This window comes from Geotrypetes seraphini, chromosome 3 (genome assembly GCF_902459505.1).
Source record: "Geotrypetes seraphini chromosome 3, aGeoSer1.1, whole genome shotgun sequence".
Taxonomy (NCBI): domain Eukaryota; kingdom Metazoa; phylum Chordata; class Amphibia; order Gymnophiona; family Dermophiidae; genus Geotrypetes; species Geotrypetes seraphini.
Window position 1 is genome coordinate 355,832,101 of NC_047086.1, and position 144,179 is coordinate 355,976,279.

A 144,179-nucleotide genomic window follows, 5' to 3' on the forward strand; every position below is an offset into this window, starting at 1 on the left:
CAGCTGAATCATGGTGGTCTCTAGTGATTCCAATAGAATTGCACGAAGGTAATTTTATAACAGGTCACCTTTGTGTGAAGTCCATATAGGCAGTTATTGTAGCCTGTTTATAAAAACACGTTGAAAAATCAAAAACCCAATGTAATGAAAAAACACGCAATCTTCCCTGAACCTACATAATAATTGCCGCTGCTGGGTCAGACCAGTGGTCCATTGTGCCCACCAGTCCGCTCATGCGACGGCCCTTAGGTCAAAGACCAGTGCCCTGAGTCTAGCCTCACCTGCGTACGTTCTGGTTCAGCAGGAACTTGTCTAAGTTTCTCTTGAATACCTGGACGGTGTTTTCCCCTATAACAGCCTCCGGAAGAGCTTTCCAGTTTTCTACCACTCTCTGGGTGAAGAAGAACTTCCTTACGTTTGTACAGAATCTGTCCCCTTTTATCTTGTTCTCTCTACCTTAGAGAGAGTGAACAATCTGTCTTTACTAAGTCTATTCCCTTCATTTTCTTTTCAAGGGAGAAGAGGCCCAGTTTCTCTGATCTCTCACTGTACGGCAACTCCTCCAGCCCCTTAACCATTTTAGTCACTCTTCTCTTTACCCTTTTGAGTAGTATTGTGTCCTTCTGGAGTTGGTGCAAAGAATGGCCACCCGGATGGTCTCGGGACTCAAGGATCTACCATACGAAAAACGGCTTGACAAATTACAGCTATACTCGCTCGAGGAGCGCAGAGAGAGGGGGGACATGATCGAGACGTTCAAGTATCTTACGGGCCGCATCGAGGCGGAGGAAGATATCTTCTTTTTCAAGGGTCCCACGACAACAAGAGGGCATCCGTGGAAAATCAGGGGCGGGAAACTACGAGGTGACACCAGGAAATTCTTTTTCACTGAAAGAGTGGTTGATCACTGGAATAGTCTCCCACTATAGGTGATTGAGGCCAGCAGCGTGCCTGATTTTAAGGCCAAATGGGATCGGTACATGGGATCTATTCACAGGGCAAAGGTAGGGGAGGGACATTAAGGTGGACAGACTGGATGGGCCGTGGGCCCTTGTCTGCCGTCTATTTCTATGTTTCTATGTTTCTTCATATACGGCGACCAGTGCTGGATGCAGTATTTCCAGGTGGGGGAATGCTATGGCCCGGTAATGCGGCATGATAACCTTCTCTGATCTGTTTGCGATCCCCTTCTTAATCATTCCTAGCATTCTGTTCACCCTTTTTGCCGCCGCCGCCGCACATTACGTGGACAGCTTCATTGTCTTTTCGACCAGTACTCCCAAGTCTCTTTCCTGGGGGGTTTCTCCGAGTACTGCGCCAGACATCCTGTATTCTATTACAAACGCAGCGATCCAGTTGGTATTACCGACTGACTTTAGTATATCTAGCTCTAAGTATGTGCTTAACTGCCCTGCATGTACTTTTATATCTTAGCTAGATATACAATAGGTTTTTTATACTCATATACTGGCATATAGATACAAAAAAATCCTTTCTAAAATTGCCTCTGAAATGCTAAAATGCTGGGATATTTGTACTTTTGGGGGCATTTTACATGCTTTTTACATATAAAGTTTAAAATAAATATTAAAGGATATATAAAATTTAAAGTTTAGAGTAGCAGAGTAAGACTATCAGAGGAAGGTTTTTATGCCAATGACTGAAACAGGGAGTTTTAAAGGATGTGATGATTTTTCTATATAACTTCCATATAACTCAGAGGTTTTCCCTCCGAGGTTTTTAGTGCCGTCCGGGGTTAACCCGGCCCATGTGCTTAAGGCCCCGCCCACAGGAGGAGCCTAAGTCTCCTGGGCCTATTCTGGTTGGCCCTGGCACCTCAGGCCCCATCTGTGGGCAGGTTTTAAGGCCCCTGGGCCAATCCGGCCCCATTCCTGAGATGGCTGGCCTGCCGGATGGACGGGCTTGGCACTCGTCCGTCCGGCCAACGATTTCAAGGTATGGGGGGGTGGGATTGGGGTTGGGGGGTTGGGGGGGTCGGCGGGGGGGCAACCGGGGGTTTGGGGGGGCCTGTCATGGAGGGGTTGCGTCGAGGGCAGGAGGGCCTGGGATCCCTCCTGCCCATATTTTAGTGGGGGGTGGGGGTTAGGGGGTGTCGACAGGCCAGGAGGGCTTGGGCTCCCTCCTGGCCGGATCGTAGGGGGGGAGGGGGGTTGGAAATCGCAGGGCCAGGAAGGCTTGGGCTCCCTCCTGTCCCCATCGGACTCGGCAAAGGGGGGGTTGGGGATCGCGGGGCAAGAGGGCTTGGGCTCCCTCTTGCTCCGATCTTCAACGGGGGTTCGGGGGTGCCGCAGGGCAGGAGGGCTTGGGCTCCCTCCTGCCCCAATAGTGTCAGGGAGGTCGGGGGTGCCACGGGGCAGGAGGGCTTGAGCTCCCTCCTGCCCTGATTGTTGTCAGGGGGAAGGGTGGATCGCGGCAGGGGAGATGAGCCATCTCTCCTGCCGCGATCATTGCTGTAGGGGGTAGGTAGGTTGCTGGGGCCGCTGAGCTGATCGCAGCAGCCACGATCAGCTCAGTGGCCCCTTTTCGGCACTTATACCTGTTTTGACTTGGTCTAAGTCAAAACGTATAAGTGCCGACTAGGCAACCTGCCTAAAGTTTTGGTTATACCTGCACGCCTAGGTCTAGGTGGGCCCACCTCCCGCCCTTTCCCCTCCTCTAAAAATGCCTCTTTTCGCTCTATGCGTTTAGAGGCAGGGGAAAGGCCTAAGCTGGTATTAGATACATCTAAAACCAGCTTTGATTATGGGTAATTGGACGATCAAGCTTTTTGATTGTCCAAGTAGCCATTTAGGCCACTTTTTAGACGTTGGTTTTTTTTTTTTATTATGAGCCCCATAATGTCCATGTTTTCAAACTAGGCCTGATTTCTGCAGGATTTTCGGTTTATAGACAGTAACGCGGAAGACAAAGGCACGCGCCGACAACTGAGCGCATGATGGAGGCGCGCGCCGCAATAAAAGACTGTTTTTAGGGGCTGCGACGGGGGGTTTTGTTGGGGAGCCCCCCCCCCACTTTATTTAATACAGATCGCGGCGGCGTTGTGGGGTGTTTGGAGGGTTGTAACCCCCCACATTTTAGTGAAAACGTAACTTTTTCCCTAAAAACAGGAAAAAAGTTAAGTTTTCAGTAAAATGTGGGGGGTTACAACCCTCCAAACCCCCCACAACGCCCCCACAATGCAGCGCGATCTGTATAAAGTAAAGTGGGGGGTTCCCCCCCACATCCCCCATTGTAGCCCCTAAAAACAGTCTTTTTCTTCGGCGCGCGCCTCCACATTGCGCTCAGTTGTCTGCTCGCGCCTTTGTCCCGGCGCGCTTTTGACCTGACACCGGATTTTCCTAGCATTTTATGAAGAAGCATTGATCCATGTGGGGGGAATTCTGTAAATGGTGTCCAAAAAGATAGGTGCCTATAATATAGATGCCTATCTCTTGTCAATCACACTTAGGTGCCTATTACAAAATTGCGCCTAAAACTTAGGCACCTGTAATGTAGGCCAGAATGTTAAAGGCCTATATTACAGATACCAAAATCCTTTAGAGAATTGTGCCTAGCAGCATCTAAGTCCTTCTCCGTCCCTAACGTCACCTACTTTGGAATTAGGTGCTGTTAGGCGCCATGTGATAGGTGCCTATCTTTTGTAGAATCGCACCTAAGAACATAGGCATCTCCAAATTAATTTTTTTTTCATTTATGAGCTTGTTAAAGATATTAATTGAAACCAATTTACTAATTAAGGTCGTTTTTTTAATCAAGCTGCACTAGAGGTTTTTAGTGCAGGCCAGCGCAGTAAGGGGTCCTTGTGCTAATCGATTCAGCGTGTGCTAAAGATTCGCATGTGTTAAATGCTAAGGTGCCCATTATATTCTATGGGCACCTTAGCGCGCACTAATCTTTTGTGCGTGCTAAATCGGTTAGCGTGCCTTAGTCAAAGGACCCCTAAATGCTCTGACGCTCATAGAATTCCTATGAGGGTTGGAGCACTTACCTCATCAGTCTGTGCTAAAAAACCTCTAGAGCAGCTTCATAAAGGGTGGGGTGGGGTGGGATTTGGGTTAAGTTAGGCGCCTAACATTAGGTTCCTATTTATTTAGGTGCCTATCTTTAGGCACCTAGAATTTCCCCCATGTATCTTTATAAAATTGGACAAAAGATCTCGCTTAACTGAGGTGCCCTGTTATAAAATGAGTCTTCAATGAATGCAAATGCATCTTATGCATTTTCATTGTGAGTATCCTGAAAACCCAGATGGTTGTGGGGTCCTCAGAACAGCTTGGGAAGCCTTGCAGAGCAAGCAATGGGTCAGATGGGTCATGAGCCTGAATATTCAAAATGTGAACCACTTTTTTCAAAAATAAGGGCCTACATATTTATACTCAATTTCAAAAATTTATCCACAGTTATCTATTACAGGGGTTATTTCAAGGGGGAATAATACATGGAATGGCAGTCCCTTGGTTAGCAAGGTGGCAGAATGCTTGGGAATAGTGTTCTCCTTGTACAGAATTAATTGTCATTGATTATAGTCAATATATCATAGGTGGGTCATGGATAATGGGCCACATAATCAATAGGTCATGGGTCAGCTTGCATGACCCATTGCTTGCTCTAAAGCCCTGATCTAGCTAATGAAAAACTGTCAGTCGACTAGGATTGACAAATTTTCTTAATAGTCTCATGATTTCCTTCATATACTTAGTTGTATGTTGCAATAAGAGATATCCAGAGAGTCATTCTAGAAAAAAAATTCATCCTAGTAGAGAAAAAAAAATTAAAAAATCCGAAGGTCAAATTTGTAAAATGTTTTTATAAAGGCAAAAACAGGAAGCAAATTTTTTTTTTTAAATTAGGTCCTTGAAAGCACATGATTTTTTTTTCTCCAAGTAAACTGGTGATACAATGTACAGAAAATATATCCTGGTGTCCTACTTTCCTCTTTACGTATCATTCCTTAGGCTTTGTAAAACGTGAACAGAGAGTGACTGCTACAGCCTGTGCCGCCTTTGAGGCTTCAGTGATGCACTGGAAATGGCCTCTTCACTGGCATGTCAGATCCCAACTCCTTGAGTGCGATGGGATTGGGCCATTGCTTCAGGGCTAAATGAAAATAGTTATCATACATCATAAATCTCCTGAGCAGAAAATAACTATCAGAAAGGTCCACAGAAAAAAGTTATCCTTTCTAGCTACACTATATGAGAAAAAAAAATATACACCAAATGAATATTCATAAGATAAATCATTAGTTTTACTGTATCTGTATATTAGTTATAGAAATAGCATCGAGTGCATTATTTATTTATTTATGAGTCCTTGTAATAAAGCTTAGCATGAGTTAATGGACGTTAGCATGTGCCAAGTGCCTCATGACCCATAGGTATAAAATAAAATGTGCAGCATTTAGCGCATTCTAATTTTCCTCCATTAGTTTGAGGGCTTTTAAATCACCAATCCTGAAACTTGCTTTTCAGGCTAAGAATTGCAAAAGCATAAAACAGGTCACTTTCCCTTAGAACACAGAGACTAGTTAAGCTCTGGAATGCGTTGCCAGAGATTGTGGTAAAAGCGGCACTCAAAATGGGAAATACTTTCTCGTTGAGTAACAATCTTAGCCGCTAGCTTCCTCATTGACTCAATGCATATATTGCATTAATTCAATTTAATGAAAAACTTATCTTGAGCTGTTGTTCAATAACAAACTGCCATTCGATGACATACTGCTGACATGCAAGTTTCACAATCTGTATCAGGGCATACTGATACAAATTTGGAGCATCAGCTTTCAATATACACAAAAATTCATTCATCAAAAAAAATAAAAAATCCAAAAAGTGCACATGTTTGTATTAAACACTTAGAGGGGCATAATTAAAAAAAACATCTAAGTCCCCTTTTGGCCTAAGATGCTGAAGTTGGTAGCAGGGAAATGTCCATTCCCCCCAAAAAAATTCAAATTGAGGGGTTGTTTTTTTTTTTTTAGAATGGTTTACCTGCACGGTCAGCAATCTACTGGCCCAGACTGCCACTATGTCTACAGCACACCACATTCCCGACCATAAAATCGCCCAAGTTCCAAACACCCAACCCAGACCTTTTAGGCAAACTCCAAGTACCGATTTAGACCATTTTTTGAACGGGGTGTTTTTTTTGTTGGTTTTTTTTTTTTTTTTTTTTAATTATGAGCCCCTTAACATATCTCATTGCACAGGCTCCAGAAACATGACGACACAGCGTAAAAAAGCCACAATTAGAAACCCCCATCCCATGCTGACATCACCAAAAACATGGCAGTTGCTCATAGGTGCATTAAATCAGAGACATCAAATCCAATTCGGCATTCAAACCTTTTGGTTCCTAAGATTATAATTCAAAAATCCAACGTTGCTCTTTATAATTTAGAAGTGTCCAGCCCAGACTCAGCAAAGTTTGCACAACTGCCACTACTGCTCTTTCTCCCTCTTCTGGAGAAGGGTCTCTGATGAGCCTGTCATCTAGATAAGGATGATCCAGTAAGCCCGCTCTGTGGATATGAGGTGCTACCACCACCATCACCTTGATGAACGTCTGGGGTGCCGTTGCCAGTCCAAATAGCAGCATTGAGAATTGATAGTGATTCTGGCACATGAAATCTCAGGAACTTTTCATGTGCCAGGAAAATTGAAATGGAACCAAATCCAGGGCGACCAGAAACTCTCCCGGCTGGACCGCTGCAATAACAGATCTCACCATCTCCATCCAGAAATGTGGAACCTTCAGGGCCACATTGACTCATTAATAATATCTAGCAGGGCCAAAGAATTGAACAGCTACCATATGGTGGGATCCTCTCCATATGGCCGGGACTTCATCCTGATCCTCCACATAGAAGGCTGAATCTCCCATCAGGAACACCTCACTTTGAGACAGTAAGGGGATCAAGACTGAACTTTCATCCCCTGAATCCCTGACCAACTGATGATCAGAGTCAGGGAAGAGTACTGCTCTAATAGAAAAAGCAGTCTGAGGATTCTTAAGAGGCGTGCGCAGAGGGTCGCTTTTCAGCAAACCTAAATTACGCATTTTGACTATATGCATACGCCTGCCAGAGCAGATTAATGAACTCTAGGGTAAAGACCTTGGTAGGCAACTCTCCTTCCCCTTTAGAAGGGAGGAGATGCCTCTTCTTTGGCTGCAAAGTTTCTGCACCTGTTTGGTGTACCATGCCACATACCCCGGAGGCTGCGTGGGAGCTAATCTTGACGTTCCCATCTTCCCGCTTCATTCAACACGGCATGTGGTGTAAGTACACTCTTCCGCTGCCCATCCTTCATAAACAAAGCATGATATAGGGGAATAGAGTCTAGATTACTTACGCTCCTTATCGACCCTAGATTACTTAAGCTCCTTATTTAGCAAGGGCCATAACGCCCTAATCATGCAATTTGACATGAGCTCGACCTTTGACTTGGTGGATCATGAGAAATTGCTACAATGCTTAGACGCATTCGGCATCAGAGGAGAGGTATTTGACTGGTTCCGAGGATTCCTTTTGTACCGCACCTATCAATAGTAATAGTTTCAATCACAACCTCTCTATAACCTGGAGAAACCCATCTGGCGTTCCACAAGGGTCACCATTATCCCCACTGCTCTTCAACGTTTACATGTCATCACTAAGCGTGCAGCTGGCCCAGCGGGGTATAAAATTATTCAATTACGCAGATGATTTTACAATCATTATCCCGTTCACTACTTCTCCCTCTGAAACTACCCACATGGCAACAGAAGCACTAAACTTGATGGAACAATGGACAACAGAATTCAGACTGAAGCTTAATTCAGACAAACTAAATTCTTCGAAGCCTCGCCACACCCAAATGTTGCTACAACACTACTATGCATCAACAAACTCAGCTACCCTATTCAACCTACAATGAAGATTCTGGGGGTAATACTGGACCAAGGCCTAACTATGAAAGACCAAGTGGACTCCCTAGTCAGAAAGGGTTTTTTTACTCTCTGGAAACTTAGGTCCATTAAAGCATATTTCGACGCTTCATCATTCAGAATTCTGGTACAATCCCTAATACTAAGCCATCTCGATTATTGTAACATTGCCCATCTGGCAATCTCCCAGAAGAACATGCAGAGACTGCAACTGGTACAAAATGCGGCAGTCAGGTTGATCTTTGGGTTGAAGAAGTCCGATCACATAACTCCTTCCTACCAACTCCTACACTGGTTGCTAATGGAGGCACGTGCAAAGTTCAAGTTAGGATGTTTCTTTTTTAAGGTACTATCCAGTCTAGCCCCTAAATATATAACTGACCTCTTCTCCTTTTCAACCAACAGACATAAGAGAAGTACACACCTGAAGTTCGTCTCCCCATCGGCTAGAGGATGTAAATTTAAAAGACACCACCAACATCTTCTATCGTATCAAGCAGCCTTATGGGGCAAAGACCTGGAAAAACTGATTATACACGCAAATAACTATGGTGAATTCAGGAAACACCTAAAAACATACCTGTTCTTGAAGTACCTAGGTAACGAATCTGTACAATCTCTCCCATCTCAACCTCTCCCATAAAAACTGATCCCTTAAACTGTTAGCCACCAATCTCTAACTATGTATGTTCCACTCAATTTGTAGCATCTTTCTAATCATTGTAAACCGCATAGAACTTCAGGGCCCTGCGGTATATAAACTGTTATTATTATTATTAGAGTCAGAGGAGTCCATCCCTGGCACTTTGGAAACAAAATAAGAACATAAGAATGGCTGCTGCTGGGTCAGACCAGTGGTCCATTGTGCCCAGCAGTCTGCTCCTGCGGCGGCCCCTAGGTCAAAGACCAGTGCCCTAACTGAAACCAACCCTACCTGCAAACATTCTGGTTTTGGAGAGGTAAAATCTGGAAAATCCAAAATGGCCTCCACTGGAGAATTTTATTTTTAAACAAAATACCTGAAAATCACCTCAGGATTGACCAAAAACCTAAAAAAACCCAAGATTTTAGAAGGGGATTATGGCCTTAGCTTTAGAAACAGTTAAAACAGCTTCTGAAGACCCTCCTCCCCTAGGGTTACCATATGGCTACAGAAAATGGAGGACAGATTAAGACATACCTTCTATAATCACAGTTAAACTTACAATTAAATATAATTAATTAAATATTGTGAAAATCTCAGACCCTAAACCCGTGACTGGTGATTTCACCAAACTGGGGTTCATTAGGGGACCATCATTGTTTTTCACTGTCCCCGCAACCATCCACCAAAAGATTCTGTAAATACCAGATAGACAAAACTTATCTGTAAATGGGATGGTATGATGTCGGTAATGAGCCTCAGCGGTGAATAAATAATCTAGTGCTTGTAGTGTGTTAAAAACAATCACTGTTGTTCCTTCGTGATATATCCTTGTCCCCCCGACTCGAGTTTCGAAAAACTTCCTTCTTCAGGGAAGGACTCTATGAAAACAAGTGTACAGGAGGTAAAACAGTGAGCTTATTATATAAGTTAAAGATTAAAACCACTATGTACGGGAACCTGTATTATCTTTCTTTTATATTCTAGATACATGAATATCATAACCATATTTTTAAGCTCAATTCCGGGACAGACTGTGATTCTGCTGGTGTAGTTTATTGCATCATATGCCCTTGTCATAAATTATATATAGGACAAACTTCCCGCAGAATCAAAGTCAGGATAACGGAACACATCAGCAGTATTTGTAATCAACGAGTGTCTGCTCCTCTTACTGGTCACTGGTTGGAGCAATCACACTCGATCCATGATTTGAGGTATACGATGTTGATACAAATTAAGAACTTTGATGGTGACCTTTCAAAAATTTTGATTAGAAAAGAACAAAGGCTCATTTTTGAATGGCATACCTTAATACCAAATGGATTGAATCATGAGATCGAGTGGTTGTCCCTTTAACCATTATTGAATTCCCTTGAGTTTTTTGTATTTTTTTGTTTTTTTGTATTTTTATTTTCCCTTTGGTGACATCACTTCCGCTTCTGCCTGTGACGTTAGGCACGCACTAGTCCTATTTAAGGCCAGCGTTTTTGCGTTCTTAAATACACTTCAGCCCAGCTTCCTGTTCCAGCCGAGTCGTGAAGCCGGTAATAATATGAGATTTGTGAGTAGTTACGGATTGATTATGATATTCATGTATCTAGAATATAAAAGAAAGATAATACAGGTTCCCGTACATAGTGGTTTTAATCTTTAACTTATATAATAAGCTCACTGTTTTACCTCCTGTACACTTGTTTTCATAGAGTCCTTCCCTGAAGAAGGAAGTTTTTCGAAACTCAAGTCGGGGGGACAAGGATATATCACGAAGGAACAACAGTGATTGTTTTTAACACACTACAAGCACTAGATTATTTATTCACCGCTGAGGCTCATTACCGACATCATACCATCCCATTTACAGATAAGTTTTGTCTATCTGGTATTTACAGAATCTTTTGGTGGATGGTTGCGGGGACAGTGAAAAACAATGATGGTCCCTTAATGAACCCCAGTTTGGTGAAATCACCAGTCACGGGTTTAGGGTCTGAGATTTTCACAATATTTAATTAATTATATTTAATTGTAAGTTTAACTGTGATTATAGAAGGTATAGTCTAAACACAGTATCACAGGATATTTAATATACTTCTCTCCATATTAAAGTGTCTATCTGGACAGATTAAGACAACCAGGTTTTACATTACATTACATTACATTAGTGATTTTTATTCCGCTTGTACCTTGCGGTTCAAAGCGGATTACATAAGAAGAGAACTGGACATTTCCAGGATGGTACATGACAATAGAGAATACAGTTTGAGGATAGAGACTTAATAACAGAATGATAGTAAAGACTTAATAACATCGGAAGATGTTTTGGACGGCAGTGTTTTGGTTTCTTGGGGGATGGGGTGAGGGAGGTTAGGTAGATTGTATATATTTTTTGAACAGCAGTGTTTTGATTTCTTTACGGAATGTCTTGAGGTCTGATGTTGTGGTTAACAATCTGGTGATGGAAGGTTCGAGTTTTGCAGCATGTGTTGCCAGGAGGCTATCATAAAGCTTTTTGCGGTGAGTACCCTTGAGTGGTGGGTATGTGAATGATGTCAGTGTTCTTCTTGTTCTGGTTGGAAGGTTACGGTTTAGGCGGTCATTTAGGTAGGCCATTGCTTAAAGAGGAAGTAAAACCTGGATGTCTCAATCCATCCACATTTTTCTGGAGCCATATAGTAACCACCCCCACCCCAATTTTTCCCACAGGCTGTCACAGCCTTACTTACAGACCATGTGCTGGAGAAACGGTGCTGCTGCTGTCTGCTTCAGCTCCTCTCAGGTGTAGCTGTTCTAGGAAAGGCCCTCTGCTTCCAGTCACTCAGCCACTTCACTGGGATCTTTGGGTTTCCAGTCAGACCTCCATGGACTCTAGGAGGTTTTAAAAGCTTTGATTAATATCTTTCTGCATTATGCTTGTGAGAATGGACAGAGTACCCTAAAGTTTAGAATATCTTACCTCCTGCACTTTTTGTAGATGGATTTCTTTTTTTTTTTAACTTTTTATTTATAGAATTTTCATTATTTCAATACATGAATCACATATTATAAAATGTATAATAAAATATATATGTATGTACAAATTCATATCATAGATATTTATCCCTTTCCCCTATTAATTGTTTTTCCATTTTTCTTTCATATTAATATCTATATTTCCCACCCTAACCCTATATTACTATTATCAATGTGTTAAGATATCTGATCTCTAGAATAATTAGTCAATGGATCCCATATTTTCTTAAAATTTTTAATATTTCCTTGTTGTAAAGCCAAAATTTTCTCCATTTTGTAAATGTGACATACCGAGTTCCACCAGAATGTATAATTTAGTTTGGTAAAATCTTTCCAATTTTGTGTGATTTGCTGCATGGCAACTCCTGTCAATATTAAAAGTAATTTATTATTATTTGCTGATATTGGACTCTGTGTTCTCATTGCAGTACCGAATAATATGGTATCATATGAGAGTCCTACGTGATTTTCTAGTAATATATTTATTTGGGGCCAAATTAAATTCCAAAAAGCTTTTATACAGGGACAAAAAAAAATTAAATGATCCAATGTCCCTACTTCTATTTTACAATGCCAACATCTATTAGATCTAGTATTATCTATCTTTTGCAAGCGCGTCGGGGTCCATAACACTCTATGTAATAAAAATAATCATGTTTGACTCATAGATGCTGACTTTGTTAATCTTAATCTCCAGGACCAGAATTTTGGCCATTGAGATGCAGAAATTGTCTGTCCAATCTCAATGCTCCAAATATCCCTAAGTCCAGTTTTCTTTTTTTTATTTAGAAATCCATTTATTAATTTATACCATTTTGCGGCTTGGTGACCCAAGAAATCCGTCTGGAAACATAAAACTTGCAAACTATATTGAGTATTGAGAATTTTCCATTCAGGGAACCCTACCTGAATGGCTTGCTTCAATTGCATCCATTTAAAAAATTGTGTTTTATTTAGTCTAAATTTATTTTGCAATTGTGAAAAACTAAGCAAGGAACCTTCTGATATGACATCATTTAATGTTCTTATTCCTGCAGTTATCCATTGTTTCCAGACGATTTTAAATCCGCCAATTCTGATCCTGGAGTTTACCCATATTGATTGATTTAGGGATTTAGCAATTGGTTCTGGTGTCAGATTATTTATGTATCTTAATGTTTTCCAAGTATCTAATAAGATTCTGTGCTCTTTGTATCTTATAGGCATTGATATAGAAATTAAGTGTTCTGGATTTAAAGGGAACAGGAGCCGCCATTCTAAATACAGCCAATCTGGTACATTTTCTAAGAGATCTGGGAGGATCCAATACATACCCTGTCTTAAAATATAGGCTTGATGATACCTATAAAAATTTGGAAAATTTACCCCCCCTTCCATAATTGGTCTTTGTAATGATACTAAAGCGATTCTTGGTCTTTTCCCACACCAAACAAATTTTGTAAGAATATTGTTAAGTTTTTTATAAAATGACCCCTGAAAAAATATTGGAATCATACTCATTTGGTAACAAACCACAGGCAATATCATCATTTTAATTGTTTGAATTCTTCCCCACCAAGAAAGATGTAATGGATTCCATTGCTCACACATTTCTGTTATTTTTTTCAATAAAAGTTTTTCATTCTCTTTGACTGTGTCTTCAATTGTATTTTTGATCATAATTCCTAAGTATTTTATTCCATCCTCTTTCCAAATAAATGAATATGGATCAAATAATCCTTTGGTACAATGAACATTAATTGGGAGGATTTCAGATTTATTCCAATTAATTTTATATCCAGAAAATGTACCGTATTTTTCTATTAAATTAAGCATACATGGAATAGTAATTTCCGGTTCTCTTAAATATAATAATATATCATCTGCATATGCAGATAATTTAAATTCAAAACTGGTAAATGAGATTCCCTTTATTTCCCTAGTTTTTTTTATTGCAATTAATAAAGGTTCTAGGACAACATCAAAAAGTAATGGAGACAAAGGGCATCCTTGTCTAACTCCCCTATGCAAGTTGAATTTAGTTGATAAATTATTGTTAATATATAATCTTGCTCCAGGAGAGCTATACAATGTCTGAATCATTTTAATAAAACCGGATCCTATACCAAACCAATGTAAAGCTTGATATATAAAATTCCATTCCACTCTATCAAAAGCTTTTTCTGCATCTAAAGAAATTAAAAAAACTGGATCATTTATATTTTTTGCTAAATTTAATGAGTGGAATGCAAGTCTAGTATTGTCTGATGAATGTCTTTTAGCAATAAATCCTGTTTGATGTACATCAATAATGAAAGGAAGAGCTTTTGCCAATCTTAATGCTAATACTTTAGCCATTAATTTATTATCCACATTTAATAATGAAATAGGCCTGTAATTTGAAACCAGAGTAGGATCTTTGTTTGGTTTTGGTAAGACTATAATTATCGATTCTGCCATAGTACCAGATATATTTTCATTCTTTATTTGATATTGAAACAAATTTAACAGATATGGTAATATGATATTTTGGAATGATTTATAAAATTCAACAGTATAACCATCTCCACCTGGAGCGGATCCAACTCTAAGAGACTTCAATGCTGTTTCTATTTCTTTTAAAGATATAGGTTCTTCTAAACTTCCTTTTATATGATCCGGAATATTCGGTCCAATAAAAGAATTTAAGAAAGTTAATCCGTCTTGTTCTTTATTTTTATAAGAATTAGAAGTGTATAATTCCTTGTAAAAATCAAGAAATTGTGTTATAATATCTTTTGTGTTGGTATGTGTGTTACCTTGTATATCTTTAATTGCAATAATCTTAGATTTTCTTTTCTTTGCTTTAAGAAAATTTGCTAATAATTTTCCTGCTTTATTTGAATTGCCATAATATTGTACTTGTTTATTGAAAATATCTTTCCTCACAATTTGAGAAGAAATCTCATTATATTTAACTTTTACTTTTAACAATTCTTGTAATGTATTGTTTTCCCATTTTGTAATTAATTTATTTTCTAAAATTTTTATTTGTTTTTCCATATCTTCATATTGTTTTTTAAGTTGTTTTTTAATAAAAGCTGAATATGAAATTATATTTCCTCTCATTGTTGCTTTAAAAGCATCCCATAAAATTTCTATATTAATGTCATCAGAAGTATTAAATTGAAAGAATTCTTGCATTTTTGCTTTAAGATCTTCTAAGAATTTCGAGTCTGCTAATAAATCATTATTAAATCTCCATATTGTATTAAATTGATCATTATTGTAATTCTGAAGGTTAATCCACACACCAGCATGGTCTGAAATTATAATGGGATCAATTACTGCTTTTGATACATGCTGCGCTATGTTATTATTTACAAATATATAATCAATTCTTGAAAAAGATTTATGGACTTGAGAACAAAAAGAATATTCCCGATCATTAAAATGAAGGATACGCCATATATCTATTAAATTACAAGATTGTATTAAATTATCTAGTCCTAAAGATTTTATGATTTTACTTGGTTTTTTTGTCTATAATTGGATCCATTACAGCATTGAAATCTCCAGCTACTACTAAGTTAGAAGTAGCCAGTGGTAGTAATATCTGTTGAATTTGATTGAAAAACTCCTTTTGATTTGAATTAGGAGCATAAAGATTAAATAAATCAAGGGTTGTACTTCCCAAATCCATTTTAATATGTACCCATCTTCCTGAAGGATCAAAATTTATTAATTTAAAGTTTGCAGTGCATTTCTTATTTATCAGGATCGCTACCCCAGCCTTTTTTCCTAAAGCAGGTGAATAGAAACATTTTGATATCCAACCCCCTGTTAACTTCCTAGATTCATTATCTGAGAGATGAGTCTCTTGTATAAAGTATATATCGGCGTTTTGCTTATGGAGAAATCCTAATAATTTGTTTCTTTTGATAGGATGATTTAAACCATTGACATTAATTGTATATATTTTAATATCCATTTAAAATTTTAGAACTATTTTGATTTAAATGTAATATAAGTTTTACGATCAGATATCCATACATTGTAACAATATAATTTCCCATTCCCATTTCCCCTCTCCTCCCATCCCACCCTCCCTCCCCCCTAATTAATAGCAGTGCACACTTGGCAACACACATATTAGATCGGTATCAAAAAACACTCCCTGAAAGTCCAAATCTGTTAAGATTCACAAATAAGTCATATATATTATAGTAGTTTTAAAGATAATTAATATTTTCCTTGACATTTCATATTTCTATAAATCCGGTTGAGATTTTATGTTAATATAGACTTTAAATTAATTTATTATTCTATTATTCAATACACTCTTATTTTAATCTAAATCTAATAAATCATATAATATAGATTATATTTTAAGTTCCCTTCTATGGTTCCTGTATATCAAATTATATGTTCCATTACTATTTTTGACCTTAATTTAAATCTTATGTAAATATATTTAATTTTATAAATTTAAAAATATCACATTGTATAATCATATTATACTTATATATATTAAAATGAAATAATCTTTCATTATATCAAACCCAATCATATACTGTTTTCTATAATATTAATCATGAATTAATATTATAGAATTAATATTATAGAATTAATTAAACATGAAAAGATTAAAAGATATATAAGGTATAGGTTAAGTATGCGACAAAAAAAAAAAAAAAAAAAATTATATTCCAGAGCTCCCCCCCTTCAAACGCAGAAGTCTCTTTTATTCTTATATCGTGCTCTTTATTTACTAATATTTAATGTTCAGTACTTCCTTCTTCGTAGAAAATCATTCCTTCTTCTTTCACCGCCTCTTTGTATTTTTATATCCAGTTCAATATTCTTATCACATTTTGTTGTATTCCAGGTGATTTCTATTTTTCTTCGTCGTTCAATTTTAAGATATAAGTTGGTCTTTGTTTCTGTTCCATTCATATTTTATTTTAATAGTTTGTTATACAGCGAAGTAATTCTTTAATATCCATTCGAGAAATAACATCTCCTATTTATAATTCCTCTTTCCGGTTTCGTGAAGTCTTCTTATTCGCAGATTCTTTCGCATTGATGTCTGGGATTTGTAGTATTTGTAGTATTAAAGAATAGTAAAGATGTTGAAATACTGATTATCTTTTCAATTTGCTTGAGGGGTTAAATTAGTCACATGCATATAGTTCAAATAGTCTTACTGCTATTTTAAAGGAAGGAAGCTCCATCCTACAATCAATTCGCATACAGTTTTTCCTAATATTAAAAATTATAATTGAGATCAATAGAATTCAGCTGATGCCTTAACTGTTTCATTCCATTATGGAATACTTAGCCAGGCCATATCATTAGCATAAAGAACGTTGAAGTGTAATTTTGAATAAGGTTAAAAACATTCTAAATCGTTGCTATGGGTAAACAATATTATTTTAATAAGTGTATATCATAAAATAAAATAAAAGTTTTTCCAGTTAAAATAATATAACATATAATAAAGAGAAATTAAGGTGACATTGGTAATTCTTGGCTTTGTATAAATTTTTGTAGTTCTTCTGCATTGTCAAAAGTTAAAGTTTTATCTGCAATAGTTACTTTCATATTAGCCGGGTATACTATACCAAACTTTGCTCCCATTTCTCTTAGTTGTGGTCTCAAGTCCAGGAGCTTTTTTCTTTTGATCGCCGTACTTTTTGCAAAGTCTGGAACAAAATGAATGCGGGCATCTTGAAATTGTAATCCTTTATTTTGTTTTGCAAGTTGAAAAATTTCTATAACCTGCTGGTGGCGCAACAGTTTAAAGATCAGTGGCCTCGGTCCTTGATACCTTCCTGATCTTTTTGTAGGCACTCTATGTGCTCTTTCAATCTCTATGGGGTACTTGGTTTTTAGAGGAAGTAGTTTAGGTAGTAAATTTTCTATAAATGCCACCGGATTTCCTTTCTCTGCTCCTTCCGGGAGACCAATCAGACGAATATTACTCCTTCTTTCACGATTCGATTGATCCTCCAACTCTGTAGTAAGTAAATCAATTTTCTTTTTTTCATTTATGTTGTTAGAAATTTCTTTTTCAGCTGTTATTAATCTTTCTTCCATGTCATTGCACTTTAACTCCATTAAATCCATTTTTTTATTTAACGTGGATACATCTTCAGTTAAATTGTTAACTTTTTTAGTAAGAAGTAAAAGCATTTCTTTGATTTCTTTCAATTCTTTCATTACTTCTGGATCTCCTGTTTTTGATCCTATTTCTTGTTCAGGCTTTGCTCTCTTGCTGCTTCCCGAGACCGCAAAATCATTTTTATTTTGTTTTCCTGAAGCCATCGCGTTTTTTTCTTTATTTATCATTAAATAATTCTTAAATCTCCACTTTTAGTAACTTTTTTTTTTTCTTTCAAGGACTTTTTTCAGGGAGCTCTTCTGTTAGCCGACCTTCCTCATGCGTGTCCAAGCCACGCCCCCTGTAGATGGATTTCTATGGTGGTTGTCTGCAGTGCATCTAAATCTGTAGGGGGCAAGTTGGAGGCAGTAATCAAACATTTAAGAAAACATGCAGGGCACAGTTTGGATGTTTGAGGCTAGACCTGCTTTAACAACTAATAAGTGCCAAAAAGGTGCCCAAACTGACCAGATGACTACTGGAGGGATGACTCCCCCCCTCTCCCAGTGGTTACTGGTCCCCTCTCACCCCCCCCTTCAAAGATGTAATGAAACAATATATACTTACCTGTATGACGGCTTCAGATGTTATTGGCAGTCCTATTAGAGCAGCAAGCAGGTTCCTGGACTAGCTTAATGGGCAATGTAGTGAACTATAGTGATGGGGACTCAGACCCATATTCCAAAACCTACCCAAATCCCATTGAACCTACATATAGGTGGCACCTGTAAGTATAAGCACTATTGAAGTGGTATACATTTGGGTCCAGTAGGTTTTAGGTGGGTTTTGGAGGGCTCACCATATACTATAAGTGAGTTATGATGAAGATTACAAACCACTGCTCTAAATGGAGTAGCAAATAGCATAAAGCACAAAATTCTAAAATAGTAAAAAAAAAAAACAACAATAGCAGAAACATTCCCTAGACAATAAATTTAAACCATTTACCCCTATTTTAATTCAAGAACCTTGTCAATCAATAAATATAAAACAAAGAAGGCCTGTATTGGACAGATCTGCATGGTCTGTGTCCCATATATGGTGATTCGGTGTAGGATGGGCTTGAGTGGGCATCAATGGGAACTCCACTAATTTGGAACATGAGGACGTTACTGGCCAGACTTTACAGTAGATATCCTGCAAACAACGGGATGGTTGGCTAGGCCGGAGTGAGCTTGGACAGCAACTTCAACATTTGGAACCTAGGACAATACTAGATTTTACAGTCTACGGCCCAGAAATATCATCGAAGAGACAAGTTAATCTAATCATGTATTTTTTAATGGGTATAACTTATTAGCAGACTGGATGGACCATTAAGGTCTTTATCTGCCATCATTTACTGTGTTACTACGTAATCTAATATGCAAAATTCTAAAATAATAGACAATATAACAGAGAAACAATCCCTAGCTATGCCATACTTTCCATGATGTATTTTCTCTGTTATTCTTGTTCCCTGTTACTTCTGAGATTACACCTTTGAAATCCCATTTCATAACCCCTTGTTCAACAGTAGTTTAGATTTGTAACCAATAAGGCATGGACAAAGAAATAAAAAAATGCATCATCAAAATAACCTTATACATTCGGAAGTGTAGTTTTTAAACAGCAAAATGTGAAAAATATTCCAAGGCTGTGAAGACTTTTTACAAGCCACTGTAGCAGCATACAAAAATTGAAATCAGGCCCTTTAATCATGGTGTTAAAATACAGATTGAGGCTTTTGGCCCAAGGAACATGTAACAACATAATTTATCTTGTACAGTGCTGAGTACAATGACTATGTTCTGTAAATACATTTTAAAAATAGCAGTTGTAAACAAAAGTGTTTCTAGCTCTTGACAGAATTATGCCAGATCAATAATCATAGGCCTTGCAGGTGCATTCCTGCAAGATTTGTGCATTTAAAATAATAAGTTTCCATTATGAAGAATGACACGACCCTCATCTATTACTTCTTTCTCAAACTTTTATCTTCTAAATATTGGCTTGCACTCCTGCCTGGAAGGAGACATAAATAAAGCTGAATGGCTAATGGTCTAAAAACACTACCGATCAGGTTTTCATAACTAACATTATTGATAGCTTCTCTTGCACACATGCACTCACAAAACAGTGCTCTGCTCATTTCCAAAAGCAAGATTTAGAGCCCCATTTGCAATAAAAAATAGGCCAACAAATGCAAATAAAAAAATGAAAGATTTCATTATGAAGCTGGATTTATATGCAGCATATATTGCTCGCAGCAGGGAGAATACCCGCTTTTATTTTACATTGAGATTTTAGAGAACATAATGCATCCACAATGTACTATCTTATAAACATAGGGCTCCTTTTACAAAGGTGCGCTAGCGTTTTTAGCGCATGCACAAGATTAGCATGCGCTAGCCAAAAAATTATCGCCTGCTTAAAAGGAGGCGGTGGCGGCTAGCATGCGGGGCATTTTATCTACCGCTAGCGCACCTTTGTAAAAGGAGCCCATAGTCATACTGATCCTTCCAAGACATCATAATATCTCTAATATACAAAACTTTTTCCATATTTTGCTTATCCTCCAAGCTGCCCCTTCCCTCCCACTTCCTCTAATTCACCCCCTCATACAATTCATATCCACTCTTTTACAGTGAAAAATCTGTTACACAGAATCCCATACATGAAATTGGTGAATAAGCAAAGACAACAAAGCACTAGGATTGTAGGAACCTCCCTCATCAGAGAGAGTCATCCACCAATAAGTGCTTCTGCTTAGTTGTATATTATTTTCTCTCAAACCATACTTTATTTCACTTCCAGGTTGTTTCAAAGGACCTGATTCCCAAAATGGTGCCATCTAATGGACCAATCAGGATGCAATTTTTTTAAGTCGATGCAGCGAACGACACCTACAATGTAGGTGGCTAATTTGTGCCTATGGAAGTGCCTAAGCACGCCTACAGCCGGCATAGAAATGGCTTACACCAGAAGTGGCCATAAGCATCCGTAGGCGTGCCTAGGTGCTTCCATAGGTGAGAGTCAGATGCCTTAAATGTAGGCCTCTACAATGCTGGCCTACATTTATTTATTTTTATTTTTTATTTATTCAATTTTCTATACCGTTCTCCCAGGAGAGCTCAGAATGGTTTACATGAGTTTGTTCGGGTACTCAAGCATTTTTCCCTGTCTGTCCTGGTGGGCTCACAATCTATCTAATGTACCTAATGTATCTAATGTGATAGTGTCCGAAGATCTAAAGGCGAAAAAACAGTGTGACAAGGCAGTGGCTGCTGCCAGAAGGATGCTGTGCTGTATAAAGAGAGGCGTAGTCAGTAGAAGGAAGAAGGTGTTGATGCCCCTGTATAGGTCATTGGTAAGGCCCCACTTGGAGTATTGTGTTCAGTTTTGGAGACCATATCTGGCGAAGGACGTAAGAAGACTTGAAGCGGTCCAGAGGAGGGCGACGAAAATGATAGGAGGCTTGCACCAGAAGATGTATGAGGAGAGACTGGAAGCCCTGAATATGTATACCCTAGAGGAAAGGAGAGACAGGGGAGATATGATTCAGACGTTCAAATACTTGAAGGGTATTAACGTAGAACAAAATCTTTTCCAGAGAAAGGAAAATAGTAAAACCAGAGGACATAATTTGAGGTTGAGGGGTGGTAGATTCAAAGGCAATGTTAGGAAATTCTACTTTACGGAGAGGGTGGTGGATGCCTGGAATGTGCTCCCGAGAGAGGTGGTGGAGAGGAAAACAGTGACTGAGTTCAAAGAAGCGTGGGATGAACACAGAGGATCTAGAATCAGAAAATAATATTAAAAATTGAACTAAGGCCAGTACTGGGCAGACTTGCACAGTCTGTGTCTGTATATGGCCGTTTGGTGGAGGATGGGCTGGGGAGGGCTTCAATGGCTGGGAGGGTGTAGATGGGCTGGAGTAGGTTTTAACGGAGATTTTGGCAGTTGGAACCCAAGCACATTACCGGATAGAGCTTTGGATTCTTGCCCAGAAATAGCTAAGAAGAAAAAATTAAAAAAATTTAATTTGAATCAGGTAGGGTAGACTGGATGGACCATTCGGGTCTTTATCTGCTGCCATCTACTATGTTACTATGTTACCTGGGGCAATGGGGGGATTAAGTGACTTGCCCAGGGTCACAAGGAGCAGCATGAGTTTGAACCCAGAACCCCAGGGTGCTGAGGCTATAGTTTTAACCACTGCGCCACACTCTCCCCTATTTATGGTGTCTGTACAAATTTAGGACGCAATTCTGGATGTGGTGTCTACCAGTGATTGACATGCGAAAAGTATCCATTTTGCAGGTACCTACCGCAGCAGGCACCATTTCCAGAATCAAGCATAAAATATTTTATGCTATTAAATCTAAGGGCAGTCGGTCTTCATATCAGATGAAGTTTCAAGTTTATTCATGTATTTGATTAAACACTTATCCTAAAATGCTAAGCGTTGTACAATAATAATTAAAACATTTACAGGGGTACAAAAGACAAACAATTTCTTAACGTACTTAACTATTAAAACAATGGAGATACAATAGGAAGGGGGGGGAGAACTACAATATTTATCGAGAAAAGGTACATAAAAGGGAAGTACATTAGGGCGGAGAAAGGTTAAAAGTTGCTGGACTTAAATCAAATGGTCAGTTAAAGGCATCTTTAAAAAGAAAACATTTTAAACTACTTTTAAACTTCTGTAAATTGTGTTCGGATCTTATATGTATAGGAAGAGAATTCCAAATCATAGGGGCAGTCACTGAGAAATTGAGGTGCGGCGAGTACCTATGATCCTTAGGGATGGGACATTAAGAGTATACTGAGAAGTGGATCTAATGGCTCTGGGATGGTCATATGGAATTAGAAGTCTGTCAATGAATGCTGGGGCGTGTATTTGTATCATTTTAAAGGTTAAAAGGGCAATTTTATATGTTATCCTATATATGACTGGTAGCCAATGAGCTTTTTGTAGTAATGGGGTAACGTGATCATATTTTTTAGAACCAGATATGAGTTTGATAGCTGTGTTTTGGATTAATTGTAGACATTTTATTTCTTTTAAATTTATCCCTTTAAGTAGAGAATTACAATAGTCCATTTTGGATATTACAAGGGAGTGGATTAGTACTGTAAGGGATTTGGCATCAAGAAGGTGGACCAATGATCTGATCATCCTTAATTTATAAAAGCAATTTTTAACTAAAGCACTGATTTGTGGGCGAAATGTAAGTTTATTGTCAATTAGGACACCTAATATTTTAATAGTAGTAGTTGGTTTAAGTGGAATGTTATCAATTGAAATTGGAGCAGTTAAATGTAACCCTTCTTTCCATGAAAATAACATTATATTAGTTTTAGTAATGCTTAATGAGAGCATATTAGTATTTAGCCAATCATGGATAGTGGATAGCTTTTGATTAATAGAAGAAATATCATTTTGACTTACAGGGTCTATATTATGCAAAAGTTGAAGATCGTCAGCGTAAGCATAAGCCGTAAATCCAATTGATTGACAAAGAGTCAAGAGGGGGACCAGATAGATATTAAACAATAAAAGAGATAGTATAGAACCCTGTGGAACACCGAAGTTAGAGTGATATGGCTTTGAAGTAGAATTATTAAAGTGAACTGTCGAAGATCTGTCAGAAAAATAAGATCTAAACCATTCTAGGGCTTGATCAGTTATTCCAATGGAAGCAAGTTTTTGAAGTAGTAAGAGGTGATCAATTGTGTCGAAAGCGGCCGCAAGATCTAAAGAGATTAGTAATACGGACTTATGTTGATCAAGATTGTATTGAACAGTTGTAGTGAGTCCTAATAGAGAGTGTTCTGTGGAATGGTTTTTACATAGTTCTCAGTTTCTTATGCATCAATGTCTCACCTTGGCCTATTTTTGCCATTCAGGCAGCAGTCATACTCTGCCGTACTGATTCCTTTCCTAATAATTCCTAACATTCTATTTGCTTTCTTAGCCGCCACCACCACTGCACACTGAGTTGAGGGTTTCAATGTATCCTCAACGATGACACCTACGTAGATCTTTTTCCTGAGTAGTGACTCCTAATATAGAACCCTACATCACTTGGCTATATTTCAGGTTCCTCTTTCCCATGTACATCACTTTTTGCTTGCTCACATTAATTGTCATCTGCCATTTTGATGCCCAATCTCCCAATCTCGCAAGGACCTCTTGCAATTTTTCATAATCCCTCTTTCAATTTAACAACTTTGTGTCATAAGCAAATTTAATAATCTCACAAATTATTCCCATTTCAAAATTATTGATAAATATGTTAAAAATCAGCAGGAGTTGAAGGCAGCCTTGAAAAAGTGGGCTTTTAGTTTGGATTTGAATACTGCTAGAGATGGAGCTTAGCATATTGACTCCCATGTTACCTTTAAACCTTCCTCCCATCATTGTATGTGCTTAGGCTTGGATTCAAAGTGATCTACCCAAGCCTTACAAAACTGTGTTTTTCCTCCTTAAAATCACTAATTTTGTAACAATCCTCCTCGGTGCGGAGTGGCCTAGTGAAACTCCAGATCCGTAAGGTGGAAGCCATTATCTGGGTGTCAGTACACCAGACCATGAAGCAGGTGTGAGCCTTCTTAGGACTCATAGGATATTACAGGCGCTTTATCCCAAGGTTTGTAGACAACGCAGAACACCCCTGGCCTGCCTGCTACAGAAGAATGCCCCAGATAAAGTGCGGTGAATGTCAGAATTGGACATCGCCTTCCAAAATTTGGAGGATGACATCTGCTTAGATCCAGTTGGCTCGGACTTCAATCAACCTTTTGTGGTACAGATGGACGCCTCAAAGGTAGGACTTGGAGCTTCCTGGCCCAGGAGGTGCATGGGGAAGAACATCTAGCAGCTTACATTAGCCACAAGTTGTTCCCTAGAGAGAAGAACTATGAAGTAATCAAGACAGGAGCACTAGCTGTCAAATAGGCCTTGTACTAGTACTATTTGCTAGGTCGCCACTTCATATTGATCATGGACCATGCTCCCCTTCAATGGATGGCTTGCCATAAGGACTTTAATGCTCGCATCATGAGGTGGTTCCTCCAGCTTCTAGCCTTCGATTTTGAGGTGCAACATCCCTCACAATCCCAGAGCCACCTTAAGATAGGTAGCTCATCCTTAGGGGGAAGTAACACGGGAAGGAGGAGTCAGGGATAGGAACCATGAAGTATAAGAGGCCAGGCCAGAACTAGCTAGAGAAGGCCCAGGGGAAAGAAGGAAGAAGAGGTGATTCCCATATGCATCTTGACTACAACCCTTAGATATTCTGCTTGGCTGAGGTAAGCCAATATTCCTTTTGTTGCTGAATATCTGTGAGTTGCTCTGAAGTGTGGCTGGGGCCAGACCCTATTGTTTGACATAGAAAATCTGTTGAAAGACTGTGTTTAGGGTGTGGCAGTCACAAATCACGACCTATGTCTTGGGTCCTGTCAGCCACAGCCCCACCTAAAGACTTTGGAACCAAAAGACTGTTCACTTAATGTCTGACCCTGTGAAGTAACAGGGTGCCGGATTTAGATGGTAAAGGAAAATATTACAAGGAAAAATGCTGTTTGTGTAAATTGGGTCAGAATCCGCCCACTCATGCTGTTATGCTCATGGTAAAGAACAATTATCAGCACAAACTTGCAACATAGGTGTATCAATGAACCAACCAACATATAAGGAACTGCAAAGCTCAATAACTCAATATTTTATTAGTAAGTTAATCATACATGTTCATCCAATTGACAGGAGAACTCCAGTTCTGAACCATAGAATTGTCAAAGGCAGAAAGAAGGCAAATTGCAGAATGAACAAGGTGGGCTGTACAGACTCCTGTGTATATTAACAAAAACAAAATGATCCAGGTATAAATCTAATCTTTCATTCTGACACATATACACAGGAGTCCATACATTAAGTGACATACCAAAGCAGTGTCAGACATCGAGGGAGGGACAGAGGAGCTTGCCCACACGACTGAGGACTCAAAAGGAACATCCTTTCAAGCCATCACATTCACTTTGTAAATGTATGGAGAGTAGATCAAGTAGCTGCTCTACAGGTCTCTTCTAGCAGAACTGCCCGGGACTCTGCCTATGAAGAAAATGGAAAAAGGACCAAACCAAGGACAACCAGAAGACACCAAAAGGAATGTCACCGAGTGGTTAGGAAAGCAAAAAGAGAATATGAGGAGAGACTGGTGGGGGAAGCAAGAAACTTCAAACCATTCTTCAGGTACGTGAAGGGAAGCAACCGGCCAGAGAGGAAGTGGGACCATTGGATGATGGAGACAGGAAGGGAGTGGTAAAGGAGGAAAAAGAGATAGCTGACAGGTTAAACAAGTTCTTCTCGTCAGTATTCACGAGAGAGGACACATCCAATATTCCAGAACCTGAGGAGATCATAAGTGGGGACCAGGATGAACAGCTGGTCCAACTAGAGGTAAGCCAAGAGGATGTCTCCGACAGATAGACAAACTGAAGAATGACAAATCACCAGGTCCAGACGGCATCCACCAGGGAGTGCTGAAGGAGGAGAAAGAAGTGGTGGAAAGACTAAACATGTTCTTATCATCTGTATTTACAAAAGAGGAAACATACTTCAAAGGAGACCAAACAGATAAACTAACATCCATGGAAGTAAGCCTTGAAGACGTACACAGGCAGTTAGAAAAATTAAAAACTGACAAATCGCCGGGCCCGGACGGAATCCACCCAAGGGTTCTGAAAGAACTAAAGGAGGAAATAGCGGAACTACTACAGCAAATTTGCAATCTATCCCTGAAAACAGGCATGATCACAGAGGATTGGAAGATAGCCAATGTTACGCCCATCTTTAAAAAGGAATCAAGAGGTGACCCAGGGAACTACAGACCGGCGAGTCTGACCTCGGTTCCTGGGAAAATGGCGGAAGCGCTGATAAAAGACAGCATCGATGAGCATTTTGAAAGAAATAAACTTCTAATCACAAGCCAACATGGCTTCTGCAAGGGGAGATCGTGCTTAACAAACTTACTGCACTTCTTCGAAGGAATTAACAAACGAATGGACAAAGGGAACCCCATAGACATCGTATATTTAGATTTCCAAAAAGCCATTGACAAGGTACCCCATGAACACCTACTTCGGAAACTGAAGAACCATGGGGTGGAAGGAGACGTACACAGATGGATCAGAAATTGGTTGGCAGGAGGAAGCAGAGGGTAGGAGTGAAAGGCCACTACTCGGACTGGAGGAGGGTCACGAGTGGTGTTCCGCAGGGGTCGGTGCTCAGACCGCTGCTATTCAATATATTTATAAATGATATAGAAACAGGGACGAAGTGCGAAATAATAAAATTTGCAGACAAAACCAAACTTAGTGGTGCTCGGACTAAAGAGGACTGCAAAGAATTGCAAAGGGACCTGAACAAGCTAGGGGAGAGGACGACGAGATGGCAGATGAAGTTCAATGTAGAGAAATATAAAGTATTGCATGTAGGAAGCAGAAACCCGAGGTACAGCTATACGATGGGAGGGATGTTATTGACTGAGAGTACCCAAGAAAGGGACTTGGGGGTAATAGTGGACAAGACAATGAAGCCGTCGGCACAGTGCGCAGCGGCCGCTAAGAGAGCGAATAGAATGCTAGGTATAATCAAGAAGGGTATTATAACCAGAATGAAAGAAGTTATCCTGCCGTTGTATCGGGCGATGGTGCATCCACATCTGGAGTACTGCGTCCAATATTGGTCGCCGTACCTTAAGAAGGATATGGCGATACTCGAGAAGGTTCAGAGAGCAACACGTTTGATAAAAGGTATGGAAACCTTTCATACACTGAGAGACTGGAGAAACTGGGGCTCTTTTCCCTGGAGAAGAGGAGAATTAGAGGGAATATGATACAGACTTACAAGATCATGAAGGGCATAGAGAAAGTGGAGAGGGATATATTCTTCAAACTTTTGAAAACTACAAGAACGAGAAGGCATTCAGAAAAGTTGAAAGGGGACAGATTCAAAACCAATGCTAGGAAGTTTTTCTTCATCCAACGGGTGGTGGACACCTGGAATGCGCTTCCAGAGGGCGTGATAGGACAAAGTACGGTATTAGGGTTCAAGAAGAAAAAATGGATAGAGGGGTATAGATAGAGGACTACTGCACAGGTCCTGGACCTGTTGGGCTGCCGCGCGAGCGGACTGCTGGGCACGATGGACCTCTGGTCTGACTCAGCAGAGGCACTTCTTATGTTCTTATATATGTCAAACCAGTACTCGACATCGCAGAAAAACACCAAATCAAAATACACTTGTATGCAGATGACATATAGCTCTACCTTCCCCTAGTTCAACACCGAGACGTAAAAATGGAAAAACTTCACTGCTGCCTAACAGAAATAAAAAACTGGATGACTACAAATAAGCTACAGCTCAATGTATCAAAAACAGAACTTCTCTGGATACATAAAGACTCCTAAGCATACCCCCGCCCATCTCTTTCCTGTGGAAACGATACCCTTACAGCCAAAGACAAAGTCTGCAATCTAGGAGTGACTCTCAACTCAAACCTGTCGCTCTCAGACCATGTATCAAATTTAGTATCTTCATCCTTCTATTACCTCCACCAATTGAATGTACTCCTGTAACCCGTTCTGGGCTCCTTTGGGAGGACGGGCTAAATAAATGACTAAATAAATAAATAAAATGTTTGGGTGTCCAGTCCATCACTTTGCTGACCCCGCCCATGTCCAAAAGTCTTGTTCTGGGCGTTTTTGACTTGGACAAATTTTTGGACGAGAATGGGGTATAACAATAGATGACTTAGCAGTCTGGACGATCAAATGGCTGGTAATCCAGCTAGATGATTTTCAGGGGGGGGGGGGAAATATTTTGGAATATTTTTCAGGAATAGACATTCTACTTAGCTGATTATGGGGGACTAGCAACTTAGGCCAAAAATGAACTTAGACATTTCTTTTGATTAAGCCCCTCCACGTGCTAGGGAATACAAAAGAATGGGGATATAATTGAAAAAAACAAATTAATGAAATACTAATCCCTATAGAATTTTCACCTTACTATATAATATTCTTATAATGGATATAATGATTTTCTTTTCATATGCTCAGAGACACAAAGTTCCTCTGGGATAAATCCCCTTTTAAAAACTCACCACCCAATCATTGCATATGAAAGCAATTGAATAATCTCATCTGTTCTCGTTTGTGAAAAACAAAGTAAAAGAAATGTAAATAAGCACTTATCTTAAAGGCTTTTCGGGGATCCCGAAGCGGACCACATTTCACTGTCTTGCTCAGGGAATCCGATCTTTATATTAATGTGCTTATTGATGCTTGTATACCAATATAGGCTTTTACAGGGTGTCAGGTCAAAAGCGCGCCGGGACAAAGGCGCGAGCCCAACCCCCCACAACGCTGCCACGATCTGTATTAAGTAAAGTGGGGGGGGCTCCCCAACAAAAACCCCCGTCGCAGCCCCTAAAAACAATCTTTTTCTTTGGCGCGCCTCCGTCTTGCGCTCAGTTGTCGGCGCACGCCTTTGTCTTCCGTGTTACTATCTATGAACCCTTTTACAGCAATGTAATGCACAATTCTTCCTCTCTGTGTGCTGTGTGCACAGTCTCTGAAATATTGCAAATTCAAACAAATCTAAATTAGCTTTAAGAAAAACTGAATGTAATTTCACATATAATCCTTACTTGCCTTTAAAGCAAACCAGAAGGGTACCCGTCATGAATGCCAAAAAGTAACAAACTTTTAAGTCCTTCAGCAGCACTGACAAACACTTCAAAGCTTTCCAACCGCCGATCTCATTTTGAAATGAGAAACCTCATTGCATAAGGGGCATGTACTGGCATAACCAGTGGTGTGCCTCAAGGTTCTGTTCTTGGGCCTGTTTTTTTTTAACATTTTTATAAACAATATTGCTAAAGAGCTGTTGGGTAATATTTGCCTCTTTGCAGATGATATTAAAATCTGCAATTGAGTAGACACCAAGGATGGTGTGAATAACATGAAGAAAGACCTGGCAAAGCTTCAAGAATAGTCTGAAATTTGGCAGCTAAAACGTAACGCTAAGAAATGCAAGGTCGTGCATTTGGGCTGCAAAAACCTAAAGGAACTGTATAATTTAGGGGGTGAAGAACTTATGTGCACAACAGAAGAGCGGGAGTTGGGTGCGATTGTATGTGATGATCTTAAGGTGGTGCAATACAACAAGATCACTTCCAATAGTCACTTTCAATACCTGTGAATGCTATTGCCACGCCTCAGAGACCAAGTATGTAAGCAGAAAAAACTGCTAGATACAAAGTCGTGTGGACGTCTCAATCATTGGCTAGTGGCAAATATAAGTCATTTAATAATTTTTATGATTTTTAGCTTGACTTTTAAATCGTGTTTAAAGTTAAATACCAAACATTCAGTGATAGTGCACAAACATAAAAAAGGTACTTATCTTGAAAAAGTAGTTCAACGGCACTGCATTAAAGACCCGATGGGGGCCACCGTTTCACCTGTGTTGGCTTCATCAGTGAAAATGCCTAAACAGTGCCTGAAAGATTAAAAATATAAATAATTAATTAAAGAATGTTTGAAATATAAGCAATTGAACTTAAAAAAACAGTTTTTAAATCAGCAAACTTACGGAACGGAATTCAGTCCTGACACAAGCAGGCTAGTCTCAAAAATGGCGCCGGCTGATTTAAATACTGTTTTTTAAGTTCAATTGCTTATATTTCAAACATTCTTTAATTAATTATTTATATTTTTAATCTTTCAGGCACTGTTTAGGCATTTTCACTGATGAAGCCAACATAGGTGAAACGGTGGCCCCCATCGGGTCTTTAATGCAGTGCCGTTGAACTACTTTTTCAAGATAAGTACCTTTTTTATGTTTGTGCACTATCACTGAATGTTTGGTATTTAACTTTAAACACGATTTAAAAGTCAAGCTAAAAATCATAAAAATTATTAAATGACTTATATTTGCCACTAGCCAATGATTGAGACGTCCACACGACTTTGTATCTAGCAGTTTTTTCTGCTTACATACTTGGTCTCTGAGGCGTGGCAATAGCATTCACAGGTATTGAAAGTGACTATTGGAAGTGATCTTGTTGTATTGCATTTGCTGGTCACACTTCCTTAGTATTTGTAATTATGATCTTAAGGTGGCCAAACAGGTTGAAAAGGTAACAGTGAAAGCTAGAAGGATGCTAGGGTGGTTAGAGAGAGGTAAGGCCAGTAGGAAAAAGGAAATATTGATGCCCCTGTATAATACTTTGGTGAGACCTCATTTAGCATATTGTGTACAATTCTGGGGGCTGCACCTTCAAAAAGATATGAAAAGGATGGAGTCGGTCCAGAGGAAGACTAGTAAAATGGTGTATGGTCTTCATCATAAGGCGTTTGAGGACAGACTTAAAGATCTCAATCTGTATACTTTGGAGGAAAGGTGGGAGAGGGGTGATATGATAGAGATGTTTCAATACCTATGTGATGTAAATGCGCATGAGTTGAGTCTCTTTCATTTGAAAGGAAGCTGTGGAATGAGAGGGCATAGGATGAAGCTAAGGAAATACTTTTTTACAGAAATGGTGGTAGATGCGTGTAACAGTCTCTCGGAAGAAGTGGTGGAGACAGAGACTGTGTCTGAATTCAAGAAAGCCTGGGATAGGCACGTGGGATCTCTTAGAGAGGAAGAGATAATAGTTATTGCGGATGGGCAGTCTTGATGAGCCATTTGGCCTTTATCATATTTCTATGTTTCTAAGAGATCCCACCTGCTTGTTCCACGCTTTCTTGAATTCAAAGTCATTTTCTCCACCTCTACTGGGAGACTATTCCACGCATCTATCACCCTTTCTGTAAAAAAGTATTTCCTTAGATTACTCCTGAGCCTATCACCTCTTAACTTCATCCTATGCCCTCTCATTATGTCTGCAGGTTGTCACCCCTATGATGATCCAGTAGGTTTTGATGAGCTCACATGTTCCACCACAAGTGTAGTAGTTAAGAGTCAGATATGGGCATGGCTCCCCTTCTCTGAAGTCCACTGCACTGACCATCAGGCTACTCCAGAGACCTGATTGCTGCTCTAATAGGACTGCCCAGAACATCTGTTTCATTTATTGTACGTCTTAGGGGGGTCGGAGGAGGTCAGTGATCACTGGAGGAGTGTGTGTGTATATGTTTAGGGTTACCTGATTTCCTCTTTAAAAAAAGGACACCTGGCCCCACACAGTTCTGCCCCAGCCCTGCCCCCACAAACTTGGTGTTTCCTTCCCTGAGCTTGGGACCACATCTGGAAGGCCTCTGTGCAAGTGTGGATGTTGACACAATGACATCACATGCATGTGACATCATCATGTCAACCTTTGTACACACACAGAGGCACTCCAGTCTGTCAGGTCTTGGAAATCCCTCCAGGCACCCAGACAGTCCTCTAAAAAGACGACATGTCTGGGTTTTCTCAGACATCATCTGCTAACTCTATGTATGTTGGGGGCGGGGGAGGGGGGGGAGGGAGCATGCCTACATCCCTCCAGTGTTTATCTGGTCAGTTTGTGCACCTTTTTGCCACTTTTTCATTGTTACAACAGGACTAGCCCTAAATGTTCAAATTGTGCCTTGGACTAAGGTTGCCAAATTTTCCTTTTGGAAAATCCAGACCCTTAGCCCCACCCCCAGGCCCACCTAGTTACAACGATCCCCACCCTAATCCCACCCCCAAGCCCCACCCCCCACTGCCTGCTCTTGTTGGGCAGGAAGTATACACATGTGCGGACGCTACGTGCATGACATCATTGCATAACGGCCGCGCATGCGTGGATGTCCTCCCTGCCCAACATAGCTTTTCAAAACCCAAAGTGCCAGGTTTGGAAAAGCCATCCGGATCCCCAGACATGTCATCAAAAGGAGGACAAGTCTGGGAAAATCCGGACGTCTGGTAACCCTAGCCCTGAACTATTCTAAAATGTTTGATTTATTGCAGAAAAACATCCAGGTCATAAACCTGTCCTAAACCTGAGATTTAGACAAACTGTAGATAAACAGCATAGAAATACATCTAGAAAACAGGCTTCAGAAATAGCAAATTGGAAATATTTGGCGAGAAAAACATCCATCTGCTCCTTTATGCCAAAATAAATGTTCTATTTTGCTCCAGGTTGATTTATCTGCGGCGTTCGATATAGTACATCACAACATTTTACTCCTTTTACTTTCAGATATAGGTCTTCATCAAGTTATTCTCAATTGGTTCTCTAAATTTCTTTTGTCTTGTTCTTATTCAGGTAATATTGATGGCGATATCTCCAATTCTTGGCAGCCTCCTTGTGGGGTTCCCCAGGGCTCTCCGCTTTCTCCAATTTTATTTAATTTCTATATGACCACACTGAATACCTTCAAGCTGTCAGCTTGGGAAACGCTGTTCACCTACGCAGATGATATCTTTATATTGATTGAGATCTATTCAGATATTACCAATTTAGTTTTTAAAAGTAAATCATTGCATTTCCAAACTTCAAGCCTGGGCTATGTCTGTCCAGATGAAGCTTAATACAACTAAAACTAAACTTCTGTGGTTAGGCCCAAAACTAGACTGTCTTCCTTCTACTGCAGCTTTGGAATCTGGGGCCTCTTTGCAGATTGAGTTCTCTTCTAAGATATTGGGAGTCCTTTTTTGATTCCTCTCTTACCTTCAAGGATCAAATAAATTCCTTGGTCAAGAAATGCTTTTTTAGTTTACGAATGTTGAGGAAGGTTAGACATCTTTTTCATCATCGACATTTCTATGTTTTGGTCCAATCAATCATATTATCCTGACTAGATTATTGCAATGCTATTTACTTTGGCATTACAAAAATCTGTCTCCAAAGATTACAATTAATCCAGAATACCTCTGCAAAGTTGATTTTGGGAAAAAGTAAATTTGACCTTTGCTCCTGTCTTCATTGGCTCCTAGTTTATCTTAGAATTCAATTCAAATGTGCTTGCATCTCTTTAAAAATTTTATATGGTATTTTGATACCCCTTGTTCCTTTATTATGGAACATTTACAGATTCTCCTATGAAAGAGGCATCCAACAATTCAAACTTTCCCTTCCTTCCAGAAAAGGCATTAAAGGAGTTAAGATCTTTAGTCAATCTCTGGCTTTTAAACTTTTGCAACTATGGAATGAACTCCCCTTAACTCTGAGGAGCCCATCCTTTCCAATATTTTCGTAAATGTCTAAAAACTTTTTTATTTGTTAAACATTTTGAAAATTAATCTCTTTTGACACCTCTGTTCTTTCTTTTTTCAGTTCTTATTTAATTGTTGTAAACCCAGTCGAGTTTCCTTAGGTTGATGATCCGGTATATAAAGTTAAGCTTTAGTTTAGTTTTTGAAAATGAGTCCCATAGCCTACTACATCCCTTGACTACAACATTACAAATATAGTATCTATTTAAACCTCTTTCATCATGCACTTTGGTACGTAGAGAAAGCTAGATTAAGAAAAAAGAATGCACAAGAAAGTAGCTAGAAAGAAAAGCAATGACCTGCCGACCACCCATAATCCTACTCCCCCCCCCCCCCCCCATTTTTCTTCGCACCTTATATACTTCTCAAACTCACTTGCTTATGTGCTCCCTGGATGTTGTAGTTTTACACTCCCATGTAACCTTTATTCTAAGCCCAGACAAACGGACTACATCTCCCAGAACCCCCCGGTGGCTTTTCCTTTTCCGGGCTCCATTCAACGGCTTGATATAGGAAGAGCGTAAGCTATTCTTTTTCCGTCCGTAATGGCTTCGTGAGGAGCGGTGTCGATCGTCGCTGAGTTCTGTTTCCGGACCAAGATGGCAGCGCCCTCGAGAGTTCCATGTGCACCTCCCGGCAAGCGATTGAGCCGGGATAGGAGCGGTAAGGGGACACTTTCCATATTCTGTTTAATTTTGGCCTCGGTAGCTTGATTTCTGTGGGATTCTCCTTCCTCTCTGTCTCGTAGCTGCAATGAAGTCAAGCTGGGCTGCCTTACTCTAGAGATCTCTGGAGGAGCCCCCGGCAACAAAATATCTTTGAATTTATAGCAGAGTTTTGCCGTTTCTAGAGGATTCTTGACATTTCAGTTGTACAAACTTGTGCAAATCCCAGAAGCAGTAGAACACTTTATATGTGGAGGAGCCAAACAAACCAGTCGCTCCCCCACCCCCTAAATGATCTAGTTGCTGATGCTGTGGTGAGCAAAATATTGATGGGGCCACCCCATTCTGCTGCTTATGAGGTCCTTTTACTAATCTGCAGTAAGCGCTAATGTCCCACAGTAAATTTGCCTTTTTGCGCCTACACAACGTTAAAAATATTGTTTCTTGGGGTTTTTTTTTTTTCTGGAAGTGGGCGTGTTTGGGGTGGAGAGTGGGCATGACAGTGCTAATCAGCACCCCACGCACTAATTGATTAGCACTAGTTAATGGAGCCTTACTGCCTGCAAAATAGGTGTCAGTAGGGGCTCATGTGGTAACTTATTTCAATGGTTGTGCTGCCAATGGCAAAATTAGTGTGTGTGAATATTAATTCGGACAATGGGAAAATCGGCATTTTCTGGCTGTGGCACAAGTTCCCTCATCCACAGGTGTAATGGCTAAGGCCATTTTTGCTGCAGCTTAGTAAAAGAATCCCTATGTCTCTTTTTTTTCTTCTTCCGCATTAAAGTGTGTATTATATCAGGCATTCGGTGAAAAACTTTCCTTATGACTTGTCTTCCTAGAAAGCCTCCAATAGCTATATTAGCACTATATATAATAGCCATATTAGCCCCTACTACAAAAAACTACACTGGTTGCCAATGGAGGCGTGAATACTTTTCAAGTTTGCATGTATCTACTTCAAACAAATCTGGGGACTAGTGCCTTCATACCTGCGACCACACTTCATACTACACAACCCCTCACGACTAACCAGAAACAAAAACATCTTTACATACCCAAAGATCACAGGCTGCAAATACAAATCCTTTTTAGACAGGACCTTCATGTTCCAAGAAAACAGACAATAACCCTGGCTGGGAAACTACATTAATAGAGCCGGCCAAACCTACGGCGCATTCCGAAAATCAATTAAAACCGCCCTATTTAACCAATTCATCTCCTAAACAGATGCCCCTCTCCCACACAGATTTTTTTCTCTCTGCCAATCTTAGATGAAATCCGCTGCCCTTTACCTACTTCTCATGTAACCTTTCACTTCTTGCACTCTGTAATTCGGGATTTTTTCCCTTTGCCAACTTCGATGTATTCCACTGCCCTTTACCTATTTCTTATGTAACTTTTCACTTCTTTCATTCTGTAATTCGCTGATTGTCCAGCCTTCTTCAATGTGAACCGCCTAGAAGTCTTTCGACTATGGCGGTATAGAAAAATAAAGTTATTATTATTATTATTGTTTTATTTATTTAAAATATAGAAAGTGCATTGTATGTAGCAGGGTGTTTTTATTATATAGCTATGCAGATCAGAATTGGAAACGCTGGAGATCAGTTGAATATTTAGAATTTGATAACTGGTTCCCCTCAATCACTAGTGGAAACCCTACATCTAAATAAGCAGCTAGTTGATACCACCCTTCAGAGCAGGTACAAATTTTTCCAAAAATGTTTAATGTACATGTATTGCCACTGTAAATAGGAAATAAAGTATAATTGTTAGACTGCCCAAACCATTCCGTCTTAAAGCCCTTGCATCCGGAGTCAGCTACGTGTGTAAATAGCAGCTGTCTTGGCACATGTTTATATGTGAAAGATCAGAGCAATTGTTCTGAAATGGCCTCTTATCTTCTGTTGCTTCAGTTAACCATAGATTTTAAGGGCCTTGGGGCAAGAGACTTTTTATACTTTTCAAAAGTAGGCTGAAAACCTGTCTTTTCAAGATTGCCTTCAACTCGTAACCCTCTGCTCATCACCCTGGCCAGCAGTTTAACCATCCCCTGCTAACTAACCCCTACCCTGGCATCCTGATTATCTTGATTAGATTGCAAGGACTGTCTTCTTTGTGACCCTGTACAGTGCTGCATACGTCTAGTAGCGCTCCAGAAACAATAGTAGTAGTAGTAATACTTGAAACCAGTGGGAAGGTGATTAAGAAACAACAAAATATTTTTGACTGATAACTAAGATCTATACTTTTCTTGTCCCTGCCTCATTCATGCAAGCTTTGTCTTCATCTGCACATGCCTCAAAAACCTTAAAATCATAACTGTTCAAGACTTGTGCAGTTAAGACAGAGCTTATAGCAATGGGACTGACAAAACAAACAGGGACGGGGAAACTGAGTTCCTGCAGGGACGGTGACAAATTTGTCCCCGTGTCATTCTCTATTGTACACCACTGTGTTCTTTGTTTTAAGCCAAACATTATATCAAATAAAATGAGCTGTAACTAACCTAGGGTCCATTTTACAAAGCCGCAGTAGTGATTCTCCCACAGCAAATGCACCGACATCCATAAGAACTAAAATCCTTATTGAGAAACTAGTTGAATTTAAAGGACTGTATACAGGAAGTTCCAGGTTAAGAACAAGTTACGTTTTTAAAGCTGTTAAGTCAGATTTGTATGTAACTTGGAATATGTCCCATTCCGTGTTCCCTCCTCCAACTGGTTCAGAAGACATGTTCAGATTGTTAGGGCTCCTTTTACTAAGCTGTGCTAGCGTTTTTAGCACGCGCTGAAGATTAGCGCACGCTAATCACCACGCTTCACGGAAAATACTAATGCCAGCTCTATGGAGGCGTTAGCGGGTAGCACGCGCTAAAACCGCTAGCGTAGCCCTTAGTATTAGAAGAATGTATTACTGACTGTTCCTCATGTCTTCTCCTTTTAGTCATAGAATTATTCAAGGAAAGTTGCTCTCTTGGGTTTATTCTCTTTTTTTCTTTTTTCCTTCCTCCTCAATCTGTTTTTAGGGAAGAAACCTCCCAGTGTCCCCTTTTTTTTTTTTTTTTTTTACGTTTCAAAGATCCTAAAAAGAATTTCTCCATACCAAACAAATCTTATTAGCTGTAACCCTATCACTTTGTGCCCTGCTGACTGAAGTGGAAGGAATAGCTTAGGGAGAGAGTGACTTTTCTTTTCTGTGCCTATCTGCTCCAGGCTCTTCCCCTTCCTCCTGTTCTCTGCAAAGTGTTTTGAAGGGAAGAGGCTACAATTAGATTGTGAGGCCGTTTGGGATGGAGAGAGTACCTCAATGCCTATATTTAATATTGTAAACTGCTTAATACCTATGTTCAAGTGGTATATCAAATGCAATAAATCCAATCCAAATCAAAGAGCTGTTCTCTGCTGCCCAAGTTTTGCCTCCAATGGACATGACACCACTGCACTACCCCACCCCCCAACAATCAAAATCACGATACTGTCTCTCTCACCAGGTGAGTCTGGCATCGCCGTTACTCCCCTCCCTGTGACCTTCTCAAAGCGGCGCTAACTGGCTGGCTGGCAGGAGCAGTGCTGCAGACAGGATGCCTGGGTCAGCCCATTGAGGCCTTTCTTTTTACCCATTTGCCTACAGGAAATGACATTATAGGAAGTAGATGCGGCAGGGGAAAGGTCCCAATGGGGCTGACCTCAGGCTTCCTGTTTACAGTGCTGCTCCTGCCAGCCAGCCACCACCACTTTGGGAAGGTCGTGGGGAGGGGTATAACAGACACTGCACCCGGGGAAAGGAGTAACAGACATTGGACCCACGTTCTTAAGTATGAGTCCGATGTAAGATGGACATTTGTATCTTAGGGACTTCCTGTATTAGCTTAAGCATCTTTGCTCACTTAGCAACTTTAAGTACTGTATTTTTCGCTCTATAAGACACACCTGACCATAAGACGCACCTACGTGTAGAGGAGGAAAAACCAAGAACAAAAAAATTTTGGTTCAGAATTTTTTTTTTCTTAGTTTTTCCTCCTCTACATTTAGGTGCGTCTGGTGGTAGGCAGCCTGCAGCCCTCCCTCGGTACCTTTTTTAAAATGCTGGCAGTCCAGCACTCCTTCCTCTCCTCACTGGACTGCTGACTTCGAGTCCTCTTCTCTTGTGGGCCTCTGCGATCTCCCGTCCTGCGTGTCTATCGTGGGCTTCCTGTGGGTTCATGTTGAATGCTGTCTACATGTGATGTAGCAGAAGTGAGAGATGAAGTCAGCCTAGAGAGAGCCATGGCCACTGAGTCTTTTCAGTCTTGACCAGGGCGCGCGATCTGATTGTGCTACTCAGAGCCCTGCCGCTTCCTCGGTGCAAACAGGCAGCGAGCCCGGAGCGGAGCCCGCAAGGCAAACAAAGCACCGCGGAAAACACATTTTGCGCCACTTCATCTACGTAGCACCCGGTTGCCTACAAACACGCCCCCTCCGTCTGTCCTCCACCAATTGGAAGGCGGGCCACCATCGCAGTCCTGCTGCTGAGAAGGAAGGGGCGGAGACAGGCGCTGGACCGCCGGCAATTTAAAAAAAGGAGCAGGAGGGTATTCGCTCCATAAGGAGCGCTGAACTGCCAGCAATTTAAAAAAAGAGGCGGGGTATTTGCTCCATAAGACACACCCTTATTTCCACCTATTTTTAAGGGGGAGGGAAGTGCATCTTATGGAGCGAAAAATACGATAACTAACATTAAGATATAGGTATTTTGTCTGAACTTTATTATGTACTAGTATGTAGCCCTGTAAACCACTATTCAGGGAGCCAGAATAGTGAGGAAATGTGCCAAAAAAGCAAAGACAAAGGTCTTTTTTTTTTTTAATCATTTCTATACAACCAATATAAATGGTACAAGAAATACTGAATATATATATAACATAGTCAATATTGACTAAACCTGCACTCGGTTTGTACAAACTTTAAACTCTTCATCCAGGATAACTCTTTTGGAGACTTCACTTCAACAGCAGAAGGTTGAACTTTCTAAGTTAGAAAAATTAACAACTGAAAATTAAAAATCTGGTGACTAAACAAATGACTGATAAAATGATGTTTCTGAGGAAGATAGAAAACCTAGAAAATCAACAAAAATATTTGAACTTAAGGATTCTCAATTTTCCGATAGCTAGGTTTATGTCTCCACAGGAACTCTTTAAGAATTTTACAGTCTTAAAAGTTCCAGCACTGAATCTTCCCCTGACGCGGAGAGTTTGCTATCTAAAGAAAGTGCAAAAGGAAAAAGGTTTAGAAGCTGAAAATACCCAATTGGATGTATCTGCTATATTGCAATCTTCTGATATTGAAACGCTGGGTCAGGCGACATTGTTAGTCTCTCTTGTATTTTTGCAGGATAAAGAAATGCTGTTGAAATTATACTTTAAATTAAAGCAAATCACCTTTTTAGGTGAAACGGTATACATATTTTCTGACATCTCGAAATGGACACAATCCGGGAGGAAATAATTTTTGCAACTTTGTTCTCATGCATATTCATTTCCCCAATGAATATGCATGAGATCTATTTGCATGCACTGCTTTCATTGTATGCTAATAGATCTCATGCATATTCATTCTATGCTAATAGATCTCATGCATATTCATTGGGGAAATCCTGAAAACCCGACTGGATTGCGGCCCTCGAGGAGGGACTTTGACACCCCTATTCTAAAGTGATTTCTTTGGGGGCAGTTTTTCAGTTAAGGTTTCCTTGCAAATGTTTTATTTCCTATCAAGGGAATAAATCTATATTTTTTTTGAACCTGCCCAATTAGATTTTTTCTTAGAGAGTAAGGGGATCTCAAGGCAGCCAGAATGAATCAAGTTGTTTAGTGTAGTGTTTAGACAAATAGTAAGTTAACATCTAAATACTGCTCTTTTACATTTTTTTACTTTTTCTGTTGTACTTATATAGCCCCTCTCCCCAGGGATTTTTCTCATTTGTGTCTTGCTTCCCTCCCTTAATAGAGGACTATATAAGTTGGGGTTTTTTTTTTTGTAAATCTTTATTGACATTTCAAACTTTTACAATGTATACAATTGAAAGAATCAGAAAAACTATATGAAAATACATTATTATCATTACAATTATTACCTTAAACAATTTTTCCACCCCATATTGCTTTGTACAAAGACAAGGGTCTTATGCTGTAAAGGGATCATTTATTGAATAAAATCCAAATGAAACACATGGGTGGATAACGGGAACAGACTCGACATAGCCATGGTTTTTAACAATGATGCTTGTGTCAGGAGTCAATCAGAGAATGATAACATTCAGAGCTTGTAATCACCTTTGCAAAATGCAAACAGTAATAAAGCAGCACTTCAGACGTTTGTGTTATGTTTTTACTTTAACCACTTTGTTAAACCATAGCCAGATGTGTGGATAAGTTTGATTAAAAAAAAGATAAATCAATCAAGCAGCAAGAAGGAGGCAATCCGATCTTTTATACTTGAGTAACACGTACGTGATTTTTAGTGGTTGAAGCATACCCTCAATATAATAGCTCCAAACTGTACATTGAGACTCCAAATGGACCTAGGTCTGCCTCTATACATAAGCTGCCGGATTCTATAAAAGGTGCCAGTATCAATAGCTGCCTAAGAAATGGCTGCCAATCGTATGTCAATCACACACTGGCACAAAGGCCTATATTTAAAGTGCTGGTCTCGTGCCTTCAGGGGCGCATAGGGATGCCTAAGGCCACTTCCAGGGCAAATTATGCCCCTGTTGGCCTTAGGCATTTATAGGTGTCCCCATGTGCCTCCATAGGCGCAAAACCAGCGCCTTAGAACAGTGCCTTCTAATTTTTAATCTTTTTTTTAGAAACATGCCCCCTACTGCTACCTAACTGCAATGCATCCTGTACAGCAGTGGTCCCCAACCCTGTCCTGGAGAACCAGCAGCCAGTCAAGTTTTCAGGTTAGCCCTAATGAATATGCATGAGAGAGATTTGCATATAATGGAGGTGACTTTAATGAGTAGCGTTTGTGAAGAGTGTAACTACCGGTACTAGTATAGATTCATTTGCAGTTATGAAGCTCACATTAGTCCTGTGGCTAAGGCCAGGATCATTACAAAGAGTGTGGCCATCTCAACATCTCCCATTTTCCTGCTTACTTTGGTTGGGGGGAGGGGGAGGTCTATACTCCAGGCACCGAGCAGAGGCTATTTGTGCAACCATTTGTAGGGACGGAACACCGTATAGTTCTTGGTGGGTCTGAGAGACTTAGTACAGCTGTAATAGGAGAGCTGGGTGTGCTGATTTTTGAATTTTTTAGCTTTTTTTTCTATATGTTATATTATGTTAATTAGGTTTTCTATTCCGCTTTTACATATTCAGTTCAAGGTGACATTCAATAAAGTTGCTAGTAAAGGTAGATCAGTATATTTAATAAATTTCAGTCATAGTTACATGTTCAAATAGGTCATTGATGGCTCATTGTTATATCCCAGGAGTTGCATTAGACCAGGAGTGCCCAATACGTCTATCGCGATCGACTGGTAGATTGGGAAGGCAACGCGAGTCGACCACAGAGCCCATCCCGGGCTCCGTGATAGACTCGTGTTGCCGTCCCGATCTACCAGGCCAATCAGCCTTCCTCTCCCCGACATCCCCCACCACTACCCCAAGCTCTCCCTGCAGAAGCATTGGACCGACCAGCATTCCTCTCCCCGACGTCAATTCTGACTGGGGAGACATCAGTTCCGCTCCCCGACATTAATTCTGGGGAGCGGAATGCTGGTCAGCGTGATGATTCTGCAGGGAGAGCTTGGGGCGGTGGTGGCTTGGAGGCCTGTTCCCCGATGGCAGCGGCAAACCTAGTGGCTTGGGAGAGGGCAGGGAGAAAGAAAGAAAGGGGGTAGGCAGGGAGACAGAAAGAAGGGCGGGCAGGGAGACAAAGAAAGAAGGGAAACAGAAAGAAAGGGGGCATGGAGAGAGAGAGAGACAGAAAGAAAGAAAGAAGAGGGCAGGGAGAAAGAAAGAAAAAGTTGGGGGAGAGAATGAGGTCTGGAGGAGAGGAAGCATACAGGAGGCTGAAAGAAGGGAAGAAATATTGGATGCACAGTCAGAAGAAGAAAGTGCAACCAGAGACTCATGAAATCACTAGACAACAAAGATAGGAAATATGATTTTATTTTCAATTTAGTGATCAAAATATGTCTGTTTTGAGAATTTATTTCTGCTGTCTATATTTTGCACTATGGCTCCCTTTTACTAAACCACAATAGCAGTTTTTAGCGCAGGGAGCCTAAGAGTGTTGAGAGCAGCGCGGGGCATTCAGCGCAACTCCTTGTGATAAAAACTGCTATTGCGTTTTAGTAAAAAGGGAGGGGGCATATTTGTCTATTTTTGTATGGTTGTTACTGAGTTGACATTGCATAGAGTCATCTGCCTTGACCTCTGAAAAAAAACCTGGAATATGAATGATAATTAACATTTTCTCTGACTTTCAGTGTGCTTTTGTGGTGGGTTTTTTTTTTTTGTTTTAAATTTTATTGTTGGTAGCTCATTTTGACTTGGACATTTTAAAAGTAGCTCGTAAGCCCAAAAAGTGTGGGCACCCCTGCATTAGACAGTTTAGAAATGGGCTTTTACAATTGCCATTTCAGTTACTTTCGGGGGTTGGCTCCCTGTCTTAGTGTAGAAATGCTTTAAAAAGTTTTCTGAATCTGAAATAGTGGTCATAAGATTGTAGTGGAAGTGGTAGTTAGTTCTAGTATTTTGTTAATTGATATTGGATGGATAAGGTAATTTTGCCTGGTAGACTAATAAATATATATAAATATGAATATAAATTAAAATAAATATATATAATTGAATTTTTATTTTATGGTACATGTGCATATAAATTGCTGCTTTGCTTATGAAAGCTGCCTTGTAGCAAAGAAAAATAAGCTTTGGATACTGGAATGGTGAATGTTTGCAAAAGCATTGATTAGTGAGAAGATGTAATATGCAGTCAGGCTTCTCTGGACATTGATGGATTATCTGAATCAAGTAACACAAGCTGTACTAGAAAATAAGTTTATAAATAATGATGCGTACCTTTTCTCCATTAGCCTAATTTTAGAGATTTTCCATACAACACTAGATGTCAGTGTTGTAGTGCTAATACCATGCCAGGGGATACATTTTCCAAGGAAGAGCAGTCTCAGTTTTAATAAAAGGACAAAATTTTACCTTAAAATTTGGTTTAACTATATCTTGCTTTCCTTTCTTGCCTTTCTTGTTTCCTAGTTCTCCCCTTACCAGCACGTCACCCCTTGTCCTACTTCCTTTAATGTTTTGTCACCTCTTTGTCTCCAACTACCACTGATGTTGCCAACATTTGCTTATTTCTAATCTGAAAAAGGGGGGGTACCTTTGAAAGCTAATCATAAACTACATTGTTAGTCTAATAAAAAAGAAAGGTGGTATTTTTTTTTTTTTTTTTAAATTTCTACATATTACCTTGAAGAGTGGACTAACACGACCATCACACCTTTTCTCTCAGAAAAGGAATAGTAATTGGACCCTGCTCTAAGTTGATAATGCTTTTTATATCCTCATAAATAATTTCCAAGTAATAATACAAGTTATTTTAATTTAAAAAAGTATAAATATTTCAGTTTGAAATTTTGTGTTCTACTGCCATTTTTTTGGGATAATCCCACCAAAATCTTGATGGAAATGCATCGATATTCAATACATTTGTAAACAAGGGGGTCCTTTTACTAAGGCGCGCTAACTGATTTAGCGCGCACTAACGTGTCCATAAAATATAATGGGCGCGTTAGCATTTAGTGCGTGCTAATCGTTAGCATGTGCTAAATCGGCTAGTACGCCTTAGTAAAAGAGGGGGTGGGTAAGGAGTGATAGTTTGGAATTGTAGCTTGCAGGGCTGAAAAATTCCTAGGCACTTAAAATTGATAAGAGAGATTGATGGGTGGCTGGGTAAACAAAACAAATTACGATGGAGTATGGAAGGATGAGATGCAGAAACTGGAGAGATAGGAAGAAACATCCAGTCTGCCCATCTATAGCATTCACTATCTCCTCTTCTCCCTAAGAGATCCCACATGCTCTATTTCCACTGTTGGCCAAGGTCTTTTTTAAAAAAAATTTGTTTTTTTTCTTCATCTAGATTCTGAAAGCAGTTTGGCTCTCGCAGATGACAACTTTTCATCAGATGGCGAAACAGGAGAGGCTGATAGTGATGGAAAAAAACAGGATCATAGCGATGCTGGAGACACAGCAGCATCCAGGAAAGACCAAAATGCTGGCTGGGCAGATGCCATGGCGAGAGTCCTCGGTAAAAAGACCTCAGAGAGCAAGCCCAGCATCCTACTTAAAAATAAAAAGCTGGAGAGGGAAAAAGCAGAAGAAAAACAGAGGAGATTAAATGAAAAGAGACAGGTATGTTCCAGTTGCTTTACTTAGAGGGTGATGGATGTCTAGAATTGATTAACAGCAAATGTGGTGGTGGTAGTAGTGGCCAAAAGTGATTAGGATTCAAATATGTGTTGAATATAGGAGTGATGAGATATCTGGAAAAATTTCATAAGCTAGGCTGCTTAGGTGCCTGGAATTTGGTACCTGGTGCTCTTTGCCTGGGAGAGGAACCAGGACTGACAAAAAAAATCAGTACCAGGTGGGGCACCAGTTGCCACAGAAGAGAAAAGCTGGAGGGAATAAAAAGTAAGGGGGGCAGGCAGGAATACAAAATAATTCCCCTCCATTTATCACAGTGATCTCAAACTCAAACCATTTGCAGGGCCACATTTTGGATTTGTAGGTACTTGGAGGGCCTCAGAAAAAAATAGTTTGTCTTATTAAAGAAATGACAATTTTGCATGAGGTAAAACTCTTTGTAGTTTATAAATCTTTCCTTTGGCTAAGTCTTAATAATAATATTGTAATTTATAGCTAAAGAGACATATGATCAAGTGATTATGATAGTGATTATGATAAACATACTGAGGGCCTCAAAATAGTACCTGGTGGGCCGCATGTGGCTCCCAGACCACGAGTTTGAGACCACTGATTTATCACAAACACCAAACAAAATAAATGTATTTACCACCTCACTAAAATGCCTGGCATGTGTTACAATGCAAAATGATAAGTCACGTACATAACCTGCCACATAGGAGGAAAAATCTTTGGGGTTAAGTATCTCTCCCCTCATATATTTACAGTCCTACCCTTGGTCATGTTCAAGAGCCAATGATATGAAATGTGAGATGGGATTGCTCACATAGAAAACAGCTCTATAGGTGTTTGAGGACCCTCAATATCGAACCAGTTCCTTGACTGTCCAAGGAGAGGTCGTTTCCGTTGAATTTAGCAACTTCAATCATTTTTGAGAAGTTGCTTCCTATCATTTGCCTGCTAACTCCAGTGGCAGAGAAATTCCAAACACTCTGGCTAGCACGCTTTAATTTAATCCTGTAACAAAAGTTGTCGTGAAGAGCTAAGTGTCCGTGGCACAGAATGCTGAAGGAGCTCACACAGTTACTGGCGGCCCTCTTGGTTCTTAGAAATTCTTAAACTAATTTGTCACTCCATCGGCAGCCATGGAGAATGGCCAGGGTATGGAACCAATTGTTAGGCAGCTTTCTTGGTTATCACGAGTGAGACCGTTATATAATAATAATAATTTTATTCTTATATATCGCCATACCGAAAAAGTTCTAGGCAGCTCACAACAAGGTGAGTTAACGCAAGGGATACAGATAAAATACAAATTAGAATAATGAACTTAAAAACAGATAAAGACAGAAAGCATTTACAATATAATGCAGAAAATACCGGCATGGCAGGGAAAGAAGTAATACATAGAACAGATAAAATACATCAAGTTGAATATAAGGAACTTGAATGAAAAAATGAAGCAGAATGCATTAAGATACCAGATAAGAGAGTTGAGTCTTTAACAATTTTCTAAAATCAAGATAGGAAGAGACCTCTAACATAATTTTTCTAAGCCATACATTCAATTTAGTGACAGACATTTCCTCAGTACTTTAAAAAGTCCACAATTTAAGCTGTTAGAATTGTTCACTGCATCCTTAAACTGGCAGGAGACAATCTAGAAATCAGTATTATAGTTGTGCATCCAGTTCTGTGGGGCCTTGTTCCTTAAATGGAGGTGTTCTCAGCCCATTCCTTGGGATGCATCAATCCAGTGGGGTTTTCAGGATACCCACATTGAATATGCATAAGATAGACATGCATACAAGTCTTATCTTATGCATATTTGTTGTCGGTGTCCTAAAAACCTGACTGGCTGTGTGTATCCTAAGGACTGGATTCAGAACAACTGCTTTAATGATTGGCAGGGCCAAGGGTATTCTATCCCTGTTGTTAATCCAGAGATACCCAGTTTGGTTAGATGAAAGCATTTGATGGCTGCTGCTAAAAAGGCATCACATGTTGTCTGTTATGGCCTAGTTTTACCCCACCTATAATTTGAAAGTCATCCTCAAAAAAAGTCACTCAGGGCGTATAATCATCCAAAAATAACCTCAGCACTGTATATAAGCATCAGCTAAACAGATGCCATAATCTCTTTAAAAAAATGGAGAAAAGACCTTAGTGTCACATAGGGGTATTCTGAAAACTTTAACGCTCCTACAGACAACCCTGTATCAACAACCTGTTGAAAAAGGAAGACACATCCTCGGTCAGAAAAACTCCATCAGATGATTAGTAATTCACCACTTAGGGCTCCTTTTACTAAGGTGCACTAGCGATTTTAGCGCACGCTACAATACTGCACGCTCTAAACGCTAACGCCTGCATAGAGCTTGCGTTTGTATTTTTCATTTAGCGTGTGGTTAGTGCGCGCTAAAAACGCTAGCGCACCTTAGTAAAAGGAGCCCTTAAAGTGCATGATTCTCAAAAATAATGCAAAAATCAATATACAGTGTTATATATGTATGGTGGAAAAAAAAACACACTTATCTGAAAGCAGTCTTTAGAAGTGCTGGGCAGCTGAAGCAGAAAAATCGCCGGAAAGAACAAATGCTAAATATTTGCACTGCACACTAGCTGTCAGTAAGGAGTTCTCTAATTCTTATTCATTCTCAGAATTTCCAACAGGGCCCCTGTTTCGCCGAAGCTTCCTCAGGGGAAATGCTAGAAAAAAACAAACAGTACACTTAAAAAATATATCCAAAAAGCAAAAATACTGTATTAGCATAGCTCACAGCGTTAGTTTTCCCGCTTCACTATCTGTTGCAAAATGGTCCCTGGGCGTTCTTTCCGGCTTAAGTCTCATGACGTCTTCTTAACACAACGTGATGACGTTAACGTAAATTTAAAACTCCAGAATAGCAGCCAATGAAAAAAGTCACTCATGACTACAAACATGCAAACACTTTAGAAAAAAACTTTAGTGAAAGACCTCCACACAATGCAGGCATCAACCCTGTAAGTTCATAGGTTTGCAAATGGAAAATCCATCTTTGCTCCTCCTGTAATAACTGTTTGAAATCCCCCTCCTCGTACAGAGGGCACACCACTTCAAGGATCCAGCTGCACAGGTCCAAAAACAGATGATGGAAATCCTTGCATTGTTGCACTAAGGGAGCCTCCGGTCTTTCCCTGAGCAGGCAGGACTTATGTTCAATCAGCCGTGTCTTAAAGGCACGGGACGTTTGGTCCATGTAGAGCTTCCCACAGGGGCATTTGATAATGTAGATAACCCCCTGGGACTCGCAGGTAGTATAATGCCGCAGGAAATAACACACATGATCTACTGGATTTGCAAACTCCGTGCATTCTTGCTTGCCTTCTGTTTTCTCACCAGCTATGTGGTTTGTGTGCCTCAATTGGCCATGCAAAGCCCTATCACCTCTGGGTCACTGGTTTCAGACCAGCTTTGGGTGTGAGTAAATGGAAAGCATTGCCTTAACAGTTTTCAGTGATCTCTCTGAAATGAGCTGCGTGTATGACCCATTTCTCATTAAGCAGTTGATGATATTAAGGCCCTCTTTTACAAAGGTACGCTAAGCGTTTTAGCGCATGCTAAATCAACACATGCACTAACCGCTAACACGTCCATAGGATAACGTGCACGTGTTAGCATTTAGCATGCGCTAATATTTACTGCGCGCTAAAAAGCATAGCACACCTTAGTAAGAGGGGATAAGTTCTAGCACACAAGCTTCAAGTTCAAGTATACAGGAATGATGTGCTAGTGCTAAGCTGCAGATGCAAATTGGACTTTAATGGATATTGGGTTTTTGGAGTAACAGTTTGTCTTCTAGATTTGCTTTTAAAACAAATCTACCCCTTAATTTTATATAGTGCACCAAAAGCTTGGCACCAGTTGGATGCCTAACTGCTATGTTACAATGGAAGGGGGATGGGATTTGATATGCTGCCTTCCTGTAATTACAGTAGCTGCTTTCATATTATGTACATGTACTTATTTTGTACTTGGGACAATGGAGGGTTAAGCAATTTGTCCAGAGTCACATGGAGCTGCAGTGGGAATCTATTACTACTACCACTACTACTACTACTACTACTATTCATTATTTCTAGAGCGCTACCAGACATATGCACCACTACTACTACTACTACTACTATTCATTATTTCTAGAGCGCTACCAGACATATGCAGTGCTGTACAGAGTCATAAGAATAGCCTTGATGGGTCAGATCAATGGTGCATCAAGCCCAGTAGCTGGTTCTCTCACGGTGGCCAATCCAGGTCACTAATACCTGGCCAAAACCCAAGCAGTAACAACATTCCATTCAGAATCCTAGAGAATAGCAAGGTTCCGGAACCCCAAAGAGTAGCAACATTCCATGCTACCGATCCAGGGCAAGCAGTGGCTTCCCCCATGTCTTTCTCAATAACAGACTATGGGCTTTTCCTCCAGGAACTTATCCGAACCGTTCTTAAAATTAGCTTCGCTATCCGCTCTTACCACTTCCTCTGGCAATGCGTTCCAGAGCCTAACTATTCTCTGAGTGAAAAAAAATTTCCTCCTATTGGTTTTAAAAGTCACGAAGGAAACAGTCCCTGCTCGAATGAACTCGCAATCTAATCAATCAAGATAGACAAATAGGATGTCAGGGTACGAGTTATAATTAGCGGGGTTGATTAAACTGCTGGCTAGGATGGTGAGCAGTAACCATGAGGCCACTTGCCCACAATGGCAATTAAAGCACCAAACTGGGAATTCAGCTGGGGATTTTGCATTCTGCACTTTATTTGACGGACAGTGAACCGTGTGAGAGATTCGGGCGTGGGAGCAAGCTCCGCCCAACACAGCTGTGTCAAACATTGCACTTTAAATCAGATGCACCAAGGACTTCTTGCACTCTGCACTTTATCTAGCTGGACTGTGAACCGCGTGAGAGGCTTTGCTCAGGATCCTGCACTTTGCACTTTACTCAGCTGAACTGTGAATCGGGCGAGAGATCCTCAGCTGGGGATTTTGCATTCTGCACTTTATTTTTGGATTGTGAACCGTGTGAGAGATTTTACTTAGGATTTTATACTCTGCATTTTTAGTCAGTCGAATTTGAATTGTGTATTGGATAATGGCAGATACTCAGATAATTGAAGTAATAATGGGGAAGGGACGGTATGGTGATCTTTTCAATAAAATGGGTTGTAAAGGGAAAAGTTTAGAGTAACTGAATATTTAAAGAAGATTCCAGTTATGAATAGAGAGAGTACTATTTGTAAAGTTGGTTATCTTAATGTCAGGTCAGTTAAAAATAAGGTAGAGAGTATTTATGATTTTAATATCTGAGGAAGGCTATGGGATTTTTTTGTGTGACTGAATCTTGGTTGTTGAACACTGATGTATTTGTGATAAGACAATGTTGTCCCCCAGGATATGAGTGGAATTGGGCATGTCATGATAGGAAAAGATGAGGTGGGGTAGTAATGTTCTCTAAAAAAAGAATTTGGTCTCAAAGAAGTGGGGTCCAAGGTATGTGAGTTGGGAGAATGTTTGATGCTAAGAAATGTATGGATGGTTTTGTGTGTCATATATTTGCCACCTGGTATTGCTTGCTCTGAAGGATTCCCTCATCTTTTGTTTTTGTCTCGTGGTATGATGGAAAGCTTGGAAGGATCTATGATGGTTACAGAGGTTCTCTGGTCAGATCATCATTTACTCACTTTTCATTTTGGTAATACTCATAAGATGCAAACAGAGGAGAGATTGAAGGTAATAAGGCCCAAGTTTGAGGTAAAGGATTTATCTATGTTGTTGAAACAGAATCTGAGTGTGGATGACAAACGATCGGTGAATGAGGATGTGGAATTGTGGTATTCATCTTTAACATCTGTGCTGGATGTTGTTGCACCAAAGGAAGTGATCAGTGATAATAAAAATTCAGTACCCTGTCCTTGGAGATCGGAAGCTGTTATTAATGTAAGAAGGGAAGTACGGAGAGCAGAGAGGAAATGGAGAAAAACAAAAGATCAGGACGATAAAGGAGGGTTTAGCATTAGACTGTTGGAGTATAGGGCTTTATGTGATAATGAACGTAGCAGATACTTTCAAGAACGGATTAATAATGCACAAAATAGGTCTCAAGAACTTTTTTCAGACGGTTAAATTTCTCTGACAGGGAAAGAATGATATTTGTAATGTGGAACAACCAGATGTTAATAAATATGCAAATTATCTACAGGAGAAATTAAGGGAGGTAAAGCCTAGTGAATCTAAGGGAGGGGGATGGTTGGAGAATGATGCTGTTGAGCCAAGTGTGGGATGGCGATCATTTAAGACAGTAAGTAGAGAAGAGATCGGTCATGTCATTACACATATGTCACCAACACATGCGGTTTTGGATCCTTGTAATTCTAGTATACTTCGGCAAATACCTTCGGTCTTAAGTACATTTTGTTACCTCATGTTAATAAATCCTTGGTGGGGGGACAACTCCCCATGGGATGTAAGGAATCTACAGTTACACCAATACTAAAGAAAAAAGGATTGGATGTTGAGAACTTGAAAAATTTTCGCCCTATTTCTGTCGTACCTTTTTGGGGTAAGGTGCTTGAGAAAGTAGCGTTAAACCAACTGAATGAATGCATATTACAAAATGATTACCTTGATGCATCTCAATTCGGGTTCCGTCAGGCACATAGTATAGAATTGTTGCTGCTCTCAGTGATGGAGGTTTTACAAGAGGGAATTGATAAACAGAAGAAATATCTTATGATATCACTTGATGTATCGGGTGCATTTGACACAGTAAATTTGGATAAGTTGCTAGTGAAATTGAAGCATTTAGGTTTAGCGGAGGAGGTCTTACATTGGTTCCCATCATATCTAAAAGATAGAGTGTTGCGAGTAAGGAGTGAGCAATCTGTCTCCAGAATTGTGGGGGTTAAAAGGGGAGTACCTTAGGGTTCTGCAATTCTGTTTAATATTTATATGTCTACTTTGGGGGGGGGGTGAAGTTTCAGGAGATAGGAGTGCAATGATATATGGAAATGATTGTGGGGTGGATGGATAATCATGATCTGAAATTAAGCGATCCTTTTACAAAGTTGCGTTAGGGCCTTAACATGCGGAATAGTGCACGCTAAAATGCCGCGCACGCCAGCCGCTGCCGCCTCCTCTTGAGCAGGCGGTAGTTTTTCAGGTAGCATGTGCTAATCCGGTGCGAGTGCTTAAAAACGCTAACGCACGCAGTTTTGTAAAAGGAGCCCTAAATGTTAAGAAAACAGAGGTGATGGTAAAAAGTCAGAGATAACTTTGAATTAGAAAGTGTCGATGTGATGAGTGAGAAACTGTTAGTTAAAAAAGAGATGACGGTATTGGGAGTATGTTTGGATAGTTGTTTTACTATGGAAAAGCAAATATTGAAAACGATTCGGATAGGATATATGCAATTACAGTTGTTATATAGATTAAAACCTATGCTACCAGCTTATGATTTCCGTAGTGTGGTGCAAGCAGTAATACTAAGTAGAGTGGATTATTGCAATTCTCTTTATTTGGGAGTTACTAAAGTGAAGATGAGGGCACTGCAGATGTTGGTTAACTCTGCAGCAAGATTTACTATTGGGGTTTCAAGAATGACTCGTATAACCCCAGTGTGAACTGCACTGGTTACCAATGCAGCAGAGAGTACAGATTAAGATTCTCTCAGTCATACAGCAAATCTTATATCACGTTTCCCCAAGGGCACTAAAGGGTGTTTTTTTTAAAAAAAATCTATCAACCCAGAAAATGTTTGAGATCTGAAAATGGTATGAAGTTGAATTTGGAGGGTAAGATGTTAGTCTCTCATGTTAAGATTGGGGCAAAAATGCTGTCTCTGGCCGGTGCCAAGCTTTGGAATGTGCTGCCTGGTATTCTGTGATGGGAGACTGAACTATAAGAAAATGTTGAAAAACACAATTATTGGGTTAATGCCTTCATGTGCTAATGCTATTTGCTGCTGAAGCCTTACCGTCCTGTAAATGTTTTTGTGGGATTTTGTCTTTCCATCTTGTTGGATGAATTTGAAAAAAAGGTTTTAATAATGATACTGTTAGTTAATGTTTTATTGTGTTTGTTCTGTCGAAATACGTTTTAGCATTTTTAATATGTACGCATGTAATTTTGTAAACCGTATAGTTTTTATGCGGTATATAAATTTTTAATAAATAAATAAAAACGGTACTGAAACAACAGATACGCTTGTAAATGCGCATAAGTACCAAGTTACACGCTAGAGCACTTAGGCACTTGTCTGTAACGGTAAAAAAAAAAAGAAAGAGGGGAGGGGCATGGGAGTTCAGCATTTGCTTTATAAAATTATGTTGGTTGTACGCTCTCATGGTGCTGCATGTAGGGATGCACATTTACGGCTGCTGTTGATGTAGCGTAAAACATTCACACCTAAATTTAGGCACGTCATTGCCAACTTACTCTAGCATTCTGTGTGATGGTGCTTCTCAAGCCACCTACTCCCATCAGGTTTTCAGAATTCCCTCAATGAATATGTATATGAGAGTTTTGCATGCACTGCTGTAAGAGACTGATCATGCAAATTTACCAGGACAGAGTATTAGCTTGGCACACAGATTTATGGCACCTAACGTCTGGTGCCCTTTCTAGATTTGTCTCCAGTTGTTTTGAGGTGGTATTAATTTGTGTAGCGTGGTCTTAAGCAGGACCAGAAAATATTTGAAGAACTTAGGTGCTGCTCATTTTTGTTGCCTTGTCTTGCCGTTTTGTTATCTTCATCTCTTCCCTTCGTCCTCCTGTCCTGTAGTCTCTTTTCACTGCAGCCAGGCATCAGGGGTGTTCAGTGCATGACCCAGCAGTAAGGGGCTGTCCTGGACTCCGTTTACTTCTCCATGGAGCCTGCCGGCTGCTGCTTTTCTCTTGAGTCAGCTCCGAGAGTAGCAGCAGCTGTTGGGCATTGAACAGTGTTAAGTGCCAGGCAGGGAATTTTAGGTTTCTGGGTGACTTCGTGCCTGGGATTTTTTCCAGCCCTACTCATAAGCCCTTCGGGTCACATTAATTAGCCCTCCTTGTATGATGTAGGTACCAGTCCAGGAAAAGGGCTGTTGTGTAAGAGAGATATAATCCAAGATTTTCATGTCTAGAAAACTATACATTTTTATATGGGCTTAATAAAGCAAACACATTTTGTTTCCTGTTTACTACCCGTATCCTCTTCCCTATCTTGAAATATAACAGGTTTGAACTTAACACCCAGTAGCAGGGTTGCAGTTGAACTTGGGTTAAGGAAAGAGATTTCACAATGAGACCCCCCCCACACACACACACACAATTCAAAACCAAGGAGTTCAAAAGGTGCTGTGACTTGAACCAATAAAAATGGGAATTGTAAATAAGAGCAAACGGGCCTCTGGGAGTGGACTTAGATGACACACTTGCCTGCTAGGTAGCTTTCTGGTTTATGAGGAAGATAAAACTTCAGTTGCTTCGCAAGTTGAACTGTTTTGATGTATGTGAGTAGACGCATTTGAATTTGTGAAGTGGAAGAGAATGGCTAGAGATTCCTGATGGTGCTTGACCAAACACTGAGTTTTTTGGTTTCTGTCAAAATCTAATTTGCAACCAAAATTGGCTGCTCAGTTTTGGTAGAAACTGAACCATATATGAAAATGCAACGCTCCGATCAACCCAACTCTCCCACCCCTCATTGTGTGCCTCTGCTCCAATGAAAATAGCTGCTGAAACTTCCTGTGGCATTCTTGGCAGCCATTTCCATTAGAGAAACTGCACGGGTAAGAACAATTGGGATTTGTTCCTGTCCCCAAAGAGACCACTTCACCACAAGGGCTTCCTAAGGTAGACTTACCAGTGTCAGGTTGAGGGGGGGAGGGAAAGTTTTAGTTGAAAATGCAGCGGCATTTCAGGCCAAAACCCAAACTTCGGGTTGGCTTCAGTCTGCCTCTAGTTCCTGATTTGTTCAGATGACTGACTAGCTCTCTTGTTACATAGCAGACTCCTCCCTTTCCTTGTTTTGCCCCAGTGCATGTAGGAAGTTGTAGTCTAATTAGAGAATAAATGTTCACAGATGCAATGTAGTAGAAGCAGGGCCAGCACAGCCTATATTAATTGCTGCATGTTATCTCTTTAGTACTTCTAGATGTGCATAGCATAGCACACACACGAGGCATTCCAGCACTTATACCCCCGGATTCTATATATGGTACATAAGTGGCCTAAGGAACGCAAGGCGCTGAAGAAAAACAAACACCAAATCTGCGTGAAAACACACGCACCCATGTATAGAATAGTGCCTAAATATATTTGTGAGACTCAGCAAAGGAAGCTTAACGATGGAAGGTACATGGGTGCGTCAGGGGCATTTCCTTAAAGTGCGCACAGTGTTAACGAATAGTGTTGATCCATGCCCAGCTTACATGCCAGGATTTACACTTGGTTTCAGTTGGTATAAATCCTTGTACCCAATGTTGAGCACAAATCCCAATGCTATACATTATTCTATATAAGGTGCATATCCCAGAATACCCTTTATAGAATATAGTTCAGCGCCAGTGTGGTGTTTTTTTTTTTTTGGGGGGGGGGCAGTGTTCTCCCCAGGGCCTTTCTGCCGGGTGCTCCGCCCAGCTAATTTAGATGAGCACCCGGCTGTAATCTCGATCGCAATCCTGCTGCTGCTGCTGCCTTCTGCTCAACATTTTTAAAAAAACCCTTCTCACCAGCTTGGAGATTTACCGGGCTGACTCGGCACAGCCTGAATCGCAGGAGCCTGACTTTTTTTTTTTTTTTTTTTTAGTTTTTAACGCCAGCAAGCGACTGAACCCATGCTCCGGGGCTCTAACATGTGCATGCCGCTTCTCTCCGAAACCGGAAGTCACGTCCTGAGGGAGGAAGAGAAGGGAAGTCGGCATGGGTTCGCTATAGGAGACAGGTCAGCTTACAACTTGCTCTTGCTTGCTTCGGGCTTTCTTCGCTGCCGGATCCTGCCTACTTTCTGTTTCCGAAAGTAGGCAGGACCCGGCAACGAGGAAGGCCCGAAGCAGCAGCGATTTGTAAGCTTCCTTCCATTGCTGACTTATGGAAGATAGGTCAGCGATGGAAGGAAGCTTACAACTTGCCTTAGTCCAGCCCTGCACAACATGCGACCCAAAACGGATCTCACTGCCGATATGGCTCTCACTCCGTTCTCCTTTGAAGATCAGCTCAGGAGGCAAGATTTAGCCCGAGATCAGACGAATATTAAAGGGCATCTGAAGGCATCTGAGCAGATTGAGGAGAACATGTCCTGTTTTTCCATGCCTAAAAATACCACCTTGTTTAATGTAATCTCTGATCAGATCCTTAAGAGTGATGCAACTATGTATGCTGGACAGTCTCCTCCAGTAAACAGAGCTTTAAAGCCTGCAACCATAAAGAACCAGATGGTCAAAGGGCTCCGAAGTGTAGCATTGCCAAGGGATCTGTCTCACAAGTTTCTGACGCTGGCAGATGTAAGCACAGCACAAGAAATAGAGACTTGTGGCATTCTGTGTAGAAAGCTGATGCATAATGAATTTACTATTACCCATGTAATAGTGCCAAAGCAGTCTGCTGGACCAGACTACAGTACAGTTATATGGAGAATGTGGAAGAATTATTCAGTGTTCAAGATCAACATGATCTCACAGAAGAAAGACGGAGAGAAAGAGAGAGGCCTAGACCAAAGGGGAAAGACAGGAGGCAGATACTGGAGAGGGGGGGGAGAGAAGGGAAGGAGATAGAAATGTCAGACCATGGGGTGGAGTGGGAAGGAAGGAAAGGAAAAGAGAGAGATGCCAGAGCATAGGGGTGGAGACAAAATATGGAGAGGGGTTGAAGCTGAAATAAATCATGTACAAAGGAGAGAAAGGGCACAGGATATAGAGTTTATTGAAGGGACATAGAAAAAAGGAAGATACCATATGGAACAGAGAGAGGACAGACACTGGATGGAAAAGGCAGAAAGGGTGGACAGTGGATGCAAGGGGCAGAGATAGGGTGGACAGTAGATGGAAGGGGTAGAGAGAGGGTAGAGGCTGGGTAGAAGGGGCAAAGAGAGAGGACAGATGTTGCATGGAAGGGAGCGAGGACAAATGCTGAATAGAAAGAAGAGAAGATGATTAAAGCAGAAACGACAAAAGGTAGAAAAAAAAATATTTTTGTTGCTTTACGTAGAATCAAGTAGTATTGTAACTGTATTGATTAAAATTTATCAATAGAAAATGGAAATAAAGCAATTTGGGGAGGGAATAAACCCCTTTCCTCAGGTCAGGACAGGATACCATAACAGCTGTATACTGTACTGTCTTGAAGAAAGATTTGGCCTCTGAAAGCTAATTGAAAAATGGATTAGTCCAATAAAATGGTATTTTCATATTTCTCATTATTTTATTTCTATTTGTTAATTTGTAAAGTGGTGACTGTTATGTAGAAGTTTTTCTACTGTCTTTATATTTTGCACAGTATTAGGGGACATGTGTCTCTGTTTCTGTGGTGTTGCATTGTATGCAGAGTCTGATTTCTTGGTTCAGTTTAACTTTTGACTACATTTTTAGTTTGTGATTATTCCATATTGGGCGAGGGTGTATCTGTGTTCTGTGTGTATGAAAAGGACTTGGCTTTCTGTTAGCATCGACTACAGGATCAATTGACTGTGTAGGATCTGGTTTGTTTAGTTTTACAATGCGTGTGTTGGTGTTCTAGTGCTCACTGCAGTGTTTAAGATGCTGCCTTTTCCTAGATGCACCCTTATTGTGTGACTCATGGATTATTACTAAAAATATATATTTTTTATATAGCGGAGGGGGTTGTTAAAAAAATGATTAGCACTGGCTGTCATATATACTAGGTACACCACTGGATTTAATGACTCTATTCTAACTTTACTGTTGACGTAGGTGTTATCCCCCCAACACACAGACACACATTCTAAAGAATTAAATTAAAGTTGTATTATCATCAAGTAGCTTTCAAATGACATTATAAGCAAATAAAAATAAAATATTTTTAATACATTGCTAATTATTACCTGCATCTTTACCTATACTGTTTTGCCCTAGCTCTTACTTTGCACTATAGCAAAATAAAAAAGAAGCAGATAAAGATCAATCACACAGGTGCCCTTCAAGGCTCAGTAACACCTCTCCATAAATTATGTGGAAGAGGTCTGGAAGTGGGGATAGCATCTATTTTATATCCTCAGTGAGATCTCGGGAAGGAACCTAGTGATCAAAACATTATTAGAGGTGTTGTACAGCCATTTCTTGTATGACTGGATGAGCTATATTTATCTTTTTTTTTTTTAGTTGTTTAAATTCATGCAGAAATAAATGGTTAGATTGAACCTAATAACTTCATTAACGCATTTCCCTTTTTTAAACCTCTATACTATTTGAAAGAGGGTGAATATCTAATTATTCACTTCTAGAATTGGATACTTCTTAAATTTAGTAAAAATATTCTGGCACAAGTGTCAAATCTTAAAAAAGGAAGTCATATCGAGCATTGGAAAATAATAATAATTAACTAATAAAAATAGTAAACATTTAATTTTCCCCACTACCAAATTTCCCCGCCCCGCCCCACCCGGCTACTTTTTCATGCCACCCGGCTGGAAAAAATTTCTGGGGAGAACACTGGGGGGGTTAAGTATCATTTACTGAATTCAGTGCAGGGGTAGGTAACATTTATTTAAGTAATCTTAAAAGTAATCATAAGCGCTTCCTTTTTAAAGATAGCCTATAGTTACTAAACCATCCATCATAGCTTTTCTTCTTTGGACTTCTGTACTGTAACCATTTTTGTAGGAATTCTGCTATAATTTTAGATATACAGTATTCCCCCGCAATTTGCAGGGGTTATGTTCTCGGAGTGACCGCGGAAAGTGAAAAACGGCAAAAAATGGATGTGGTACAAAAATGCCCTCCCCACTCAGTTTTTGGCGGCTGCCATTAGTCGCTGGCGGCTGGAAGGCTCCATCGCGCGTGTACGCTCTACCACTGCAACTGCCACCGATCTCCTCTCTCTCCCCCCCCAAATCTCCATTGCAGTGGCCACCAGAAGTAGTAGGTGCTGCTACAGCAGCTGGTGGGCCAGATTCCACGGCGTGAGGGGTGGTGGTGGAAGAGGCAGATGAGCACCGGGTGTTGGGAACCATGTCCTCCGTGATCACCACCTGAGTGCCGGCCCTTCTTGAAAGCAGCAGGACGAAAAAGAAATAAAACCCGCAAATGACTGGGGGAGCGAATTCTGAACCGCGAATGTGCGGGGGAGTACTGCAGTGTCCTTCCGTTATTTCTTTTTATCCCTTCTTGTTCTGTTTCCTTCTTTTTCTTTCCCTTTTTTCCCTTTGTACAGGTTTGTCATGCACCCCTGTTAGTTTTATTTGTCTAATTCTTGTTTTAATTTGTGTAATTATTAGATTGTTATTCGCTTAGTAATTCCAGATAAGCGATTTTATCAAAATTTTATTAAACTTGAAACATACAAACAAGGCCACATGAATAGCAGAACTACCCCTAGAGGGCTATAACATTATGTAATGTCAGAATTGGAAACGGACATTAACCTTCTGTGATAAGTAAAAATTTGACTAAAAATGACGACCACTCTAGCATTTTGTTTTTATGAAAATATTTGTAAAATATGGTATTTTAAATCATCAAACTTTGGTTAAAAACATTTTCTGTGTATACTTCCCATGGCTCAGAAGCCATATAAAATTCAGTTTGGGCCACATCTGGCCTGCAGGCTGCAGGATGCACCCTTGGTTTAGTATGACTGTTGTTTCTTTCTCCTTTTTAATTTTAGTTTAATTTGCTTAACCATTTTCCCATTTAAACAAAGTAAAGCAGTTTACAAAATATACAGAAGATTAAAGATTTTTTTTTGTTATTTGTATGAAATGGTTTTTATTGAACATGTATGTACAATCTTATGTATGTTTTCATGTAAACCGTATAGACCTTATAATTTTTTTTAAATCAATGGGTTTCATAAGATTTATTATTAAGTATTTGTATAAGATCAAGCAACAAAAAAAAAACCCAACAGTGTCTGCAGTATAAAAACAGCAAGCAAAAACCAAAAAAGAAACTGCAGACTGATATGTACAAGATGCAGGCAATATTTATTTTACCCAATATTTATTAGGACCCCTGAAGAAGGCGTGTTTTCCGAAACACAGACCGTGTTGGGTCTTTTGGTTTGTAAAAAGGTGGTATTGGTTACCGCATTTAATATTGGGTAAACTAAACATTGCCTGCATCTTGTACATATCAGTCTGCAGTTTCTTTTTTGTTTTTTTAAGTATTTGTATAATTCATAAACATCAGTTAATATAGGGCACACTCACGGCACAGTGATAAGGCACAAAAATTGTCAAAGTACACCATCAGTTTTTTATCATTCAACAAATGAGTATTAAGATTGTGTTTAAAGTTCAATAATTATATTTTTAATTATTGTATTATCTATATAGTTGAATGTTTTTTTTTTTATATTGAAGATAAGTTTGCAAAAGGAGACACTACACTTAAAAGATAACCAAATTAGCAATAAACAACAAACATTTTTAAAGGGAATACTCCCTCCTCCACTCACCACAGTGTTGGTAGTGATCACTGCATCTGATCTGTAGGTATATAGGCCTAAATTTCTTTATAGTAGACTCTCACCAGGCACACATTTTATAGAACTAACCCAATAATGAGATCATACCAAATAGACATAATCTGAATGTCACACAATTTTCACTATGGTTAAAATCTGTTTAAAATTTGTGATGAGAACTAACAAACTACCACAAAAAACATACACGTCAAACCCAAGGGCCAGTTAACAATGTATGACAAAATTTAAAGAAAATTTAGAATGAAGGCTCTATTAACATCCTCATGTTATCTGGGTAAACAAAGTGGGGAATTTAGCCTGTTTTTCCCTCACCTTTTTTTCCTGTAGCAGTCAGCGGCACCAGTGGGCAGTGATTCAGATAGCCTGGTTGCATCAACTCGAGCCTTATATCTTAACATTTCCCACGTATGAAGAAGTGGGAAGTTAAAGTCGGAGAAAAGACTCAGGGTTGGCATGAGCAGGCTATCTGAATTGCTGCTGCTGATCACTAAAGAAGAAATCTTATACACTTCTCCCTCCGAATCCGCGGTTTCAGCATCCGCGGATTCGGTTATTCGTGATTTTTTTTTTTTTAAATTTTTAAATTAAAGCAGTATTCCGGACCTTCCCCGCCTCCCTCCAACTTTCCCCCGGAATCCCTTAAGCCTTACCTGATGGTCTAGCGGGTCTTTGGGGCAGGAGCGATCTTCCTACGCTCCTGCCCCGTGCAGATCACTCATAAGAAATGGCTGCTGTGAGCTCCCGTCATAGTTTCGAGAGACTAGGCTCTGCCCCTAACCCCCCCCCCCCCCCCGAATATTGAGGGAGAAGTGTAAAACTATTTGCTGGCTGGGGACAGGAGTGACAGAAAAAAAACCCCATTGTGCAGCTGAGGAGTTGTTGGTTTGGAAGGGGCATAGAAACAGAATAACCAAAACAGGCAAAGAGAAGTTGGGGGTTTTTTCTCACTCTTTATCCAGTGAACACTTATTGTATTTTTTGCACCAGGAATTTTTTTTATTGGTGTTTTATTAGTTAAAACTTATATTCAGAAGCCTTACATAACATTTTTTAATAAAAGCAAAATCCATATAAAATAGCATAACTGGGTAGTATAAAGCATTTCCCATAAGATTTTGTTTTGTGTCATATCAAAGTACATTTCAATGAATGGATAGCTTCACATTTTTGTATCAATATTACAATACAAACCAAATATAGGAGTCGTGAGGAAAAGATGTCGAACACACAACTGGGGGATTATCCAAAGCAAACTTTATTGACCAAGACCATGATTTTAATTGTCTTTCACCTTAACCAGCAGTGGATGCTTCACTGTTAAAGGCAAAGTCTGTACAATGAGTTTATCATGAAGAAAAACAATCGGATGTGAAAGGCAACCAACTTAATTACTATCAACATTATATATTTTATAGATTAATTTTAACGTTTACTTTTTTTGAAACAAATTTTAAGTGTTAGAAACTTTTCAAACCACTAATATCTTTCTTATATATCATGCTGTTGTAGTTTGATAAAAAGCGACAGTGGGAACTGATGTCCAGGGTAAAGCCAGATGTCGTCAGAGACAGAGAATCGGAGCGAAATCTTCAGAGGATTGCCACAAGGTAGTGGTGGTTTGATTAAATGTATTTTTTAAGAATAAAAATATGACAATTTGTTTTGTGTATGCTGGGATACTGAAGTGAGTGATGAAAGCCAAATAACTATATATGTGAATATAAACCAGGATTTTTGGGCCCAAAAATGGGGGTCCCGGTTTATATTCAGCCCAGCGCCCCCCCCCCAGACTTAACTGCAGGCCTCCAAGCTCAGCACCCTGTCCCCCCTCCCTGCCCTGTCCATCGTACCTCTTTGCCACTGGAATCCCTGGTAGTCCAGAGGTTTAGCAGGTAGGAGCAAGCTTTTTGCACTCCTGACCTGCTGCTAACCCGATCGGTTGCTGCCACAAGTTCTGGCTTCAACTGCTGAGCGGTACTGAGCAGGAAAGCGCTTTGGCGCTCTGCACTAAGCGACTTCCTGAATACCTCCCATGACTTAGGCCTTCATAAATAGTTTGAGTAATCTCGCGTTATTCTCTCTAGCATTGACTGTTCAAAGAAGCAAACCTTTCCAGCCAGCCTTTCTGCAATATTTCTTACAAAAATGTTGAAAAGAGTTACACCAAAGATTGATTCCTGTGGCACACCACTGGTAATACTCCTTTCCTCACCATAGTCTTTGTTTACCACTATCATTGTCTCCTTCTTAGGCCCAGATTCTCAAAAGTTTAATGTCGTTGCTAAACTGTTTTCCAACGGTTTAGCCTGCATGCATTTTAGTGGCGGATTATCCCAAAACAGCTTCTCTGTTTTTAGCGAGGTTTCTAGCAGTCTCCGACACTGACATGCAAATGGGCTCTTCAACATTAAAATGAACACTCCAGTGGATTCTTTAAAATTGCTGAGCCATTCTCCAAGAGTGGCATTGGCTTTTAGCAACAAAAATCAGCGACTGGTCCAGGAATGCCAGTACAGTGACAACACTATTTAAAACCCCAGCATTGCAGTGTCTGAGACTGCTAGAAAAGCCTTTTTGAGAAGGCTCCCCCCTCCCCAGGGCCCTGATTAGCCCAGACATGACATGACATGACATGCTACTTCACATCCTGTAATCTATTGGACACTAGAAACTTCACTAGCTTCTATTAATTTACTCTCTACCTAGGGAGTATTAGCTGTCCCGTGGGTCCCAGCTTTATTACATACATTTTTGTGAAGAGGGAATTAGAGAATGACACGGTGGCGGTTACCTGCGGCTAGCCGCGTTTAGCCACGGGTAACCCGCCGAAACGGGGAAAGAAAAATAGCAGTCGCTGCGGGGATGGGGACAAGGCCATTCACCGCCCCATGGAGCGGTGAATGGTCTTGTCTCCGCAGTGAGGCATCAAGGATCGCGCGGTCCCCGCAGCCCCCACCCGTCTGCCCAATCGATCCTAGTGTTTAGCCAGCTCTCTCCCTTCTCCTCACCTTAGTTTGTAGGCTTTCTTTTCCGGTGACCCGCACACTATCAAAGAGCCGCGCACCCGCAGCTGCTCAGTGTTCAATCTTCTGCTCTGACGCAACCGGAAACAGGAAGTTACAACAGAGCAGAAGATTAAAAACTGAGCAGCCGCACGTGCAGGTCGCCGAAAACGAAAGCCTGCAAACTAAGGTGAGGAGAAGGGAGAGAGCTGGCTAAACACTAGGATCGATTGGGCAGGCAGGTGGTGGCTGTGGGGACCGTGTTCCCGGCTCAAACTGGAAGGAGGGAGTGAAAGGGAAAAGGATTCTGGGCCAAGGGGATGAAGATGGAAAGAAAAACCCACAGCAGGAAAGAAAGGGAAGGACAGGCAGGTGAGCCAGATGCTAGAAGCAGGGGGGGGGGGAAGAAAGAGGGAAAAAAGCTAGATGGGGTTGTAAAGAAGAGACACACTGGTATGAAGAGGAAGATAGGGGAAATCTGGACACAGGAAGGTAACAGAAAGAGGGGAAATTATATGCATAGGGACAGAGACATAAAGGGGACATGTCATGGGGATGGTATATGGACACAGGGGGGGGGCAATGGCAGATACATAGGGGAGATATTAGAAATGGGGAAAATAGGAGCACAGAAGCGAGATGGTTTGTGGGGATGGGACAGGGACCGAGCTCGCAGGCTCCAGTGGCTTGCACAAATTACATTGTAACGTGCCACGAAAATAAGAGGGAGGAAGGTAGATAGATAGGCCACGTGAGAGGAGCTGAAGGGTGGTAGAAAATAACAGATGGTAAAGGAGGAAGGGAAGGGTGGTGGTGGAAAGGAATAGAACAGGCATTGAAGGAGGGTGGAGAGGAACAGACCCTGAAGGGAAATGTGGAAGACACAGTGGGGAGAAGACAGATGCCAGACTATGGGGGAGCGGAGGGAAGAAGATGAGTGCTAGACCAATTGGGGGGGGGGGTGTTAAAGGGAGAGGCACAGTAACAGCAAATGGAAGACGCAGAGAGAAGACACACAGTGGATGGAAGGAATTGAATGAGAAGATGTGGAAAGCAGAAACCAGACAACAAAGGTAGAAAAAAAATTCTATTTATTTATTTATTTATTTTTTTGCTTTAGGATAAAGTAGTATATTAGTTGTGTTGATAAAAATTTATAAACAAAGCCCTGCCAGCTGAACATCTCTTTCTCTAGTTCAGCAGCAGGAACTTTGATTTATAAGAAAGGAATAAGCTAAATATTACAGTACTAAGGCTTATATGGATGCAGCGGGGACGGTGACGGGGCGGTGAAGGGATGGCGGTGACGGGGCGGTGCAGATGATGGTGGGACGGGGCGGTGACGGGGACAGATTTTTTCCCCGTGTCATTCTCTAGAGGGAATCTCATCTGCCTGTCTTCAGTTCTCAGTTACCTGTTCTGACTAAATAAACTTATGTGCAAAGTGAATTCTATGGACAGGGACAGAAACGGAGGCAAAGGAAGGCAGATAAAGATCATAGGGCTTATCCAATCTGCCCATCCATACGATCTACTATCCCTTCTTCTTCTTTAGAGATTCTATCAAGCTTTCTTGAAATCAGAAGTTGTCTTTATCGCTTCCACCTCCACTAGGAGGCTATTCCATGAATTATAAGCAAAGCTTCTGATTCTAGGGGATTTATCATTTTGAATTTTAGGGGCATGTTTCAAAGGCAATTAGATGTTTTCCCCCCGAGTCAGAAAATATTTGCATCCCACAGATAATTTTGTGGCTGTTTAGGTGGATTTTGGTCAAATGACCGAAAAATCAGTTTTCCAGGTCAACCCTTTCTCTCGGCCCCGGCATCTGCTAGCATATTGCCCTCCAACCTTTGTTCTTTTCTCCTACCTGCTCAACATGGTGGTTCTCCGCAAAGCAGCAGGAGCTTGCTGCTTCTGTTCTTCTGCACAGCCTTCTGTCAGCTTCTTGCAGCCAGCACCACTCAGGAATCAGAACATGAGAGCAGATGCTTCTATATTTGGGAGACATGCTGCCAGCCACAGGAGGCTGAGAAGCAGGCTGAGTTCTGGGAGGGAAGCACAAGCTCTAGGCAGTCTGCAGAGAAACTCCATGTCCTGTGTTGAGTAGAGGGTCCTTGAGCACAAGCCCTCTGCAGCAATGGCAGATGTTCGGTGGCATCATCAAGTGCATCTGGAAGAACCTTTTTTTTTTTTGGGGGGGGGGGGGGCAATGGGAGGTGGTGGGGTTCTGCTATAGCGGAAAACTCCAAATTTCCCAAAGGTCCATTACCAATGTGCTTTGTTCTACAAACTGACTCAGCTTGCAATAAAACCAAATTCAGCAGCCAAATTCAGCTGTTAATAACTTGCTACTTTTATCAGTGATGCCTGCCTCTTTGGTATAGTTCAAATGGCTGAATTGTGCAGGAGGGAAAGATTGTGGTGTCATTAGGGGAAAGTTAGAAAAATGCTGGGCAGGCAATAGGGTGGGAACCAAGACAAATGCATCGGCATTGGTGAGCTATGGAGCTTGGGGGTATGTTTTTTTTTTTTTTTTGTTTTGCAATAATCATAAAATGAGGTGGAGTTTTAGATGGGTAAAATATTCTGAAACTCCTTTTTTTGTTTGGGATGTGGTATCATTTCTTACAGAAGCGTGGACATCCAATAATTTTTTGTGACATATCAATCTAAACAAATGTAATTTCTGTAAAGCAATGAAGCAGGGTAGCCCAATCATCATTAAATAAGATTATGCAGTCGCCTAGGGGCAGCAGCTTCTAGGCAGACTTCAAAGAGCATTTACAGTCAAAGCATAACATTAGATCCTGACAGCCACACAAATTCAGAGAACCATAAATGCCTACTTCTACCTGCAGGAAGTGTGGGCAGTTTTAAATAGCTCATTTGTCTGCTTAAATACTTTTGGAAGTTACTACTACTTTTACTACTATTTAAAAAAATTGCTTAAAACTAAGCTATTCGTCAATGCTTACTTATGATACAGTATGACAATTATTCCTCTGAAATTACGCTGTTTTCCTTTTGATGAGTAATTGCTGAATGTATTTTTAAGGGTACTTTCCTTATGTCATTGGTTATATGTATGATGATTTTGGATTATTGTGTACCAGTGTGTGTATTTTTATGTTTCTAGATATGTTACTTTGGAAACCACTGAGGCTTTTGGTGGTATAAAAAAAATTTTAAACTATAACTACTAATTTCTATAGCACTACCAGTTATACACAGTGCTGTACAGTCACAAAGAAGATAGTCCATGCTCAAGCGAGCTTACAGTCTAAACAGACAAGACAGACAAACAAACAGGATGTCATGGATATATTTAAGGGGAACAGTTAATTAGCTGGCTGGGTTGGTGAGCAGAGGAGTAAGGTTATGGATTGAAGGTTATATCAAAAAGGTGGGGTTTTAGTCTGCTTTTAAACAAGAGAAGGGGCTTGGTGGACAAAGTCTGTAATTGGCAATGGAAGAGAAGGAAAATTCCTCTGATTTGTGTGTGTGACACACAGAGACAAGTTTAATATTTGAAAAAATGATGTATTGGAGAGGGGCTTGAAAGTTAACTGAGGTGTGGGGAGAAACGTAAGACTGAAGATTTGTCTAGGGCAGCGAGGGCACACTTTTACCAGCCCTGCAATGAAATCATTTTTAGTGTTATCCTTTGACTTCCTCATCTACTATTTTCTAAAGCTAAGCGCTTTTATTTTTCTCTCCCTGTAGAGGGGTAGTGCAGTTGTTCAACGCTGTCCGGAAGCACCAAAGCAATATGGATGAGAGGGTCAAAGAAGCGGGCACCTCAGAGAGGAAGCATGCCAAACTCATGTCATCTGTCACCAAGAGAGATTTCATCAGTGTTTTGAGAGGGCAAGAAGGAAAGAGGACTGAGCAGAACACGGTAGAAAAACTTTCAAAATCTAAAAAGGTATGACCAGCCCTATAACCAGGAGTGCTCTTAGCATGTAAACACACAGTTGGAATTGTTAGCTGGTGATTCACATAGTGAAAGCTGGGTAGGCTGTATTGGATGCTAGGACATGTGCTCCATATATTATCAGGCAGAGTTAGACTTTGGCAACTAGATAAAACTTCCATTGTAGTGTTTCTTGTACAGAAGTCTAGAGTTTTGACTTGGACTGTTTATAGATTAAGAACTAATGGAAGATAGTGTACCAGGTAGATTACATTTTAAAAAATCTTGTTGTGTATGTAGAGGGGGAGAGAAGAAGTAGAATTAGATATCTGACAGTATTAATTGGCTGTATGAATAAACTTAGTAGATAAAGATAGGTTGTTCACCCTCTCCGAGGTAGGGAGAACAAGAGGGCACGCTCTAAAGTTAAAAGGCGATAGGTTCCGTACAAACGTAAGGAAGTTCTTCTTCACCCAGAGAGTGGTAGAGAACTGGAACGCTCTTCAGCAGTCTGTTATTAGGGAAAACACCCTTCAGGGATTCAAGACAAGGTTGGACAAGTTCCTGCTGAACCAGAAAGAACGCAGGTAGGACTGGTCTCAGTTAGGGCACTGGTATTTGACCTGGGGGCTGCCGCATGAGCGGACTGCTGGGTGCGATGGACCACTGGTCTGACCCAGCAGCGGCAATTCTTATGTTCTTATGTAACAGTCTGAATGAGTAGAACAGAAACCGGTACCTTCATTCTCAACTGAAGCCTATCTTGCTACATAGTGGGTGGATTTTTGTTTGTCATGGAAGGCAGAAATGCTGTTTGGGATCCCCTGCTGACCCAGAAGGCTTCCCTCCGATGTCAGCTCTGACATCGGAAGGAAGCCTTTTGGGTTGGCTTCAGCGGAGGGGGGAATGCAGGAAGGAGGACATGGGATCCCCGGTGGAGGCAGCGGCCATTAAAGAGGAAGGAGAGCTGGAGACCTGCGCAGTGCCAGTACCCTGAACAAGCGGCTCATGTACCCCTAAGGGGTTAAGAAACTCTGTTGTAGAGCATCTCACATTTTTCTCAATGATTTTCTAGTGGCACACAAATGTGACAAGAATCTTAAGCATAGATTGGTATCCTCAGCTTTTCCATCCTCAGCATGTCCATCTTGATATGAATGTAACTGAATCTAGGGCATGACCTAGATTTGGTTCCATTCATATCAAGATGGACAATTTACTATAGACTGAGTCTATTTTTATGATATTTTCATTACTAATTTAATAAAATATTTCCTTGGTTGATATTTTGATATCTCTAATTATTGAGGCAAAAGTCTTCTTTCCTCTTTTTTTGTCTGGAACATTTTTGAACAAACCTTGTATAGTACAAGCATGCATCTGATAAAAGACATGCATTTGATGATTTTCAAGGTTTTTTTTTTTTTTTTTGCTATAGCTATGTCATGAACCTTGTGGAGAGGGGAGGACATTGATAGACTTCTTTTACTATAGAACAGAAATTCATCTTCAGATTCAGCATCATGGCCCACTTGATCTTATTTGAGAGGTAGAGTTTTCTGTGTTTTTATGATCTGTGGTTCTTTTTTAATGCTCTGACTTTTTAAAGACAAGTTCTTTTTGGATCCTCTATTTTTTTTATTCCCTCATGGCTGTGTTGATATTTTGTGATTTTATGTTCCGTGGTTTCATTCATGAATAAGGATTTATCTTCTGGGTACATGTTTGTAATTCATTTGTGGCATGTGCTATTGAAGATGCACAAACTTTTAAAATATTTTTATGAGCTGCATGCATCTTATTTAGAATATTGTGCCTCTGATTATTGTATTTTTAAAGTTATTTTTAAGCACTGTATTTCACTGGTTGCATTATCTGTATTTGATTAGTTGTTTTCAATTATTTTGCATTATCCTTTTAGTAAGAGCAATATTAGGAAACATGGACTTCTTAAATTCATGAAATGGTTTTAATACTTACCGTTTTCCCCCCAAAATAACCCCTAGTTAAAGCGCTGGATTTTCCGGCAGCAGCGCTTTCCCCACCCCCCCCCTTCCATCTCTACCTCCCATCCAAACCCTGCTGACCGCGAGACCGACATACCTTCTTCCAAACTGCAGCGTTGACAGCAATCTAAAAAAAGCTGCTTCGCAGCCTTCTCCCACGGGGGTGTTCCATATGCTGTGTTGCTGATAACATCAGTGATGTGGCAGAGGAATGCCCCGTGGGAAAATGCCGCGAAGCAGCCTTTATGATGCCATTGCTGCTGTTTGGAAGAAGATATGTCAGTCTCGCGGTCGGTGAGGTTTGGATGGAAGGATCCGAGGAGGTTTGGCTGCACAGCGGGGGGTGGTGATGGGAGGGAGGGGGATAGAAAGATGCTGCACGGGGGGGATGTGAGGGAGGGATAGAAGCTGTGCAAAGGTTCTGCTGCATGGGGGGGATGGGAGGGAAGGAAGGATAGAAAGATGCTGCAGGGGAAAGGCACAAAGGGATGGATGAGAGGGGAGGAAAGATGCTGCACATGTGGGAGAAAGGAAAGAGGAAGAATTGGGGTGGAGGAGAGGAAGGGAGAGATGATCATTGTACATGAAAAAAAAAATACCTACCCCAAAAATAAGACCTAGTATGTTTAATATAATTAAATTAATATAAGACAGTGTCTTATTTTCGGGGAAACATGGTAGTTCATCTGGAGGTTTTGCTGCCTTGTTGTACTTACTCGGTTATTAAGAAGGTATTTAAGAATATAAGATCACTTCAGCTGGCGTAACTTCCTGTTCCAGTGTAGCTGTGACTCTAGAGCCAAGTGAGAGACTCTGGAGTCAGCTAGCTGACTGGCAGTGCTCTGCCTTAATTTCTATCACTACTGGCTGTGTATAAAAAGTTAGGTCAAAGAGAGGGAGGGACTCCAGAAAAATATCAGATTGTAGGGAGGAGAAGGAGGAAAGATATATCAGACCTCAGAGGGAGGGGAGAAAGAAAAAATACTGGACCGCCGGGGGGGGGGGGGTGGAGGAAGTGGGGGGGAGGGTGATAGGAGGAGGAAAGATACTGGACCAGAAAGGGAGGGTTTAGGAGTGCAGAAAGAGGTACAGACTGGGGGAAGGTGATGTTTAAGAGAGCCAGATGCTAAAAATAGGGGATGGAAAAGAAGAAGTTGGTGACAAGGGAGTGAAGGAGAGAAGTAGTGATCAAGGAGTGGGGAGAGAGAGGGAAGGTAGAGAGGGTGCTCAGGGGAGGGAGGAGATGATGGTGGGGAAGAGAAGAGACAGACACTAGATAGATTTGAAAAGGAGGAAGAAATGTTGATTGTTAAAGATGAATATAGGGTAGGAAGTAAAGAGGAGAAAAAAAAAGAGACAGGAGGCTCTGGAAATAGAATTCAGAGCACAGGGAAGCAGAACAAGATGATTAGAAAGATAAAATCACCAGTTAACATGTGATTTGAACAATTGTCCGCCTTATCTACTAGCTACAGCATCCACTAAATTCATATCCGGTCTCACTCTATGGTTGCAAACCACCCTCAGGGAAGGTCAATTTCCCTCCGGAACTTGGCGAAATCATAATCACTCCCATACCAAAAGACCCCAAAGGCCCAATAGACAACCCAACAAATTATAGACCAATCGCCTCTATCCCTCTATACGTCAAACTCATAGAGGGTCTAGTAGCACAATATCTCTCCAATTACCTAGAAGACCACCACATTCTGCATCCAACTCAATCTGGCTTCAGAGCTAATCACAGCACTGAAACACTACTGGTATCTTTGCTAGATATAGCCCGACAGCATCTCAGCAAAGGTAACAAGTTACTAATCATCCAACTCGATCTTTCAGCAGCATTCGACTTAGTTGACCATCCCATACTACTCCAGATACTAGATGCCATAGGAATATCAGGTAAAGTTCACAACTGGTTCCAAGGTTTCCTTAAAACAAGATCATACAGAGTCAAGTCAAACGATCTTTTATCCGACCCTTGGACAGACCCCTACGGAGTGCCACAAGGATCCCCACTATTGCCCATACTATTCAACCTCTTCATAGCTTCCTTAGGCACAGCCCTAGATGCTCTCAATATAACATCTTTCAGCTACACGGATGACATAACCATCCTCCTCCCCTTCGACATCCAAGACCCCATCTCCAATGGACGCCTGAAAACAACACTGGAAACCGTAGAAAAATGGATGATGAACCATAAGCTGAAACTGAATGTGGAGAAAACCAAATTCCTTCTACTAGAGAAGGAACAAAAACCATCCCTAACAGAACTGAAAGTAAACGCAATCAAATATCCAATACAGAGCACCCTTAAAATTCTGGGAATACAATTAGACAGATGCTGCACAATGCAGACACAAATCCACAAAATCATACAAAAAGCATTCTTCACCATGCGAACCTAAGAAAAATAAGAAAATTCTTTAGCAAAGAACACTACAAGATCATTGTACAATCCCTCATACTTAGTATCTTAGATTACTGCAACAGCCTCTACCTAACATGCCCAAACAACATGATAAAACAACTACAGACCGTTCAGAACACAGCCATCAGACTCATCTACTGACTTAGCAAATTTGACCACATCTCTGCCGCCTATGTAGACTCTCACTGGCTTCCGATAAAAGCAAGAACTCAATTCAAATTCTACTGTCTATTATTTAAAGTAACCCATGGTACTGCCCCTAGCTACCTAAACAACCGCCTATACCTCTACCGCTCACCCAGAACAAGGAGAACACAGAACCTATTCACCTTCCCCCCTCACAAGGGTACCCGACGTAAGAAACTTTACGACAGCCTACTAGCAACACAGGCAGCGAAAATTGACCCTACCATCACCAAACTGATGATCAAAACAAAAGACATTAAAGTGTTTCGAAAAGAAATCAAAACATTTCTATTCAAAAAACACCTCCCTACTTACTAATCCCCTCCCTAATCGCACAAGCTTTCTCCCACGTTAATAACACATTAGTCAACGCCTCGAACCATTCCTACCAATGTACAGTCAGACCCCTAAATAAGCATCTACCATCAGTATCCAATATATTTCTTCCCTCAATGTCAGGTAATTTTTTTCTGTTACCCGAATATATTGCTATTCTCCACTGTATTCTATAATTACGTAACTCTTTGCGATGTAATTTCTCTCGGAAAAATCCAGTTATCTTCTAATTTGTAATTCTCTACCGTATCATGTAACTTATATGAAATCTTGTTATGTAATTCTCTTGGAAATGTCCAAATCTCTTCTAATTTGTAATCCGCTTAGAACCGCAAGGCACAGGCGGAATAGAAATCACTAATGTAATGTAATGTAAGATAAATTATTTTATTTTTAGTTTAGTAATGGGATTTGATATACCGCCTTTCAACCACCTTTTCTACCAGTGATTCCCTTTTGACGATGATTCTCCCCACTGAGAAATGTGACAGTTTTGAGAACTTACATCTGCGATGTAATATATTGCATACTACAGGAGGAAATGTGAGGGGGCGTTTTATGTGATTAATCGTGAATTTAAACATTTTAATCAATGTACAGCCCTAATTTCAACAACTTTGAATAGGTTTTGTATCATCTGCAAATGTAATCATTTCATTTGTTCCAATTTCCAGATCATTTATAAATATGTTAAATAGCACCAGTTCTAGTACAGATCCTTGTGGCAATTGCATACATAAGTCCCCAATTACTTGGCTAGCTTTAGAGGCTAGCTCAACAGCTGATGTAAATGCGCGGGTGCCTAACTGCTGTCAGGTGTGTAACTGATGCTGTTCTTTTTTTTATTATTATTATTATTTATTTATCATTTTATAAATAATTATCAAGTATAACTTGTACAGAAAGCAAAAATTTAAGTTTAAGGATACATAGCCATAATCATCATATTAAAGTCCAAAAATCAAAGAAACAAACGAATAATACATATCCATATTTTCAGAGAAAAACTATAAGAAAACTCTATCATGTTACTTAAATTTTAACTCAAGTCCACTTTGAAGATTAAGATGTACAAAGGACAGTTTAAATTAAGAGAAAAAAAAACAAATAATGCTGAGATTAATCTAAGCTGAGCTCAAAGTTCCCTAATAACTTCCCATCTAGGGCTAGATCTTATTGTCCTTTTCTTTTTCGAAGCGAGACAGCGACAGGAAGGTCACCAGTTGTGAAGGATCAAAAAAGACAAATTTCTGAGAAGAATAATATACTATGCATTTACATGGGTGACGTAAATAAAAGGTTGCCCCAAGGGCCAACACCCCTGGCTTTAATAGTAGAAATTCTTTACGACGCCTCTGGGTTTCTCTGGCAAGATCAGGATACATTTGTATCTGCATTCCTAAAAATGTTTTCATTTTATTTTTAAAGAAAAGTCTCAGTAACCAGTTTTTGTCCGGGGCCAATGCCACTGTTAATAATAAGGTTGCTGGGACTGCCTTTTCAGTATTCGAGGATTCCAATATAGTGGACACATCCAAATTTTCCTGTTCAACCTCTTGCTGTTGTTTCCGTTGATTAGTAGGAAGATAGTAAACTTGTGTAAATGGTGGTATATTTTCAGACAAACTCAAAATTTCCATTAAATATCTTATCAGCATCTCCCGAGGTGTAATCATCAAGACCTTAGGGAAATTTACCAATCTTAAATTATTTCCACGGGAAAAGTTTTCCAAGGATTCTAACTTTCTTCTAAGATTGGTATTGTTCTTAATTATTGTTTCATAAATTTGTTTGGTCTTAATTGACTCCTGGTTAATGCTGACAATCTCTTTTCTAAGCTCTGTTGTTTCCTTTTTTACTTCTTTTATTTCTTTATCATGATTTTTTATTTCCCCTTCTATTTGATTTAATTGAGGTTTTAACAAATTAGGAATATTAGCAACCAGGTCCCAGATAGTTTCAAGTTTTACCTCTTGGGGTCTCTGAAGATGAAAGGAATAGGCTGCAGACTCTTCTCCCACTGGTGAATCTGCCTGTTGAGCACTCTCCTGGATCTGTCCGCTATCCTCTGCTGTCGACTCCTCTGTTTCTTCAAACAGACTCTCTTGAAAATGTAGAGAGTCTGGATCCCTGCTCCCTCCATGATTGACAACGGCCTCCAGGGCTGAAGATACTCCCTCTTTGGAGAGTTCCCCCTCCCGCGGGGAACTGGTAACCTGAGGGCGTGGGGGCGGAGCCCTTGTGTCGGGGCTTAGCGTGGTCTCAAGTCCCTGAGAGATCACCTCCGTTCTGCCCGTTCGGGGTGTCTCTAGCGGGAACGCCTCCGACTGCAGGGAACTCTGCATGCGGCGAAACAGCTCCTCAATATTTCCCAAGCTGGGTCCGACGGAGCTCCGCGAGGCCCCAGCCGTGCTCCGACCCCTCCGCTTGGGCATTCTGCCGAAAATTCAACGCGGAATCAAAAGTAAGTGAAGAGCTCAGCAGCGCGTGATGCTCAGCTTAGAAATTCGGCAGCCATCTTGATCTGAGCCTGATGCAGTTCTTTAAGCTGCCTGCAAAAGTGCTGGACCTGCCCCTGACCCATCCATGTCCCTCCCAGGTTCATATCCCCTTAGAATTGTGCACTATGGATTTTTCGGTGACCCGTCAAACGCGCGCCGACAATTGAGCCCCGATATTTGCGTGCACTGAATCGGAGGTCCACTGAATCGGATGCGTCTTTTTTGAGGGTCATTCACTTGGAGGTCCGTCCCTACAGGATACTATTTTGTATTTTTCAGGGTTACAAAATAACCCTCTAGTGTTGGGGGTTAGGTTTACAGTATGATTATGGGAACCCTTTTACTGGCTATCTGGAAGGTCCTGATTTGCTGAGACTCCTCAGGCCCCATCCCTTGGGGAGGGGCTTGAGGCACCTGAGAGTCCCTCCCAAGGGGTGGGGCCTGAGGAGTCTCAGCAAATCAGGGCCTTCCAGATATCCTTCACGGGCCACAGTTGTCCTGTGCCCAGCTCTGTTTGTCTGTGTCTCCAGCCCTTTTTTCCACTGAGTTCCCATCTCAGCTGCCCAGCCTCATGTCATGCACCACTGTCCCCTCCACTCGTCCTAGCTCGGCTCTGCTTTATCTCCCCTGGTTCACGGGCCGCAATGGTCGGGGCGCATTTGTCTGAGCAGAATTTTCCTGCACAGATTTGTCGGTGTACCGGAGTTTTCACGCTTAGTTAGTAGAAAACTAAGAGCAGGTACATGCGGAACTGCACAGTAGTGCCAATTAACTCCAATTGTAGTCAATTTTGTGTGATTAATGCCAGTTAGCAGATGATTTAATAATTGACTGGCTAAGAGTCCAAATGGTGCACACAAGTTTATAGAATTACAGGGTATGTGTGTAATATTGTTTTATAAAATATGTACCTAATTGTGCCTTCTGGGACAACCTATGGATAGATTACATAAAAGTAGGTGTTATCTTTCAATGTGCATGGTTTTGTTTTTGTTTTTTCTTTTATTTATCTATGCCCAGTTTTTGTTAGAATCTACCTTAAAGCACCAGAGTTTTATTAACCTGAGTATAAACCATATATACAACATCAACAAACATTCAGAATATATTACATTCTTCTCATATTTCTTAAAGACTTTTTTAAGGACTTCAGCAGTGTCACTTAGGGCTCGAATATCTCTCTCGGCTGTAAGCTTTTCACACCCTCCTCGTCATCAGTCTACTTTAACATAGCATAGAAACATAGAAGATGACGGCAGAAAAGGGCCATAGCCCATCAAGTCTGCCCACTCCATTAACCCTCCCCTAACAACTTCCCAAGGGGTCGCTCACCGGTGGTATCACCTCTACACTGCCCTCGTAAAGATCCGTTTATTCTTAAAATCTTGTATGCTGCTGGCCGCGATCACCTGCTCTGGGAGTTTGTTCCAATGGTCTACCGCTCTTTCTGTGAAGAAGTACTTCCTGGTATCCCCATGAAATTTCCCGCCCCTGATTCTCAGCGGATGTCCTCTTGTGGCTGACGGACCCTTGAAAGAGAAAATGTTGTCTCCCACCTCTATCCGGCCAGTGATGTACTTAAATGTCTCAATCATGTCTCCCCTCTCCCATATTGCGTGTGTGCGTCTCAATCTTAACTACCTATTAGTTACATCAGCAACATTTAAACTTTTGGTTTTCCCAATTTGCACTTACCTTTTAACATGCCTGCAATGGTCAGGGGGAAAATCAATGTATCCAACACATCACATGTTCTCCTATATTGGCTTTATCAGTTTTTGTTAGTCATTTTACTTTTCCGTGTATAAAGCATATTTTATAAAAGTTCTGTAAAGTTATCCCCTAAGGGTAGAAAGACAAGAACCATGCTCATGTGTGACTAGTGACCTGCTTTCTGTAAGGACAGCTGGGCCCCCCTGCAGCTAGTGTGATTATACTCGACTTTTTGTTCTCCCTTTGTCAATTTCTGTTTAATCATTACTCTGAGAAAATGGTATGCCGTCGTAATTTAGGACCTAGGAGTTCTGTCTAGGGGAAAGTGAAATTCTTAATCAGCAAACATAAGATGAAGGAAGACATAATTTCAGCATGCTCCTCGGTTCTTTGGAATGCACCATAAAAGTACACCTGCAGTGTAGAAATATTTCTGTTCAGCAACGGGAACAACCTGGGTGGGCGCTGCCATTCTTGAGGCAGTCCAGTTGATTTCTGCATACCTTTCTGTGTTCTACAACAGTTATTTTTATAGAATATGCTGATTTTTAGTAGTGATGATGGGATCAGATAACAAAACTGTTTGGGGTTTAAAAGGATTGGGGGGGTTCTTTTAACGGGGTCAGGTCAAAAGCGCGCCGGGACAAAGGCGCACCCAGACAATTGAGCGCAGCGCAGAGGCGCACGCCGCTCAAAATTACTGCTTTTAGGGCTCCGGGGGGCGTGGGGGGGAACCCCCCCTCACTTTACTTAATAGACATCGCGCCGCATTGTGGGGGCGTTGTGAGGGGTGTGGAGGGTTGTAACCCCCCACATTTTACTGAAAACTTAACTTTTTCTCAGTTTTTAGGGAAAAAGTTAAGTTTACAGTAAAATGTGGAGGGTTACAACCCCCCAAACCCCCCATAACGCCAGCGCGATGTCTATTAAGTAAAGTGGGGGGGGGGGGTTCCCCAACAAAACCCCCCGTCGGAGCCCCTAAAAATTGTAATTTTCTATGGCGCGCGCCTCCGTCTTGCGCTCAGTTGTCGGCACGCGCCTTTGTCTTTCGCGCCGTTGTCTATGAACCCTTTTAACTGGGAAAAATATATTTATTCTTTCTCTGCAAGCTGTTTCTCTGTTTAAAATTTAAATTTTGCTGGCTTATGAAATTCTGTAGCCTGGCCATTTTTTTTTTTTTTTTTTTTTAAATGGATCATAATTTGTCTAGTCTATATAAGGACAGAGATATTGCCTCTATATAATATGTGGTACCACATACAGGAGGTATATCAAATGCATTCCCTTTACTTTACTCCTCCCTTTACTACTTTAGTGTTGATGATTAATTATCATGGTTAACATGTTAATTTTCTGTGCAATTAAACATTTTGATCCTACTGGGCACTGTGCCTTTGACACCCTTCTTCCCTTTCCAGCCTTTTTCTAAACTTGCTTAGGTCATGGGCAGCATTTGCAACGCAAGCAGGCTTCCTCCATTGGCCCTCTCATGCAGCTGTGTCCTGCCTTTTTTGATGCAACTTTCTGTTTCCATGAGGGCGGGAAAGCTCTTGGGGGCTGAAGAACGAAGTCTGCTTGTATGGCAAATGCTGCCTGTGCCCCATGCAGGGGGTGAGGAGAGAGAGATTCTGGACTTCTGTGTGTGCACATAACATTAGAATTGCCATACTGAGACAGACTGAAGTTCTATCAAGCCCAATATTCTGTTTCTAACAGTGGCCAACCCAGGTCACAGGTACCTGGCAAGATCCCAAGGAGTAAAACAGATATGATGCTTTCTTAGGAATAAGCAATGGATTTCCCCAAGCCATCTCAATAATGGCCTATGAACTTCTCTTTTAGGTAATTATCCAAACCTTTTTTTAAACCCTGCTATGCTAACTGATTTCATCATATTCTCTAACTACGAATTCCAGATTTTAATTATTTTTCCACTTTGTTTTAAATCTACTACTTAGTAGCTTCATCATATGCCCCCTAGTCCTAGTATTTTTGGAAACAGTAAACAAGTGATTCACATCTACCCTTTCCACTCCATTCAGTATTTTATGGACCTCTCTCATATCTTCCCTGAGCCGTCTCTTCTACAAGCTGAAGAGCCATAGCTGCTTTAGCCTTTCCTCATAGGGAAGTCATTCCATCCCTTTTATCATTTTCGTCGTTCTTCTCTGTATCTTTTCTTTTTCTTTATTTTTTTTTTTCAGACAGAAAAAAATGTATTGTCACTTAAAGTGCCATGTAATTACTTGGTATCAACTAAAAGCCAAAGGTAGTCAAATTCAGTTTGTTACAGCACAATGAACAAGGTTTTCCTGAGGTGCTAACATATCAGTATGCTGTTAAAAAATAATCTACAAAAATTACATTAGGGGCGAAGCATTTTTCCCCATCGCTATAAAAAATTGGAAAAACCTACCGCTCCCTATAATCGGGATGCCGTTTATAGAATCTGGGCCTTACTATCCATCTCACTGCATCCTAATTCATTCACATCTTGTTTTTCACCATGCTATTTATTGAATTTCTCACTTTCCATCGCTCCAACCACCTAACAGTTTCACTAAAATCAGCCACCCTAAGGCTTTTTGCCAAATGATTGGCTTTCTCCATCAGTAGAGAAACACTGGCAGGAAGCTGATGGCTTCTTGCTTGTGAAAACCAGCAAAGAGCTTTCACATTTGTTTTTCTTTTCTTTCAGGATTGGTAGTGTTCTGCCAGTCCTGAAGAAGCTTGTTCTTCTTGTAAATGCGTGAGATTTGGCTTGGATGCACCCCATACTCTCTTGCAATGGAAGTCTGACTCTCCTCATTGTCTAATCTTTTTGTAACATCTGTCATATCGGCAAATTATAGAGCCTTACACATGGCATGAATACACAGCCATTTCACTGTTTCTATTCTTCACTTTGCCTTGCGTGGGATGTGAAAAGCAAATTTGAGATGTCCCACATAAGATATGCACTGTTTGTTCAACTTTGAGCTGTCACTCCCATTGCGCTGTTTAAGTTCTACACCAGCGGTCTCAAACTCAAACCCTTTGCAGGGCCACATTTTGGATTTGTAGGTCCTTGGAGGGCCGCAGAAAAAAATAGTTGATGTCTTATTAAAGAAAAGGCCATTTTGCATGAGGTAAAACTCTGTAGTTTATAAATCTTTCCTTTTGGCCAAGTCTTAATAATAATATTGTCATTTATAGCTAAAGAGACGTATGATCAAGAAACTGTTTAATTTTACTTTTGTGATTATGATAAACAGACCGAGGGCCTCAAAATAGGACCTGGCGGTCCGTGTGTTTGATACCACTGTTCTACACTGGTACTACAGCCACTGATCGCATGAGCATTTAGATGCACATACAGTACCTGAATTTTCAATTTTAGAGCCCACTGGTTGTTTAGCTTTTGAGTCTTCACTCCCGTTGTATCGTTTAGGTGCTCCACCGCCACCACAGCCATTGAATTGCATGGGCCTGTATGTTTTGCTTTAGAGCTCAGAGATTGTTTGACTTTTGAGCGCTCTCTCTTGTTGTGACTGCCACTACAGCCATTGAATCGCACAGGCCTTTTTGTTTTACATGCACAGTTGTTACACCATCTCTAGAGCTACTCAATTCCATGGGTGCTGAAGAAAATGGCAGATACCCTTCCTCCTTCACTCCCTGCTGTGTGACTCATGCAGCTGTGCATCACAACGCAGTAAGCCAGTGAAGGAGAATGAGGAGAGTGTCGGGGACCACCCTTCCATCCTCAATGGTTCCCAGTTTCACAATCTATAACCACTGTGCCACACAGCAGTTGTACATCGTGAAGTTGGGAGCCAATGAGGTTGAAGGGGCAATCCTGCTTCTCACCTTCATTGGCTGACAACGTTATGTGCAGCTGCATGGCTCATGTGGCAAGGAGGGAGGATGCACCTAAATGGAGGGATGTCATTTAAAATAGCCAATCATGGCATTGCACTTAACCAAATCAAGAGACAAAAGATGTTGCTAACCTTTTTTGATATCAGAGGGTTTGATTGTTCATTATGAATTTGTACCGTGTAGACATATAGTTAACCAAGTTTACTATTTGGAAGAGTTGAAAAAGCTGCATGAAAAAGTTCGACAAAAAACGACCTGAACTTTTTGCCAACAACTCATGGCTCTTGCATCACGACAATGCACCAGCCTCACTTCAGTTGTTGGAAAAATAATGGAAGTGTTGCTGAAAGAAAGGATAGTGTATTTCCTTGAATCTAATGGGTTACAGGATCCGAGGCAACATGGCTTTACAAAAGGTAAATCGTGCCAAACGAACCTGATTGAATTTTTTGATTGGGTGACCAGAGAGCTGGATCGAGGACATATGCTAGATGTAATTTACTTGGATTTCAGCAAAGCCTTTGATACAGTTCCTCATAGGAGGCTGTTGAACAAACTTGAAGGGCTGAAGTTAGGACCCAAAGTGGTGAACTGGGTCAGAAACTGGCTGTCGGACAGATGCCAGAGGGTGGTGGTTAATGGAAGTCGCTCGAAGGAAGGAAAGGTGACTAGTGGAGTCCCTCAGGGTTCGGTGCTGGGGCCAATCCTGTTCAATATGTATGTAAGTGACATTATCCCAGGACAAGCAGGCAGGTATTCTCACTAGTGGGTGATGTCATCCGACAGAGCCCCGAAACGGACATCTTGCAAGCATGTCTTGCTTGAAGAAACTCAGAAGTTTCGAGATGCCCGCACCGCGCATGCGCCAATGCCTTCCCGCCCGATGGTCCGGGCGTGTCTCCTCAGTTCTTTTTCTTCCGCGGAGCTGAGAAGTCTATCTTCAATTTGCGCCCATTGAATCTCTTTTTTTGCCTTCTATTTTGCCGCGGGTTGAGTTCTTTTGGCTCTCCTGTGCATTTATTTCTTTCTTTGATTTCTTTTTAAAAAAAAAAAAAAAAAAAAAAATTTTTCCTTCCGATACCGGGTCGGCCGCGTGGCTGGGGCCCCGCGCCTTCGACCTTGCGGCGGAGCTTTTCTGGCCTATGTCCCGGCCGATTACCGGTTTCAAAAAGTGTAGCAAGTGCCAGCGCGCGATTTCGCTCACGGACCCTCATCGACGCTGCTTACAGTGTCTGGGACCGGATCACTTCCCGAAATCGTGCCGGCCTTGCTCCACTCTGACGGCGAGAGCGTTTAAGCGCCGCTGTCTACTGTGGGAGTCCATGTTCAAGATGGAAGCTTCATCGGATCCTGCAGCTTCGACATCGACGGGTGCTTCGACTCCTTCAGCGAAGCCCTCTGCCTCCCCGGCTGCTTCGAGCCTCCTGAAACCGGCATAGTTCACACCGGTTTCGGCCCCGGCTTCGGCACCAGTGCCTTCCTCCGTCTCCTCGGAGCAGGTATCGACCCCTACAGTTCCACCGGTGGTGCTCAAGGTGCCGAAGACTGGCAAGCAGAAGCACGCAGCACCGAAGGAGCGCGGAGACCGTGCGGAAGGGCCTCCTTTTGGTGCGGATCCCTCCATATCGGCTTCGTTGCGGTCCCTTCTGGAGGCTCAGTTCGTGGAGCTCATGCAGACCATGGGGCCTCAACTGATTGCCACCATCCAGGGTGACCTCCCAGCTTCGGCTTCGAGGGGCGGACCGCCCCCTCCTCCTCCTCCTCGCCGCACGACCTCGTTGCTCGGCAAGGAGGAGCGGCAAGCGGTGTCCGGGTCCTCGAGGAGGTCCTCCGTTAGTGCTGTGCCTCCTTTGGAACCGATTCCCTCGAGGAGGGCCTCCCTTAGTGATATGCCTCCCTTGGAGCCCATCCCCTCGAGGAAAGCCTCGTTTAGTGACCTGCCTCCCTTGGAACCGATTACTCCGCCCCATGACTCAGTGTGGCGTCCACCTTCGGGGCCACCCAGTCCTGGGCATAGCAGGAAGCAGGACGAGTTCTTCCGAACCCCCTATCAAACCTGGGCGGCGTCAGGGGAGGCACCGACTCTTCCGCCTCTGCGATCGACGGCATCGAGTCCGATCTGCTCCTTGGAGGCGTCTGACCCAGTTTCTCACAGACGGGCTCGATCCCCTTCCAGGCATCGATCCAGACATTCTTCGAAGCATTCCTCTCGGCACTCGACCGTCTCGCCTCAGAAGAAATTGCCTCGGTTGGGGTATGCTGCTTCGACTGGGTCTCCTCCTCCGGGCCCGGAGTTCGAGGACCCCGAGGTTTTCTACTCGTCCTGTTGCTTGCAGGCCTCTCTGGATCCTGAAGCCTCTTCTTCTAGTCCGTCTCGCAGACCGGCGACGGCGAACCAACTGTCCTTTTCATCGTTCCTCAGGCAGTTGGCAGATGACATGGACATTACTCTCGATGCTGGGTCTCGATATTCCAAGGAGTACCTCGATACCATGCACTTGCCTCGTCCTCCGGCAGAGTCCTTGCGTTCGAGTCTCCTTACTCTATCCCTGCGGTCCCTGGCAAATTGGATGCGCGGTACCGCACAGTGCATCATAAAGGCTTCGAGGGTCCTCAGCTTTCTCACCAGTCCCTCCTGGTCGAATCCTTGCTCAAGCGGTCTCATCCTGGCCAGGTCTATGCTTCAGTGCCTCCGGGCCGCAAGGGTAGAACCATGGATAAGTTTGGTCGACGCATCTATCAGAATTCGATGATGGCGTCTCGAGTCCTGCATTACAATTTCCACTTTGCAGCCTACTTGGAATTTTTTCTACCTGTGCTTCGGAAGTTCACTCCATACATCGAGTCCCAGGCTAGGTTTGAGTTTGAGGAAGTGGTTGCTTCGCTGTCCCAATTTCGGCTTCAGTTAATGCAATCTGCCTATGATGCGTTCGAGCTCTCAGCCCGAGCGGCGGCCTGCTCGGTGGCAATGCGCCGGTTGGCCTGGTTGCGGACCATTGATATGGACCCGAATCTTCAGGACCGGCTGGCGAACGTCCCTTTGTGCTGGGGCGGATCTTTTTGACGAATCCATCGAGACTGTCACGAAGAAGTTGTCTGACCACGAAAAGTCCTTCCAATCTATCCTTCGGCCGAAGCCTAAGCCTCAGCAGTCTCGACCTTCTCGTCCGCCGTTGATTTATCAGAGGCGTTATCAGCCGAGGCAAACTCCACCTGCGAGGCAACCGGCGAAGCGTCAGCCTCCCCAGAAGGGTCAGCCTAAGTCTCAGTCGCCTGCTGTTCCTAAGACCACTCAGCCTTTTTGACTGTCTCGTCGAGGGCATAACCAACCTCGGTCTGCCTCCCCCTGTTTTTCCCATCGGAGGGCGCCTCCATCATTTTTATCATCGCTGGGAGGCCATAACAACCGACCTCTGGGTCCTTACTATCATCAAGGAAGGATACTCTCTTCATTTCCATCGGGTCCCTCCGGACCACCCTCCAAGAGAGTATCCTTCCAACTTGACTCAGACCGCCCTTCATCTTCAGGAAGCTCAGGCTTTGCTCCGGCTTCGTGCCGTGGAGCCGGTTCCGATGGACCAACTGAACCAGGGGTTTTACTCCCGGTACTTCCTTGTTCCGAAGAAGACGGGCGACCTGTGACCCATTTTGGACCTCAGGGTCCTCAACAAATTCCTAGTCAGAGAGAGGTTTCGCATGCTGACACTTGCTTCTCTCTACCCCCTCCTCGAGCAGAACGACTGGTTATGCTCTCTGGATCTCAAGGAGGCCTACACTCATATTCCCATTCATCCGGCCTCTCGCAAGTTCCTCAGATTTCGGGTGGGACATCTCCATCTGCAGTATCGAGTGCTTCCATTCGGCCTGTCTTCGTCCCCCAGAGTCTTCACCAAATGTCTGGTGGTGGTGGCCGTGGCCCTCCGGAACCAAGGTCTTCAGGTATTCCCCTACCTCGACGACTGGCTGATCAAGGCTCCCTCGGCCTCGGGGGTCCTCTCAGCGACCCTGTCAATGATTCTGTTCCTGCAGAGTTTGGGATTCGAGATCAACTTTCCCAAGTCTCATCTACAGCCGACCCAGTCTCTTTCCTTCATCGGGGCTGTCCTGGATACTGTACGTCTCAGAGCATTCCTTCCTTCTCAGCGCATGGATGCTCTTCTTCATCTCTGCCAGTCTGTGTCTTCTCGCCAGACCATCTCAGCGAGACACATGATGGTCCTCCTGGGCCACATGGCCTCTACAGTTCATGTGACGCCGTTTGCCAGACTCCACCTCAGAATTCCTCAGTGGACCCTGGCATCTCAGTGGACTCGGGTGTCGGATCCGTTGATTCGACACATCACAGTCACTCCTGCTCTTCGGCAGTCTCTGCTCTGGTGGATGACCTCTTCGAATCTATCCAGAGGTTTGCTGTTTCATTCTCCTCCCCACCAGAAGGCTCTCACAACTGATTCCTCGACCTATGCCTGGGGAGCGCATCTGGATGGGCTTCGCACTCAGGGATTCTGGACCTGTGCGGACCGACTCCATCAAATCAATCTTCTGGAGCTCAGAGCCATTTTCAATGCTCTTCAAGCTTTTCAACATCTGCATCACAACATGGTGGTCCTCATTCGCACCGACAATCAGGTCGCCATGTATTATGTCAACAAGCAAGGGGGCACGGGCTCGACCTCCCTCTGCCAGGAAGCTCTCAGAGTCTGGGATTGGGCGGTTCGCCACAACACCTTCCTCAAAGCTGTCTACATTCAGGGGAGGGACAATGTCTTGGCGGACAAACTGAGTCGTCTTCTCCAGCCTCACGAATGGACACTCCACTCCAAGCCCCTTTATCAGATCTTTGCTCAGTGGGGAACGCCTCAGATAGACCTCTTTGCGGCTCCCCACAATTTCAAGCTGCCTCAGTTTTGCTCCAGGATCTACGCTCCTCATTGCCTCGAGGCAGATGCTTTTCTGCTGGATTGGGGGAATCGCTTTCTGTATGCGTTTCCGCCATTCCCTCTCATTCAAAAGACTCTAGTCAAACTGAAGTCCGAACATGCCACCATGATTCTGATAGCTCCTCGGTGGCCCAGGCAACCTTGGTTCTCCCTTCTACTTCAACTCAGCAGCAGGGAACCGTACCTACTTCCAGTGTTTCCTTCACTGCTTACTCAGCATCAGGGGTCTCTGCTTCATCCCAACCTGCAGTCTCTCCACCTGACAGCTTGGTTCCTCTCAACGTAACTCCGCACCAGTTTTCCCAGGCGGTGAGGGATGTCTTGGAGGCTTCCAGGAAGCCTGCTACTCGTCAATGCTACTCCCAAAAATGGACTAGATTTTCTTCATGGTGTATTTCAAATTCTAAGGAGCCTCAGCGAGCCTCCCTATCCTCTGTTTTGGACTATCTTTTACATCTGTCTCAGTCTGGTCTCAAGTCGACATCTATACGAGTCCACATGAGTGCTATTGCGGCTTTCCATCAGCCTCTACAAAGGAAACCTCTCTCTTCTCATCCTGTGGTTTCCAGATTTATGAAAGGACTTTTTCATGTCAATCCTCCTCTCAAACCGCCTCCAGTGGTTTGGGATCTAAATGTTGTCCTTTCTCAGCTTATGAAACCTCCTTTTGAGCCTCTGAGCAAGGCTCCACTAAAGTTTCTCACTTAGAAAGTGGTTTTTCTGGTGGCCCTCACATCTGCTCGCAGGGTCAGTGAGCTTCAGGCCTTGGTGGCGGACCCACCTTTCACAGTATTCCATCATGACAAGGTGGTCCTCCGCACTCACCCGAAATTCCTGCCTAAAGTGGTCTCTGAATTTCACCTCAACCAATCCATTGTGCTTCCAGTGTTCTTTCCAAAGCCTCATTCTCATCCTGGAGAATCAGCTCTTCACACTCTGGACTGTAAACGTGCTTTGGCTTTCTACTTGGATCGCACCAAACCACACAGAACTGCTCCTCAACTTTTCGTCTCCTTTGATCCAAACAAGTTGGGACGACCTGTATCGAAGCGCACCATCTCCAACTGGATGGCGGCTTGTATCTCTTTCTGCTATGCCCAGGCTGGATTACCCCTTCCCTGTAAGGTCACAGCACATAGGGTCAGAGCAATGGCAGCCTCTGTAGCCTTCCTCAGATCGACACCGATTGAGGAGATTTGTAGGGCTGCCACTTGGTCCTCGGTTCATACGTTCACCTCTCATTATTGTCTTGATACTTTCTCCAGACGGGATGGGCAGTTTGGCCAAACTGTGTTACAAAATTTGTTCTCCTAAGTTGCCAACTCTCCCTCCATCCCATTGAGGTTAGCTTGGAGGTCACCCACTAGTGAGAATACCTGCCTGCTTGTCCTGGGAAAAAGCAATGTTACTTACCGTAACAGTTGTTATCCAGGGACAGCAGGCAGCTATTCTCACGTCCCACCCACCTCCCCTGGGTTGGCTTCTCTGCTAGCTACCTGAACTGAGGAGACACGCCCGGACCATCGGGCGGGAAGGCACTGGCGCATGCGTGGTGCGGGCATCTCGAAACTTCTGAGTTTCTTCAAGCAAGACATGCTTGCAAGATGTCCGTATCGGGGCTCTGTCGGATGACATCACCCACTAGTGAGAATAGCTGCCTGCTGTCCCTGGATAGCAACTGTTACGGTAAGTAACATTGCTTTGCTGAAGGGTTAGAAGGAAAAGTGTGCCTTTTTGCAGATGATACCAAGATTTGTAACAGAGTAGACACCGAAGAGGGAGTGGAAAATATGAAAAAGAATCTGCAAAAGTTAGAGGAATGGTCTAATGCCTGGCAACTAAAATTCAATGCAAAGAAATGCAGAGTAATGCATTTGGGGATTAATAATAGGAAGGAACCGTATATGCTGGGAGGAGAGAAGCTGATATGCACGGACGGGGAGAGGGACCTTGGGGTGATAGTGTCCGAAGATCTAAAGGCGAAAAAACAGTGTGACAAGGTAGTGGCTGCTGCCAGAAGGATTCTGGGCTGTATAAAGAGAGGCGTAGTCAGTAGAAGGAAGAAGGTGTTGATGCCCCTGTACAGGTCATTGGTGAGGCCCCACTTGGAGTATTGTGTTCAGTTTTGGAGACCGTATCTGGCGAAAGACGTAAGAAGACTTGAGGCGGTCCAGAGGAGGGCGACGAAAATGATAGGAGGCTTGCGCCAGAAGACGTATGAGGAGAGACTGGAAGCCCTGAATATGTATACCCTAGAGGAAAGGAGAGACAGGGGAGATATGATTCAGACGTTCAAATACTTAAAGGGTATTAACGTAGAACAAAATCTTTTCCAGAGAAAGGAAAATGGTAAAACCAGAGGACATAATTTGAGGTTGAGGGGTGGTAGATTCAGGGGCAATGTTAGGAAATTCTACTTTACGGAGAGGGTGGTGGATGCCTGGAAAGCGCTCCCGAGAGAGGTGGTGGAGAGTAAAACTGTGACTGAGTTCAAAGAAGCGTGGGATGAACACAGAAGATTTAGAATCAGAAAATAATATTAAAGATTGAACTAGGCCAGTTACTGGGCAGACTTGTACGGTCTGTGTCTGTGTATGGCCGTTTGGAGGAGGATGGGCAGGGGAGGGCTTCAATGGCTGGGAGGGTGTAGATGGGCTGGAGTAAGTCTTAACAGAGATTTCGGCAGTTGGAACCCAAGCACAGTACCGGGTAAAGCTTTGGATTCTCGCCCAGAAATAGCTAAGAAGAAAAAAAAAAAATTTAAATTGAATCAGGTTGGGCAGACTGGATGGACCATTCGGGTCTTTATCTGCCGTCATCTACTACACATCACTGTCTGTGAGGGAGTTTTCAGCCAGAAAACACATAACTGTATTGGAACACCCTCCCTACTCACCTGATCTGGCCCCCAATGACTTTCTTCTTTACCCGAAGATAAAGGAAATATTGAAAGGAAGACATTTTAATGACATTCAGGACATCAAGAGTAATACGGCAACAGCTTTGATGGGCATTCCAGAAAGATTTCCAAAATTGCTTTGAAGGGTGGACTAGGTGACAGCGCATAGCATCCCAAGGGAAATACTTCGAAGGTGACCATAGTGATATTCAGCAATGAGGTATGTTGCACTTTTTCTAGGATCCGTTCATAAACTTAATTGTCAGACCTGCTCCTTATGGGATCTAACATAGAATTGTCTCTATATATTCATAGCATTGGACGGTGTAGCCCAAAATTAGAATTCTTTGCTTAGATGTGAGCTACCAAGTGTCAGTAACACCGTACTAAATGAAACTAAAATAATCATTTTCCTTTATTTTATCATTATTTCATATTACATCAAATAAACATTTGAATAGCAACAGGATTATATTCAGGAAACTTTATAATCCCCCCTCCCCATTTTTTTCCAACCCTATTAAGGCCAACAATTAAATCCTTTCCATTATAACTGTCATAAATAATCATTTTCTTGAGTCTGCACCTGGGCTCTGCCTTTCCCTTTAATCACTTGTCAAGGTATTTCTTAATCCTCCACCGAGCTGAACAGTTCCTGCCCTCTATTTTCCAGAGCCAGAGTTTTCTCAAGACTGTGTTCACAAAACTATTCTGAGATAAGTCCATAGTAGATTTGTATCTGTCTCTCCATGGAGCTCTCTGGGCAAGGAGAGTATACTGTACTAATTTAGAAATAGTTATTTGGAGTAGCTGGCTTATCTTTGTTTTCCTCTACAAACTGCTTTTATTTTGACACTCATAATGCAAGATTTCACATAGGGTAAGCAGATCATCATGTTGTATAGTAGAGCTTATGTGCTGAATATTCTGAATATTCTCTTCAGTTTGACCGACTGAAAAGCTAGCTAAGTTGAAATGTTTCTACTGCATAAGTCAAAGTAGTACTATACATTTGCAAGCAGAGCAAAGTAAGAATCAATATTCAGCTGGCAGCGCTCAGCTAGGCCATGTTTAAACAAAAATGAATTTGCAGAGCCGGCTACACCATAGTTGGTTAAGTGCAAAAGTCTGTGCTTAACCAGATATGGGGCACCACAAAAGATAGAAATTACTTTTTACAGTCCTATTTATGCAGTGATCTTGGCTAGTTAAGTGCCACTGAAAATGACTGGGTTTTCCCTAAACTGATTTAACCAGCTGGGATCCATTTCTGGTCAGTTAAATTGCGTTGAATATTAATACCTACCTTGTGACCCTGGGCAAGTCATTCAATCCTCCATTGCTTCAGGTACATTAGGTAGATTGTGAGCCCACCAGGACAGATAGGGAAAATGTTTTGAGTACCTGATTGTAAACCGCTTAGATAACTTTGCTAGGTGGTATATAAATACCATAAATAAATGACACTTGCTCTGTAGTTCAGGGGGTAAAGAGCAGCTCTCAAGGCCCTATCAGAGCTGCTATGGGAGTACGTTGTGTTAGGTTCAGTGGGCCGCTGGCTCTCGGAGGCAGCACAAGAGATGTATTTCATACCTAATGAGCCCTGGAGTGTTGACAATACAACATGAGCATTTGAGAGGGCTAAGTTAAAATACTTCAAGGGCAGTTTCAAGTCCAGACCTATTGTTGGAAATGGACCTTTAAAGGGGAAGTGTCATAAACCTTCAGGCCAATATTCAGAAGCTCTTATAAGTGCCACTGACCAGAGCCAGTCGAGATGAATGGAGCAAGTTCTGTCCCTGGCATTTTCTGGGTCGTTACTCATCCTGATAGCAGTTTAAATATTGTATCTGGATAAAATTAAGACAGCGCTGACTGCCTTATCCAGATATTCAGTGCCTGTCATTATCCAGATAAACTACCGTATTTTTCGCTCCATAAGATGCACTTTTTTTCCACCCAAAAGTGGGTGGAAATGTCGGTGCATCTTATGCAGCAAAGATACTTTTTTTTTTTTAACACCCCACTCCGTCGTACCTTTTTAAAGGCCTGCGCCAAATATAGCTCTCCCTAGCATCTGTGAGCACCCGGCTGTCTTCTTGGCTTCCCCCACAGCATCCTCTGAATTCTCCCCTTTAAAACTAATTAGGCTCACGATGGGTGGGGGGCCTTACCTACAAGCTGCTTCCCACACCCAGCGAGAGAGGTCGTCTTCCGCGCTGTGACCGCCGCTGAGCTAATTACGGCAGCCTGCAGAGTGAACCTATCAGGCTGCCATTGGCCTCTGAAGCACGTTGCCTCTACCGCGGTCCCACCCCTGTTAAGCACGCAATTTAGCTAAATTTAGCATGGCAATTTAGCTAAATTGCCTCACGCGCAAGACGCTAACGCCAGCATTCAGCTGGCGTTAGTTCTAGCCGCGTAGCGCAGGTTTAGCACGCGATAAAATTCTGCGTACGCTAAAAACGCTATTGCAGCTTTGTAAAAGGAGCCCTCAGTGACGGATTCTGTACCTTCCTTAATGATATATACAGTGACAAGTAACAAATGTGGTCTAAATGCTAAATGTGTTTTTGAAATCTATTGGCAATGACATCTAATGCTCTGATTATATCATACTTGGTCTCATTATATTAGTCTTTCCAAATGTTTGGGTACTGTTGCATTCAAACTGCTTCTCCGTTCCAGGCCAGAGATGCACACAGACAGCATAGATATGTACAAAAACTTGCATATGCACATTCATAGTCATGTTCAGGCATATTGGTAAGAATTCCATAAGTTAGGATCCGCATGCTTTTTCCACTTGTTTTCCTGGCTGCGGAAAAAGAAGACGTTAAATGTTTTAAATTTTTGAAAACTCTCTCTACTTAGCAGTGGTGTAGCTAGACAGCCAGTTTTAGGTGGCGAGGGTTTTTGGGGGGGCTTAAGGAACCTTATTTTATAGATGAATTCCTTGGAACCCAACATGAGAAAATATAAGAAGTAAATATATTGGGGACAAAATAGATCTATGAGTTATGATTGAAAACGCATATCGTAGATCTTTCAGATGAAAGAAAAGATGGGTCTGTTTGTTTCCTAACCAATAGAACTGTTTTTGTTGAGGATTTTTGGTGGTTTATTGATTCCCAGGTCCTTCAGGTCACTTGACAGACACTAAGCCCTGTAATAGTATTGGAGCCAGGGAAGCAAAGATTCAAATCCTACTGATGCTCTTTTGATCATGGGCAAGTCACTTAACCTCCCATTGCCTGAGGTACAAACTTAGGTTGTAAGCCCTTTGGAGGCAGGGAAATACCTAATGTATCTGATTGCAACTGACTTTGAACTACTCCTGGAAAGTCATAAACTAAAGGCAAATAAAAATAGCCCCAAGTTCCGTCCACATGTGAGTATCCTCTTGTCATGCATCTCCTCCAAGGTGAACTCTGGTGAATGGCAAGCTGAAAAAATTTATATATTATGTTCTGTTAGTGATTTTTATGCTGATAAGATTTAAATTAATCTTTGGCTTAAGATTGTAGGAGAAACTAAAGTTATTTGAGAGAACAGAAAAACACATAAATTTATTTATTTTTTTAAGAAAAAAATTGTACTAATCCAAGTTAAGAAACATGCTTTTTGTCCTTTATATTCCAAACTAAGTTTTCAAACAAGTCTTTTTTTAGCATTTAGATAACCACATCTATATGAAATCTTGAGTCAAATCTATTAAAAGATGATGATGGGTCTAACATACTAGTAAGTTTGCTCATAATAGAACAATGTCTCAAAGCCTGTCGGAATCCCTTAGGAAATGGCTTTTTTACTTCTGTGTTTTAGCCAGATCTGGGGCTATCAGTATTCTGCTACCTTGATATAGTTAAGTACATGCTGCTTCTCTTTAGCCTTCACCAGAGGATTTTGTAAAACCTTGGCAATGATGGAACCCAGTGAGCTCTTTCCAACTGAAAAGGCTCTGTAAATGTGATACCCAGAATCTGCATAACAGTAAGACCAAAAAAGCTATAGCAACTGTACCTTTGGTGCCTTCTACAATACCTATTATCTGGATGTTATTTCTATGAGTGCAGGTAGGCAGGTCTTCTACTTCTGGTTGTAGTCTATAGATAGCTTTAGTGTTTGTTGGCCATGTCAGTTGTGCAGTAGATTCCAATTACATCATACTTTCCCCCATCTCCTCTATTTTATTTTGTGAGGTAGAAAGTCAGCTAAATTTTCTTGCTCTCCCTGCACCTATTTCATGGTTTCTAGCTGCAGTTGTATTTCATAGGATCTGATTGGGTCTTTTGTTCTTTAGATACCATGTTGGCAGGTGTGTTTTATGTCTTTTCAGACCTAAACCACCGCCCTCTTCCCCCTTTGTAGTTTTAGTCCCCAACATCTCGAGGTAAGAGCAAAGCTTATTGGATAAAGTAGAGGTAATGGGAGGGGGGTCAATCTCAATTTCTGTCTATATTTGCAGAGCTCTCACACCATGTGTCTGTCAAACTGAGCTCCAGAGCATCCTCTTCCTCTTAGGAGAAGCTACTGTTGGTCAGAATTTGAACCATTCCTTAGAGAGAGCCAAACTTCTGTGGCTTATTCTTGTGAAGGTCTAGTAGCCTTGGTAAAGATTGGACTATTTGTAGATTGTGCTGTCTTATTAGATTAATTTTTTTTTAAAGAAAAAAACATAGGGCAGCCTTTTCTGAGTAAGACTTAACTATAGCAAGAATGGAAGCTCAATTGTGGGAAGAGCCAGAGAAGTAGTGACTACTGACCTGAGTTTATTTGCTATCTTCAGTGCACTTTATAGTTAATTATTTGAAGGGTCATTGCAGGTTTTTCTGTGGTGCGAAGTCTAGCTACCAGTATTTTGGGGAGAGTCTGAACTGTTAGGCAGTACCCTTAAGGGAGAACATAAGTGTTTGTCCACGTTGTTTTCTAAATGAAAAGGTGTTTGGTGCTGTTTGCACTCTTGACTTGCCCGTCTCTCCTTTTCTTTCATTTCTACTGGTGCATTTATTCAATTTTCCCTCACCTCCTTCCCGTGGTTAGAATAGGAGCACATGAACTGAATTTGTTTTGCGTGGGTAGGGAAAGGGTATGAAGCAATTCCCGGAGATCTTGTAGCAAATTGTCCCAGACTCTCTGTAAAGCACCAAACCTCCAGGAAAGGAAAGCTGGACTTTAAAAATGATGCCTCTGAGGCAGTGTCTGTACGCCAGGAGTTGTAAACTCTTGGAATGCCTTAGGTTTTATGCAGGGCCAGGGAAAGGTCTTCCTCTCTCATAAATATATTCAAATGCAAACAGCTGGGGAAAATTGTTTTTGGTTTTTTTTTTTTTTCTGTTTTTCAGCCCAGTGTTTAGCAATGCTGTGAAAGAAAGAAAGCAATTCTTTTAATCTTTTTTTTTATTTTTTGCCCCCTCCTGATTCCAACCACACATTTGTTCGTGGTTTTATAATTTAATTCTGGCCTTCACTGTATTCAGTATGGTGAATCTGTGGGTGTGCATGCGTACATGTTAACAGAGCATTCCTTTACACAGTTCTGCCATGTATTCTGCCATTGTAAATCTGAGGAGGGGTGTGGGAAAATAGATTTCACGTATTCAGCATTGGGTGCCCTTGTATTCCACTCGATGACAATTCGTTGACCCTGAATCTCCCACCTCGTTTGCTAATTCTACTAATGTGAACACAGGATAGGAACACATACAATGAGGGAATTGGAGTTCAATAAAAGCCAATAAAACAAAAAGACTTGGATTAGTCTAAAAGGTTTCAACTTTTTACTTTTAGGGTTTTTTTTTTGCTTGAGGAACCTTATTATATAGACAATTCTTTGGATCCCAACCCTCTTTCCTTCTCACTCTATTGAGGAAATTGCCCAGATCTTTTTTAGAGGTATGCTTGCAGCATCCTAGTTGAAAGATAAATCCTTAGTAAAATTATTTTCGCATATAGACCACCTCCTATACTACCCCTTTAGGATATGCAGTATTTCTATCTGATTCAGGGGTAGGCATGTACAGGAGAGAATTTTGAGTGGAACACAGAGTCGTGATTACTCCATAAACATTTACGCTTACTCCTAATCATGTATAAACATCCACTTAATCAGTCCAGGCACAATTTCCACTGCTTTTGCCCAAATATTTGACAGAGACACAGATACTTACATGTTTTTTTTTTAAATAAAATATGCTTGGAATAGATACCTACTTGGCCTTCCTGCACAGGTGACCTGCTGTAACCATTACCCTACAGATTAGATGTACAAGAGGGTGCAGTTAAATGTATGCTTCTGAAGATAGTTGCTTTATACAGTTTGTGACAAACAACTTCTCGTGTGTGCTATGTGCAATTCAGTAATAATTAAGTATTGATTTATTTTTAAAATGTATAAACTGTTTAAAATCAAAGCAATCTACAAAATAACATACATATTATAAAGACAAACCAAATGTACATTGAACAAAATTAACATTAACATCAAACTTTATCAAGCTGGAGTACTTAATTTTATCTTGTAACATCACTACATTAACCCATGGAGACAATGCAATATATATACACTGAATAAATCTGGCGTTACATAACTCAACTGTTCGCTGATGCATTTTTCAACTATTTCCTGCAACATGTGCAATCTTTACACAATCTCATAACTCCGGGAAGTGAATTCCAGTACTGTACTGTCACTACTGAAAACATAATCTACCTTATTTTCTTGTGGTAGATCCTAGTTTCCTTATTTACAAACCTCACACAACCCTCAAATCGTAACCTATGATTAGGATGGTAAACTTTCCAAAGATTTTGGAAACATGCCAGAGCAGAAGAAAATACCACCTGTTGCATGTATGAAAGCACCTTGTGGTATATTCGATGAGGGAATGGAAGCCGATGCAATTTTCTTAGAACTGAAATAATATGGAGTACCAGATATTAATCTGGTCGCTGAATTCATCAACTGCTAAAGTGTTCTAAGTTTAGTCTTAGGTAATCCAAGGTTACAATAATCAAGTCAAGTTAATATCAACGCTTGTACTACTGATTTGAAAATCAAATTGTGAAAGCATTGATTTCAACCTATGTAAGATGTGTAATTGAGCATACCCTTCCTGTATCATTTTAGCCATCTGCTTCCCCTTTGAGAGGGCAGAGTCAAGGCTTACAGCTAGGACTATCAGCTCTTTCTTAACCAACAAATGAGAATCCAAGACCTTAAATGAAACAGGCAACATATCGTCACATTCATTGCTCACCACCATAACTTCTGTTCACCCTATGTTTAGTTACAAGCTTTCAAGATCCCTTTCTTCAGTTCTTCGAAATCAATTTCTCTGATAGCATCCCAAATAAGCCCTACTTCCAAACACTCAAAATCACAATCCACCTGTGAAATATAGTTTATAAGACTGCCTCGGTCCATTCTATTAAACAGGTAATCAGCATAATTACATAATCAACCTTAAGATTAGGAATGCTATCACCCTCAGTCAAAAATCTCACTGTTTGGAAAAGTTCTCGTGGCCGATCTTTCACAGTTTCCAATCTCTCCCTAAAGAATACTTCCTACAATCTAACGTAGAGATTTATTTTCCAGCAATTTAATACTATAAGTCTCATAATCCTCATTCTCCCCAGTTTTCTTCTATCTTCTCTCTGATTTTCTTAACTGCTGAACGACCTCTTGAGGAATACTCTTTCTCCACATCAGACATCCATGATTAGCCTTAATTTCTACCATCTTTTCTGGAGCAACCACATCTAATGAGTACTGCAATGAAGATTGCCACAAATCCATATCTTTATCCAACAATCAGCTATTGTCAACCAATAAACCAGGCAACCATACCTCAGCCAAGGCCTTGATCTCGCCACAATCTTGCCTTTAGGCTGATCTAATTTCAACAGATCTAAAAATGTAAATGATAACAATAGATCTGAAGGACTTCATTGTGGTTCCTTTGTTTCATTTGCACTTGCTGTAAAATTTTTACTTGCTATATGAAGCCAGACCCTGCTGATCTTGTATGTATGCAAAGTATATTTTTTTTAATGGAGGAATAAAGATGGAAAAAGCACCTAACATAAGATTGTTCTTGGCTCCTGAGGTTCAAACCCAATCCTGTCAGGAAGCAGCAAGGGGTAGACAGACAAGTGAAATAGCAAATGTCCCATTAGTGTATGCAAACATGTCATGTGGTTTGTGTTCTGAAGCGGGGTATCTGTGATACTGATGCGGAAGCAGTGTCTAAGTTCTGTAGTATGAGTTAGGTAGCTTAGTTTAAAGCCTTCCTGTTTTCCAGAATGGTTAGTGGCCTGATGATCAGGCTTAGGCCCACCAGAACCCCCAGCTTGGTCTATGTTGGTGGTTGAGGCCAGCAGCCAGAGCAGTGTTTTTTCTCCTTCATCAGTCCCCCTGTTAATCTTAGGTTGATCACATTTCATGTACTTTGCAGCTTCTTTTCATGTCTCTTTATGTACCCCCCCACACACACACACACATACACACACTTCCTGCTGCCTACTTTACTTTGTTCCCTTTCCATTTAGAACCCAAAAGAAGGTGAATAGTATTAATTTCACTTAAAGGCTACCGATAGCTTGAGCTGAGCAGATTATTCGCAGGGTTTCAGACAGAAAATACTGTTGCTTGCCTTGGCTGTTTACCACCATGTGAACTTGACTGTGTTCCAGGTAATTCTGCTCCAAGTGAAATAGTATTGGGATGTAATTGGAGCTCTGTAGAAACAAAATGACAATGTCTCAACAGATGGAATACCATTTTGTTTCTCCTTTAGACATATTCCATTGCTTAAAGGCATTGATTTTATCACTGCAAATACTGTTCTGTATTAATGTTGCTGTAAAGTCTGAGATGGTTTTGGATTTCACTGTGTTGGCTGGAAGATCCTGTCTCCCTCTGTCTCAGCCAGGGAAGACAATGACTATAGAAAAATATTTGGATGCAGATGAAAAGGGATTGGAGGAACAGAACCGCAAGGGAAGACTTTTGAAAATGAGAGTTCTGCTGCTAATTTACCTATGTAAACTCACAACAGAACAAGTTGGAAGTTCATCTTGAGGGACAGCTGCAAAAAAATTCCTTCAGTAGAACCAAACTGTCAGATTACAATGCAGCCAAACATCAGTTGATGTCAATTTAGTTTGCTTTTGTGCTTTAGGGAGGGCTGCAGCTAGAGTACACCAGTCATCATCATTTTTTTTTAGGGCATTTCAGGTATGTCTTAGTGGAGAGGGGAAGGGCCCCAAGACATGCATTAGTGTCCCAGGGGTTACAGTACTTAGTTTCAATGTGGGCTTTTGGTGTCCTCATACTCATTGTTTTATAATTTACTGGTACTGGCATGCAAGTTTAAGCAGCTAACAATAAACGATGTCATTAGGATGCAACCGATTGCTCCAAGGTGTGACAGTATACTTTTAAAGTGGGGTCAGAGTCTTAGACAGGATAGTTCTTGCTTCTTCTGAAATAGTCTGTACATTGCGTTCATCTAATCAAAACTTGCTATCCATCCCCTCTTTAAGATACATTAACACTATGCGCACTAGCATTTTTTTCTGTCATGGCCCCTACCATCTGGAATTCAGCACCAAATTATATAAGAGAATTTACATCCCTTGATAAATTTAAAAATAACTTGAAGGCTTTTCTTTTTAAAGACGCATATGGTGTATAATAGTCCTTTGAAGGACGGTAATGGTAATCTGTTCCTTGCCATCTTTTAATCATTTAAGCTTATTTTACATAATTCTAGACTTTTTATATTTTGTTCCCCTTTCTTTTGTCTCTTCCCCTCTCTTACTCTTCATACAAATTGTATTTCTGCCCTTCTCCATTTTGTATCATAAGTTTATGTTTGTCAGTGCGTTTGATTGTCTGTAGCATTGTTTATAATTTGTTTTTAATCTACGTTTTTATTATCCTCTGTTTTTATATTATGTAAAACTGCTTTGAATTTTTAATAAGGCGGTATATCAAATTTTTAATAAACCTGAAACCTGAGGAACATGGATAAGGTAGTGCAATTTGTTTATTTATTCAATTTTTTAGCTCATCCTCCCAAAGGAGCCCAGAACGGGTTACAAAGTACATCCATATTAATCCAGACAGAACAGAGAGGACATAATTTACATAAATTACAATATAGACATGACAATAAAACATATGCACTAAGTAGCATCTGGTGAGATTAGGTGGCGTAGGTGTGTTGACTGAGTGGCATTTCTGAGCGAATGACTTTAAGGCGTTGGGTTAGTAAAGAGGAAGGTTTTCACGGCCTTCCTGAAGTTCCAGAGTCCATCTAGTGTTCTGACAGATGGGGGAATGGTGTGCCAAAGTTTGGGTATGAAATGCGAGTAGGAGCGTTTGTGGGCTGTTTCAGTTTTGAGGGAGCGGCCAGGAGGTATTTTTTCAGTCGTTTTTCTCCTTGGGACCTCAGTGGTCGCTTTGGGAAGTAGATTTGTAGTTTAGTTTTCATGTAGTACGGAATCGTTTCATGGAAGGTTTTGAAAGCGAAGACCAGGGCCTTGAAGATGCAGCGTTTTTGAATGGGCAGCCAGTGCATGGAAGCTAATTGAGGGGTGATATGGTCGCGGATGGATTTAGCTCAAACCTTTCTTCAGTAGCAGCTTAAGGCACATTACGTTGTGGTTTTGTAGAGCTGAGAGTTCATGTACTCTATTCACATGCAACAGATAAAAAATGTAAAAATGAACTAAAGATAGGATGATTATTACAGTATATTTTAACAAGTAGGCAAAGCACGGCTATTGGAATTCTTTTCAATCTCTTTGTTATGCATGTTCACATTGCATGTTTGTCCCTTGGGATTGGGAGAGGGGGGCAGTATCTCAAAAGTGGTTAAATTTTGCACTCACCATGACGGTAATGAACCTCATTTCTAAGCCAGGATATGTGGCATTATGATCTTAGTCTCTCAGACTTACTGCTAACGCTTGCTATATTACTTGTATTGTGCCAAAAAAGAGCTTCCGTCCGGAGTTAATAAGAAATACAGTATATTCCGCCATTAAACCTCTCATCTCTATGCGGATTACAAATTTAATATACTGAATGACGAGACATCCAGAAAATACATACAAATCATAAAAACATTCAGATCACCTTGACTATCTTTCTAAATTTGAGAGAGTTCGTAATCTGTCTCACTTCCAATGGAATGCTATCTCGTATAACAACTGATTTGATATTGAAAAGTTATTTTCCTTATATTTCACTCCTTTAACTGAGGGATAATCTAACTTTAGACAATTCCTGTAATTAAAAGATGATTTCTTAAAGTCAAGACTACTAATTGAATCAAATAGGAAAGTGCCCAACCATGATATATCTTAAACATTAAAATACTCACTTTACATCTAATTCTGGCCAGTGTAAAGATCTTAACAATGGAGTAACATGATCATATTTGCTAGCAGAAAAAAATAAGCTTTGCTGCAGTATTTTGAATAATTTGCATTTTGTCTAATCAGGAGCTTATTACAGCCAACATATACTATGTTACAATCCAACTTGGATAAAATCAGTGCTTGTACTACCAATGCTAATTTTGCAGGTTCAATATACTTTATTTGCCTTAGTTTTCTCAATACTGAAAACAAGCTCTTAGTTACATAATTAACGTGTTGTTCCATTGTAACTTGATTATCCAAGTGAACCCCCAATACTTTTGCAGAAGATTCAAACTGGTGTACAGGCAGTCCCCAGGTTAAGAACAAGTTAAATTTTTTTAAACTGTTCTTAAGTTGGATTTGTATGTAACTCAGAACTTGTCCATTTTAAGATTCTTACTGCTTACCTCTGCTCCCAGCAGACAAAAGGGCCAACCATCCCTACCAGTGTTCCCTCTAAGGTAGAGCATGTTCTTAATATGGCAGTGCATCATTCCTGAATCTACTACAAGAGAAGTGTAGGAGTCTATGCCTCTGGAAATACTGCTCAGTGAAATCAAATGAAGCCACAGCCGTATTCTTAAGTATGAGTTGTATTTAAGTTGGGTGTCTGTAACTCGGGGACTGCCTGTAAATTGTTTTCAACTAGGAAGTTCTTATCTATCCAACTTTCCCATACAGGCAGCAGTACAGTAATGTCATCTGCATAAATTTAAACTTCAAAACTCTTCGATTTTATCCTTGCTCCTAATGAGCTTAATAGAACATTAAACAATATGGGTGACAAGGGAGATCCCTGCGGGACTCCACATCGAGCTGACCACTTCCCTGATAAATTCCCTTTCATCTTCACTTGATAGGATCTGTTTGTTTAGTTTTGGGTTTTTTTTTTGGTTTTTTTTTTGAAAAATGATTTTATTTTAAATTTAGTGATCAAAATGTGTCTGAATTTATATCTGCTGTCTATTTTGCACTATGGCCCCCTTTACTAGACCGCGATAGCAGTCCCTAGCGCATGGAGCCTATGAGCGTTGGGAGCAGCGCTGGGCATTCAACGCAGCTCCCTGTGCTAAAAAACGCCATCGCGGCCCAGCAAAAGGGAAGGGGGTATATTTGTATATTTTTGTATAGTTACTGAGGTGACATTGCATATTTTAAAGTCATCTGCCTTGACCTCTTTGAAACCCCCCCCCCCAAATAAATGATGATTAACATTTTGTCTGCATACAGTGTGCTTTGTGTTTATTTTTTAATTTTTTATTAGTTTTCCAAATGTAGATTCAAACATTGTAACAATACAACATTATAATAATACAAATATTATATATTTTATACATTTTATACACATTGTATCAATACCATTTTATACACATTGTATCAATACCATTTTAAAAATATAACCAACCCCTCCTCCCTTTTCCTTACCATCCCTCCTCCCTTCTCCCAGGACTGCTAAAAATAAAAAATTAAATTAATAAAATTAAACTAAAATCTATCAATCAAAACACAACTTCGTGGTGTAGGAAATAATGTATTTAAAAAGGGTTGCCAAATCATGATCAACATTCTTCCCTTTTTAGTGTCCCATTCTGATATAGACATGCTTTCCATTATTAAGAGATGTAGCATATTGGAATGCCATTGGCTATAGGTAGGGTATGACGATCCTATCCAAAGAAAAAAGATGACTTTTAAGCCTGAAAGCATAACTTATTTCAGAAAGCCTTTAAGTCCTCTGGGAATAGGATGCTGTAGATCAGTGGTCTCAAACTCAAACCCTTTGCAGGGCCACATTTTGGATTTGTAGGTCCTTGGAGGGCCTCAGAATAATGTCTTATTAAAGAAATGACAATTTTGCATGAGGTAAAACTCTTTATTGATTGATTTAGTTGATAAATCTTTCCTTTTGGCTAAGTCTTAATAATAATATTGTCATTTATAGCTAAAGAGACATATGATCAAGAAACTGATTTATTTTACTTTTGTGATTATGATAAACATACCCAGGGCCTCAAAATAGTACCTGGCGGGCCGCATGTGGCCCCCGGGCCACGAGTTTGAGACCACTGCTGTAGATCATATAGCCAAATAAGCTATAACTATTGCAATGCCATCTAGTATTCCACTAACTCTAGAAAAAAACTATAGACCAGCTTCACTTGACTGTAAAGCTCGTATTACAAATCTTGGAAGTACCTCATACTACATGTCTGCTGATAAAGTTGTACCATCAACTGACTTACCTACCAGCAGCAGTATGGAGCCAAACTGTGCCAAAAATTTTCATTCGTGAAATTTTTTTGTCTACTTTGCTGACCTGTAGAAATAGAAGCACATTTGCAAAAGATTTCAAACTTGGCACAGAAATTTGCCCCAAGGTGTTGTAGCAAAATTTCAGACTCTTAGGTAGATTCCTTCTGCCGTAGTGCTTAAGTAAAATTGGCGTTTTAGGTCATACGAGGCATGGGAGTGGATCGATTGCTTTTGTTCAACCACTCCTAGCTCCTGACCAAATTAAGATAGATCCAAAAATATTTGCAGAGTTTCATTTGAGACCCTAGACAACACCCCTGTGAAATTTGGTTGGATTTCAAAGGGGTCGAGCGTGGGCTCCTGGTCCACTTGTCACCCTTTAATGTAGCCACACTTGGGACAAGAACCTTCAGAGATAAGTGTTGCACGAAAAGCAAGCCAAGGTGCTATATATAAATGACAAATTTATACCCCATTTCAAAATATGAAATATCAGGTAATATTCTATATATTAATTTCAAAAAATTATGTATATTGAACCCTGCAATGAAATATTTAACTCTACATTCCAAGCTTGGGCCACCCTGGTATAATCTAATGATGGAGAAAAATCCATAAGAGAGTGTCTGAAGTATCTTAAAGGTACTATTTGTTGAGATTCCAACCAATATAATTATGAGAAAAGTTCATACACCTTAGTAAATAAATTTAAAGTTGATAATGAATTTATATAATATTTGAGATGCATATAAGAAAAAAATATCAAAATTAGTCCAACCACTATTATTACACAATTGAGAGAGATCTGGTAAAGTACCATCATCATTAAGAAGCTGATACAAATAAATAATGGGTTTCTTCTTTGTTATCTGGAATCTAGTTGATGTCATACCAGGATGAAAAAAAAACCATTGTCACAAATAGGTAACAAAGGAGTAGAACGAAAATCTATATCCATCTGATCGCAGACTTGTCTCCAGGTGGATCTTAAGGGAGCAAGAAAAAATAATGTGGATTCCTCAGAATAGCAGCCACCACTCGGAGTATGTAAAAGATAACTAAAATGATAAGATTTCCAAAACTTAAGTTCCACCGGAGTCCATGAGAAATAAGAAGTGGATAAGGGAACCAATCATGTATATGACATATATGACATGCCTCTATAAAGCATCATAAGGACAACATACCCAGTCCTCCCTTATCAATTGGTAAAACCATCGTACTAAGAGGGAGATGAGAACGACCTCCAACCCAAAGAAATCCATGAATTAATTTGTCCAATTGATGTTCTATTTTCCTGGAAAGAGATAAAGGCAACATCTGAAAAACATAGAACCATTGAGGTAGTACCAACATGTTAGAGAGAGCAATGTGGCCCATTAAAGAAATAGGAAGATGACGCCAAGCCAGTAGACTAGATTTAGTTCTATCCAATAAGGGTTGTATATTGAGATGCATGAAGTTGAGAAATATCCTGTGGAATAGTGATCCCCAAATAAACAACTTTCTCAGATGACCAAGTGAGTTGGAAAGTTATAGGCCAATGAGTTGGTAAACTAGGATGGAATGATAGAGCTACTGATTTTCGATAATTTAACTTAAATCCAGAATGAACCCAAATTCATTTAAGGCATCAAGCAGATGTGATAAAGAACTTACTGGATTAGTTAAGATAATCATCAAATCATCTGCAAACGCTAATACTTTTAACTCATGACCCATTACAGAGAAACCAGTTATTTGAACATCTCTCTTCAAAGTACGTAAGAGAGGTTCCAAATAAAGAAGAAACAATAGCAGAGAAAGAGGGCATCCCTGACGAGTGCCTCTTGAAATAACAAAAGAAGAGGATTGAGTCCAATTAATGAGAATAGATGCTTGGGGATCAGCATATAAGGCATGCAAACAATCCAAGAACCATCCAGAAAAGCCCATATGAGACAATGTAGAAAATAGAAAAGACCACTCCACTCGAGAGTTTATTCCAGACACATTCCACTTGGCTACTCGCAACGATGAAAGAGATTTAGCACCAATCATCCCAGGTAGCAAAGAAAGCAATTAACAAGAAAACATGAAATTTACACCAGGGTGCCCAGCCTTCACCACAGGTGTTAGGAGATATTACTGTTGTGATATGTATAAATAAAATATGAAACGATTTAATGTACTATCAATAATATATTTTGGTAAAGAAAAAAAGTTTAAATCATAGAATAGAATGACTAATATAGTAATTAACAAACCCAAAGTAACCCAAAAAGCAGTCCTGAGAGCCCTCCCAAGCCCCTTAACCCTTCCCAATCCCCAATTACCCACCCATAACCCTAACCCAAATAACCAAAATAACATCTCTGATTCCCTAATTGTAGGAATCGGAAAGTCAGAGCTACGTAATAATGCGACCTGACTCCAGGCCCCATCCATCCTAATATAACTTCTTAGAGTGCTATAATACCATCATAAAGTACAGCAAGAAGTCTGTATTATCAGTTGTACATAAAGCCGGATGGGGAAAACAAAGCTAAGTATAATACTTCAATAGAAGGCTTGTTTTTCCTCTAGAAATGGTTATTAAGGTCACTATTTTGGAAGATAAATTTATTGAACATAAACACTTTATTGAAATCAATTCTAACTAGAAAAATTTGTTGTTCATAAAAGAATTAAAAAAAAAACCCACAAAAGAAAAAATAAGAAAAAAGGGGAATTTAAAGGGACCAATGATAGCTTGCATTAAAGCTATACTGAAAAGACTAGTTCTAAAGTCATGATAGCTGCAAGCATTTGAGGTAACCTTTCCCCATAATAAGTTATATACCAGAATGGATGCCAAGATATGCAACTGAGTTATCAAATGTAAGGAGGAACAATTCATTCATATACTGCCTCTTATACAAAGCTGCTTTAGTGGCTTCCGTGTGGCAACAGCCCTGAAACCCTTTAAAAATCTATGGGCTTCGGTGCCGTTAGTGCAGGGCAGCTGCTAGCATGGCTTTGTAAAAGAGGCCCATAGAGTCCATCAACTATTGAGAAGGGTGATTAGTCAGTGACAATATTTTGTGAAGGGAGTAATCTATTATATCCCCTCCCATCTTTCTTCCAGCAACTGGAGTTGCTGGAGCTGTCTGTTAGCTGGGTGGAGGAGTCCTGTTACCCGTGTCCTCCTCCTGAAGAAGCCAACTGTGAAACCTAGGTTGGAGGGGGGTCAGAGAGTATGACAGCAGTTTAGAATTTAAGAATGTACCTTGAGCAGTTGCAGAGCTGAATTTTTGCCACCATGCAATACACATAAGTAATAATCTTCTTATCTATGTAGAGTTTTTAGGTGTAATGGGAAGCAGATGGCAGAGACAGTGAACATGCTATGATGGTCTCATTTGCAACTGGCTCCGTGAAAAATCACTAGAGTTCAGGTTGTGGGTCTGAGCGTTCACTAAATAGCACTTTTTGAAGCCAGTTTGATAGTGTAATTTTATTATATTATATTTATTATTATCTACTTAAGGTGATCAGCGATAGAGCTGTTTATCACTGTTTGGTAATTTAAATCTCCCTACTATATAGTGTAATGATATTTTTCATCCAGCTACATTGAGAGCTTTAAGCAGGCTGCAGCACTGATCCTGTCTGGTCACAGTGAGTACACAGGCTGACAGCCTGTGAGAGACATCAGGATGGGGGGGAGTTTGGAAAAGTGTTTTTTTAAGGTTTCCCCCTCCTGAAAAATCCTAAAATCGCTGTTTTTACTGTTTGGGATGTGTGAAGAATATTGCAATTTTGGTGTGAATTGTTTTTACAGTGGCCATCTTGGATATTTAGCAATTTTATTTTTTTTTTCTAAAGTTCCCTGCTTCTTCAAATCTCTCCTCATGTGGATTCTTGCCAGGATTTCACAAATTTTGTGCTTTTAGAGTGTCCTTGTGCCACATGACACAGCTGGGGAGCTACAGTCCCCAACTTAGCTTCTCCCCTGTTGAATAAGGTGACCAAATGCTCAGCTAGCTCTGCAGGGTGGCCGTCATTTTTGGGGCTGAGCATGGCTGATACTTCCGTCAGCCAGGCTGCAGACCCTCCGCAACTAAAAAAACGTAAATGTAAGTCATCTAAAAGTGACTTTCTGCCCTAGGAGCTGGACAATTTTTTTCTAAATTTATGAATTTTTTTGGTCAGAGTTTCAGAGCAAGTATTCTCCCCTTTACAGTCTTAATCCGCCTCCGTGGTGCCTCTGGGCATGGCCTCACCTCAGCCTGCTACAACTTTTGCGCTGCCTGATCCTGATCTTGGGGACCCAGAAGCTAATGTTTCCCTTATTGATCCCTTGTTTCCAGCACTTCATGGAGTGGGAGATCGGGCTGTGTGCTGGATCTGTGGATCCCTCTGCAGTCTTGGATCTTTTTGATGATTCTACTGTCTTGCACTTATTTAAGTTTGTGGCACTGCAAGACCTCATTTCTGAGTTGCAGGAATTTAATTTAGTTACTCAGTTGGCTCTGTCCACTTCTTCCTCCTGGCTATGTGGTGTGCGCTTGCAGTCGGCTACCTTTCCCTGGCACCCTGATTATGAGTGTTCTGGCCTCGGAGCAGTTTGACACTCTCTGAAGAGTTCTCTGAAAATTGCTAGAGCTATGTCCCGCTTGTATCCTGTGGCACTGGAGTGCCAGCAGCTTTTGGGTCAACCTAGGGTAGATTCTTGGGTGGTGCAGGTGACTTAAGTGTACCTCTCTCCCCATAAAGGGTGGTGCTGTATTAAAGGACAAGCTGGACCGCCGGGTGGATATGGTCCTCAGGAAACTTTTTGATGCAGCTACTTTAGTTATCAAGGCTGCTTTGGTGATATTTCTGGCTCGCTTCTGTCTCTCTTAACTGCATGCCCTGGAGAGTGAGACAGTGGATCCCCTTCCTCAACTTCTGATGTCTGGGACAGATTATATGGCAGATGCATTGTTTGATCTCTTGAGAGTTTTGGCAAAGGTGTCAATGTACTCCAGCTCTGCCCATTGAATGTGCTGTGTCTGCCAATGGACTAGCGATACCACTTCCAAGATTACTTTGGCTAAGCTGCTTTTTAAGCAGCAGTTATTGTTTGGCGTAGGTCTGGATGACCTTATGGATTCAGTGTTGGATCCTTTGTCTTAGGGCAAAGGATCCAGCACTGAATCCATAAGGTCTTAGTAGACTAAGACCTGGATTTAGACCCAGGTTGGATTTGCCCCTTTAAGACCCTGCTTGCCACTCTTAGCTGCTTTCTTCTCAGCAGCATCCTTAGAGGAATTCACTGTAGATTATCTAATGAGAGTTTTGAAGAGCTGAGATAACAAACAGTGTAAGATCACTCTAACATGATAGAATTCTGGGTATTTCCTGTGAATTTTGTATGCCTGGAAAGTAATATATTCTCTGGTTGCTAGAACTTCCTCTGAGGGCAGAAAAAGAGCTGTGCTTGAAGAAACACAGGCTATGGACAAAGCATCCTAGAGATTATAGCAGTAGACTGTGAATTTCTGTTGGCTGACTCTGGAACAGCGATTAATATTCCAACAAATCTTCATGCAAATTATTTGCATGGAGGTTTGTGGCAATCGCCCAATCAGTCGCTGTGAGAGTGACTGACAAATGCACAGAGCCGGTTTGCGGAAGCCCAACAGCTGAGTGACAGGTAAAGTCCAAAAGCTGTTGGGGCTTTTTTTCTTTTTAATAGTACAGATATTTTGTGTGCATGTTACACACGCACAACAATATCTGCCCCATTTTTAAAAAATGCTTCTGTTGATGGCCCTCTCCAGTGACACCCCTCCTCCTCCCATGAACTGGCACCAGGAACCCCCCCTCCTGCCATGGCAACCCCCGGCACCTGCGAAAATTGGCAGGAGGAATGCCCATTCCCTCCTGCCACCGGATGCCTCCCCACCCTGTGCCAGGCTCCCTCCCCCCCCCAAAAAAAAAACCTTTCCCATCCCCTTCCAAAACAAAATCAGCAGGAGGGATGCCTCCCCCCTCCGAACCTCCCTCCATACCTGTTCAGAAGTTGAGACCAGAAGGGAAGCTCGGTCCCTCCTGTGCCAAAGTCTGTCACTCCAAAATGGCGGGCCTTCCCCTTTCTGGTGCATCATGTGATGCATGGGGAGGGGCCTAAGGTCCCAATTGGCTCAGGTGTCTACGGCCTCTCCCAAGGGGAATGGGCATCCCTCCTGCCAATTTTTGCTGGTGTAGGAGGGGTCGCCATGTCAGGAGGGAGTGGGCTTTCCTCCTGCCAATTTTGGGTTTGGCACGGGGGTCACTAAACATTTAGCTGGACAAAATTGCAGAGGGGGTGTGTGTTAAATTTGCCTTCTACCTGTGCATGTTGAAAGTACCTTCACTGTGAAGAGAAGGGAAGGGCAGAGCTAGCAGACAACACGCAGAGATTTCTTTTTGAAAGTCGAGCCTGTGATTTACAGCACAGATTTTACACACTAGTCAGGGCTGACTAGTGTGCAAAATCTGTGCTGTAAATTACAGGGCTGCATTTTCAAAGGGGAAATGTGCATGGCAGGGGCTACCGACATGAGAGACTTGTGGTCTTGAGAGCTGCCTATGTGGTTTAAACATTGCCTCCTTAATAAAAGAAAGAGTAGCAATAGACAGGAGCAAGTGTAGGTGGTATGTTTGGATTGATCATAGAGTGGGTTGTTGCCCCAGGGTGTCAGATTGCTCAGGGGTCAGAATGCAAGTACTGTATGCTGGCATTGCAGCTCTGAAGTCTATTTGGCTATAGCAGATGATGTGTCACTGGAGGGGGCTATAGCAGAATGGCTGGTCATTTAATCAGAGCTTCCTATCTTTCCTCTCCCTTGTGGTGTGTTGGCCTATCTAGTGCATGGTCTGCAATTAAAAAGTTTCAATATTAAAGAAATTGCTGTTAGCAAGAACTTCTCATTATCTTAATATGAGTGCTTTTATATAGTTAGTTCAGTGTTTTGTTTTCCTAGTAATTCAGCTGTAAATTGTTGTAGCAGTATTTCCACAAGATGGCAGCGTTGCACTGTGCTTTCCCTCCATCTTTTTCCACATTCTTTTGAGTTTATTTAAAAGCTATGTGTGCTTTTAAAAGGTCTCTATCAGTTTAGAAAGATTTTTCCTCAGATTTGGCCCATTCTGAATCATAGGTATTATTGGAGTGGCATTTCTTTTTCTTTTTTTTTTTGCCTTGCTGTTTCTTTAGTGGCAGCTTCATACCATATCGCACTATGATGAGGTAACGAGCCACATAAAGGGAGAGCCGGTTCCTCCCTAGTCACTGAAAATGCTAGGCATCAAAATCTGTTAAAGAAAATCTTTTTATTAAATCCATATTTGTGGTGGTAGCATATGCCAGAAAGTGTCTAATGAAGCAACACCTGGGGGGTTAATAAATGATATCATGGGTCTACTTTGATTGCCAAAAATAAGATTGTGTGTTCAGTCCATGAAAATATTTCTTTTCTTTCTTATTCCTTCAGTTGGCTTATTTTAAAGTTAGTTTTCTGATTAGCTCATACTCCTGCCAGTGTATGATGAGTTGGCATCAAGCACAAGTGCTTCTCTTTGAGGTGAATTATTATTAATTTTTTGGAAAAACCTTTTATTAAACTTTTTGAATAACAAAGTTATAAGAAAACAATATCCAAACTAAACAAAACATACCATTAGAGTTGCTCATATACCATAAACAGAATGGCAGTAATAGAGAAAAATCACATATTAAGCTTATTAGCCATGAAAATAAAAACATGATTTAAGAAGAAAAGAATTAATGAAGTTCGGGATTATTACAGAATTGAACTATGGGATCCTATACTTTTTAAAATGTATCTAAAGTATTTTGACACACAGCTACAATTAGAAGATCACCAAAATGCAAAACAAATAAATTTATATTTTTAAAAATTATGTATTATCATGGTCAAAGCAGAAGCCATAAGAATACCAAATTTATTTTATTTTTTTAATATTGTAAGGAACCAATTTAGGAAGACAAGCAGATCTTAATGTGACAAATTTAAGATAAAGTCAGATTAAAGGTTAGTTATCAGGAGTCACATAAAATGTTGAGCAAGATAAGACATGATTCTGCTGAGCTCCATAGTCTTAGGCCTCATCTACCCACTTCGGGCTGATTAGTCAGTAAAATTGATTGCAGTGAATCCTAATATTGTATGGACAAATTTGTTCGTTGGTCAGATTCAATTATAAATACTAAACCCACCCAGAAAGAGAAAGAAGTCCAAACTATTGGAGGACAAGATGGCGGGTGTCTCCAGAGAGCTGAGATTCTCTGTCCTCTGAACATATTAATGAACTTATCTTGGCTGTAGTACAAGTATTAGCCACTCATATCTCAGCTCCATCAGGACAAATTTCAAATCTGGAAGTATTGTTAACTGATATTTCCCATTGCCCAGGAAAACTTGAGTCTCGTGTGGTGGCGGTGGAAGATACAGCAGTCTCAGCATAGTCAGAAGTAGTGTCCCTGCGGGATCAACTCCATGTGTAAGCAAAGATTGAGGATCTTGAAAATCAATCTCTCAGAGAGAATCTCAGATACTCGTATTTTTCGCTCCATAAGATGCACCTGACCATAAAACGCACTCTAGATATAGCGGAGGAAAACAAGAAAAAAAACATTCTGAACCCCACACTCCTTAACCCTTTCAGGACCATAAGGATCGTAGGCCAATTTTTGTGGTTTTGACGACATTTTTATGGTAAAAAGGGCTTGCAGATGCCAAAAAATTGATTTTTTTTGTGAAATATCATTATTTTTTTTTTTTTTAAATCAAACTTCTGACTTATGGACAGTGTGGCAAGTGAATCTTCTCGTCAATCTGGCAACGACGCTAATGAATGAATGTCGGAACCAGTTTGTTTACATAAAGGCAGTATCATATGGAATCCGTACATATCAAGTTTAGAACTGTAGACTATCCCAATCAAAATTTATAGGATTTTAAAGTTATGGGACAAATATGTCCCTTGGTCCTGAAAGGGTTAACAGGCTCTGCACCCTGTTCCCCTCTCCCTGCCAGGTACTATATCCTGTCCCCCTTTGGTGTTCTAGTGTGGGCAGGGCACAGGGTGGGCAGGCCTAATGATAGGCAGGCAGGCCTAGTGGCAGACAGGGCCCCCCACCCTGAGGCAAGCAGGCAGGGCCCCCCGTACTCCTGCCCTAAACTCCCCTGTACTTTATTTTAGTTCCTCCAGCGGTCCTGTCCTTCCCTCCAGTTGACTTCTGAACTAGCTGCTGCAGCGTCAGAGTGGCGCAAAAGGCAGGCACATGCTCTTCACGTGCTTGCTGTGTGCTGCGCCGCTCCGTGAATGGCTGCTGTCAGTCATTCACAAAGCAGGACAAGGCAGGCACGCAAAAAGTGCACGCCTGCCTTTTGCGCTGTTCTGACGCTGCTGCAGCTGGTTTGGGAGTCAGCAGGCGGGAAGGGCCGGACCGCTGGAGGAACTAAATAGGGTGGGGGGGAGATGCACCCTTATTTCCACCCACTTTTGGGGGGAAAAAGTGCATGTTATAGAGTGAAAAATACCGTATATTGGTCTTCTGGAATCAATCCCAGATGCTCGACTCTTTTGAACACTGGAGCACTGGCTGCAACCAGAACTGCCGCTTCCAGAAGGAGCAGGCCTGCTGTGGTTGGACATGCAAGCTGGATTTGAGACAAAGACCTCATATTGTAATAGCAAAGATCTACAGTTATGTGCATAAAGTCCCATTGATGCAAAGATATAAAGGAAAGTGAAATTCTCTATGTTATAACGGGGAACCAGTGCATATCTTTCAAGACTATTCGGTGGCACTCTTGAACAAATGATGCAGATTTTCGCAGATTTCTTCACAGCTCTATTAGCGTAAAATTCAATTATTTTTAAAGTTTATATGGCTGGAAAATAGTATACTTTGGTCAGTGAAATAACAGCTAAAGACTTCTTAAACACCTTGCCTCAGTACTCAACTTCACCATCTTCCTGACTCAACAGCAAGAACAATCTCTCAATGGTAGCTCTGAGACTGGTTTGTGTGGTCTCTTTTTCTTTTCTCTACAGTTTTGAGTCAGGAATGTTTGGGAGCACTTGTTTTATTAGTGTATGATAATGCTTATGAGTGTATTTAGGCCTCTAAGTGAGTGTGTGTGGACTCTCTGATAATTTGGAATTTCTCTTAATTATTATGCAGCGTCTGAGGGTAGGTTGGGATGAAGTGGATATTAGTGTTTTTCTCTTTGTATTAGAGTGAGAAAATGGTGTGTGATAGCCTCAGGTATACATTAGCATTTGGGAAGAAATGATTAAGCACTGTGAAATGTCAGACTTGGAAGTGAAGATATTTTAGGCTAGAATGTGAAGCTATTCTTGGGTGCATGGATGCAGTGATAGAGTGCACTGTATTATAAATCATGCGAGACAGTAAATCTCTTTACAGAATGAGTGGCAGGAAGTTCCGTGGTTCTTCCCGAACTTTATTATATGCATGCATCATTAATCTGAGTCGTTTAGATTCTCTGCGCAAGAATGCCATACTAGTCTGGGTTCCTTTCACCTCTGTAGCTAGGTTTGGGTATGAGATCGGTTAAGTGAGGAGAGCAGTGTGTATGCGAGATCTCCTGATTAAGATAAATGGAATGAGTAGGGAGGGGAGTGACTTTAGAGCATGGCTGCCCAATTCCGGTCCTCGAGATCTACTGGCATGCCAAGTTTTCAGGATATCCACAATGAATATGCATGAGAGAGATTTGCATCCCAAGAGGGCAATGCAGGCAAATCTCTGTCATGCATATTCATTGTGGATATCCTAAAAACATGGCTGCCAGTAGATCTCTAGGACTGGAATTGAGCAGCCCTGTTGTAGAGTATAAATATAGTGGATAAGCGGGTTATAAATATTTTAAATAAATAGTGCCTGAAGGCCTGGTGAGGGGTGTTAAGGACCCGATCACATAGGGTTTTGACGCGGGCATTCCATTTCATGGAATGGAAGGGATCTGGAAATGTCTCATTGGAAATTGGATGGGGTAAATGGTTTTGGGGGGGGGGAGGGGGGGCAAGAAGAGATTCAAAAGGGATATTGAGACTTTGACTAGCTGTTTCCTTAGTTGGATTTAGCTTTAGACTCTGATGTGTACTTTCAATTGTATTTACTCTTGATGTTAATAAATATATGGGGAAAAAAGAAAACAGAGTAGAATTAAATGGCCATTTCTCTCAATGGAGGAAGGTGAATAGTGGAGTACCACAAGAATCTCATTTGGTAATGCTAAATTGGAAAGATAATACAAAAATTAACATTCTATGGTAGTTTCTGCTTTATACAGTTTGCAAATGCAAAGATACTACAGTAATATGAATACACAACATTGGTCACCTCAGAATAACTATTGTTACAATCAATATTACTTTTATATTCCTTAATATTGTATGATATAATTTTAGCATTACAATGTTTAAGAATGTTCAGTGATGAGTTAATTGTTAGCTTTATAATTCTTGTAAACCTATTCAGACTTACATACCTATTCCATGCACATTATGCAAATAATATTCAAGAAAGCATTATTTATTAATCAACAGATTCTATTCCAAACTTCATTTCAAAAGGGTAGAAAGTTGGGACATGAATAGCACATGTTCTATGACATGACATTGTTACAAGACCAATATAAGTTGGACATCTCATAGTTGGCTTTGTTCTGTTTAATTGGGGTTCATAAAGCTTTGTGAGAAGAAAAATGCATACAGTAAAACCTTGGTGTGCAAGTGTTTTGCAAGACGAGCAAAACGTTTTATTACATTTTAACTTGATAAACGAGCGAGGTCTTGCAGTACAAATATGTACAGTATACGCACGTCACATCACAACTGAGCCGATGGTTCTTCTCTCTCTGATTCTACGGGAGTGTAGTGACTGTTCTGTGTTTTGTATTAATGTTTTTGGTTTGTGGAACGAATCAACCAAGTTTCCATTATTTCTTACGGGGAAATTCGCTTTGATATACAGTCAAACCTCGGTTTGCGAGTGTTTTGCAAGACGAGCAAAACACTCAGCAAACTTTTGACTCGTAAACCGAGCATTGACTCGATTTGCAAGCCCCCACCCGACCCGACCCGACCGCGGGAACCAACAGTATTGCTCCCCCCGAGGCCACTGGCGCTTCTATCACCTCTTCTATCACCCTCCCCGACTGGCCCTGTCCTTACCCCTGCACCGCTGGTGATAAAAGTGCCTGCCGCCGGTCTGCTGCTGAGCCTTGAGCATCTCATGAGAATCTCGGAGAGGGTGAGATCCAGAAGGCCTTGAGCATGCGCAGCAGCAGACCGGCGGCAGGCACTTTTATCACCGGCGGTGCAGGGGTAAGGACAGGGCCAGTCGGGGGGAGGCGATAGCAGTGCCGGTGGCCTCGGGTGGAGCATGGGAGTCGGGGTGCGTCTGGCAGGAGTGAGACAGCATTTGAGAGTCCCAGCAGAGGGGGTAGTGGCATCCGGGGGGAGGGGGGGGCAGCGTCCGGGAGCGGCAGAGCCAACAGTGTCCAGTCGGGCTCTGTTGCTGCGGCGGCATTTGCTTAGCCAGCACCACCCGCAGTGAAAGGCAGCCAACAGCAGCAGAGGAGGAGAACTGGAGGAGCCGCGTGGATGGGTTTGTGGCAGAGGCAGCGCTGGAGGCATCCCTAATGGTAATTAAGCTTTTGGGGTTGTGGAACGAATTGTTCAAGTTTCCATTATCTTCTATGGGGAAAGTTGCTTTGATATACGAGTGTTTTGGTTTAAGAGCATGCTTCTGGAACGAAATTTGCTCTTAAACCAAGGTACCACTGTATGTGTGGTTTGGATTATAAGCATGTTTCCAGAGCGAATTATGCTCGCAAACCAAAGTTTTACTGTATTGTAAATTAGGCACAGTGTCTATTGGTTTAACAGATTTACTATTTAGTCTCTTGAAACTAATATTGTTTTGTAAGATAAATAATGGGCATGATTCTTTGAGGTGGATTATAATGGTGAGTGGTACCTCATGTTGATGTTCTCCTAGCTACTGTTTTTTGTTTGTTTTTAATTCCTGTTCAGCTCTAGATTGTGTTCTCTTTTTTTTTTCTTTTTACATCAGGGTGCAGCAGAATCTGAGGACAAACCTGAATGGAGCATTCTTCGTGATGATTTTATGATGGGAGGAGCCACCATGAAGGACTGGGATATAGAGAGCGATGATGGGGAAGGCCAATGATATTCCTTTAGACAGTAATGTCCTGGAATGAGCTCTCGGAAGCTCTGTATTCTTGGGAGGAAAAGCATGGAGCAGAAGTAATGAGAGCTCTTTGATATGAAATCTGAAGCAAATCTCTCATTCACTAAAGGATGTTAATTTCACCACTGATACTGCAGGTCACCATATGCATTGAAAAAATGGGGCTGTTAGTGGTTAACCTCTGTGGTTACTTGTAGTATAGAGAATCTGGAGAATGCATCACGTTATCTGTAAATACTGACATGTAAAACACTGTGATAATTGATCTGCTTACAGTTCTAAAGCTGTAAATTGATGAACTCATTCCATCCATACAGTCTAAACATGTTTTTGTCATGATTTTATAGCCTTCATAAGGTTCTGCAGTGTGCCTGCAAAAAATATTTCCCCAACTAACAGCAGTAGACAATTCAATAATTTCTGTAATGGCACTCTATACCTTTAATCAATATTTGGTTTTTTTTCAAGGCACAACATCAGTTCAGAAATGCAACCACAATGCAACAATGAACAGCTAATGCATAAGCTTTTTAATGGCCTTTTGGACAGTCCTCTTGTTGACCAAAATGCATAGCCCAGGTTAACATATTAAAAATGTTGGCCATGAAATATAAATCAAGTCTAGCATTGGCTTTCCTTAAAAAAAAAAGTATTTTTGTGTTTCTAGAAATATCATGCATCCATGAAGAGTTTTTTTCTCTAATTGACATCTAAGAGAACGTGTCATCCTGCATTCCTCTCCTCATCCAGTATGTCGGAATCATTTCCATTATGATCTTTTTTGAAATTACGAAGCTATAGTTGATCAGGCCATCTCATGGTTACATTATAATGCTCTGGAATGGGCTGTCATGAGCCCCAGATGTTCTTGGAAGACAAAGCATGAAGCAAAAGTGATGAAAGAAATTCTCAGCAAATTGTAGGCCTTATTAATAATAACAACTGTATCAATGTCCAGCCCACCTATTTCAAACAAATTTTCTTTAAACAAATTTCTGTGGTAGGGTGCAGTGGCATATGACAAGACTCCCTTAAGTAAAAAAAAAAAAAAAAAAGGCATACACCTATGCGTTTCTTTTCTTTTGTATTTTGCTCCCCATTTTACAGTTTGGGTATAGATATGTTCAAACAAAAATAAACATTAATTTGTGTTTTTCCCTCTTGCTTTATAAAAGAATAGGTAAATTAAAAAGTGAGTTTCGTTTTCAGGGCCAACAGCTCTACATTTAATAGCAGCCCAGATTAAGAGGCCAGAAGCTGCTAAATCTGCTCTTCCATTCAGATACGCATGGCTGTTTACGCTGTACTTTATTTCAGATAGTCCCATTCTTTAAAAGTTATCCATATTTTAGGACCAATTGAAGTAGCTTAGCATAGATTATTTTAGGCATGCTGTTTAAAAAAAAAAAAAAGCTTTTGTAGACCTTTTGAAGTATAAAAATCAAAACAAAATCACCCCTTCCCACAAATGACCACCTACTATTCTTTAAACATACAGTTCAGGAAATTTCCTTCTTTTTTTCAGATAACCTTTGTTTTTCCATGGCAATGCTTTGGACAGGAGAGAACGAGATCTATTACTTTGAGTATTCTGTCCATGTGTCATCACCAAGTCTTCAATGAGGAGATCAGAGTAAAAATCTAAGCAACTATCCAAAGCCTCTCACATATGTGTCTGTAGTGCTGCCCATATAATGCTGGACAGGCAGATTCCTGTCCTGTGATAATCCAAAAGGGAGCCAAGCACTGTCACATGACACTACAACAGTGCAAGCTAAGAAGGTATCAGTACAAATGAAATTCCCTATCCCACTGTCTCAGTATGCTTTTTGTAATTATCGACACTTGGATAATGCATTTATAATGGCACATAAAAAGTATAGGAGTCTTTATGCTGCAGGAAAGATAACAATCTGGAAGGGCCTCTAGTAAATATAATAATAATAATAATAATTTATTCTTATATACCACCAAAGCCATAATAGTTAGAGGCAGTTTACAATAAGAAGTACTGGACAATCATTGAAAAAAATATAATACAAATCATCAGAAATACATACAAGATAAAAAATTAAAATGGTGAATCATTAGGTTACAAATCAATCAAACAACTGTGTTTTTACTAATTTTCTAAAAATAAGTTGGAGCATGCATAGTAATATTACCCAGCCAGTCATTCATTTTTCCTGCCCGAAAAGCAAGAGTTCTATCCAGAAATCTTTTAAAATGACAAGCATTTACATTTGGGTAAGTAAACATGTGAATTCTGCGTGTAGGCCTGTTAAAACAGTCTAGGAAAAAGTGAGATACCAGGTATGCAAGTGCCATACCAAACATTGATTTAAAACTGATACAGGAAAATTTAAACAGAACTCTTGCCTCCATCGGTAGCCAGTGTAGTTTTTGATAATAGGGAATAATATGTTCTCATTTTTTCAAACCAAAAATCAGCCGAACTGCTGAATTTTGAATAACTCAGTCGTTTCATAGTTTTCTTGTTTGTTCCCAAATAAATAATATTGCAATAGTCAAACATACTTAAGATGGAAGACTGAACTAGCAGACGAAATGATACTACATCAAAATATTTTTTAATGGTTTGGCGTTTTCTTAAGACCGAGAAATATTTTCTGACTAACAAATCCGTATGTTCTTCTAAAGTGAGATGCTGGTCCAATGTCGCTCCCAAAATTTTTATGGAATAGTTTATAGGAAAATCCTGACCATTTAAAAATATCAATGTATCTTTAATTTTGTCATTAGGACTCACCAGGAAGAATTTGTTTTTTTCAGAATTAAGTTTCAATTTAAATTCTGTCATCCACAATTCAATCTGGTTTAAAATAAAGGATAAATGGCTTTTTATCTCAGGAGTCAGGTTAGTAAGGAGAACAACTATAGTGATGCCATCCACATAGATAAATAGATACTTCTTCCAATTAACATCAGCAGATATCGTACTCAAGATGGTATGTATCCTGGAATGTTCTTCCCAAAGAAGTCTCTTTGTACTCTTAAGAAAGTGGCAACTAAATATAGTTTGTTTATATTTTTTTTCATTATTAAATCAAAAGAAGGAATAGTTGCTGATTAACCTGAAGGTACAGAGCAGCTCCAATTTCCCAGTCACTTACTTTCACTCTTTTCCTTGTTTGTCCTACTGGGATACTGACTTCAGGCACTGCTGTTTGAACCTCTCAACCTTCCATGGTACCACGCTGGGATTAGAGCAAAGAAAGTTCACACAGGAATTCTCCCAGCTGGAAGGTTCTCGGGACATGCTGCTATTTGACAGCGCCTCAAAGTATCTAGGGCTGCTGCTATTTTTCCCAGTTTAGACACCTTAGCTCTGATTCTATAAATGGCACCTACTGGTAGGTGCCTTGAGTAGGGTACCTACTAAAGTAGGTACCCTACTCAAGTAACTTTAGTTGGTTGTTTTGTTTTGTTTTTTATTTGTTAACTGGCACTGATAAAGCCCCATTAAAAACTGACTTAAAAACCATTTTAAAAGACTAATTAGCTGGTAGGCGCCTACTACCTCATGGCATGGTTGGGAATGGAATTTGGGGCTGGTATTTTAAACCAAGAAATCCCTGGCCTAATATACCAGCATTTAAATTGTAGACGCGTACTGGTGCCTAACTTGACTTAAACACCGCTAGGTGTGATTCTATAAAATGACTCCTAAATTTGAATGACATGCAGTAAATGCTGTTTTCCTATGTGCCTTCGAGTTAGGCAGTAGTAGTACAGCACAGGAGAGTCAAATCCACAAAAGCAAGGCAAGGAGTGGAAATGTCCAAAATAGACTGGTGGACTCAGATGTATTTCACAACGATCCTTTATGTCATCAAAAAAGTAACTCAATGCACATGGAATCAACTGTGCTCCAGCATTTAGTATGGAGCTTCCAATTTTCCATAGCTGTGTATGGACGATTTCCCATTCAACTACGTGATTACATAGAAACATAGAAAAAGCGGCAGAAAAGGCCTATAGCCCACCAAGTCTGCCCATTCCAAGTATCCCCCCCCCCTGGATTTACTCCCTTAAAGAACCCACGTGAGTATCCCATTTTCTCTTAAAATCCGTCACGCTGCTGGCCTTTATCACCTGGAGTGGGAGTTTGTTCCAATGATCCACCACTCTTTCGGTGAAGAAGTACTTTCTGGAGTCGCCATGAAACTTCCCTCCCCTGATTTTCAGCGGATGTCCTCTGGTGGTCGAGGGTCCCATGAGCCAGAAGATATCATCTTCTGACTCAATGCGTCCCGTGATGTACTTGTACGTTTCAATCATATCTCCCTGTTCCCTTCTTTCCTCAAGTGAGTACAGCCACAACTTCTTCAGTCTTTCTTCATACGTGAGATCCTTGAGCCCCATGACCATCCTGGTGGCCGTTCGCTGAACTGACTTGATCTCAGCACGTCCCTTCGGTAGTGTGGTCTCCAAAACTGAACACAGTATTCTAAGTGAGGCCTCACCATGGCTCTGTACAACGGCATCACAACTTCAGGTCTCCTGCTGACGAAACCTCTGCGTATACACCCCATCATTTGTCTTGCCCTGGAGGAAGCCTTCTCCACCTGATTGGCAACCTTCATGTCCTCGCTAATGATCACCCCTAGATCGCGTTCCGCCGTGGTCCTAACCATTTAGGTCTCACCATTTAGTACATAAGTTCCTCGCGGGTTTCTCTTGCCCAGGTGCATTATCTTGCATTTTTTTGCATTGAAGCCTAGCTGCCACGTGTTTGACCATTGTTCCAGTAGCAGTAGGTCGTGTGTCATATTATCAGGTAATAAGCATCTGCCTACTATGTTGCAAAGTTTGGCGTCGTCGGTGAACAGTGATACCCTTCCTCTAAGTCCTTGCGTCATATCTCTTATGAATAAGTTGAATAGAATCGGGCCCAGGACCGATCCCTGCGGCACTCCACTGATCACGTCCGATGCTTCGGATGGGGTACCGTTTACCACCACCCTCTGAAGTCTGCCGCTCAGCCAATCCCCAATCCATGTAGTTAGAGTGTCTCCTAATCCTATTGATTTCAGCTTGTTCAGTAATCTTCGATGAGGGACGCTATCAAATGCTTTGCTGAAGTCCAAATATACCACGTCCAGTGACTCTCCGGCGTCCAGTTGTCTAGTAACCCAGTCAAAAAAGCTAATCAGATTAGATTGGCAGGATCTACCCCGGGTGAACCCGTGTTGGTGTGGATCATGCAGTTTTTCTTCGTCTAGGATTGTGTCAATATTCTGTTTGATCAGTGTTTCCATGAGTTTACACACTATAGACGTGAGACTCACTGGTCTGTAGTTTGCTGTCTCTGTCCTGCAGCCCTTTTTGTGGAGTGGGATTACGTTGGCGGTTTTCCAGTCCAAATTAAGAAAGGGGATAAATCTTTCTTCAGCTATATTAGTGACAGGAAAAGAAACAAAGACGGGATAGTATGCCTGAAGAAATCGGACAGCAACTTTGCAGAATCAGACTCTGAGAAGGCAGAATTACTAAACCAATACTTCTGTTCAGTGTTCACCCGCGAAGCGCTGGGAGCTGGTCCACAGCTGCAGACGGGAGATAGCCGGAAAGACCTTCCTGTGCTTAGGAAAAGATTGAAAAGAACAGATAATGGTTCTGCCAGGACTTCCCTTAACTCCCTGAGCATTCTGGGGTGCAAGTTATCCGGTCCCATGGCTTTGTTTACTTTGAGTCTTGATAGTTCGTTGTAGACACTACTGGGTGTAAATTCGAAATCTAGAAACGGGTCTTTCCGGCTATCTCCCATCTGCAGCTGTGGACCAGCTCCCAGCGCTTCGCGGGTGAACACTGAACAGAAGTATTGGTTTAGTAATTCTGTCTTCTCAGAGTCTGATTCTGGAAAGTTGCCGTCCGATTTCTTCAGGCATACTATCCCGTCTTTGTTTCTTTTCCTGTCACTAATATAGCTGAAGAAAGATTTATCCCTTTCTTAATTTTCCGTGCTAGCTCTTCCTCCATTCGGAGTTTGGCTTCTCTGACTTCTGTTTTGACAGCTTTAGATTTGTCTAGATAGTCCTCTTTTGCCCCCTCTTTGCCTAAATGTTTGTAGGCGATAAATGCGTCTTTTTTCTGTTTAACTAGGTCTGAAATTTCTTTACTGAACCATTGGGGTCTTTTGTTTCTCCTGCGTTTACTTACTGTCTTTATGTATCGGTCTGTTGCTTCGTGTAGTATGGACTTCAGAGACGACCACATATCCTCCACATTGTCAGTTTTTGCTTGTTTATGTAGCTCTTGATGGACGAAATCTCCCATGCGGTTGAAGTCTGTGGCTCTAAAGTTGAGGACCCTTGTTGTTGTGTTTGTATTTGGGAAACCTTTCTTGAGGTTGAGCCATACCATATTATGGTTGCTGGAGGCCAGTGTGTCTCCCACTGAGACTTCCGTGACGCTATCTCCGTTGGTGAAAACTAAGTCTAATAATGCCTTGTCCCTGGTGGGCTCCAATACCAATTGCTTGAGACGTGCACCCTTTATGGAGTTTAATATTCTTTTGCTGCTACCCGTAGTCGCGGAGAGTGTGTTCCAATCTGCATCTGGCATGTTGGTCTCCTAGCATTACTGAGTCCCCGCGCAGTGTGATATTCTCTATGTCCTCGATTAATTCTATGTCTTTGTCCTCCTGTTGCCTGGGAGGTCTGTATATCACTCCAAGGTATAGGCATTTTTCATTCCCTCTGGCCAGATTCACCCAGAGGGATTCCCCGGTGTATCTAACATCTGTGATTCTGGTGGTTTTGATGCTTTCCTTAGTGTACAGCGCTACTCCTCCTCCCAATTTACCCACTCGGTCGCATCGAAATAGGTTGTACCCTGGTATAACCATATCCCACTCATGTGATTCCGTGAACCAGGTTTCGGATATCGCTATTACGTCAAGATCGGCGTTTGTTATCTCAGTCTCTAATTCTAGAATTTTATTGCCCAAGCTGTGTGCATTAACATACATAGCCCTCCATATCTGTGAAGAGTTTACTTTATGAGTTAGTGTGGCTCCTAAATTATCAGTGATATTTCTCCCTGAATTAGTTGGTGTGGCTCCTAAATTATCAGTGATATTTCTCCCTGAATTATTGTGTATATCATTGGTACCTACTTTAGACTTGTGGATATCATCGGTACTTACCTTAGACTTGGAAGTGTGAGTGCGACTTGCCTCCTCAGGGTGGTTTCTTACTGCACTGGGATATAAGTATGTACCCTCCCCCAACTTACCTAGTTTAAAGCCCTATGGAGTAGGCGGGCCAATCTATGTCCAAATACGTTTCTACCTCTTCTGGTTAGGTGGAGTCCGTCTGGTCCTTGTAGTCCCCGGAGCGTCTCGCCGTGGTTTAGGAATCCAAAGTTCATTTCTATGCACCATTCTCGGAGCCATTCGTTGGTTCGTTGAATACACTCTTCTCTAGCTCTGCCTTTGTTTCTCACTGGAAGAATTGACGAAAAGACCACCTGTGTTCCTATCTGCTTCAACTTCTTTCCCAGCGCTCCAAAATCTCTGGGTATGTTCTCTGTGGCATTCCTAGCAGTGTCGTTTGTGCCTACATGGATGAGAAACATGGGAAAATGATCATTAGGTTTTAGAATTTTGTCTAGGTTAGTGGTAATATCCTGGCTCCAGGGAGACAGCAGACCTCTCTTGACTGCAAATTAGGCCTACAAATTGGTCCCTCGGTGCCCCTTAGCATGGAATCACCAATGACTATCACTCTTCGTTCCTTCCGAGGGGGCTGGTCTGCATGCTCTGGATTTGACGTTGTGAGCTGGGTATCCTCATGAGCCTCTTCTGCTGTATCCTCGGTGGTTCCATCCTGCAGGATCTGAAATCTATTTCTTAGAGTTATCTGTGGTATTGGTGAATGGTTATCCTGTTGAAGAGAAAAAGAAGAGTGTGAGAATGAGGTGGGTTTAATTTGCTTGCCCGTAGAGGAGGTTACTAGTTGCCAGGGGCCAGCATCTCCAATCATCTCCTGTACTCCAATCGTTGTGTTCGTTGCTGTAGGTTTGGGCGTGTCGAGGATGGATCTGTCGTGGGTTCTCTCTGTGATGTGTGACAGTTCCAGGATGGCGTCGTCGATGAAGGCCTCGTCATCCCTTATGCTCCTTAGGCGCTTTACCTCCTCCCTGAGGCTCAGTAGTTCCTGCAAGATATCCTCGCCTAAGTTTCCCAGCTCCTCTCTCTGCGTAGAGACTGTAGTGTACTTTGAGACTCCTGAGGCAGGCCATTTCGGCCGAAACATGTACATGTCGAGTCATTGAGTTAACTTTTTTGATGAAATAAAGGATCGTTGTGAAATACATCTGAATCCACCAGTCTATTTTGGACATTTCCACTCCTTGCCTTGCATCCTTCCAAGTTAGGTGCCATTTATAGAATCAGACCCCTTGTGAGTAAGTTTGTAGCGTATAACACAAATGGCCAAAAGTACCAGAAGTTTCTACATAAACAATGGATATACTATGCTAGAAAGTCCTGCTTCTTCAACAGGGCAATATAGCGGTGAGGCTATTCACCCAAATAACTTTAAATAGCTTCCACTGTCTCAATAGAAGGATCAAGAACTAAAACTTTTCTATAGGGAGCTTCTATTCTCTCTCCTACTGGCAGAAGTTATTTATTTATTGGGAATTATTAACCACTTTTCGTATGAAGAGATTCACCCAAGGCAGGTACAGACAGTTTAACATAAAACTTACAGTTTGTTTTAACAGCATAAGAGTAGTAAAAAGACCAAATATAAACAAATACAATGAATGAGGTAAACTCAAAATCAGCAAATTGAAAATAATAGGACTACCATGAAACAGTTTCAAAAAATATACTTAACAGCACTGAAATTCAAATGAGGTATAATATAACATCAGTATAATACTTATGAAACACTTAACACCCCCCCCTTTTATTTTACAAAACCGCACAAGAGGTTTTTAGTACCGGCCGGCACGCTAAATGCTCTGCGCTGCTCCTATGGTCATAGTTCCTAAGGAAATCGGAGCAGCACAGCTCTGCTGGCCAGTGCTAAAAACCTTTTGGGGGGGTTAATAAGCGCACATCAGAACATTCAAATTACACTTCTAAAAGGTTACTATAGGATGAAATAACTTTGTGCTAAATATTCTCTTTTACTTTGTTAATATGGTGATAGGGAAAATACCTGAGAGTACATGATTACTATTTCAATGAATCTCATCGTGAAAAAGGTGGTTAATAAATCCCAATAGTAATAGGACCTTATTCAACCCCTGTCCCTTCAAATTAACAGACTGCAAAGTTAGATATACAGGGTGAGCCAAAAGTAGGTATACAGTATTTATTCATTTTTTTCTTTTTATTTTACAGGTATCACAAATAACATTCCTGTGAAGTTTTATATCAGTTACATAATTTCACTTGATTATTATTCAGTTCTGTATTATACCTTTTCAATACCTGTAAATTTAAAAGAAATAATGAATAAATACTGTATAACCACTTTTGGCCCACCCTGTATTTTAGAAGATAATGCAGACATGCCATCCAGAAATTTTAAGCAACTGTGGACTGAGCTGCTGCTGAAATTTATAGAATTCAACTGAGTATCCATCAGGACTGGGTACTTTCTGACACTGCAAACCTTGATTACTTTTACCTCCACTTCTAAATAGATTTGAGCTTTGCTTGAATCGCTAAAGGGGTGCATAGTTTAAAGAAAAACCCAAGAAATCATGAAACAGCATCCTTATTTGTAGACACTTCAGATGTACTTGAATTTTGTGTAAAAAGCCCAAAAGTAGTCTAATGGCAAGAAGTATGCAAAAGCTGATTAACAATGGCATCCTTGTAATAGTTTTGGCCAAAAGGGAAAAATGCTTGAGTACCTGAATAAATTCATGTAAACTGTTCTGAGCTCCCTTGGGAGAACGGTATAGAAAATTGAATAAATAAATAAATAAATAAAGTCTACAGTTTTTTGTTTGTTTGTTTTTTAATATTAGGCCTTTGGAAGATTAGAAAAATATTATATTCATATTTTAATTTCTGTAATTGGGTGTGATAAGGTTTCTTGAGTTTCAATATCATAATTTCTTTAGCAAGAAGTTCAGTAGTCAGCTGGGTGTCTTTTCATTTCCTTGCAGTATATGCAATAATTTGGTCCTGAATGTAATCCTTGAAGATATTCCAAATTATAGATTGATCCATGGTGTTACTTATTCCAGTGAGGAGGGACCCTCTGTGGCTTACTTGGGAAGGGCAGAATCATCTGCCAGTAGCTCATTATTATACTTCTGGAAGGATGTAGATGCAACAAAATAGAAATAGTTGTATGGTTAGTGACCAATATGGAATATCTATATCAGCAATGGTGTTGAATAAGGGCTTAACTACTACGAAAACATCTATTCTAGAGTAAAATTGGTGAGGGGCTGAGTAGAATGTATATTCTACATTGAAAGGATTGAGAAGGCACCAGGAATTTACTAATCCAAAGGTTCCCATCATATGCTTTTTAACAGTTTTGTAATTGATACTGCAGAAGGGCTGTCTGGTAAGGTTTGCCTCGTTGCAAGATGATACAAAATATGCAATAGGGATAGACATCCCTGATGGTGTAAATAACATGAGGAGGGACCTAGCAAAGCTCGAAGAATGGCCCAGAATTTGACAGCTAAGATTTAATGCTAAAAAAAAATGCTGGCTCATGTATTTGGGCTACAAAAACTTGATAGCGCAGTACAGTTGAGGGGGTGAAGTAGTTCTGTGTATAAAAGAGGAGTGGGAATTGGGGATATGTGATGATCTTAAAATGGTCAAACAGGTAGAAAAGATGATGGCAAAGGCCAGAAGGATGTTTGAGTGTATAGGGAGAATATGGCCAGGAAGATAAAGGAGGTGACAATGCCTCTCTATAAGTCTTGGGTGAGACCTTATTTAGAATACTGTGTACAATTCTGGATACAACTTATTAAAAAAAAATAAATGGATGGAGTTGGTACCAGAGATTGGTGGTCTTTCTCATAAAGTGTATGGGGACAGACCTAAATATCTCAATATATAGTATACTGTATATATTGGAAGAAAAGTGGGAGAGGGAAGATATCATAGACATTTAAGCATCTCTGTGGCAGATATGAACAGGAGGCATGCCTTTCAAATGAAAGAAAGCTCTGGAATAAGAGGGCATAAGATGAAGGTGAAATGGGAAAGAATTAGAAATAACCTGAGGAAATACTGCTTCACAGAAAGGATGGTGCATACGTGGGACAGCTTCTCAGTGGAGGTGGTGGAAATGAAGACGTATCTGAATTCAGGATAGTTCTAGGACAAGCATATAAGATCTCTAAGTGAGAGGGAAGATATTGTAGATGGCATGGATTGGGTTTGTCCGTCTTCATTTTTCTGTGCCTGTTTTCTATAATGGAGAATCTAGAAGTTTACAATTGGACTGGTGACCCAACAGCAGATCCAGAAGATTAAAATCACCCTTGAGCATGATCGAAAGATCAGCACAATCTGCTAATTTTTCTTTAATTTTATGAAAAAATTTCAGAGGATGCTACATTTAGAGCACAAACATTACAATTTAAATTTTGTTAATTATCACAGCTGCAATGAGCCATCTTCCTTTTAGGTCAATTAATATAGTAACAGGATGGCCATACCATTTCTCTTATGGCTTGCACCAGTGATGAGCTCTTGGCAAATCCAACTGGACTGCAGGCAGAATGAACTGGGTTGAACAGGTGAGTTTCTTGCAAGAGCGTTATGTCTGCCTTGCACTAAGATCATTGGAGATTTTAAAATGTTTATTAGTATGATTTGGCCTTTTGATATTCATTTATTCATTCATTTATTTATTCATTCAATTTCTATACCGTCCTCCCAAGGGAACTCAGAACGGTTTACATGAATTTATTCAGGTACTTGAGCATTTTTCCCTGTCTGTCACAGTGGGCTCGCAATCTTATCTACCTGGGGCAATGGAGGGATTAAGTGACTTGCCAAGGGTCACAAGGAGCAGCGTGAGTTTGAACCCACAACCTCAGGGTGCTGAGACTGTAGTTTTAACCACTGCGCCACACTGAAATCTTAAGAATATATCCATGTTTTCAACTGGGCATCCTTTACTAAAGTCATTGACATGCCTGAATCCCACTAAAGTCAGCAAGTGAGCACCAGGTCAGTGACATGCCTGTGCCCCCCATAAAGAATGTAATATCCAGTGGGTGTGCTTACAATGCTGCCAGATATGTGCACCATAACAATCGAAACTCTGTTGTTAACAGTCACTAACTTTGGTGTTCTTACTCCAGAAAACAGTGAAGAAATAGGTGGGGAAGGAGAGGAAAGGAAGTAAAGACATAAGGTTGAATAGGCAAAATCACTCCTCTGCTTGCATAAAAGAAAAGCTAAGTAATATTTAGCTAATCCATTAGTTGTGATCACTGTCATCACCAGGCATTTAGTCCCTATGTCATAGGTGTCTGAGAGATGCAGGCATCCGATAGGAAAAAAAAACAACCACTGCACCCTGCAAGGCAGAAGTACAAAGGGACCGTGCCCAGTGAAATGAGGTGCAAGTGTAGGATCAAATGTTACATCAGATCATGTTGAACAGCAATGCAAGGGTTCTATTTTCCCAGACAAAGTGGTGCACGGTGAAAGGAATCCAGGTGAGGTGGTGATGTCTTCATTTGCATTCATAGTGTTGCGCTAAGTTAGTCTTCATCCATGCGGGATAAAAAATACCATATTGAGCCCCAAGGTTTTTTAGCCATTGCTTCACTATGAAACAGTGAATTTTGCAAATTCTGCAATCGTCAGTATCTTCCTGCCTACGTATATTAAAGACATCTGCTTTCCTACCACAAGGAGGTCAAGAGTGTGTTTGTAGTGCAGTAATTTAAGTGCCATAGACCTGGTGAATTTTAAGAGTTTTTAACCAGGCATGGTTGTGATGTGTGTGTTTGATTTCTTTGCTTGTAATCCCTAAGACAGGGGTAGGGAACTCCGGTCCTCGAGAGCCGTATTCCAGTCAGGTTTTCAGGATTTCCCCAATGAATATGCATTGAAAGCAGTGCATGCAAATAGATTTCATGCATATTGGGGAAATCCTGAAAACCCGACTGGAATACGGCTCTCGAGGACCGGAGTTCCCTACCCCTGCCCTAAGAGTTCAGGCAGGAACTTGGTGAGAACTGCAATCATGTCCAGTCATTCAGATCTTTGAGTAGACTGAGAGAATCCCAACAGAGCTCTCCTAATTGTGATTAGCAAGGTCTTCAAGATCATGCCGCAGAGGCATAATTTTTATTATCTGAAGCTACAGGACCACAATTTCCCTTTCCTGCACAACTGACCTATTACATAAGAACAGCCTTACTGGGTCAGATCAATGGTCCATCTAGTCCAGTAACCCATTTTCGCAGTGGCCAATCCAGGTCACAAGTACCTGGCAAAAACACAAATGGTAGCAACATTCCATGCTACTGGTACACTTGGAACCCTGCTGTAGCAGAATGTAGCTTTTTGATTTCCACTTTCCTTTCCAGGTCGACCATATGGCTTGCGGTCATTGTTATGTTCAGCTTTTGAACTTCTTTTAGCAGAAAGGGTAAGTTCATCTGATCCCATGGTGGCCTTTTCTAGTGACAGTGGTCCCTGTTTATTCCATTTGACCCCAAAATTGACCAATTAATCATGATATCTTACTGAGAAGACTGCTATAGGAATTACTGGAACAGGTTTTAAGTGATTTGAATTTTTCCTTGGTACACTGTACCGGGCCATGGTACGCCCTCACCTGGAATACTGCGTCCAGCAGTGGTCACCGTACATGAAGAAAGACACTACTACTCAAAAGGGTCCAGAGAAGAGCGATTAAAATGAAGGTTCTGGAGGAGTTGCCATACAATGAGAGATTAGAGAAACTGGGCCTCTTCTCCCTTGAAAAAAGGAGACTGAGAAGGGGACATGATCGAGACATTCAAGATAATGAAGGGAATAGACTTAGTAGATAAAGACAGGTTGTTCACCCTCTCCAAGGTGGGGAGAATGATAAGGCACTCTCTAAAGTTAAAAGGGGATAGATTCCATACAAACGTAAGGAAGTTCTTCATGCAGAGAGTGGTGGAGAACTGGAATGCTCTTCCGGAGTCTTGTTATAGGGGAAAACACCCTCCAGGGATTCAAGACAGGGCTAGATAAGTTTCTGCTGAACAGGAATGTATGCAGGTGAGGCTGGTCTCAGGGCACTGGTCTTTGACCTGGGGGCCACCGCGTGAGTGGACTGTTGGGCGCGATGGACCACTAGTCTGACCCAGTAGCAGCAATTCTTATGTTCTTATGATAAACAGCAATTTTTGGTGGCTGACGAGAAAACTAAATCTGAGTACACGGTAATGTAAAATGGAGTCCTCCAGGGTTCTACATTATCATCTACATTGTTTAACATCGTTTTAAAACCATTGTGTACATTATTGAGCGGCTTAGAGGTAAAATACTGTATCTGTGCAGATAACATCCAGTTTTTGTTTGTGAAATCACCTTATACAGAAACGATTGATTGTAGGATGAGTACAAGTGGATCGATTTTTCACTCCATCAAAAATTACAAAGACTAAGGGACACGCGATGAAGTTACAGGGAAATACTTTTAAAACAAATAGGAGGAAATTTTTTTCACTCAGAATAGTTAAGCTCTGTAATGCATTGCCAGAGGTTGTGGTAAGAGCGGATAGCGTAGCTGATTTTAAGAAAAGTTTGGATAAGTTCCTGGAGGAAAATCCATATCTGTTGACAAAGACAGGGGAGAAGCCACTTCTTGCACTGGATTGGTAGCATGGAATATTGATATTCCTTGGGTTTTGGCCAGGTACTAGTGGCTTGGATTGGCCACCGTGAGAATGAGTTACTGGGCTTGATGAACCATTGGTCTGACCCAGTAAGGCTATTCTTATGTCTTCGGATGTGATGAAACAATGGCTTTGAAGCAATTGACTTCAACTTAATGCTGAAAAGACTAAAGTGATATTACTTTGCAGTCATGATCTACCGTTTTTTCCTGTTTCATTTAAGATTAGAGATGTTTGAGATATGGTTTAGAGAATGACATGGGGACAAATTTTTCCCCACCCCGCAGGAACTCATTTTCCCGTTCCATCCCTGCAAGTTCTTTTCCTGTCCCTTCCCCATTCCTTCAAACTCTGTCCTCATTTGCACAAGCCTCAAACACTTTAAAATCATAAGTGTTCAAGGCTTGTGCATTTAAGGCAGTGCTTGCAAGGATGGGGCTAGTGACAAAACTTGCAGGGACAGGACAGGGAAATTGATTTCTGTGGGGACGGGGGAAACATTTCTCCCTGTATCATTCTCTAATACAGTTATCTAAAAGTTTGAAAATGCTGGGGGCAATATTAGAGCTGGCCCTAAAGATGAGGATGCATATTTCTTTGTGATAAAGATTTTCCTTAAATTGAAACCATAAGACCGTTAAATTCTGACTGAAGATAATTTTCAGCTTGTTGTACAATGTTTGGTATTTCCATACTTTGATTACTGTAGCTTGTTACTGATGGGTGTCCCTAAGAAATATTTGAAGTCGCTACAGATCAACCAAAATGCTGTGGCCAGGACAATTAGTGGAACATTGAGATTTGAACATATAACACTTATTTTGCTAACTCTTCACTGGTTGTCAATCAAGTAGCATATTAGATATAAAGTACTTTTTTTTGTATATAAGGCCTTAGTTGGTAGGATTTCTTCAGTACTGGCAGCTACATTTGCATCAAACTTTTAGTACTTTACAGTCATCGAGCCCTAATATTCTTGATGTTCCCTTGTTTCATGTAGCTTATTTGAAAGAATTTATAAATTCGGGGGGTTTTGCATAAGAGGTGAAAAAATGCTTTTGCACCCTCTGGAAATTTCGCACCATTAAATGTCACTTCGACCACCTCTCCTTTTGACTACTGGTCCAATCACTAATATTAGGCATACTAGACTACTGCAACATCATATACCTGGGATCCTATAAAAGTACCATCAAACGTTTAAGAATAGTCCAAAATGCGGCCGTTCGCCTCATTTACGATCTGAAAAAATATGACCATGTAAGCCCCTATTACACCAAACTCCACTGGCTACCAGTAGAGGCAAGGATCATCTTTAAGTTCGCCTGCCTCTGCTTCAATACCTTAACAGGCTCTTCTCCAATCTACCTGTCTGAGCACCTTGAAATCACAGGCCCCTCTCGCACATGAAACTTACCTGTTCACCTTTCCCTCCCTAAAGGGCTGCCTCTATAAGAGATTCCTCGATAGATCCCTAGCATTCCAAGCGGGCAAATGGAACAATTGCCTAACCGTCCTCATTTCTAATTCTCCGCCCTACCAATTGTTCAGGAAGTCAGTCAAAACCTATCTCTTTGACAAATTCTTCTAACCTCCCCTCCTTCCATTCCCTGCCCCCCTCTCTGACCTCGTTATGCCTCCTGACTCACCGACTCCTCCGATCTTGCCAAGCCACTAAATGGCCTATCAAAACTGATCTCTTAGTTGAACTAAATGTCCTGTCTTTGTTACGCCTTTATATTAAATGCCTCATCATTGCCATGTATGTAACTTCGCTGTAAATGTACAGTCTCTTCATCTGTTAACCGCATTGAACTTCCATGGTATTGCGGTATACAAGAATAAAGTTATTATTAAGAGGTCCTTAGTGGTGAAATTTGCTCTGGGAGCAGTTGTCATGCAGAATTTTAAAACTTAAGTTTTTATTGGAAAACATTTTTGTTTAAAGAGGCATTTAAAGTTTAGTATATTTTATAATGCTTATCGTGTGTGTGTGATGGAAATATGCATGTTATATAATCTGCCTAGAAATAATTGAGAGCAGAATATAAATGAAGATTAGTCAAGGTGTGGTAAAATTATTTTGTGGACACATGGAGCTGAGATTGCACTGCTATGTTGCCTGCTACTCAAGAGTCCCCCCCCCCTTTCCAGGTATCACTAACTGTAATAAAATATTTTAGAATAGTCAAGCTAAGCCTTAAAAATGTTGGCTGTGAAACCCAAAACCAAGTCTGTTGTCTTTCCTTAAAAAAAAAAAAGACATTCCTGCAATTCCAGAAATGTTATGCATTCACAGAATGAAGTTTTATCCTTAATTGGCATATGAGATAATTCATTATCTTGAGTTCCTGTCCTTATCCAGTATCTGTCTGAATCACTTCCATTCTCATCTCTTTCAGAATTACCCTGCTTTAGTTGATCAGTGCCATTTCATATTTAAATAACATTTCCAGTAATGCCTTGGAGTGGACTCTCAAGAGCCCCAGGTGTTCTTGAAAGACAAAGCATGGAGCAGAAGTGATTAAAGCTGTTTGATAAGATTTTGTAACAAATCACTGATCAACTAAAGCCTGATAATTGGCCCCATTTTTCTCAATGCATCTGGCAACCCCCAGAAATGTCAGTGCAATGGCAGGGCAATAGATCACCATTCTTTTGTGGATCATTCTCTATGGCTTAAAAATTTGCATACATTCATATTTGTGATATACAATGTTGACATGATAGAAAACTAGTTGAAAGATATCATTATCTTACGAGCCATGCAAATATGATCCTGCCTCTGTAACGCTGAGATAAGGTTTATATGCTCAATTGCAGAACTTGTCATTGTAGTCACATCTAAGCAAGTGGTTCAAGTAGCTTGATGCTGGATGTTACATGTATTTACTGTAAATAATTTAAATATTTGTAATAAAATTTGAAATGAGAGTTATATACAAGGAATATCAAAGAGATTTAAAAGGTGAGGAAGGAGACCTTTTTTAAATTTGTCAATTGGTGAAAGAAATAATGGGGAAAAACCAGATTGATGGTGATATCCTTTTGGCAGTAGTGTGAACTGTTGTAGTCCTCTGGTGCTGTTATAAAACTTCTTAATTTTGTATTTTGGTTCTTATGGATGACTAAACCTCGGCCATGTTGATTCTCTGCAAAATGGTTGAGGCTTATAAATGCTGATTTGCAAGCATTTGTAAAGCAACCTTAAGAAATGAGTGGAGGTTCACGTGATGAGAATGAAAATATCATGTAAAGTGGTGGAAGATAGTGGGTTTCCCTCCGGCCTCACCTCAACTTTAGTGTATCAATAGTCAGTACTATAATAGGCAGCAGTAATGCTTGTGAAAGTGAGGTAAAAATGGGTGCAATGTATCTAATCTGTCTAATTTAGTAAATGATGGCAGATAAGACCTGCATGGTCAAGGCAGTCAGAACTGCACCTGACACAGTGTGTAGATTATACTCCTTCATGATCAAATGGAGTCAGTGTCTATTTTATTTATGACATTTTCCAATACATGCAGTTCTTTTATTTAATAATAATAAACCTACAATAGATTCACAATAAATTTACAGTGGCGCTGGAATTAGTATTCATTCATCTTCTTACTTATTTTCTTATTTAAACATGCAATGCTAAGTACTATAGGGGAGTTAAGATGAATGAATACTAATTCCAGCGCCACTGTAAATTTATTGTGAATCGATTTTATTTATGAATCGCCACTCCTAAGTTCAAAGTGTTATACCAAATTATTTGAACATTTCATTGACATTTTCAAGATAGAAAAGTCAACAGAAGCCAATATGATAAGAAACAGAATAAAACATGCAAAACCCAGCCTAAATGCTAATCGTTTCATAAAACACAAGAAGTGAAAATAAAACCTACAAAAAGGGCAAATTTCAAACGTTTCTCAAACTATAACACACTAATCTGTTATATCCATCAAGATGTGCTTCAGCGTGGACTCATGGAGGCTACACAATGGGGGACTGCCGCCTCCACCTCATGGCTTTCTTGGAATGATGCAGAAGTAGGTCATCGCTGCCTTCATCCAATGCACAGAGGGTTAAGTGACTTGCCCAAAGTCATAAGGAACTGCTGTGGGATTTGACCTTCCAGTTCCCAGCCCATTGCTTTAACCATTAGTAATTGTACAGCGCTGCGTGTTAGAAGTAATTAATAGTAGTAGGCTATTCCATTCAATCCATTATGTACCTTACAATAAAATCATATTGGATCTAATTTATTATATAAGAATTGGCAATTAAAACACCATCCTTCCATAACAGAGGGCCTGGGCTAGTAACCAAGTCTTAATTTGTTTGCAGAATAATATAAGGTTATTCAGAACTGAGCTTCTATAAAATTTTGTGTGAATGTTACCTATCACGGTGTCGCATTAAACCATGTAAAACCTTTCAGCTGGATCTCTATTGGTTTCAGACCTAGAGACTGTTGAATGTATTCTTGAAGTACTGTGCTAGTCATAAGAGTTCCAGCAGTCATGACACATGACATGCACATCGGATTTGCATTATGAAGCTTTGCAGTCAATTGGAAGCAAAGATATAATTTCACAAATAAATTATATTAAAGCTTTATTCAAATTTTGGCCATTTTTGGGGTGAAAATATCTTAGCTGTACATCGTCAATTTTTTTAATTTATTTTTTGTATCATTTTGAAACAGCTACAAAAGCCGTTCTGTTTCATATTTGACCTGGCCTTGCTTTGAAAGACACGATTATCAGGCAGACCAAGTCTATGGGTTCTAAGAGTAATACCTACAAGTAGAGTACACCTGTGCAAAGTTAACACACTTTCAAAAACAAAGTGAACAATGCATATATTAAATATTAATGATGTGGGTAACCTCAGTGTGGAGGGTCAGTGAAGGGAGAATTTCTCCAGCGCTTCACACAACAAGGCAAAGGCAAACATACCCCCGCCTGCAGACCATCATCAGGTACCTCACGTGTGCTTAAATCAAAATATGTGATAAACCACAGTGAAATAACTAATAACACACAGGTGTAAATCAATCATAGAAATCACTCTGAGAACCAACTCCCCAGAAAATTAAATACAGCTGACATATTCAGAAAGTCTTCATGAGTCTTGCTATGAGAACACAGGGGCTGTGGTGATCCAATATCCCAATGCCAGGTTCAACCAAGCCCGGTTTCGGGAGCTTAGTGTCTCCAATGCATGCTTTATTCACATGCATATACATGCAGTGGTGTAAAAAAAAAAAAAAAAGGCATCTGGCATCCTATCATATAATATTCAAATGAGCTAGAGGTGTGAAATTGCATGTTGCAGCTAAGCTTTTGAGCTTGCCATGCTAACTCATGTTGCAATACCCACTGCTTTCACATACTCTTGTAAAATAGCCCATCAAAATGAACATTTAGTTGGTGATTCATTACAAGTTCAATATACTCGCTTGAATGCTGTTCTCCCTTTCATAGTCCTTGTGTGTTCGCCTTTATGCTTTACTTCAATTCTAACTCGAGACTAGAGAATGATACGGGGACAAATTTGTCCCCGTCTCCATAGGAACTCAATTTCTCTGCCCCGTCCCTGTGAGTTTTGTCACTGTGCCTGTCACTGCCCCATTTCTGTAAGCTCTGCCTTAACCGCACAAGTCTCGGACACTTATGATTTTAAAGTTAGTTTGAGGCTTGTGCAGATGAGAATGGAGCTTGCAGGAATAGGGCAGGCTTTAATTGTCTTTATGAACCAACTTATTTCTGGTATCAAAAATATGCACTACTGTAGTGATGGATTTGCAGCACAATACAAAAATTACAAAAAAATGTTCTTTGCTGCCATTACAAAGACTTTGGAATTTCTGCTTAATGGAATTTTTTGGTACTAGCCATGGAAAATCACTACGCGATGGTATTGGGGAGAAGTGTAAATGACTTGCTGCGTATGACAGCAGCTTCTGGCAAATCAGATTTTGACTCCAAACAATTAGTTTAGCTTTTGTGAAGAAAATATTACTGGGGTGAAATTCTCAAGGGAAGACATTGAGAAATTATTCAGGAATCCAGGTTTGAGAATGGCCATACAGAAGCTGGAACTCAGGAAAATCACCAGTTTAAGCCAATTGATGAAATTAAAATTTGTTGGCAAAGTAGCAGGAGATGAAACATTTTTCATTGCTGCTGTCACTAAAGCTGATAATCCTTCAGCCTGGCCAATATGTTGCTTGCATGTGCTCAACAGTAGACTTCCTTACAATGCCTATGAGACCCAGTTTTACAATTAAGAACATAAGCAATGCCTCCGCTGGGTCAGACCTGAGGTCCATCGTGCCCAGCAGCCCGCTCACGCGGTGGCCCAACAGGTCCAGGACCTGTGCAGTAATCCTCTATCTATACCCTTCTATCCCCTTTTTCAGCAGGAAATTGTCCAATCCTTTCTTAAACCCCGGTACCGTACTCTTTCCTATTACATCTTCTGGAAGCGCATTCCAGGTGTCCACCACACGTTGGGTAAAGAAGAACTTCCTAGCATTTGTTTTGAATCTGTCCCCTTTCAATTTTTCTGAATGCCCTCTTGTACTTTTATTATTTGAAAGTTTGAAGAATCTATCCCTCTCTACTCTCTCTATGCCCTTCATGATCTTCTAAGTCTCTATCATATCCCCTCTATGTCTCCTCTTCTCCAGGGAAAAGAATCCCAGTTTCTCCAATCTTTATCTATCTCTATTTCTGTCTCTCTCCCTTTCTCTTGCTTTCTTTCTTTCTATCTCTCTCTCTCTCTTTCTCTCTGTCTCCATTTCTCTCTCTCTTTCTTTCTATCTTTTTCTCTCTGTCTCCATTTCTCTCTCTCTTTCTTTCTATCTCTCTCTCTCTCTCTCTCTCTCTTTCTCTCTGTCTCCATTTCTCGCTCTCTTTCTGTCCCTCTCTACTCTCTCTATGCCCTTCATGATCTTGTAAGTCTCTATCATATCCCCTCTAAGTCTCCTCTTCTCCAGGGAAAAGAATCCCAGTTTCTCCAATCTTTCTCTATCTATCTCTATTTCTGTCTCTCTCCCTTTCTCTTGCTTTCTTTCTTTCTATCTCTCTTTCTCTCTGTCTCCATTTCTCTCTCTCTTTCTGTCCCTCTCTACTCTCTCTATGCCCTCCATGATCCTGTAAGTCTCTATCATATCCCCTCTTCCTCTTCTCCAGGGAAAAGAATCCCAGTTTCTCCAATCTTTCTCTATCTATCTCTATTTCTGTCTCTCTCCCTTTCTCTTGCTTTCTTTCTTTCTATCTCTCTCTCTCTCTTTCTCTCTGTCTCCATTTCTCTCTCTCTTTCTTTCTATCTCTTTCTCTCTGTCTCCATTTCTCTTTCTCTTTCTTTCTATCTCTCTCTCTCTCTCTCTCTCTTTCTCTCTGTCTCCATTTCTCGCTCTCTTTCTGTCCCTCTCTACTCTCTCTATGCCCTTCATGATCTTGTAAGTCTCTATCATATCCCCTCTAAGTCTCCTCTTCTCCAGGGAAAAGAATCCCAGTTTCTCCAATCTTTCTCTATCTATCTCTATTTCTGTCTCTCTCCCTTTCTCTTGCTTTCTTTCTTTCTATCTCTCTCTCTCTCTTTCTCTCTGTCTCCATTTCTCTCTCTCTTTCTGTCCCTCTCTACTCTCTCTATGCCCTCCATGATCCTGTAAGTCTCTATCATATCCCCTCTTCCTCTTCTCCAGGGAAAAGAATCCCAGTTTCTCCAATCTTTCTCTATCTATCTCTATTTCTGTCTCTCTCCCTTTCTCTTGCTTTCTTTCTTTCTATCTCTCTCTCTCTCTTTCTCTCTGTCTCCATTTCTCTCTCTCTTTCTTTCTATCTCTTTCTCTCTGTCTCCATTTCTCTCTCTCTTTCTTTCTATCTCTCTCTCTCTCTCTCTCTCTTTCTCTCTGTCTCCATTTCTCGCTCTCTTTCTGTCCCTCTCTACTCTCTCTATGCCCTTCATGATCTTGTAAGTCTCTATCATATCCCCTCTAAGTCTCCTCTTCTCCAGGGAAAAGAATCCCAGTTTCTCCAATCTTTCTCTATCTATCTCTATTTCTGTCTCTCTCCCTTTCTCTTGCTTTCTTTCTTTCTATCTCTCTCTCTCTCTTTCTCTCTGTCTCCATTTCTCTCTCTCTTTCTGTCCCTCTCTACTCTCTCTATGCCCTCCATGATCTTGTAAGTCTCTATCATATCCCCTCTTCCTCTTCTCCAGGGAAAAGAATCCCAGTTTCTCCAATCTTTCTCTATCTATCTCTATTTCTGTCTCTCTCCCTTTCTCTTGCTTTCTTTCTTTCTATCTCTCTCTCTCTCTTTCTCTCTGTCTCCATTTCTCTCTCTCTTTCTTTCTATCTCTTTCTCTCTGTCTCCATTTCTCTCTCTCTTTCTTTCTATCTCTCTCTCTCTCTCTCTCTCTTTCTCTCTCTCTCCATTTCTCTCTCTCTTTCTGTCCCTCTCTACTCTCTCTATGCCCTTCATGATCTTGTAAGTCTCTATCATATCCCCTCTAAGTCTCCTCTTCTCCAGGGAAAAGAATCCCAGTTTCTCCAATCTTTCTCTATCTATCTCTATTTCTGTCTCTCTCCCTTTCTCTTGTTCTCTTTCTTTCTATCTCTCTATTTCTCTCTATCTCCATTTCTTTCTATCTCTCTCTCTTTCTCTCTGTCTCCATTTCTCTCTCTCTTTCTTTCTATCTCTTTCTCTCTGTCTCCATTTCTCTCTCTCTTTCTTTCTATCTCTCTCTCTCTCTTTCTCTCTGTCTCCATTTCTCGCTCTCTTTCTGTCCCTCTCTACTCTCTCTATGCCCTTCATGATCTTGTAAGTCTCTATCATATCCCCTCTAAGTCTCCTCTTCTCCAGGGAAAAGAATCCCAGTTTCTCCAATCTTTCTCTATCTATCTCTATTTCTGTCTCTCTCCCTTTCTCTTGCTTTCTTTCTTTCTATCTCTCTCTCTCTCTTTCTCTCTGTCTCCATTTCTCTCTCTCTTTCTTTCTATCTCTTTCTCTCTGTCTCCATTTCTCTCTCTCTTTCTTTCTATCTCTCTCTCTCTCTCTTTCTCTCTGTCTCCATTTCTCGCTCTCTTTCTGTCCCTCTCTACTCTCTCTATGCCCTTCATGATCTTGTAAGTCTCTATCATATCCCCTCTAAGTCTCCTCTTCTCCAGGGAAAAGAATCCCAGTTTCTCCAATCTTTCTCTATCTATCTCTATTTCTGTCTCTCTCCCTTTCTCTTGCTTTCTTTCTTTCTATCTCTCTTTCTCTCTGTCTCCATTTCTCTCTCTCTTTCTGTCCCTCTCTACTCTCTCTATGCCCTCCATGATCCTGTAAGTCTCTATCATATCCCCTCTTCCTCTTCTCCAGGGAAAAGAATCCCAGTTTCTCCAATCTTTCTCTATCTATCTCTATTTCTGTCTCTCTCCCTTTCTCTTGCTTTCTTTCTTTCTATCTCTCTTTCTCTCTGTCTCCATTTCTCTCTCTCTTTCTTTCTATCTCTTTCTCTCTGTCTCCATTTCTCTTTCTCTTTCTTTCTATCTCTCTCTCTCTCTCTCTCTCTTTCTCTCTGTCTCCATTTCTCGCTCTCTTTCTGTCCCTCTCTACTCTCTCTATGCCCTTCATGATCTTGTAAGTCTCTATCATATCCCCTCTAAGTCTCCTCTTCTCCAGGGAAAAGAATCCCAGTTTCTCCAATCTTTCTCTATCTATCTCTATTTCTGTCTCTCTCCCTTTCTCTTGCTTTCTTTCTTTCTATCTCTCTCTCTCTCTTTCTCTCTGTCTCCATTTCTCTCTCTCTTTCTGTCCCTCTCTACTCTCTCTATGCCCTCCATGATCCTGTAAGTCTCTATCATATCCCCTCTTCCTCTTCTCCAGGGAAAAGAATCCCAGTTTCTCCAATCTTTCTCTATCTATCTCTATTTCTGTCTCTCTCCCTTTCTCTTGCTTTCTTTCTTTCTATCTCTCTCTCTCTCTTTCTCTCTGTCTCCATTTCTCTCTCTCTTTCTTTCTCTCTCTTTCTCTCTGTCTCCATTTCTCTCTCTCTTTCTTTCTATCTCTCTCTCTCTCTCTCTCTCTTTCTCTCTGTCTCCATTTCTCTCTCTCTTTCTGTCCCTCTCTACTCTCTCTATGCCCTTCATGATCTTGTAAGTCTCTATCATATCCCCTCTAAGTCTCCTCTTCTCCAGGGAAAAGAATCCCAGTTTCTCCAATCTTTCTCTATCTATCTCTATTTCTGTCTCTCTCCCTTTCTCTTGCTTTCTTTCTTTCTATCTCTCTCTCTCTCTTTCTCTCTGTCTCCATTTCTCTCTCTCTTTCTGTCCCTCTCTACTCTCTCTATGCCCTCCATGATCCTGTAAGTCTCTATCATATCCCCTCTTCCTCTTCTCCAGGGAAAAGAATCCCAGTTTCTCCAATCTTTCTCTATCTATCTCTATTTCTGTCTCTCTCCCTTTCTCTTGCTTTCTTTCTTTCTATCTCTCTCTCTCTCTTTCTCTCTGTCTCCATTTCTCTCTCTCTTTCTTTCTATCTCTTTCTCTCTGTCTCCATTTCTCTCTCTCTTTCTTTCTATCTCTCTCTCTCTCTCTCTCTCTCTTTCTCTCTGTCTCCATTTCTCGCTCTCTTTCTGTCCCTCTCTACTCTCTCTATGCCCTTCATGATCTTGTAAGTCTCTATCATATCCCCTCTAAGTCTCCTCTTCTCCAGGGAAAAGAATCCCAGTTTCTCCAATCTTTCTCTATCTATCTCTATTTCTGTCTCTCTCCCTTTCTCTTGTTCTCTTTCTTTCTATCTCTCTATTTCTCTCTATCTCCATTTCTTTCTATCTCTCTCTCTTTCTCTCTGTCTCCATTTCTCTCTCTCTTTCTTTCTATCTCTTTCTCTCTGTCTCCATTTCTCTCTCTCTTTCTTTCTATCTCTCTCTCTCTCTTTCTCTCTGTCTCCATTTCTCGCTCTCTTTCTGTCCCTCTCTACTCTCTCTATGCCCTTCATGATCTTGTAAGTCTCTATCATATCCCCTCTAAGTCTCCTCTTCTCCAGGGAAAAGAATCCCAGTTTCTCCAATCTTTCTCTATCTATCTCTATTTCTGTCTCTCTCCCTTTCTCTTGCTTTCTTTCTTTCTATCTCTCTCTCTCTCTTTCTCTCTGTCTCCATTTCTCTCTCTCTTTCTTTCTATCTCTTTCTCTCTGTCTCCATTTCTCTCTCTCTTTCTTTCTATCTCTCTCTCTCTCTCTCTCTCTTTCTCTCTGTCTCCATTTCTCGCTCTCTTTCTGTCCCTCTCTACTCTCTCTATGCCCTTCATGATCTTGTAAGTCTCTATCATATCCCCTCTAAGTCTCCTCTTCTCCAGGGAAAAGAATCCCAGTTTCTCCAATCTTTCTCTATCTATCTCTATTTCTGTCTCTCTCCCTTTCTCTTGCTTTCTTTCTTTCTATCTCTCTCTCTCTCTTTCTCTCTGTCTCCATTTCTCTCTCTCTTTCTGTCCCTCTCTACTCTCTCTATGCCCTCCATGATCCTGTAAGTCTCTATCATATCCCCTCTTCCTCTTCTCCAGGGAAAAGAATCCCAGTTTCTCCAATCTTTCTCTATCTATCTCTATTTCTGTCTCTCTCCCTTTCTCTTGCTTTCTTTCTTTCTATCTCTCTCTCTCTCTTTCTCTCTGTCTCCATTTCTCTCTCTCTTTCTTTCTATCTCTTTCTCTCTGTCTCCATTTCTCTCTCTCTTTCTTTCTATCTCTCTCTCTCTCTCTCTCTCTTTCTCTCTGTCTCCATTTCTCGCTCTCTTTCTGTCCCTCTCTACTCTCTCTATGCCCTTCATGATCTTGTAAGTCTCTATCATATCCCCTCTAAGTCTCCTCTTCTCCAGGGAAAAGAATCCCAGTTTCTCCAATCTTTCTCTATCTATCTCTATTTCTGTCTCTCTCCCTTTCTCTTGTTCTCTTTCTTTCTATCTCTCTATTTCTCTCTATCTCCATTTCTTTCTATCTCTCTCTCTTTCTCTCTGTCTCCATTTCTCTCTCTCTTTCTTTCTATCTCTTTCTCTCTGTCTCCATTTCTCTCTCTCTTTCTTTCTATCTCTCTCTCTCTCTCTCTCTCTTTCTCTCTGTCTCCATTTCTCGCTCTCTTTCTGTCCCTCTCTACTCTCTCTATGCCCTTCATGATCTTGTAAGTCTCTATCATATCCCCTCTAAGTCTCCTCTTCTCCAGGGAAAAGAATCCCAGTTTCTCCAATCTTTCTCTATCTATCTCTATTTCTGTCTCTCTCCCTTTCTCTTGCTTTCTTTCTTTCTATCTCTCTCTCTCTCTTTCTCTCTGTCTCCATTTCTCTCTCTCTTTCTTTCTCTCTCTTTCTCTCTGTCTCCATTTCTCTCTCTCTTTCTTTCTATCTCTCTCTCTCTCTCTCTCTCTTTCTCTCTGTCTCCATTTCTCGCTCTCTTTCTGTCCCTCTCTACTCTCTCTATGCCCTTCATGATCTTGTAAGTCTCTATCATATCCCCTCTAAGTCTCCTCTTCTCCAGGGAAAAGAATCCCAGTTTCTCCAATCTTTCTCTATCTATCTCTATTTCTGTCTCTCTCCCTTTCTCTTGCTTTCTTTCTTTCTATCTCTCTCTCTCTCTTTCTCTCTGTCTCCATTTCTCTCTCTCTTTCTGTCCCTCTCTACTCTCTCTATGCCCTCCATGATCCTGTAAGTCTCTATCATATCCCCTCTTCCTCTTCTCCAGGGAAAAGAATCCCAGTTTCTCCAATCTTTCTCTATCTATCTCTATTTCTGTCTCTCTCCCTTTCTCTTGCTTTCTTTCTTTCTATCTCTCTCTCTCTCTTTCTCTCTGTCTCCATTTCTCTCTCTCTTTCTTTCTATCTCTTTCTCTCTGTCTCCATTTCTCTCTCTCTTTCTTTCTATCTCTCTCTCTCTCTCTCTCTTTCTCTCTGTCTCCATTTCTCGCTCTCTTTCTGTCCCTCTCTACTCTCTCTATGCCCTTCATGATCTTGTAAGTCTCTATCATATCCCCTCTAAGTCTCCTCTTCTCCAGGGAAAAGAATCCCAGTTTCTCCAATCTTTCTCTATCTATCTCTATTTCTGTCTCTCTCCCTTTCTCTTGTTCTCTTTCTTTCTATCTCTCTATTTCTCTCTATCTCCATTTCTTTCTATCTCTCTCTCTTTCTCTCTGTCTCCATTTCTCTCTCTTTCTTTCTATCTCTTTCTCTCTGTCTCCATTTCTCTCTCTTTCTTTCTAGCTCTCTTTCTCTCTGTCTCCATTTCTCTCTCTTTCTTTCTAGCTCTCTCTCTCTGTCTCCATTTCTCTCTCTCTTTCTATCTCTCTCTCTCTGTCTCCATTTCTCTCTCTTTCTTTCTAGCTCTCTCTTTCTCTCTGTCTCCATTTCTCTCTCTCTCTATCTCTCTCTCTCTGTCTCCATTTCTCTCTCTCTTTCTATCTCTCTCTCTCTGTCTCCATTTCTCTCTCTCTTTCTATCTCTCTCTCTCTCTGTCAACATTTCTCTCTCTCTTTCTATCTCTCTCTCTTTCTCTCTGTCTCCATTTTTCTCTCTTTCTTTCTATCTCTCTCTCTGTCTCTCTGTCTCCATTTCTCTTTCTATCTCTCTCTCTGTCTCTCTGTCTCCATTTCTCTCTCTATCTCTCTCTCTGTCTCTGTCTCCATTTCTCTCTCTTTCTATCTCTCTCTCTGTCTCTCTGTCTCCATTTCTCTCTCTTTCTATCTCTCTCTCTTTCTCTCTGTCTCCATTTCTCTCTCTCTTTCTATCTCTCTCTCTTTCTCTCTGTCTCCATTTCTCTCTCTTTCTTTCTATCTCTCTC

At 41.0% G+C, this 144,179-nt stretch overlaps 1 protein-coding gene and 1 long non-coding RNA gene across 4 annotated transcripts; one reads left to right on the forward strand and one right to left on the reverse strand.

Moving 5' to 3' along the window:
- Positions 1-4,876: 4,876 nt before the first annotated feature.
- On the reverse strand, positions 4,877-34,830 carry LOC117357829. The gene is made up of 3 exons (XR_004538866.1): positions 34,345-34,830; positions 11,314-11,455; positions 4,877-5,118 (listed from the first exon to the last, which is right to left on the reverse strand). It is a non-coding gene; the product is annotated as an uncharacterized LOC117357829 (long non-coding RNA).
- RRP15 (ribosomal RNA processing 15 homolog) lies at positions 34,443-116,908 on the forward strand. 3 transcript variants are annotated; one of them, XM_033938984.1, is made up of 7 exons: positions 34,443-34,632; positions 41,490-41,585; positions 44,792-45,063; positions 62,262-62,359; positions 67,481-67,682; positions 69,109-69,219; positions 115,359-116,908. In XM_033938984.1, the coding sequence occupies exons 1-6, from the start codon at positions 34,569-34,571 to the stop codon at positions 69,214-69,216; spliced, it is 840 nt and encodes a 279-aa protein (XP_033794875.1). In that variant the 5' UTR covers positions 34,443-34,568; the 3' UTR covers positions 69,217-69,219; positions 115,359-116,908. The 3 variants fall into 3 exon arrangements, with proteins under 3 accessions (XP_033794875.1, XP_033794874.1, XP_033794876.1); XM_033938983.1 differs by lacking the exon at positions 69,109-69,219 and having other exon boundaries at positions 34,454-34,632; XM_033938985.1 differs by lacking the exons at positions 41,490-41,585; positions 69,109-69,219 and having other exon boundaries at positions 34,460-34,632.
- The last annotated feature ends 27,271 nt before the right edge of the window (positions 116,909-144,179 follow it).

Coding starts and splice junctions, on each gene's coding strand:
- RRP15 (XM_033938983.1), top strand. CDS start 34,569: ATGGCAGCGCCCTCGAGAGTTCCATGTGCACCTCCCGGCAAGCGATTG. Junction 41,586..44,791: donor GCAGCCAGTCAAGTTTTCAG/GTTAGCCCTAAT, acceptor TTCTTCATCTAG/ATTCTGAAAGCAGTTTGGCT. Junction 45,064..62,261: donor GATTAAATGAAAAGAGACAG/GTATGTTCCAGT, acceptor ATGCTGTTGTAG/TTTGATAAAAAGCGACAGTG.